This window comes from Polypterus senegalus, chromosome 11 (assembly GCF_016835505.1).
Source record: "Polypterus senegalus isolate Bchr_013 chromosome 11, ASM1683550v1, whole genome shotgun sequence".
NCBI lineage: Eukaryota > Metazoa > Chordata > Cladistia > Polypteriformes > Polypteridae > Polypterus > Polypterus senegalus.
In genome coordinates this window covers 58,379,558-58,513,478 of record NC_053164.1, presented here as the reverse complement: position 1 = coordinate 58,513,478, position 133,921 = coordinate 58,379,558, and the positions used below count along the sequence as shown (strand labels likewise).

At 37.6% G+C, this 133,921-nt stretch overlaps 3 protein-coding genes, 1 long non-coding RNA gene and 3 other non-coding genes across 9 annotated transcripts; 6 read left to right on the top strand and 1 right to left on the bottom strand.

Moving 5' to 3' along the window:
• Window positions 1-39,129: 39,129 nt before the first annotated feature.
• ccdc105 (coiled-coil domain containing 105) lies at window positions 39,130-49,369 on the top strand. The gene is made up of 9 exons (XM_039770149.1): window positions 39,130-39,284; window positions 39,828-40,190; window positions 41,774-42,040; window positions 44,113-44,217; window positions 45,968-46,118; window positions 46,450-46,616; window positions 47,500-47,595; window positions 47,946-48,059; window positions 48,462-49,369. The coding sequence occupies exons 2-9, from the start codon at window positions 39,912-39,914 to the stop codon at window positions 48,672-48,674; spliced, it is 1,392 nt and encodes a 463-aa protein (XP_039626083.1). The 5' UTR covers window positions 39,130-39,284; window positions 39,828-39,911; the 3' UTR covers window positions 48,675-49,369.
• A 13,217-nt stretch (window positions 49,370-62,586) lies between these two features.
• On the top strand, window positions 62,587-72,501 carry rps5 (ribosomal protein S5). The gene is made up of 6 exons (XM_039768723.1): window positions 62,587-62,673; window positions 63,664-63,769; window positions 65,701-65,910; window positions 66,342-66,470; window positions 68,204-68,302; window positions 72,374-72,501. The coding sequence occupies exons 2-6, from the start codon at window positions 63,665-63,667 to the stop codon at window positions 72,440-72,442; spliced, it is 612 nt and encodes a 203-aa protein (XP_039624657.1). The 5' UTR covers window positions 62,587-62,673; window position 63,664; the 3' UTR covers window positions 72,443-72,501.
• On the top strand, window positions 63,460-63,588 carry LOC120539872. Its single transcript, XR_005635727.1, has one exon. It is a non-coding gene; the product is annotated as a small nucleolar RNA SNORA3/SNORA45 family (small nucleolar RNA).
• LOC120539871 lies at window positions 66,076-66,206 on the top strand. Its single transcript, XR_005635726.1, has one exon. It is a non-coding gene; the product is annotated as a small nucleolar RNA SNORA3/SNORA45 family (small nucleolar RNA).
• LOC120539870 lies at window positions 71,347-71,478 on the top strand. The gene has a single exon (XR_005635725.1). It is a non-coding gene; the product is annotated as a small nucleolar RNA SNORA3/SNORA45 family (small nucleolar RNA).
• A 15,375-nt stretch (window positions 72,502-87,876) lies between the features above and the next one.
• Window positions 87,877-112,129, bottom strand: LOC120539030 (RING finger protein 225-like). 3 transcript variants are annotated; one of them, XM_039768721.1, is made up of 2 exons: window positions 111,941-112,093; window positions 87,877-89,847 (listed from the first exon to the last, which is right to left on the bottom strand). In XM_039768721.1, exon 2 carries the CDS (start codon window positions 89,816-89,818, stop codon window positions 88,949-88,951), a length of 870 nt encoding a protein of 289 aa, XP_039624655.1. In that variant the 5' UTR covers window positions 89,819-89,847; window positions 111,941-112,093; the 3' UTR covers window positions 87,877-88,948. The 3 variants fall into 3 exon arrangements, 2 of the variants coding, with proteins under 2 accessions (XP_039624655.1, XP_039624656.1); XM_039768722.1 differs by lacking the exon at window positions 111,941-112,093 and adding an exon at window positions 102,388-105,110; XR_005635545.1 differs by lacking the exon at window positions 87,877-89,847 and adding an exon at window positions 105,797-105,951 and having other exon boundaries at window positions 111,941-112,129.
• Window positions 112,130-112,256: 127 nt separating this feature from the next.
• Window positions 112,257-133,716, top strand: LOC120539032. The gene is made up of 3 exons (XR_005635546.1): window positions 112,257-112,327; window positions 113,230-113,353; window positions 133,353-133,716. It is a non-coding gene; the product is annotated as an uncharacterized LOC120539032 (long non-coding RNA).
• Window positions 133,717-133,921: the final 205 nt, after the last annotated feature.

Below are 133,921 nucleotides of genomic sequence, written 5' to 3'. Positions count from 1 at the left end.
AAAAGGCTATTTTTCCTATTTCTTTTAGTTGAGGGACGTCCCGGCCAGACTGAAATGCCAGCTGTCCATCACAACTGTTACATTTGTGCGCATGGGAGGCAGTTTAAGAACTCTGGTGATGGTAATTACCTGTCAAGCTAGTGGTCCGGATTGTGGACTAATGCCTTCTCTCTTCCTTCATCTTTGGAGTGGAAAGCTTTTAGCCACTCCACCGCTGACATCACTTCTGCTTTCCACCCTTATTTTCCACCCTTTCCTGCCAAGTCACCATATAAACACAGAACTGGCCATCTTGCTCGAGTTCAATTCTAATCTCCCATCTGAAAAGATCTACTTCACAGTTTGTGGCGTGCTTTGTTATTTTCAACTTTTTAAATTATATGGAGTCACCAAGGTGGTGTACCAACTCTTTAACAGAATTGTGTTTCTTGTTTTTTGTAAAGTGAAGAATAGATGGACACATTGACATTTTGAGGAGCTGTATGCCTTTGTGTGGTTGAAATTTCTCAAAACTTCATTTTTGCTTGAATATGTGACAAGTGATAAAATGCTGTAAAACAATTGAATTGATTTATTCTGATTTGTAGCTAGAGTCTTTGCTTTTTTAATTAAAGTTCAAGTGAGAGATGCAGCCAGGTCTCTTATCTGGTCAGTCAGATACCACATACCTTTTGAATAGATAGATAGATAGATAGATAGATAGATAGATAGATAGATAGATAGATAGATAGATAGATAGATAGATAGATAGATAGATAGATAGATAGAGAGATAGAGAGATAGATAGATAGAGAGATAGAGAGATAGATGTGGTGGAATTGAGGAGTCGCATAGTGTTGGGGAGGAACGATCTCCTCAGACTGTCAGTGGAGCAGGACAGTGACAACAGTCTGTCGCTGAAGCTGCTCCTCTGTCTGGAGATGATCCTGTTCAGTGGATGCAGTGGATTCTCCATGATTGACAGAAGCCTGTTCAGGGCCCGTCGCTTTGCCACGGATGTTAAACTGTCCAGCTTCATTCCTACAATAGAGCCTGCCTTTCTCACCAGTTTGTCCAGGTGTGAGGTGTCCTTCTTTTTTATGCTGCTTCCCCAGTACACCACCACGTAGAAGAGGCCACTCGCCACAACTGTCTGGTAGAACTTCTGCAGCATCTTATTGCAGATGTTGAAGGACGCCAGCCTTCTAAGGAAGTATAGTCGGCTCTGACCTTTCTTACACAGAGCATCAGTATTGCCAGTATTATTGCTTGGTGTTTATTATTCATGATGCAACTTGCTTCATGCTTCACCCTATGTATTCATTTAGAGTCAGCTCTGTATGAGCAAAAAGCTACTTCACTTTTATTAAGTCAACTTGGCTGATGCCATCAATGAACACAGCTCACAACAATCTGTAAGAAGTATTCACACCAGAGCAATAAATTCTGGAAGAAGTGGTAGTTTCTCCAAAATCTCACCTTCACAACTTATTAGCTTACAATGAACATTTCATTGTAAATGATTATTTAATCACCATTTAGTTTTCTACTTTCATTTATTTAATGGGACACATGTGGAATGGTTCATTCAGTTTGTTTGTCTTGTACACTAGCCATTTATTATTTGAATATTAGCATTGTCATCATTTAATTTACTATACTTAGGTGAGAGTACATAGTGTGGCTGTTTTTGTTGGTAGTTTTGCATAAAAGGGTATGCAATCTTCCTTCATCCAAACACATTGCAAAGGAAATTAGGAGAAAAGTCAGACAAGTTTTTTTACTCAGAACATAGTTTATCAGAAAGTATTTAGTTAATCCTGAAGCTAAACATCAGCAGTGACTTAGATAAATGTACCACAGTCTCTTCAAAATAGGAAGCCGGTATGGCAGCATACAGAAGGAGGTTCTGACTGCAGTAACTCTTTAACATTACTTGAAACCTCTGCAATATATGACTACTCCTTAGATAGGATGGCTATGGCCAAGTCATGAATGATTGCATAGGCCAATAAATCCAGGCATCAGCAAATTATTCCCAAAAACAGCTCAACATGCAAGAAATAAATTGCATAGCCCTGCCAAACGAGTAAACCAACAAAAAAGTATAAGTAAAATTCACTTCTCAAGAACCATATGTTTTTTATAGACGCCTCCATTTTGTGCTTTTTTTCTTCATGTTCACCGTCAATTTTAAATTTGTATTCTCGGGTTCATTTTGTGGTAGACAGAAGCTATGACACTACAATAAGCTTATGCAAATTATTATTTGAATTTTGTTTTACCGTTATTTATGTGATGTAATTTTAATGCAGCTTTGTTTATTTCCTCATGGACCTCATCAGTTTATGTTTTTTTTCAAGGCTGCCACCATTTGTTTATGCGAGTGCTGACATTTTTTATTTCTGGTTTTTACAATGTTAAGTGGTTGCTGCGATACATTAAGATGTGTCTGTGTCTGAACTTTGTTAAAAATTAAAGGAAAGACTCGGTGAGAAACCTTAAGTTTTTTACAAGTTATTGTTACGACTTTTCCTCTACTTTGACTATAAATTTAGCAAACTCTATCAAACTTGATGACCAATTAGACATGTATAAATGAAAGACCTTTTGTGTGTATATGGAGAAGTCCACTCTGCTCACGCTCAACCACAGCCACTAAATCGCACATGCAGGAAATTTAAAATTTTTTCGGTGATGGTGCAAATGTCACAGATGAAGAAATATAACATTGAAATGAAGCAATGGCCGTGGCTCAGTAATGTGCAAGTGGGTAAGACTTGATGTTTTCACTAAAAACATTGTCTATTTCAAGGTATTTTCTCAAGGCAACGATTAATAGGACTCATATGCCAGTGATATGGCTAAGATATGGTATCGCCTTCTTACGAAAGCCAGTGGGGCAGCAAGCACAGGTGGGTCCACGTCCTAAGCACTGGGTAATTCTTAAGAGTTAGCTGATGCCTCTCCAAGTTCACGAATATAGTAAAACTACAAGGGCATCTTTGGCTTGTTTTTGTCCACACGCAGCTAATCTCTTAAACTATATTGGTTTTTTGTCCCTCCAGCAACTTCCTGGTTAGGTTATTACACTTATTGAAAAAGTATTTGTTAAGTTTTGTTTATCAGTTATTCAAGTTTTGTTTGTTAATAGGTTATTTACAGTTTGGATTTTGAATTTGCAATTTATTTGCTCCTTTCTTTTTCTGATTATTATCCTTACCTTGTTATTTAGATTGTTATAGTTAATTACTCATTAATTAATAAATTAATTTTAAATATAATTTTTGGAATATGTTTATTAAAGTTGCATTATTTTTGTATTCCCACTTTGGGAAATCATAAGTGCTTGTAGTTGTGTTTTAAGCAAGGTCAATACCAGGGCAATAACTTCAATAAAATGGCAAATCTTAGAGGGTCAATAATAAAGTCATTGGCACTAAGCAGTTGTACGTTATTTATTTATTTCCCTAAATAATTAAGAATTCATTATTTTGTGGTTATTCACTTTTTTTTCCCTAGAAAACATTTTAAATATGTAAAGTCTTTCACTGATACATGAAGTGTACTATGATCAGCCTGTAAACACTGAGTCTGCAGGGCTCTGTACTTAAGTGCACTACCACTCCAGTACGTGAGGTGGCACTGTTGGTGATACTTTCTCCTCTTATAGAAAGGAAGATATCTGGCTGGATGTCACTTCCTTCTAAAACCCGGAAGTACTGCCTCTCCCGCAATGTGAAGCATATAAGATCCTGCAACACTGGAAGTTGGCATTCATTCTTTGACCCTCATCTGTGTGAGTGACAATGTCACAACCAGAAGTCCTGAGTGAAGTAGTCACAGCATCACTCATATGCTTTCTCTTTTCCTTTGGCCAATCTTTAGATAAGGACAGTGACCCATCAATGATATCACCATGTTTTTTTGATTTGATATACTTTATTAATCCCTGAGGGGAAATGGGCTTTACGCATGACCTATGGAAATCAAAGTGCAGGGTCATCCATTGTACAGTGCCCCTGGGGCAATTTTCAGGTTAAGGATGCCATTACTTCTTATGTAATCCATATAATTATGCATTGCTCAAAGATGTGACTTTAGATTTCACAAATTTGAATCGTGAGTTTATTCGCAAGCAGTTTATGGCATAAAAAACCAAAACATACAGAAATGAATGAAGAATGCAACATGCAGAAATGAATGCAATGATTATATAGTTAGTAATAAACACACACCAGAAACTACAATACAGATACCGCACACAAGGAATACAAATTTTAAGACTGATGCAGATGTATGTGTTTATAACCTTATTACGTCATTCAGATTTATTCTACATTTTGGTGTGTGAATATATCCTTCATCTTCATTGCTCTGTAAAAATTGAATATTTTTTTTGTAACTATTTATCATTGCCAGTTTTGACACATAACCAAGCAAATGTTACTAAAACACTAAAGCAAACCTTTCTTGATACTGAAAAGCAAGAAAAAACTAATTGCCAATGAAGACAGATTGTTTACCTAAAATATAGTATGTAAGGAAGTAATAAAAATAAAATAATGGTATATGTTATTTAAAGATTAAAAGATTGTCTAAGTTAATGCAAATGCCTTTTTATTTTTCATTCAATGTGTGATTGTTTCTGAGAGATTTATCTTTATTAGTTTCTCCAGACAATATAAGCTTTCGGCTAATCAACAAATCAAACCTTTTTGACTAAACACAAAATTACATTTAATCTTTCAATGCTAATTTCCTACATAAATCATTTGCACACTTCAGTATTTGACTAGCAAATGAATATAAAGACATTTCCCTAACTTTACAGATAACAAAAACAAAAAAGGTACTCAAGGGGAAACATTTCCCTAGGCAAACAACGAGAGATTAATTCCACACAGGAATCCATAGATTCAATGTGTAAAAGTTCTATTTTCATAGTACTTAATAAGTACATTTTAATTGAATATTTACATTTGGATTACACCCTACAAAATATACCCATTTCCAATTACTGCATTTTTTACTGGGTAAAATGAATTATGTAAATTCTGTTTATGTTTTCAGTGAGATACATTTCTTTAGTATATAGCAGTATAAGTTTAATTTAAGACCTAATTGTTAGGTTATTTTTCCATTTCCATTTTCTTGCCAGGCACTTTGAGCTGTCCAATGTGTATGAAAAAGTGTTATAGATAAAATGTTGTTGATGTGATAAAATTAAAAGAAAAAAAAATAATGAAACTGAAAACATACAAAAATGATCCCTCCCTTTCAGGTCTATAGAAGTACATTCTCATAAAAATAGTGCTTCTTGCATGACTCACGTATTTCAGAAATTACTGTATCAGTAAATAAACAAGCTGCCTCCATCTGTGTGAGCTTTTTTATTTTAGAATTGATTCATGGGAGCCAAAATCTATCACTACAGTACTGAGCACAGAAACCAACCAAGGAGGGGCTGGTACTTTATTGCAGGGTCCAATCATAAGTACACCAACACTCAGATTCACATGGGATAAATTTAAGGATAATGCAACATACATGTTGAAGATTATGAGGAAAACTGGAATACCCAGAGAAAAATCCCACATAAGCAGTACTAAGCCCTGAACCACCCTGCTATTGTCTAATTAATATAGTGTAATAGTCTCAAACCTGCCTAATCCAATTTAGAGACACCGGGAACTGGAGCCTGTCACAGCAGGAATTGCCACAGTGCTGGAGACAACCCAGGCCAGGGTGCCAGTCCACCTGAGGCCCACTTCATGCACCAATCGCACCACTCACACCACTGGGGCAATTTAGAGTCATCAGTTAGCCTGAACTTTACACCTTTGAGAATGTGAAAGGAAACCTGATGTACAAGGTGCAAAATCCAGACAGACACAGGGAGAATATGCTGACTATCTGGGCACTGGGTTCAAATCCAGCTGTGTTACCCAATAATATAATAGAATATAATATACGATAAGATAAGATAAGATAAGCAGCCATCCATCCACCTTTTGTTTGTACTTTATCCAACTTGAAGTCACGTAAGCCAAAGCTAGTACCAGGAGCCCTTGGCACAAGACAAGAATTAACATTTAATGGAACGCCAGCTCAAAGCAGAGAATGCTCTTATATACATCCACTGTGATATAATATAATATAATATAATATAATATAATATAATATAATATAATATAATATAATATAATAACTTTATAGTGGGAAAAGTTGTTTCAGAAAAAGAATGAATAAAAAATTAAGGGAGAAACTGATATTGTAGATATCATGTATCAGAATAAGTTAAAAGATGTGTGCATAAACTAAATGTGATCTTGCCTTGTGTCTAATACTACTAGGATGAGCCTCAGCTACTGCAACGCTAATGTTGTTTAAGCAGGTTCCAGTAAATAAATGAATGGATGGACAGCTCAATAGATAATATGCTAAGGTAATATGCTTTTTGTTTTTGTGTTTTGTGAATTATCCAGTTCCATAACCCTTACCAAACCTTCAAAATGTTTGCATGTTAGGTTATTCGGTAACTCTAAATTGACACAATGTGAGTTTCACAGTGGCTTATTTGTTAGAGGTACTGATTCACAATTTCAGTGGACTAGGTTTAAATTCAGTGCATAATTTCTATGCTGATTCTACAAACATGCAAGTTATGTTAACCGATGACTCAATATTAGCCCAGGCAGTGTGCATTTTGTATGGCTGGTGTCCTGTCTAGGATTGGTGTCTGTTTTATTTTTAATGTTGACAGAATAGTCACCCTGATTTACAATAGGCAGGTTGAGAAGATGAATGGATACATGAATAAGAACATATAATGTAAAATTACCCCAAGTAGAAACACCAGCTGGTCTCCTCCTGTAAACCAAACATATCTTGTTAGATAAAATGAATCAGAGCAGTATGAGTGAGTGTTGTTGCGTGAGTTCGAATGACAGTCAGGTGGATGCAATTCTGATATGCGGCTGGGTTCTTGCCTTGGACCAAATGTGCCAGGTGAAGCTTCAGCTTTCAAAAACCCTGAACTGCACATAAAGAAGTTTCACAAAATAGATAGTATAGAATTATATCATATAAAGGTAAGTGACATTCACATGAATTTTTAAAGCTCTCTTTAAATGCAAGACACAGATGTTTTGTGTCAAAATAGGGTCAATAAATAAAGATGAATTTCTAAAAACCTAATTCCAGTCCTTCATGTCCTAGCTCAGTGGTTCTCAACCTGTGGGGCGGGCTCCCCTAGGGGGGAGCGAAGATGTGAAAAAAAGAAAACAAGAATCAAACATATGAAAAAAAATCTGTTGAAACCAAAGCAAATTAACTTAAACTACATTCTGATACCAGAACAATAAATATAGAGTTAGATAAATGCAGATAAAAGTTAAGTAGGTATAATAAACTATGCATCTACATTTCAAAAAAATGTTAGGGGGGGGCTCGATTAAAACTATTATGAAAACTCGGGTCGCAAATACTTAAAGGTTGAGAAACGCTGTCCTAGCTCATGAGTATTATTAAAATTAACAGTGGTGAACAACAGGCATTTTTTGTTTTACCAAATAGAAAACACTTTTTTAAACGAAAGGTAAGAGTATAGACATTTTCATCAAAAAACATGAAAAGCAGAAGTAGAAAATAAGTAACGTGTATTCATAAGAAAAAGCTGAAATATCATAAGTCAAAGCATTTTTTGAGTTGAAAGGAAAGCAATCCAAATATTATAAAATTGAAAAATAGGTAATGATTAGCTCTACATAAAAAAATTGAAACAAAGGCTTAGAGACACCAGATTTTGACTGTATACCCTTTGTCTTGATTTTGTTTCATTTAAACCATTTTACCAAATAAATAGTAGCTTCTTTTATTCTGTTGTTAGAAAAAATGCTTACAATTTAAACAGAAGATTTGATCAAAGTAGTTAATGTTTCATTGTTTTTGTCAATCAAATTCAAATAGTAATCCGTACCTGATCTCTAGAATGGCTGTCATCAGTCCCGGACACATCTGTGTTTTACTGAGTTTAAATAAGAAAATACGAACAAAACATTCAGTAAGCATATGCAAACAATGGGAACTTTAAACAAAACATGTAATTTGATTCCAGTTAAACTAAACTGACAAAATGGCAAAACCATATAAATTAGTGTCAATAAATAATGTTACAATAGCTGAATCCAGATATACTTATGTTTGCATCTATAAAAACATTAATTTAAAAATACAAGCAACTTAATGTAACACAGACCTTTAGTACCTTTAAAATCAAACAAAAATACATATAATCTCACACTCCTGTAGTCCATTCAGGATCACATTTGGCTGAACCCTAATTGAGTGGCACGGGTGCAAGGTGGGAAGCAGAGCTGGACAAGGTATCGGTAATAAATTGTTCAAATAAATAAAAGGAACACTTTAAAAACACATCAGATCTCAACGGGAAAAAAATCATGCTGGAAATCTATCTATATAGGTATGAAAGGCTGTCACATCGTTTGATGGAAATGAAAATTATCAACCTACAGAGGGCTGAATTCAAAGACACCCCGAAAATCAAAGTGAAAAAATGATGCGGCAGGCTACTCCATATTGCTGAAATTTCATTGCATGTGCTTGTATGCATGCCTGACAATGTCAAGGCATGCTCCTAATGAGATGACAGATTGTCTTCTGGGGGATCTCCCCCCAGATCTGGACTGGGTCATCACGGAGCTCCTGGACAGTCTGAGGTGCAACCTGGTGGCGTCAGATGGACCGAAACATAATTTCCCAGAGGTATTCTATTAGATTTAGGTCAGGCGAGCATGGTATCAATTCCTTCTTCCTCCAGGAACTGCCTGCATACTCTCGCCACATGAGGCCGGGCATTGTCATGCACCAGGAGGAACCCAGGATCCACTGCACCAGCACAGGGTCTAACAATGGGTAAAAGGATTTCATCCCGATACCTACAGTAATGGCAGTCAAGGTGCTGTTGTCTAGCCTGTAGAGGTCTGTGTGTCCTTCCATGGATATGAACCCCCCAGACCATCACTGACCCACTGCCAAATCGGTCATGCTGAACGATGTTACAGGCAATATAATGTTCTCCATGGCTTCTCCATACCCTTTCACGTCTATCACATGTGCTCAGGGTGAATCTGCTCTCATCTGTGAAAAGCACAGGGTGCCAGTGGTGGACCTGCCAATTCTGGTATTCTATGGCAAATGCCAATCGAGCTCCACGGTGCCAGGCAGTGAGCATAGGGCCCATTAGAGGATGTCATGCCCTCAGGCCACCCTCATGAAGTCTGTTTCTTATTGTTTGGTCAGAGACATTCACACCAGTGGCCTGCAGGAGGTCATTTTGTAGATCTCGGGAAGTGCTCATCCTCTTCCTCCTTGCCCAAAGGAGCAGATACCAGTCCTGCTGATGAGCTAAGGACCTTCTATGGCCCTGTCCAGCTCTCCTAGAGTAACTGCATGTCTCCTGGAATCTCCTCCATGCCCTTGAAACTCTGCTGGGAGACACAGCAAACTTTCTGGCAATGGTACATATTGATGTGCCATCCTGGAGAAGTTGAGCTACCTGTGCAACCTCTGTAGGGTCCAGGTATCGCCTCATGTTACCAGTAGTGACACTGACCGTAGACAAATGCAAAACTATTGAAGAAACAGAAAAGATGAGGAGGAAAAAATGTCAGTGGCCTCCACCTGTTAAACCATTCCTGTTTTGGGGGTCATCTCATTATTGCCCCCCTAGTGCACCTGTTGTGAACTGAAACTGATTAGCAACCCCCTCTGCTACTTAACTGACCAGATCAATAGCTCAGAAGTTTCATTGACTTGATACTATGCTCTGATTAAAAAGTGTTCCTTTAATTTTTTTGAGAAGTATATTTAAAACCATATTGTTATTAACAAGAATCTGATCACTGTGGGGATTCCTTTAAAATTCAAACTTAGATAGTCAATGTAATTGTTTTTTACAGACTGCCATGAGAAGAAAAGCCCCTAGAATATCAAGCTAGTGAACTTTATATGCTATGAACAATTTAATGATTTATCTTAAGTCAGAAAGCCCTATTGGGCTTTATTTCTATTTCACCTGTCCATAAAGGATTAACTGAATGCATCTCTGCGGTCATCTATGCAGTGGAAGGAGCTGTACTAGAGATGAGCTTCCCTGTTACCCACCCATAGCAATTACAAAAACTAGGTGGTGGTGTTGTTGCTGTTATGACCATTTTTGATCTCCCAGTCTTTTCTTATCTTCCTGAACTGCACAAAGGTTACCACTGCTCTCTACCAAACACAAGGTGGTCTGAAAAAATAAAGTGCACCTTCTTTGCTTGTAGTGATAACGATAGCTGAACAGTTAGTGCTTCATCTCACCTTTATTCTGACCCACTCTAAAGCATTACCAAGGAAAACTAAGGAGTGCTAACTTTGTTCCCTGTCACCAGTCATGCTCAGTAGCACCATGACATTATAAAACGTCATCTCAGGGGAAAGTCTTTCTACACCCAATGAAACATTACTATATCTGACTCATTGACTTCTCATTTGATGTAGACTGCTTTGTCATGCCTTCACCAATTCTGAACTAGATGACAGACATACTTCCATAATTTCCTGCTAACAGTATAAACAGAATTTGACTGCTTTCAGTTCCTGCATGATATTGTATTATCTTAAGTACTCTGCTAGCGACTTACATAGTTGTTAATACCACTCACTATTATCACCTCAAATCAGCCTTGACAGACACCTACAATCCTCTAAAGATGATTTTCTCCCGATTTTATTGAAGTGTTTTGCTTCTTGGTCCAGTTCTCATTTAGCTTTTTGCCTTCTGCTATGGGAGACTAGCCCCCTAGTTCTTTATAAGAAGCTCTGTCAATGGTTGAATTCAAATTACACTTGCTTGTCAGTCAGCTATGCCTGTAACACTCTGCTACAATTAACTTTTCTGCATTGACTGTGCTTATACTAATTTTCATGTAATCTTAACAAATACTGCTGAACTACTAATCACTTCATCCTTATTTCTGTACTTTTCTAAGTTTGCTTTCTTGAGATCTATGAAATGTTGAATGACTTTAAAGTTTGTATTGTTACTATCAATTTGAATCATATCATTTGTAAAGTTATTTGCAATAGTATTACACAAAGACTAATAGCTTCAAAAAGAAAAGAATATAATAAGTGGAATGAAAAGAAGGACAGAATAAACAACAACAACAACATTTATTTATATAGCACATTTTCATACAAACAGTAGCTCAAAGTGCTTTACATATTAAAGAATAGAAAAATGAAAGACATAATTATAAAAAATAAATCAACATTAACATCGAATAAGAGTAAGGTTCAATGGCCAGGGGACAGAAAAACAAAAACTCCAGACGGCTGGAGAAAAATAAAATCTGTAGGGATTCCAGACCAAGATACCGCCCAGTCCCCTCTGGGCATTCTACCTAACATAAATGAAACAGTCATCTTTGGATTTAGGATTCTCACGGAAGGGCTTGATGATGATGATGGTCACGTAGACTTCTTCCTTTTAATCCGTCCATCATTGTTGGAGCATCATGAAGCTTTGAGTAGGTGGTGGTGGCGCAGGCCACCACCACAAAGAAACCGGAAAAAGAAACAGAAAAGAGAGTAGGGGTCAGTACCGATTTTAGAGCCACCATGAATAGTTGTTATGATGAATTGAACATATAGAATATCAGGATTAAGTTAAATTACGATTAAAATGAAGTTATAAAAAGGCCATGTTAAAGTAATGTGTTTTCAGCAGTGTTTTAAAGTGCTCTACTGTATCAGCCTGGCGAATTCCTATTGGCAGGCTATTCCAGATTTTAGGTGCATAACAGCAGAAAGGCGCCTCACCACTTCTTTTAAGTTTTGTTCTTGGAATTCTAAGGAGACACTCATTTGAGGATCTGAGGTTACGATTTGGAATATAAGGTGTCAGACATTCCGATATATAAGATGGAGCGAGATTATTTAAGGCTTTATAAACCATAAGCAGAATTTTAAAGTCAATTCTGAATGACACAGGTAACCAGTGTAGTGACGCTAAGACTGGTGTGATGTGTTTGGATTTTCTTTTCCTAGTTAGGATTCTAGCAGCTGCATTCTGCACTAGTTGCAAACGATTTATATCTTTTTTGGGTAGTCCTGAGAGGAGTGCATTACAGTAATCTAGTCGACTGAAAACAAACGCGTGAACTAATTTCTCAGCATCTTTCAGTGATATAAGAGGTCTAACTTTACTTATGTTTCTTAAGTGAAAAAATGCTGTCCTAATGATCTGATTAATATGTGATTTAAAATTCAGATTACAGTCAACAATCACCCCTAAGCTTTTTACCTCCGTCTTGACTTTTAATCCTAATGTATCCAGTTTATTTCTAATAGCCTCATTGTATCCATTATTGCTGATCACTAAAATTTCAGTTTTCTCTTTATTTAACTTGAGAAAATTACTATTCATCCATTCTGAGATACAAGTCAGACATTGTGTTAGTGAATCAATAGAATCGGGGTCATCAGGTGCTATTGATAAGTACAGCTGTGTGTCATCAGCATAGCTGTGGTAGCTCACGTTGTGCCCTGAGATAATCTGACCTAACGGAAGCATGTAGATTGAGAATAACAGCGGACCCAGGATAGAGCCTTGTGGAACACCATATTGGATATCATGTGTCTTCGAGTTGTAATTCCCACAACTAACAAAATATTTTCTCCCTGTCAGGTAGGATTCAAACCAATTTAAGACACTGCCAGAGAGGACCACCCATTGACTAAGGCGATTTCTAAGAATGTTGTGATCAATGGTGTCAAAAGCAGCACTCAGATCTAAGAGGATGAGAACAGATAAATGGCCTCTGTCTGCATTTACCCGCAAGTCATTTACTATTTTAACGAGTGCAGTTTCTGTGCTGTGATTTGTTCTAAAACCTGACTGAAATTTATCAAGAATAGCATGTTTATTTAGGTGGTCATTTAACTGCATAATGACTGCCTTCTCTAGAACTTTACTTAAGAAGGGCAGGTTAGAGATGGGTCTAAAATTTTCAAGAGCCGAGGGGTCAAGATTATGTTTCTTAAGTAGGGGTTTAACTACAGCAGTCTTAAGACAGTCTGGGAAGACCCCAGTATCTAGTGACGAATTTACTATGTCAAGAACATTATCAATTAGCACGCCTGATACTTCTAAACTAAACTAACTAATACTAAAGTGTTGGGGTCCCCAATGAGACTCCTGTTTAATAGCAGAGGTGCTGATAATTTCAATGGAAACTAAAAACATAATAAAATATCATTATACAGGGTTGTTGCAGCCATTGCTCCTGCAGGTGATCTGAATGATTGAACACCCAACTTCCAGTCATATAGTGTCTTATATAGCAGGACAACCAGAAGAGGCAGGGCTTCTAGGGTGGACTGAAAGCATTGTTACAATTCTTCTGAGGTCTCCTCCTCCATTCCAGATCTAGATAAGGTAAACAGTGTCTCACCCAAAGTTCCCCATTTTACTTCATGAGCTTAGCCCCCACCATGCTCCTGTAGCACACATGCATGAGAGATGCATGAGAGATAAAAATAATACATTTTTGGTAATGTATTGTATGTCTTGTAGTTTGAAATGCTCCTGTGAAAACAGAATACTGTAAACAGGATTTTAGCCTGTCTTGATGAGCACACAGTTACGTTGTGTTTGAAGACTATGCACACAGCTGAACATATAATTTGAATGAGGAGCAAATTCAGTACAGATCAGACCAGCAAGGGTAAAATGATCCGCTTCTGGAAGAAAGAACACTTGTGTCTCATTGAAAACCTTTGAGCTATTGATTTTCTTGTTGCCTTGGGATTTGTAAATAATGCTTTACTATGGTTTGACTGTGTCACATTAGAAGAGTGGACTACACTCTTTAACTTCAATTTTGAGTGTTTAAAACCTCACTATTAAACAGATGCTGAAATTTGTTTTAATGGCAATGATCAAAACAGCCCTGCTAAGTGGCTTGTCAGGGAAAAGGCCACCAGTTTAAAAAGTAGGGATGAAACTAGAAGGCTTTAATGACTATTAGGATGACATGGGTTTTTCTTCTAAATGGATTTTCAAGAGTGGTTGTTATAATCCCTGTAAATAAAAAAATCAGATTAAATGGATTTTGTTCAAATAATATATGTATGTTTTAACTGTGGAAATAGGCAGTATTGCGGCCACATGGTGCTTACACCCGACTTTCATCATTACTGGTGAACCGCCTACAAGACCTTATGTGTTCCCCTTTTTCTCAAGTGCACTCCATGTTCTTCTCTCAGGCTTGCAGCCGAAGTAACTAGCAACTCTGCTCTTCGAGCAGAATACACCGCTTACATGTCTTCTGTAATGAACTGGTGTCTTATCAATGGTTCATGCTTTGCACCAGTTGCTGCTGTGATAGACCTCCCACTCCCAGGGCTAAGTTGTAATGATGGATTTGCAGCTCCTCCTTAAGAAAATAAAAGATTTACAATGGTGCAAAGATTGGTTATGCCTGCAAGCCTTTGAAATGTAAATCTGGAAAAGTGAGATTTTATCAAACCTCTTAATGGAATTATTTGAATTTAGAAATGAAAGAACAATAAGAAAAAAAAGCATTGCACTGTAGTTAATTTTGAAATGCAACAAAAAGAAAATAATCAACCATTTTAGGTGTGTTCACATATAATGTGAAAAGCTCATACTACGATAACCATATTGGTCTGTCTGCATAAAACAACCCTGCTCCTAGTGGACCGGTTTTGTTGAAATTAGGCAAACTTATTCTTCAAGGAAATTTGTTGTGACAGATTCAGTTTTATTAAGATACCTTGTACCAATTGCACTGTGCACATTTTCAAAATTTCAGAATCTCCTACTGAAAAGCATAGGAGAATTTGTGAACTTGTCAGTCTTAAAACTGAGAATTATTCTCTGCAATTTCAACTCCAAATAAGTTTATTGCTTCTATTTTTCAGTGAGAGAAGTAACTTTGTTTTGTGTACAGTATATATATTTTGCTAGTGGAACAGCTGCTCTTGACAGAAAAATAGTGAAACACCTAAGTGATAGTTCATATTCCCTGGTTGCTTCCAGAAGCCTCTTGAACCCAGAACAACACACACAGTCCATTATTCGACTAAACCCAGCTTAACTTCTTCTCTTTCTAACCAGCTCGTCCACAGCTCGCCCTGCTGGCGGAGACTCAAGCAGCTGTGGTCCTCCTTATCAACTGCCATCTTGGATTGCTCCATTAGTGTTTGCCAGACCATTTGGAGTCATCTGGCCTCCTGTCTTCTTCTTGCTTTCTTGGTGTACCTCGGATCCCTAAGGAGAACATCTTCCCCATCAAATATGCTCATCCAAGAAATCCGTAGGGACGATCTACCCCTAAAGCTCACTCACAGTCTTCTATTGTTCTCATTTTGATTTGATCTCCTATGTCTTTGATTTCCCCTCCGTCACCTTCAACTGTGCAAGTGTTATCCTCCTGCCACTGTGAGGTGTGAATGAAGCACCTGACTGACCGACTTGCATTCACATGTGAATGCACGATCAGCCAAGCACCCGTTTAGAGCCTGAATGCTCCAGGAACCCTATTATTTATTTTAAAATCTTACTTCACCTCTTATCACAACCTACAGTCATGTATGCTGAAGCAAGTACAAATGTAGGTGAGATCAGATGTAGGCAGACTGGATGCCTGAAAATTACTACATATGGAAGGTATGACATTAGAAATGTATATATTTATTCAATTTACTAATAATGATATTCTTCATTTTTTCAATATTGCAGTAATGATATAGGTTATTATTCACCTCACAGTTGTGTTTGAAAGTTTGTGAACCCTTTAGAATTTTATATATTTCTGCATAGATATGACCTAAAACATCATCAGATTTTCACTCAAGTCCTAAAAGTAGATAAAGAGAAACCAGTTAAACAAATGAGACAAAAATATTATACTTGGTCATCTATTTATTGAGGAAAATGATCGAATATTACATATTTGTGAGTGGCAAAAGTATGTGAACCTCTAGGATTAGCAGTTAGTTTGAAGGTGAAATTAGAGTCAGGTGTTTTCAATCAATGGGATGACAATCAGGTGTGAGTGGGCACCTTGTGTTATTTAAAGAACAGGGATCTATCAAAGTCTGCTCTTCACAACACATGTTTGTGGAAGTGTATCATGGCACGAACAAAGGAGATTTCTGAGGACCTCAGAAAAAGAGTTGTTGATGCTCATCAGGCTGGAAAAGGTTACAAAACCATCTCTAAAGAGTTTGAACTCCACCAATCCACAGTCAGACAGATTGTGTACAATTGGAGGAAATTCAAGACCATTGTTACCCTCCCCAGGAGTGGTCGACCAACAAAGATCACTCCAAGAGCAAGGTGTGTAATAATCAGTGAGGTCACAAAGCACCCCAGGGTAACTTCTAAGCAATTGAAGGCCTCTCTCACATTGGCTAATGTTCATGTTCATGTTTCCACCATCAGGAGAACACTGAACAACAATAGTGTGCATGGCAGGGTTGCAAGGAGAAAGCCACTGCTCTCCAAAAAAACATTGCTGCTCGTCTGCAGTTTGCTAAAGATCACGTGGACAAACCGGAAGGCTATTGGAAGAATGTTTTGTAGACGAGATGAAATCAAAATAGAACTTTTTGGTTTAAATGAAAAGTGTTATGTTTGAAGAAAGGAAAACACTGCATTCCGGCATAAGAACCTTATTCCATCTGTGAAACATAGTGGTGGTAGTATCATAGTTTGGGACTGTTTTGCTGCATCTGGGCCAGGACGGCTTGCCTTCATTGATGGAACAAGTAGTACTAGGTTGTTGTACCGTGTTAGCCATTACGAATGTAGAGAAAAGCCAAGCAAAATGACACCTTTTATTGGCTAACTAAAAAGATTACAATATGCAAGCTTTCGAGGCAACTCAGGCCCCTTCTTCAGGCAAGATGTAATCAACATTATCAACATTATGATTACATCTTGCCTGAAGAAGGGGCCTGAGTTGCCTCGAAAGCTTGCATATTGTAATCTTTTTAGTTAGCCAATAAAAGGTGTCATTTTGCTTGGCTTTTCTCTTGATGGAACAATAAATTCTGAATTATTTCAGAGAATTATAAAGGAAAATGTCAGGACATCTGTCCATGAACTGAATCTCAAGAGAAGATGGGTCATACAGCAAGACAACGGCCCTAAGCACACAAGTCGTTCTATCAAAGAATGGTTAAAGAAGAATAAAGTTAATGTTTTGGAATGGCCAAGTCAAAGTCCTGACCTTAATCCAATCGAAATGTTGTGGAAGGACCTGAAGCGGGCAGTTAATGTGAAGAAACCCACCAACATCCCAGAGCTGAAGCTGTTCTGTACAGAGGAATGGGCTAAATTTCCTCCAAGCCAGTGTGCAGAAATGATCAAAAGTTACCGGAAACGTTTAGTTGCAGTTATTGATGCAAATAGGGGGGGGCAATGGGTGGGGGGTCACACCAGATACTGAAAGCAGAGGTTCACATACTTTTGCCACACACAAATATGTAATATTCAATCATTTTCCTTAATAAATAAATGACCAAGTATACTATTTTGTCTCATTTGTTTAACCAGTTTCTCTTTATCTAATTTTAAGACCTGAGTGAAAATCTGATGATGTTTTAGGTCATATTTATGCAGAAATATAGAAAATTCTAAAGGGTTCATAAACTTTCAAGCACAACTGTACAAGGTAAGTACCATCTGTTACTGTACCAGAACGCAGGGTTATGACACGTTATATGCTCATACAGTCTGGCTTCTGCCTCTGTCCCATGTCACACTTATCTATATGGGTGCACAGAACATTTTGTGAACCTAGTCACAGCAGTTCAATTCTCCTGTTCCTTGAACTCAAGTGGGTAAGAGACATGATATTCATGTCCATCAAAGTAAAAAGGTAAAGAAACTTAATGTAGTTCAGTGGACCAAGGTAATTCTTCCCACAAAAAGGGCTCTTGTTTTGTTATTCCTGGTGAACATCCAGGACCTCCCAAGAGAACAACTGCAGGAATTTTAGATACTGCAAGGGACTGACAGTTTATAGTAGACTTTGAGAGGCAACCTAAGTTCCTGCAGCACATTGTGACCACCACTTTAAGACCTGACATGGTTTTAATCTTCTGTTCTGGTATTGTGGGAAGACAACCTGAATGAGGCATTTGATAGGAAGTTCATCAAGTATAACAATCCGAGCAAAGAATGTTGGCAAAGTGGCTGGAGAGCAAGATGCTTGCCAATACAGGGTGGGTGCAGAGGGTATGCAGACTGATCCCTGCTCAGAGGACTTAGCTTGCTGGGCTTTGAGGGAGAGAGGAAGAGATAAGCTATCTCAAGCACCACCGACATGGCAGAGAGCACCTCAAGGTGGCTGTGTCTCAAGAGAGGAGACCCATAGGTGCAAAGTAGCTAGTTTGCTATCTAGATATATGTTTGGGTCTCATCAGGTCAAGATGGATCACCTGGAGGAGGATATATGATGTTGAAAGATCCAAAACACTTGATGTTTCCAGGAACATCACTACAAATGTGTCCAAAAGTATTAGTAGATATATCTGTACAAAAAATGTATAAATGTATGAAAAAATCAGTCAGTTAAAATCACAATGTCTAAACATGTATTCACTATTTCCAGTACACAAAAACAAGCTCATGATTCTCTGATACTGTAATTTATTAGTTAATTGCTCTATACCTCTGAATGTGCCTTGAGATGTTGATCACTCTGAAATGATGCTAAAGAAAATGACTCTTGATGGTGTCAGAGTGCACCATGCACAAATCTCTTAACTGAGCATTATACTGTACATAAATAAAAATGTGGAGTATCTTCCATTATATTTACATGTACAGTCTATAGTTGTTTATTTAATTATTTTCTGAGGGTCTTACTGTTTACCTGCTGATTTATTGGTGCATTTTTAAACTTGTGTGATTCAAAGGCAGTTATTTTCTGCTGCTTATCTTTTCTGTGTTTCACTTACAGCTCATTGTTCTAACTCAATAAGAGTTTAAAGTTCTGAAAAAGAAGTAGCTGCCGAAAGGTCACTTCAGTTAAGTTTTCTTGCTCTATGCTACCACAAAACTTAATTCTTACTCATGAGAAGAAGCTTGGTGGTTATTTAAAGAAAGTAATCCTTTACAAGTGTGGTGAACGAATGGGACTCATGCCCACCCAGGATGCCTGGATTGACCAGGAGAGGAACAATACCTCTCCTGGACCACAGGAGGGCCACCGCCAGGGGGCGCCCGGACAGTTTTGGAGCCCTGAAGGCCATCACTTCTGCTGCACCCAGAGGTGCTGGGGGAAGGAATTCCAGGGACACCCGGAGTGCTTCCAGGCACTCATGCGGCACTTCCTCCACACCAGCAAGTACCGCCGGAAGTTCATCAGAGAGCACCTGGAGCACGTTCGGGCGATTATAAAAGAGGCCGCCTCCCTTGAGCGAGAGAGATTTAGGCTCTGACTTTTCAATTGAGAATGATTCACTCTGTCCTCAAATACTTCCCCACATCTACCCGTATTATCTGGCTCTGGTTGTACTGTACATTGAACATCTGTCTTGTCTTATGGCATTTAGCACAGATACAGGCTGATTCCTGAGTGGGAAGGTGAGTTAGGGTAAAGGTTCAACTGGAAACAGGAAGACAAGCCAAAGTTGTGAACAAGAATGAGCAGGGAAGACTTTCTGAAAACTTGGTTAGGGGGCAAACAATTCACACAGACTTAAGGAGCTCAAAGTGTGTGAACCAGATAAGCAGTAAGATTTAGTTTTTCTGTTTATTTTGTTACTTTGCATTCTGCCTATTTTCAGCCATTCCTTATGATATTTTGTCAATACAGAGAAATCCTTCCTTTTTTGTCCAAAAAAGATGCAACATTTCACCACCCTCTAGTGCCACTGTAAACATGAATGTCCTGTATTAAAATACTAAACATAACATCATTTAATCTAAAACAAAAAGCAGCTTACCTGATGTACTCTTATCCTTAAGCATTATATATTAGAGAAATATGCAGTTTTAACAACAATCTTAAAAATAATCATTTAATTGTTACAGAATTGATTAATCACTGCAAAAACATCAACATGAAACTGGAACGTTACAAGTTCCAAACATGCTTCAGCTATGGGGAAACACTGCTGAACTCAACAAAGGGGTATATGCTGTAATCTTATCTATAACCTGTGTCGAACAGAAGAATAAAATAATCCTTCCAACAGGGCAAGTGGTGTTAACATAAATTTATTTATTTTCTTAAATTCTAAGAGATAAATTAGGGTGAAAGGGTAAAAACAAAACACAGCTTATAACTGGGAATGGAAATGGGGACCAAACACAGTAAGGTGGCAACACTGCCTGTATGGTGACGCTATCAAATAGAAAAACAATGAAATTATACTCAAAAATGTACAATCAGTAAACATACTTAATTTTCTTAATTGTTATATTTTAGAATCAAAAACAAGTAAAACATTAATCAACAATAATAATACCTTATCGGCTTATTATTTAGATACCTGATTTACATTGTTAGTCAAAGACATAATAGAAAATAATCTTTAATGTCGCTTGATTCAATTTCCAGCCCATCAGAGGGGTACTTTAGCATTCAGTACATCGAGGCATTTAATTAGAAGATAGTTTCAGCCTTTAATTAACTTCTTAAATAATACCGTAATAAGACAGTACATTCTAATTTTCTGTTTCCTTTGTAAAGATATGTAAAAAGCATGCTATATATGGATACTTCCACTTTTTTAACTGTTAGTTGATTTTAGAGAATTAAGTTAACTTTATATTGTTAGGTTTTTTCACACTGATTCTTTTTTGAACAGTACACATACATGGGTATGCTGGAAGACACTAAGGAGAGTTAAGAGGCCACAGTTGTATTTTACTAAAGGAATGAGATAGGCTTGCTGCTTGAGTTTGCATTTTGAGGACAGTCTGGTCAAGCGTTTGATACTCTAGTAATTTTTTTCTATAATTCATTTCCTAGTTTCTTCAATTACAGGTTTATGAGAAAGAGGGCCAATTTTGGTAGCATCAAACCTAAGGCTGGAATCAATCCTGAATATAATGGAAAATTAACATAAGAAACCTCCATGCAGACACTCGTGTTCACTGCGCAGTCATGTCCAGTGGTTCAGTTGTCTGTTAAAGCAGATTTTTTTTGACATCATACACCTTTAGAAAACCTCACTTTGTGTGTAGAAACTGGATTTTACATTTCAGTTGTTCTGGCAACAAATGTGCATTAATTATAGATATAATACATTCTTTCTGTGCAGGACATAATTTAAAAGCAGATTGAATTTGTGCTTCAGATATATATATGCCAATTTAGACTGCGAGCATTTATTCAGGATAACACTCTACAATTTCTACCTACTTATCGAACAGCATCAAGGTTGCACTTGCAAATAATTTTCAATATATGTCACTTCAGGTAGCATTCTTCCTGAAGTAAAGTAATTAATGACAATTATTAATTGCTCTTAAATGCTCTTTGACCATTTTTTTGCAACTCTGACTACTTGAACATACTTTGCTCCTTTTTAGGGAAAATGGATTCAAATATTATTGTTTTGATATATTTTATTCTGTAATGGTGAGTACCTTTATTGACTTATAATGTCAGCAGTCCACTGATTCTTTAAAACAAAATCTATTGGTATTAAAAACAATTCACCACTTAAGCTAAAATGGACGTATTTTAATGTTGATGTAGTAGACAACCAGAAAACCTTGAGAAAACCCACATGAACATTTAGAAAATGTGCTAACTACACATAGAAAACAATGAAGACTAGAAAAGGAGCTAAGATCTCTGGAGCAGCTAGGCAGCCATACTAACCAGAATTCCACCGTGCCATTAATTTGTGTGTGAGTGATGACTTAGGTTAAGGGCTACCTACCATTCTAACGTGAGCATTCTTACATTTTAAAAGTAATTTATTATTTTCCCAGCTTTGAAAAACTGTTGCTGGACTTCAGCTGGAAGTTACTGTTCTGATGACACTTAAGGTTTTATTGTTTTCTTTACTTTATTGCTTTTGCTATTTCTCTTATTAGTCTACTAGCAAAATACCCACGCTTCGCAGCGGTGAAGTACTGCTTTTAAATTTTTATTAAGAAGAAAAGTAAACCTTTTTAAACTGAGGGAAAATATACCAATAATTATTTGTTAAGGATCTCTTTGTATACCACGTTGTCAGTTCAGCACTCCGGTTGTAATATGACCAAGCTGTACAAGCTCACTCTTGAACATGCAACGTATAGTTGGCCATGTGAAAAGCAATCTTGCCTCAAATCAATGGCAACCTTTTGTAGGGTCTGTCCCTGAGACTTATTAATTGTCATCGTGAAGCAGAGACTTACTGGAAATTGGAGGCATTTGAATTGAAATGGGAGATCAGAGGGTATAACGGGGATGCGAGGAATAAAAACTCTCTCCCCTGAGCAACTGTCAGTAAAATAGTTGCCTCAATTAGGTTTTTTTGCAGACATGTGACCTGAAGTCTCGTGCTGTTACAAAGTTTTGGTGGCTGTAAGTTTTTCAGTAACATTATTGGTGTCCCAACCTTCAAAATTAGATTATGCTCAGGAGTGCCTGTAGAATTCAGAGTGTGAAGAAACTCTAGCGACAGCGTGTCTATTAACTTGTGGATTTTTCTGTGAGTATTTGGCAGCAGCGTCACGAAGTTGTTTCCGCAAGACAACTGCGGAGCTCAGTGGAGGTCAACTCGGAGCGAAATGAAGTGAATGAAATGAGATGAATGGGAGGGGATATGATGACGTGACTCCCCTACCTGCCTTAACTCTCAATCTCTCCACAAATACAGAACACACAGTCTCTCAGATCTCAACTCTCCTTTATATAAATCAGTAAAGGAGAGAGGACTAAACACTAAGGAAAAAGAACGGCAAGACTGTGTCAGCTGCGGAGCTTAGCTCGGAGCGAAATGAAGTGAATGAAATGACGTGAATGGGAGGGGAGATGATGACGTGACTCCCCCACCCGCCATTAACTGTCCATCCCTCCACAAACACAGTCTGTCGGCATGACAAACGCCAGCGGCAGCGTGTCTATGAACTTAATTTAAAGTTAAGCTTTACACCTTGCTTTCCTATTCGTTTGCATAAGCACAATCCTTCATCAGCAATTTTAACTCCGTTACAAAGTGATCAAAAGTCTCGTTTATACCCTGCGTCTTCTCATTAAACTTGTATCTCGCGAATATCGTATTCGTCGTAGGCATGAAAAACGCCAGCAGCAGCGTGTCTATGAACTTAATTTAAACTTAAGCTTTACACCGTGCTTTCCTATTGATATGTCCTCAAAGGCTTGTTCAGCTTCAGAGGGTTGTTCCTCTCTTACTGCATCAGTAAACACCTCATCTTCCTCTTTATCTGAGACATCACACACTGCATGCACGGGTTTACCTTTCCCAGTCCTGCAAACTATAGCGAATTGGTTCAATTTACCACATTTTTTACACTGTCTTCCTTTAGCTGGACATTGACTTTTTCCACAATGTGCTTTGTTTCCACAGTAGCTGCACTTAAGAATATGCTTGTATGCGTCACTCGCTTCATATTCTTTTGCTGCCTTCTCAATTGTGTAATGCGTTTTTTGTTCAGTGCTCTTTGGAGCTCTTGCTTGTTCTCTGTGTACTGCGTTCACAGTCAGTTCACGTGAGCCGCTCGGAGTACATGCATCGAAGGTTCTCAGCTGTGCTTGTGCTATCTCCTGCGATCTTGTGATGTCCATGACTTTATTTAATGTTAACTAAGACTCGGCACTTAAAAGTTTCTCTCGCACTTTCGCTGAGTTTGTGCCAAACACTATTCTATCCCTGACCATCTCATCTTCATTTACATAAGCACAGTCCTTCACCCGCGAATATTTAGCCGCAGCATGTCTATTGGATTGCTGCTGACGGACGGCCTTATATGGGCAGGCACTCAATTACGTGGGAGGCATGATGATGTGGGATGCAACTCTGCCTCACACGGTGACCGAGCTGCAGGCTATGGCCATATATATGTACGTAAGCAGGTTCCAGTTATGATCGTAACGCATAGAATTTCGAAATGAAACCTGCCTAACTTTTGTAAGTAAGCTATAAGGAATGAGCCTGCCAAATTTCAGCCTTCTACCTAGCTTTTGTTTTTAGCCAGCTAAATTACTGTAAGGATTGCCAACTACATAAATAGGGTTCAGCTCAAAATGTGGCACCAAAATAAAAATCTTATTTAACCAGCTTAAGCTTCATTACACTGGTTGTCGATTCCTTCAGAATCAATTTTGAAATACTGTTGATCATATTTAAGGCTGTGAACAATCTAAATCCTGCCTTATTTTGGAGCGTCTCTTCCTCTAGGCTCCAATTCGCTATCTGAGATCCTCTAACACTGGTGTGCTCAATATACCAAAAATCAAAAACCGGCTTTAATGCTTATGCCTCTGAATTGTGGAATGCACTTGCATAGTGATACACCAGGCTGATTCTGTGGAAATCTTACAAAAAACATCTAAAGACCCATTTTTTAATATTTGGACTTTGCTTAGTCTACCATATATGCATACATCAATAGATTAAAACTAGCAGTTCAATATTTTGTTGTAGTTTTTTCTAGTTCTCTGTGGTGATGCATTGTACCATTGCTTCTAGTCCGAGCTCCCTGCTGCTTCTCATGATGCACATTAAGATGGAGGCTGTACACATCTGTAAAACTGGACATGGACATTCTCATTAATATTAACATTCTAATGTCCAGTCTATCACAGGGTAAATAACCAAACACACACACACACACATACCAGGAGACAGGCAGTTACTCTAGTAAAGCTGGACAGGGCTAGACATCCTCTAGTGGGCCCTGTACTCACTGCCTAGCACCATGGAGCTCAATTGACATTTTCCATAGAATACCAGAATTGCCAGGTCCACCACTGACGCCCTGTGCTTTTCACAGATGAGAGCAGGTTCACCCTGAGCACATGTGACAGACGTGAAAGTGTCTGGAGAAGTTGTTGAGAATGTTATGCTGCCTGTAACATCGTTCAGCATGACCGATTTGGTGGTGTGTCAATGATGGTCTGGGGAGGCATGTCCATGGAGAAATGCACAGACCCCTACAGGTGAGACAATGGCATCTTGACTAACATTAGGTATCAGGATGAAGTCCTTGGACCCATTGTCAGACCCTATGGTGGCGCAGTGTTGTCCTGGGTTCCTCCTGGTGCATGACAATGCCTGGCCTCATGTGGCTGAAGCATGCAGACAGCTCCTGGAAGATGAAGGAATTGATACCATTGACTGGCCGCGATGCTCACCTGACCTAAATCCAATAGAACACCTCTGGAACATTATGTTTTGGTCCATCCAACGCCACCAGGTTGCACCTCAAACTGTCCAGAAGCTCAGTGATGCCCTTGTCCAGATCTGAGAGGAGATCCCCTAGGACACCATCCATCAATCATTAGGAGAATATACCCCTCCCCCACCCCTACGTTGTCAGGCATGCATAAAAGCACGTGGGGTCCATACAAAGTAGGATTTGGAGTAGCTGCAATGAAATTTTGGCAAAACACATTACCCAATCCATATCAGTAGAGATATCTGATGTGTTTTCAAAGTGTCCCTTTAATTTTTTGAGCAGTGTTTTATGTATATGTACTGTAAGTCCATACTGATTGATGTTTTTGTTATTTATTCGCTTTTATCCTTACCTAATTTTAATTTGTTTTTATTTTCTTGCCTGTATTTTTTGACATTTTGTAAAACACTTTGAGCCACCTGTGTATTAAATGTGCTATAGAAATATTGTTGTTTTAAATGAGTAATATTTTATATTTTATATCCTACCTATTTTCTCAGTTTTTCTTACCATTGTATTAAAGTACACTTCTTCCTGCCTTTTTATGCAAAGTATAAACATTTATTTATTTTATTTGTTTTCATAGATAAAATCTGCAGCTGGTCTATATGAATTTTAGCTTTCAGAACAATTCCAAATGCTCTGGTCTCAAGTTGCTGAATCTAGGATAAGCTAGATGCAAAGTGTGAGGATACTGTGTCAACAACCCTTACCATTAATGACAAAACAGAAACCACAGACTTAGGTTGTTTTCTGTATTCCCAGTGCCCTACTGGCATCCATTTACCATGCAGCTGTTCACCTGCTTCAGATTCATTTCCTTATATAGTTTGCAGCCTTGTCCCAAATGTCTCTTTTACTTCATCACATAGGTAGTGATAATTTCTTTCTGAACTAGCTGTACTACGGATCTAAGATGGGTTGAAACCAAAGTAATCAATGTAGACCTCAGCATTAACGTTTGTAGTGTATCATCTATTTCAATGTATTTGTAATGCATTTAGTAATAAAATGTATTACTACAAATATTTGTGATACGCCAAAAAAGACATAGCAACTGAAAGGACACAGACACACAGATGCTTATCCTTTTATTAAGGTGGATAGATGGTTAAAATGCAGTGAAAATTCAATTAATTCTATTTTAAGTGAGGGCATCCTATCCAGCTTTGCAGTTTTCCCTTTCCTATTGACATTCATACTAACCTCTACTCACTATTCTGTTCTTTTTCCAGTTTTCTGTGGTGACGATCTGTGCCACCACCACCTAATCAAAGCACCGAGATGTCCTTATATTGATGGATTAAAGGCCAGAAGTCCACATGACCATCATCATCAGGTTCTTCCATGAGAACCTTGAATACAACGAGGACTGCTTGAGGTCATTTATGTTAGGTAGAATGCCTAGAGGTGGTTGGGCAGTCCCTTTGGCCTGGAATCCCTGCAGATTTTATTTTTTCTCCAGCCAAGTTTTGTTTTTGTTTTTTTCTGTCCTCCCTGGCCATCGGACTTTACTTTTATTCTATGTTAATTAGTGTTCCCTAATTTTAATTATTTATTTTGTCTTTTTTCTCTTTCTTCATCATGTAAAGCACTTTGAGCTACATTGTTTGTATGAAAATGTGCTATATAAATAAATGTTGTTCTTGTTCTTGTATTGTATTCTTTTAGTCATTTTCCTGTCAGGAATCAAAAAGTACTATCTATCTATCTATCTATCTATCTATCTATCTATCTATCTATCTATCTATCTATCTATCTATCTATCTATCTGTCTGTCTTTTCAAAAAAACTGTCAATCTTTATTTTTATTAGGCTTTCTCATTTTTCAGTATTCACAGACACTCCATCCTTTTACAATAATCTGCCTCCTATTTACATCAGTTTCCAAATGCCTGGATAAATACACTTGCCTTGTTCTCCTCTCTTATTCTAAAACATTCTTATACAGGCTGCCTAGCAACTTTCTGTTTTCGTGCAATACGGCCTAGACTTGTGTGATTTGTTAATTGGCCCCATATGAGTACATATAGGTGTGTGCGTGAGAATGCTTTACAATTGACTGGCAGGGGATATTCCTGATGTCTGTATAGACCCTGGCTCAGGTAACCCTGAACTGGACTAAGTGGATTCAATAATGGAAGAATGAATTAATACTGCCTATTACTGCATTCAAAAACAGGATTTTAAAATCATCACATTTGGAGTACAATATGTTTACTGCTTTGTACCTTACTTATTGTATCTGTTCTTTGCACGTACCCCCCATGTGTGTTTATACAATAACACTGTCCGTCTTGAGAGACGCTGCTATTTCTCCAAGATTATAAATAACAATGCTAGTAATCCCAGAGTCTTATTTTCAACAATTGATCGCCTACTAAACCCTACTAAACCTAAGTGCTTCCAGTGAAACCTGTGAGGCTGTCGCTGTATTTTTCAATCAAAAAATTAATGATATTAGAAATAACATAGTATATCCCTCCAACACTAAGGATCCTCCTAAACCCCAGCATCCTGTTATAAACAAATTAAACTCTTTCACTAGGATAGATTTACCTGATTTAAGGAAAATAATCTCTCAATTAAAATCCTCCACCTGCGTCCTTGATCCAATACCAACAAGGTTTTTCAAAGAAGTATCAGGCGCTAATTGATAATGTTCTTGACATAGTAAATTTGTCACTAGATACTGGGGTCTTCCCAGACTGTCTTAAGACTGCTGTAGTTAAACCCCTACTTAAGAAACATAATCTGACCCTAGCTCTTGAAAATTTTAGACCCATCTCTAACCTGCCTTTCTTAAGTAAAGTTCTGGAGAAGGCAGTCATTATGCAGCTAAATGACCACCTAAATAAACATGCTATTCTTGATAAATTTCAGTCGGGTTTTAGAACAAATCACAGCACAGAAACTGCACTCGTTAAAGTAGTAAATGACTTTGGGTAAATGCAGACAGAGGCCATTTATCTGTTCTCATCCTCTTAGATCTGAGTGCTGCATTTGACACCATTGATCACAACATTCTTAGAAATCGCCTTAGTCAATGGGTGGGCCTCTCTGGCACAGTCTTAAATTGGTTTGAATCCTACCTGACAGGGAGAAAATTTTTTGTTAGTTGTGGGAATTACAACTCAAGACACATGATATCCAATATGGTGTTCCACAAGGCTCTATCCTGGGTCCGCTGTTATTCTCAATCTACATGCTTCCGTTAGGTCAGATTATCTCAGGGCACAACGTGAGCTACCACAGCTATGCTGATGACACACAGCTGTACTTATCAATAGCACCTGATGACTCTGATCTCTGATTCACTAACACAATGTCTGACTTATATCTCAGAATGGATGAATAGTAATTTTCTCAAGTTAAATAAAGAGAAAACTGAAATTTTAGTGATCAGCAATAATGGATACAATGAGGCTATTAGAAATAAACTGGATACATTAGGATTAAAAGTCAAGACGGAGGTAAAAAGCTTAGGGTGATTGTTGACTGTAATCTGAATTTTAAATCACATATTAATCAGATCATTAGGACAGCATTTTTCACTTAAGAAACATAAGTAAAGTTAGACCTCTTATATCACTGAAAGATGCTGAGAAATTAGTTCACGCGCTTGTTTTCAGTTGACTAGATTACTGTAACACACTCCTCTCAGGACTACCCAAAAACATATAAATCGTTTGCAACTAGTGCAGAATGCAGCTGCTAGAATCCTAACTAGGAAAAGAAAATCCAAACACATTTCTCCAGTTTTAATGTCACTACACTGGTTACCTGTGTCATTCAGGATTGACTTTAAAATTCTGCTTATGGTTTATAAAGCCTTAAATAATCTCGCCCCATCTTATATATCGGAATGTCTGACACCTTATATTCCAAATCGTAACCTCAGATCCTCAAATGAGTGTCTCCTTAGAATTCCAAGAACAAAACTTAAAAGAAGTGGTGAGGCGGCCTTCTGCTGCTATGCACCTAAAATCTGGAATAGCCTGCCAATAGGAATTCGCCAGGCTGATACAGTAGAGCACTTTAAAACACTGCTGAAAACATATTACTTTAACATGGCCTTTTATAACTTCAATCTAACTTAATTTAACTTAATCCTGATACTCTGTATGTTCAATCTCCTCAAAATAACTATTCATGGTGGCTCTAAAATCGGTACTGACCCCTACTCTCTTTCTGTTTCTTTTCCGGTTTCTTTGTGGTGGTGGCGCCACCACCACCTACTCAAAGCTTCATGATGCTCAAACAATGATGGACGGATTAAAAGGCAGAAGTCTACGTGACCATCATCATCATCAAGCCCTTCCGTGAGAATCCTAAATCCAAAGAGGACTGTTTCATTTATGTTAGGTAGAATGCCCAGAGGGGACTGGGCGGTCTCATGGTCTGGAATCCCTACAGATTTTATTTTTTCTCCAGCCGTCTGGAGTTTTTTGTTTTTCTGTCCCCTGGCCATTGAACCTTACTCTTATTCGATGTTAATGTTGATTTATTTTGTTTTATAATTGTGTCTTTCATTTTTCTATTCTTTAATATGTAAAGCACTTTGAGCTACTGTTTGTATGAAAATGTGCTATATAAATAAATATTGTTGTTGTTGTTGTTGTTTATAGGCTGAAATTCTATCCCTGTTCACATGATACATTTTTCAGTTGTCTGTGCTCCTAACCTGCCTCTCTCACTCCATTAATTTTTTCTATTAATTATTCATACATAGGTTTAATATTTAAGTCTCATCAGGGATTGTCTGGTGTCCTGACAAGGTCAAGTACTGATCCCTTGCCAAGAACAGAGGCCAAAAGTATGCAGGATCAGAGGAGTTGGCTTTCCTAGAGCCTATACTTCCCCAGTACACTGAAGGGCAGCATTCTTGTCTTGTTGCTCCTGTTTTTCAAACCACAGGCATAATGGGAAATGTAGTGCCATGCTACAGTCCGGTGGTACACAATGCCTACCACCAGGAGGAACTGCAGGGAGGAACTATTACTGCTTTCTACAGACGTCCGCCTGACCTGGAAGTACTTCTATCAGAATGTATGCAGATACCGGAAGTACTCCTGAGATCCAGTTTAAATAAAACCACTCTGCTTGGTCTCAGTGAGTCAGAGCTGGGAAGAAGGAAGGCAATACTTGCTGAAGGGGGGTGGACAGAAAGAAACAGAGAGAGAGAGAGAGAGAGAGAGAGAGAGAGAGAGAGAGAGAGAGAGAAAGAAAATAAACACTTAAGTGCAAGTATTTATTCTGCGTATTGGCTGGCTTAATTATTCTCCTTTTATTGAACCACTAGTGTGTCTGGGGTTTGGGGCTCAGCAGCACCCCCTAATGTTCACAAATAGTAAAAACAACTTAATTAACTGCATGCAAGCTATCCATTTCCTTATAGGCTACTTTTATGTGAATTCAGTTCAATTCAATTCAGTTCTAACCTTCTTAACTGAGTACAAGATCAGATGGTTTACAACAATTTACAAATAATACAACATCAGTAAATTATACAATAATACAATATTTATGTGCATAAAATGTTATATCTAGCTGAATAGATGATAATACATAAGTCAGGGTCTTTGGTTTAAATTCAGATGATCTAATGTAGGCAGAGGTTACAGATAACAATAGAAATGGCCAGGTGACAAAGGTGGACAGAAGAGCAAAACAATTCATAGAGAAAATAAACCTCTGATGTACAGTAGTTTGAGATTATTTTTGTGTTTGACATTTTTTCTGTTTTGCTTTGATACAATTAATTTTTGTTTTGATATTTTTACATTTACCGTACTCTTTCTTGAACTTTTTTCACACTTGTTCATGGGCTCTCCTGTGGCATGGTTGACAGTGCACAGGCATCAAATGGTCACATATTGGAACCTAATAATTATTATGAAGGGATAAGATAGTGTTGGAATTACGTGTCTGAACTTTTCTAGCAGAAAACCTCCTTTAACTACAAGAGAAAATCTAAAACTTTAAAATGTTGGGTTTATACTTCTCCCTTCATGGTGTGGGAAATCCCTACTTCATGTTCTAGCTGGATGAGATCTGTTCATTGTATCAGCAAACTTCAGAAATTTGTGAAATTTTATACAAATCAACTTCCATGATCTCTGGTGGTGGTTTGGACATAAAATGTTGACTATTTTTCAAAACATAACCCAAACATGCTTACTGCAATAAAGTAAATGTTAGTTTATTTATAACAACATGATAGCAGAAGATAAACATACTGTATGCCATGTATATAGTGACAAAGGAAAACAGCAAACAAAATAAAACAGAAATCTACATCAAGCTGGTGTGATGTTTTTCCTTTCCTATAGAAAAAGGCTCAAAAGTTATATATTCTACCTAAACATTTTTAAAGGAAAGAATTTTTCCTTCAGGGCTGACTTTTAAAAGCTCTTGTACAAGTTCTGGTTTTTCAGCTGGTTAGATGGATCAGTCACTGCACCTTTGATTTCTTCATAGATCAAGTGCAAAATTCTGAAGGGAATTAGTACAGTGGATCAAGACTCTTAATTTAAAATGAATTCATCAAGAACACAGGGACAAAGTTGGAAACTTGTTAAGGGTAAATTTCGCAAAAACTTTAGGAAGTTATTCTTTACAAAGAGAACCATAGACACTTGGAATAAACTACCAAGTAGTGTGTGTGGAAGATGCCCGGAACACAGTCAGAAACGGATTCAGAATGTCTGAAACACACACGTGTATTTTGCTTTCTAGTCCTCAGCACAACACAATGTAATGCACAAACCCCACAGTGCTCACAGTCTTTTACTATTAGTCTTTCTTCTCCCGCCTCCACTCCTCCTTCGCAAGCTCCGTCCTCTGCCTCCCGACTCCGGCTCCCTGAATAGAGTGAGGCGGCCCCTTTTATAACGGACCAGGATCTGCTTCCTGATGACCGTCCTGCTACACTTCCTGGTGTGGCGGAAGTGCTGCATGGGCACCCGGAAGCACTCCGTGTGTACCTGGTTCCTGTTCCTGCAGCACTTCCTGGTGTGGCAGAGATGATACAGTCCATGGCTCCGGAACCATCCAGGCGCCCCCTGGCGGTGGCCATGGCCCCCCTCAGGGTTGAGCTTCCAAGCTCCATGGCCCTCATGGAATCCAAGGGGGCTTCCCTCTTGCATCTTGGGGAAGATACTGCCCCTTTCCCAGTCCTTCCCTTCTCCAGGCATCCCAGTGGGTCAAGGACCCCAGTCATCTATCACACTTGGTAGACAGTAACACTTTAGGAACTTTCAAAACTAGATTTGATGTTTTTTTAGAAGAACTAACGGGATAGGACTGGTGAGCTTTGTTGGGCTTGATGACTTGTTCTCATCTAGATTGCTAGACTGAACAAGTCACTATAAGACAGTAAAATGTAATTGCTAGTGCAAGATGAATGCAGGCATGGGTGCTTACTTAATGGAGTCTTGGTCATTGATATACTGCGTCAAATGGTTTTATGAAAATTACCAATTTAATACCACACTCACAAAAATTGTTTGAGGGTCTTGGAGACCCAACTGGTGTCTGTACAGAAGTCCACAAAAGTCAGTCGGTGGATAACACTGCAATGGGACATCTCATAAACATTAATCTTGCCATGGAGATCAGACATTAAAGCAAAACTGACAATTCACATCATTCAGTGTACTTGAACTGCAGTTTGAGGAAATGTATCTGTAATTTAGGTGTACTAATGATATAACTTTGTCTCTCACATTTTGTGAAATCCATTTTTTCTAGCTCAGTAATATTATAAAATAGCACAGCGAAACACTTATTATAAAATAGGCTTAATGGTACAATGGTAAGTCTGTCTGTTATGATTATGTTGTGCATTTATGAACTTTTCTTTACTGGATATGTTTTACATCCCACTTTAATTGTATGTCTTAATGCCTTTTTTCATCAGACATTCTGGCCCTTACATACCTTTTTTTTTGTGCTTCTTACCGTCTTTTTTTGTTGGACATTCCAGTACTATTGTAGATGCTAGACAATGTGGCCCGGATGTATGCCACACAGTTTGTTATCTTATTCCAGATACTCATCTTTGTTCATCAGGCATTCCCAATCTCTTGTGGACACCAGGTGACATTATGTCCCAATAAGGTTACGGAGAAAGTTAATCATTTGTATCAAGCAGAACTGATTACAGCTTTACTCTCAGACTGTTCTAATCATTCAATTCAATTACTGCTCTGCTGTTAACTTAAAACACATTTTCAATGGCCATAACTAAAAGTAAGAAACACAATCATATAATTACAGATACGACTGGATGTGAAGTAAAATCCTCCATTTGACAGGCTTCCATACTTCTCAGTGATCTACCTTTCAATATTAGGGCAGCTCTAATGGCCTCAGTGTTTAAATCAATCTTTAAATTTTACCATAAAGTACTCTTGCCTTTTCTGCTACTGAGGCTGCTAATATTGCTTTTTTAGTACTTGTAGCAGGCACAAGGATTGACTATTAAGTCTGTTGGGAAAACAATGATTTGGCTATTTAACCTTCATAAGGGTGCAAAAAGCCTTTTTATTCCTTTTGGATATTTAATGATTCAGCCCTTTTCTAACATTTTATTAGGAAGTTTACCAAACTGTTTCTTATCTCTCAGTTGTATGATTTTACTTTGTGTTACAACCATTATGATCAGTTTAGGAAATTTATTAGTATTAACACTTGTGTTTCCAGCACAACCTGCTAAAAGAATTAGAGAAAATCTACCAGGTAATTACAAAAAATGACCTCAGAAAAGGCAAAGTCACAACAGATGGTGGTGAGCAACTGGATAGAGTTTTCAGAACAACTTACTGGAAACACATCCTGAAAGAATGGTAAGAAGAGTCCTCTTTGAGAGTACAAAAAATACAAGGGAGAATCTCTTAAGGGTTTTGTTTCTCATTAGCAGTTAGGGCTATAGAAATTACTGACAGTCTGAATCCACCGAAGGTAGGAACTGCTGGGCTAGGATAACAGAAGCTGCAACTGCTTTAGCAATAATCGTGTTAACATAAGCACTTAACTGTCCTGCAAGGGGGCTTGAGCTGCACTGCTTAGCCTCTCCAGACAAACCTGGCAAAGCGAGAGCCCTTTAAGTTTCAATTTATATATGTGCATACATAATACATGATACTTATATATCCAAAATTTACTGGCTTAGTTGTATACAATTTTGTGCTCAAATTTAACTATACTGTGCCTTGTACCTAGTTCTACTGGGGCAGACTTCATCCCAGGGTAGGTATGAGAAAGTTATGCTATGAATTTATAATATACAGTAGCATGTTGAACTTATAAGTCAAAGTGTGCTTTATAATAACAAATTAAAATTGAAACACTTTTTGGTCTGAGAAAACTTCCGGTGGCACAGCAGTAGCGCTGCTGCCCCGCAGTTAGGAGACCTGGGTTTGCTTCCTGGGCCCTCCCTGCTTGGAGTTTGCATGTTGTCCCCGTGTCTGCGTGGGTTTCCTTTGGGTGCTCCAGTTTCCTCCCACAGTCCATGCAGGTTAGGTGCATTGGTGATTCTAAATTGTCCCTAGTGTGTGCTTAGTGTTGTGGGTGTGTGTGTGTGCCCGGCGGTGGGGCCCTGCCCAGGGTTTGTTTCCTGCCTTGCGCCCTGTAGTGGCTGGTATTGGCTCCAGCAGACCCCCGTGACCCTGTATTTGGATTCAGCGGGTTGGAAAATGGATGGATGTACAGCATGACTTTATAAAAATATTTAGCTCATTTCAAGCAATTTAGCTAAGCCGTTTAAAGAAAGGCAGAACTCTGTCTATCTCACTCTACTTCATGCTGTAAAAACACTCATTCACCACTTTGGCACCATTTCTCCAATGATGGAAGCAAGGTTCACCATCAGTTTTATTTAAGGGAGATTTCCACCAAACCAGAGTTTGGTACTATGCTATTTACCTTCTTCTATGGCTTAAATCTTTATAATACTCAGACGTGTGTGTGTCTCCTCAGTTAATATAAAACCGATAAAAGTGAAAGCAGAACCAAATACAACATTGGAAATAATGAAAAAGGAAAAACCCTCATATTTTGAATACTGCTGCAGTTAACCATAAAGATTTCAGATATTTATGTTGCTCTGGAATGTGTCTACCTCAGATAAATATTAAGTATAACTTAAAGTCATTGAAGCATATATACCTTAATGAAATAGGTCTTTTTAATTTTTTGTAAACACCAGTGCACTCTGTGTTGTATCATGAGAGGCCATTTCACAATCTATATTAATTAACTACAATAAATATTTTTTCTTGAATGAACAGATTGGGGTGGAGGAAATATTACAACATATTGTATCCTCTTATAATCTCTCAGGGAACTGGGAATACTTAAAGATAATAGCATAGCAATCACTTTTTGTAAAATGTATAACCACCTTAACTCACCTTAGAAAAAGTTTTTTGACAAATTATGACAGATATTGTGAATAACAATAAAACTGAATACCCCATAAGTATTTGGAACAGTCTTAGAACTCCAGAAAAATCTTCAACAACATTAAATGGATCTCAGTCCTGATTTGAGGAACTGAGACAATCATGTTTGTATTAATTTAGTTTTCTTTGTATGTATTTAAAAATTAGCTTGAGGAATTTTCTTGCTAGTTTTTAGGTGGGCCCTGTCTGGATGTGAATGAGGTACGGACAGTTGTATTCTTTTTATTCTTGATAATTCTTGTGGCTCTAACTTAAAAGGTGTTATATATCACTGATAAAGAGATCATAACTTGTAAAGAATATTTTTGGGTCTGTATATGAAAGTACAATATAACATGCACAGTAGAAAATATGGATAGTTAAATTATTTTTTACAATTATTATGATATTTATGACATTATTGTATATCTTATAAAATAAAACATAAAAATATGAACACAAATATATATCTATTAAATGAGTACTCATATGGCATAGTAACTCCTTGCACTTTGTTTTATAAGTGAGGATAAAACACACTTTTTGTTAATATTAAAGCTTCAACAATTGAACCCTTTAACCTTAAAGATTAGTAATTAAATCTAAATGTGCCTCTACAGTATGCATGCACCAAAATATTTTAGCAACTACTATTGTACATGTAGAAAAGTATGCCATATGTTATTTTCTTTAATTTAAATTATATACTTGCCAAATAACTTTTACGTTCAGTGATCCTGTTTGGCCCAGAGTCACTAATGAGTCTGTTGCTAAAGCCTTTGAGTGATGCAGTTAACCAACCTGAGGGTTTAGCAGTATTCTCATCCTTCTATGCAGCTGGGTTTCCAGTCTTACACTTTTGAATGCTTCACATTTTTCTACCCACCAATTTTTTAATCAAAAGCTAATTTGGGGCTTTCACAATGGCACTTAACCCTCCTGTTAAGTTTGTTTCTCAGGAACAGCAATTTGACCCGGGGCATGTTTAATCGAAAAGTGTCAGAAACCAAAAAATCCCAATAAACATTGTTTATATCTCATTATTAACTCCATTACTAACCATTTCAATCAATATTTAGTGGAATGGTGTATTTAACCTCTCACAGATCATGGTTCAATGAGGATAATTCATTCGTTTTTCATAAAAAATGCATTTTCAAACTTTTTTTAATGTACATTAGAAAGACCTACATATGCAACTATATACATATATAACTTTATTTAAGCACTATTTTTGAACCAGAAATTAACAAAAACAAAAACATAAGAGATTATTAATATGAACATAGTGTGTGTGTATGTGTGTCTGTGAGTCTCCACAGCACACAAGTGACGTGTCATCATGTTGTGATAGTAATGCACTGTTTAGAACCAGAAATACACAAACATTAGTAGGTAGAAATGAAGAAGGTACATGCATGTGTGTGCATCTACACAGTACATGAGGGAAATGTCATCACAGTGTGCTTTGTGCAAATGAATTTTACAGGTCATAATCATCTTGACATCATCAGATGGCTTGCAGACCTGGCACCTCTCTTCCTTTTCCTTTTTCCCCCAGCAGCAACCTAGAAAGAAGAGGATGATGATTACTATGTTTTACTTACTCACTTACTTACCTCACGCACTGGTGTACTAGGTTAAGTCCTCTCCTGGATCTCCCTCACGGTAGCTACAGCAGCTGGGGTCCTTGGCATGTGCTGCCTCCGTTGTATATGTGGTACCACAAGCGCCTTCCCCAGCTCTTCAAGGAAGATACGCCTCTTATACAGAAACATTACACTCATGAAAGATCTCCATCCAAATGACAAATGCGTTGCAGGATGAAACATCAATAATGTAAAAGATTACCAGCGCATAGTGATTCACTTGGTGCTGGTGGGGCCCCATGACTGTCCAAGTTGTCCACTCCCCCTTGGTGGCATTGTAGTCTAGGATCACAGTTGGTTTTTGGTCCTCTCGTGTGCTGATTTCAGCATTTTTCGGTATTACATTTGGCAATGCCAGCAATAAGATAATTCAAGTAAGTAATGTTCCTACTTTATTTCCCTCAGCTTTCTCTGTATGTTGGGTTTCCAGCTGTTACTTATATGAAGGTATCTGCAGCTCATTTATTTCAATAAAAATATTTGATGTGACCCTCAGGGGAAAGGCACTGTAGTATTTTTATATACTTTATGATTTTAAGTTACGTACAGCTCTATACTATTTATTCAGTTTGGATGAAATCTCTTTTATTATAACTCGATTTTATATAAAGCTTATATCCATCATTGCTTGGTTAAGCTTGACTGGTTCACGTTGGTTGTCCTCTTTTTAAACTACTTGTCCCTGAATTCACCTTTTGCTCTTTGCAAAGTTCCATTCACATGTATATTGTTACATTATACACAAGTTTCTTCCTTTAATATAATTATCTCATTCCGTTCATTTTCCCTATTATATCTTTACATATGAATCCAAAAATAACTAATTTCATGTTATAATGTGGTCTTTAAAAACTTAAATATTATTAATCAATAGACCTTTGTACTAAATTCAATAATTTTGCAAGTTAAACTTAAGCGAGGAGAACCCCGTGGTAGACTGGTTACCTCGAAAGACATCCAATCTTATTTTACACTGAATACTTACTACTTAATTCAAGCAAGAATAAACAGACAGGCGTGATATGATTTCAGAAAACATACATTAAAACCAGGAAAACAACTATAGACAAACGCTAATCAGCATACTATGTCGCCAGGGGCAGTTGTTTGGCCGCAGAAGTTCTGTGATAAGAAAATTTGAAATCTATTCAAACGTAAAGACGTGAATTCGCCGCAGGACACAATCGCCCGATAAGATCCCGTCTTGGAAGAGGAGGAAATTGGTATACGCGCAGAAAAATGCAATGCTCCTAGCGGAATGCGTGAAGTACCTGAAGTGAACGGTGGCAAAAAAGAACCCAGATATTAGGAGCAGTAAAACACGGCTTTAAACTAGTGCAAGACTGTGTAGCCCACCAACTTAACAGAACACATATCTCTACAGGCTTAGCTATCACACTTATACACGACCTTTTTTTAGCTTCTAGAGAGCTGTGGAGAGTGCAACTGAGGTCCGTTTTGGAGGCACTATTAATAATTAAACAGCCTTCTGCACCACGTGATCTACGGCGTACGCTCTTGCACGCGCTCGCCTGTGTAAACGTTAGCTCGTGTTTCACAGTTGCCGTAGTGACGGTTTCCACGGTAACGACGCAGATGAAGTTCTGAGGCAGAGCGGACGTAAACTGGAGCGTTTTATAAAATAATAATTAAATAAATATATAAATAAAAAAAACCCGAACTAAGAAAATACAGACGAGCCTGGATAACCGCACTGACCATGGCTGGCCTTAAAGCGTGAGCAATGAACTAAAGCTGCTAGTGATACTATATTTCAAACTGTACCATTACAGTTATATTACAATTTATTGATGGACTATATAATATTTAAAAGTGCTGCGAATATTTAAAAGTATATTGAATACAACTTTTAAAGGAGACTTTTGCTACTTAATAATTGGATATAATTACGGGTGTTCTTTTAAGTGTTAAAACCTTTTATTTACTTTAAAGTTAGCTAACGTAATATTTTAAAATACAAATGTATTGTTTAACCTGTAATGGCACTAACCTACTGTATGTTCTTCATGGAAAGTAATTTAATCTTTAATCAGGGAGATGTTAGCCAGTCTCCTTTGTTGAAAATTAATTTCTTTTTTGCCATATAAATACACATTCTAAAGCATCACGTTGATTTGTGGAGTTATTTACTTCATTAAGCTAAATTATAACTTATTTGTGTGTTCCAATTAAATGTAATCAAAATGAAAATAGTGCTGTTTTCCATATTGGCTCTTTAAGGTTCTTTAAGATGGTCATTATAATACTTTTTTTTTGCAGGTAGAAATAAAAACATCTCTTGCCTGTGAAAAGTTAATCAGATGGTCGTTTAGGGCCATTCCAGTCTACCTCTTTTATAATAAAATGCCTTTGCAGCCTCTTCCCATTGCCACAGTGACCATCGGCCCCCAGTCTTGGCGTAATGAGTCACTTCGTGCAATCCAGTTAGCTAATACACTGGTCCAAAAATCTGAATCCCCAACTAAGGTGAAGACTAAAACTAATAGAAATTATAGAAGTCAAAGTTGTGACACATTTATCAAACCGCTGGAGAAGGGGACCATTGCAGATGAAGCTCAACATGCATTGGGACAAGAAAATGAATATCAAAGGCCATGTACAGCACCGCAAGAGCATCTACAGGTGTGTATTTATGAGCTATATATTTTCCTTATATTTTAGTTTTAAAGCCAGCATTGTGGGTGTAAAATTTTCTGAGTATACAAAGTCTGCATGGTCTTAAAGTCCCCAAGGGTTTTCTCTGGGTATTGAGTTCTTCCCACTTTCTAGAGAGGCACAGACTAGGATAATTGGTTTCTTTAAACTGCATCATTTTGAGTGACACTGTGTGTGTACGTGATGATGTGTCCTGTGGTGAACTTCCATTCCATTCAGGGCAGATTCCTGTTTTGCTCCCAGGAAAGTCTCCAGTTCACCATGTCATTATAAAAAACTTACAGAAACTTCATAAAATGGAAGGTTAGACAGGTAGTTTTTGTTAAAATGATTTTATAACAGCTATGTAAAGCTTCTTTTTATACAGTATCATATTGTAGGCATGTTCCTGAATTTTGCTTCCTGCTATGTTAAAGCTTCCCACAGTCCCGAACTAGAAAATGTAAAGAAATGAGTAAACAGGCAATTTCTACTGTGGCATCTTCCATTCCAAACAATAACTTCTCTATTTCTTCATCCCAATATGTTTCAAGCAGCCGTTTAGAGGAAAGCTGTTTAAAATACTGATTTGTTTAAACATTACATATGGTGTAGAGTGTCTTTTCAGTAACCATTACAGGTGTTTCACCCATGGTTTTCTCCTTCCTTGTGCTCTGAGCTCCACAAAGCACTGAATTGGAAAAAGTAGGAAACAAATAGGTGGAATAATGCTTTCAAAGGACAACTCCATCATCACTTATTATGGAATAAGATGTCTGACTCTGTTCAAACATTTTATTTCTTTGGTGGAAAACAGTTCGTAAATGGCTAGAACTTCAATGATAAGAGCTGTCTGTCTGTAAAATGTACAGTTGCTGCTGAAGAAGGGAGTGCAGAATGTATATATATAAAAAAAAACTTTTTAAAACCACACTTATATTAAAAAGTGTACTAAAAAGTAAAAAATAAGTCTCTCATACGTCACTCGTAAATTAAAAGCGTGGGCACTTTTGGTGAGATTTTATTGATTGATGAAAAGTGCCCACACTTTTTTTTTTACTGTTTAGTACACATTTTAACTTAATATAAGTGTGGTTTTTAAAAAGTATTTTTATATATATATTATTTTCAACTTTGGGTTTTTTTAGTATAATTTTATAATCAATATTTTAACACTTCCTTTAATATTTTTATCTATTACTAGCGCCATCTATTGGTGAAATCTTTAACTTTTCTTCATATGAAAATTTAATTTCTTAATTAACATGGATTAATCGATCAATTAGTGGAACTGGTTATTGATTCATGTATTGTCATTGGAAGTGAGTAAGTGTTCAAAATTTCAAGTCATTTGGACAATAGGAAGTGGGTTAAATATTGATTACAAGATTTATATCAGACAACAAACAGGTGAAGTTAAAAGAAGCATGGTAATAAAATCACAGACAAAACATCTGACAGATTAACATTGCTGACGATTACTTTGTTGTGGATTGTCATGTCTCTTGAGCTATCTCTTTAAAGATCCTATTTTATATGTCTCACTAATGCTTATGTTTTTTTTTCCCCAGACCTCCCAAAAAATATGCTGGCCCTTACCTTTCTTAAGAGTGTTTTGTGCAGATGAGAGTAACCATATAGCATTAGCCTATATGCGAGATGTACGGCTTGTGGTTTCAGAGCTGCGCCAGTTAACAGCTTGTGTGAATGAAGAAGTAAAGAGGCTGATTCGGGGAAGAGAATCCCTAGAGAAAGCACTGGCCTGTCTCCGCAAGGATATTCTTATGAATCAACAGAGTATCTACATGCGTACTTTTCGTCCAGCTATCAATGAAAAGGTGAGTGGAGTAAAGCTGGAAAAGAAATTAACTGGGACTTCAGGTTCAAGTGTCATTTATTCCATATAACTAGTGATTTTCATTTAAGATGTAGTGAAGTATGATTGTTTGCTCACTTCTTTAGTAACATTATTATTATTATTATTATTATTATTATTATTATTATTATTATTATTATTATTATTATTATTATTTGAAATTCTTTAGTAGTCTTTAAAACAGAATTCTATCAAAATGAAGGCACATTAATGTCTGAAGTTTGGCAGAAAAATAAAATGAGTGCAAGACTCCATACTGCATTTATAGCTTTTATCACAAGTTACAGTTTTGGGAGGTCTAATGTTATTTTGTCATAGGCACATTTCTGTTCCACTTCATGTCAGAACTACACTGTTAAATGGCTGCTTTCAGTAATATTTTCAGTAGTGAAGCAGGCCTTTATTTCTTCCATTTCAAAAGAAAACTAATCAACCAAAATGAAATAAACATAACACAATATATATTTGTTATATTCTAGCAAAATTAATGCTTTTCTTAGTTGTACACTGGTCCCCTATAGTTTTCCACAAGAACAGGCAACTGCTTATGATATTAAAATGTGATTAATTAATTAGGCTGAAGCTCATGTAATTCTATACCATGTGCTAAATTTTTAATAAGAATATTTACTGAATCATGGAAATGGAAATTAAGGTTCAAGTTTCATTTTCCATATATACCTGTTACATTGGAAATGTTAAGTGACCTGCACATAAAATATCTATATTATTTTGCATCAGTAGTAGTTTAACTTTTCATATTTTATTTAAATTTTAATGTATTTATTGCCATACATTATTTTTAATATTTATTATATTATTTTGAAGTAATGTTGCTTACTGGACTTTGTCTTTCTCATGTGTTTCTCCATTTGAATGTTTATTTGGCGCTTTCAGCACGAGAAAAGCATCTTATTAATAAAATGTTTTGTTATGCATATGAAACAGGTACATCTAGAAATAGTAGTTTCATTTTCATGCACATTTGAGCTACTGAACATGGAGCTGGCACTCAGCTAATCAACAATGCAAAAGGAAGCTTCCTTTTTCTCTTTTTTTTTTCCTAGCAACAAGTTACTAGTGCCTATACATGTATGAATTGAACAGTGTAGGTAGTCTTATATCGACACCTACTGACAAGCAGTGAAATTGGAAACAGGCATGGTGTAAAATACATGGTAGCTCTAACTTTGTAAAGTTCTGGGTGGCAGGTGCCTGTATCATCAATCAAATAGTCTGTTTAAATTTTTTTTATAAATATAAATTTAAAAATGAATAGAAACATAAACTGTCTGGTTGAGTCACAAATGTTCACTGTAGGCAACATTACCATTTCATTTGCACTATGTATGCATTGGCTATCTAGCATATCACAAATTGGCACTTGTTGTTTTAACTAGAAGCACTAACTGAATAAGTTAGTCTTGGACTTGTGCTGCAGAAGGCGCAAAGTCCTGGTGATAACATTATGTAGAATACACAGTAAATATCTTGATATTCTCACCTAAGAAAGAGAATAACTGAACGGCATAAAAGGTACATTGGATACCAGTCCATATTGCACTTTGTTGAATGGCATATTTAATCGAGCATAGTTGTTAGTGAAGGTTGCAAGGAGTTGCTCTTTGGCATGGAGAGCTTTTGAACATACCACTTATGCTTGGTTCTATGGCATTGTTTTCCCTCATACTACCAGGCTACTCATTTTACTTAAAACAATAAACATCTGAGCAAGAACAACACCTTATTTGTTGTTAGTTTTGCATTCATTATCATGTACTTTCCTTAATTCTCCTGCGTCAAGCTGTACAAATTTGTTTTCTACTCTTACCAGCTTTCTACCACTATACTCCTACAAACTGCATTAGGCTACATTCTTTGTTTTTCTTTCTGGGGCACTCCACATCAGTTCTTGCACTCTGTAAAACACGTATATATAAATCAATATTTCCAAAACAAATTATTCAAATATTTCATTCTACAAAAAGTGTAGATATTTTAAACTCTATGTAATGTGTTTTGCTTTTTTTCCAGGAGCATGATGGTGCAGACACCTTATTAGACATGGAAAGGAAGCAGTTGTCTTATCTTAAGTTTGAGTTGGAAGCAGTGCTTAAAGAAACAAAAGACCAACAACAGGTAATCGTCTATTTGACAGATTTTCATTATCTGATTGCGTATATTATATTATGTTGAAAAAATATTTAGACTACAGAACATGATAGGTACATAGGCAGGATATTTACACATAATCAAAGTTCCTTCAGCGTAAATGAAAACACACCCATCTGATTTATTTCCTACTGTAAGGCAGCGGTTCTCAAACTTTCGAGCACACCTCCACCCCCCAACTCGCCCAACCCAACCCCCCGACTCGACCACCCCGCCACCCCCCTTTTCTACCTGGAATAATTCTGCGCCCCCTGCATAATATAAGATAGATGAGAATAACCCATAATACAACTAACAAAGATATGATACTCGTGCGGTGTCGCGGTATCCTATCATTTTTACTTCCATAAGATTTGCGTGTTAGGCTAACTTCGATTACATATTTGCAATGTACTGTATTTATTTAAAGTGCTTTACTAACTGTTAAATGCCTTGTGTGGTTTTTGGTAGTAATTCTAATCCCAAAAGCAAATAATAAATTATTTATTCTTATTTAATTATTTTTTATGTAAAGAAACGATTAAGTATGTTTTAACTCTTAAAAATCTCGTAAACAAGGACACCGATGAAGTCAATCTGCACGAGACGAACGTATTTTCGTCTCACAAATATTATACCGCTGTTAGTTGTATCATGAAAATAACCCAATAAGCAGTAAATTATTCAACTCAATTTGGCAATATTGGCTACGCTGCCAATGTGGTGCAGTCACGCAGCATTATCACCTGATCTACTGTTACCCGAATGTTCGTGACAGATACCGATACGCCTCGAACTTTCTGGATTGAAAATACGAGACTATAAAAGCAGCAGCAACCGCGCCGCTCGTCATAGAAACAAACTTCAAATAGAAAAGGAGCTCAGAGTGTCAATGTCGAATATCAAAGCAAACCTGGAGAGGCTGTGTACTTTAAAGCAGGCACATATTAGTCATTAGATCTATGCCTTAGAAATGTTTTAGTTTAATTTTAGTTATAATGCATTCGTTGTGATTATATGCTTGCAAATTTAAATTTGAAATAGTGCTTGGTGTGTGGGTGTTTTTGTGTGTGTCCTGCGGTGGGCTGGCACCCTGCCCAGGATTGGTTCCTGCCTTTTGCCCTGTGTTGGCTGAGATTGGCTCCAGCAGACCCTCGAGACCCTGTGTTCGGATTCAGCGGGTTGGAAAATGGATGGATAAAAATGTAAAAAAAATAATTTTGATTTCTTGTTCATTTATTCGACGCATACCCCCAAACACACACACAGTTTGAGAACCGCTGCTGTAAGTAGTGAAAACTAATCCAAATAAATATTTTAAGCCTCATATTTTACTCTTTCAGCATTTATTTTCTAAATCTCAGTTAGTAAAATACATTCTTAAATGTTTTCCAGCTGAATAGAAGTGAAGTATATACAGCTTGGTGAACTAATGTGGTGCTGAGATGTCACCCATTGCATGGCTGCACTCGGGTCGTAATCTGGGATCCTGAGTTGGTTTTTCATGTGGTGGGTGCGGCAATGCGCTGTATAAGCACGTGCTCCTAACACCTCTCTCTCTCTCTCTCGCACTGTACTGTAATAGGAAAATAAAAAGACACCTTGTTTGGGGAAATGTTAGTTTGTGCCTTCTTCAAAAAAAAAAAAGAGAAAGGCATTCTTCTACGTATCACTTTAAGTGGCACAGGTATATTTTCCTAAAATAATAAGTTGAAGTGATCATTTTTGTCTATTTTAGACTCTATGTGCTTGTCGCAAGAATCTTTTGACCTGTGTGTCAGAACGAAGCAGGGTTCTGGACCTTATTCCAAATGCAGTACTAGATACATCCACTAGCGTTTCACTAAATAAAGATATCAAGCCCAACCCCATTGGGCCCTTTACACCAGGTATGTTTTCATTTAAATATAAATAAAGGAAAGTATATAGGAATAATCAATATCTCTTAATGTGTTTTGACAGTACTATAGTACATAATGTTAATATAGAGACATGTTTAATTTATACATGTTTCTAGCAGAAAGGCTATGATCATTTCTTTCTGAAAATATAGAGGTGTAGAAAAGGCTGAGTACTTGTATATGCATATGTCTTCTAGTTAGCCCATTACATGAATAGGATAATCAGTTTCAAAGAGCAGAGCTGTGATTTTGTAAAAGAAATAAATGTTGTAGCTTTGAATTTATTTATTTTAATAAATTAGAATTTTTTTAATATCAGAGTGCAAGGAAGTGATTGAAGCAGCCCAGTTTGCTTGTGCTCAGTCCAGAGAGCTTCGCCAAAAAATCACACAAAGTGTTGCAAGTGCAAAACGTCACCAGCAAGCCGCTGATAAGTCTGTCAATGATGGTGTCACCCAGAAGGTTGCAGAGACTGTTGGCTTAATGGTATGAGAACTTCAGAAGTAAAGTATAGATTTATTGAACACTTTGACTGTAGAGTGATGGATCATAAAATAGTTCAAGAACATTACTATGTATGGACAATGCTGAGAGTCAGTGAATGATAATAGTAAAATAACAGATGAACAGAACAGGAAAAACAATTCAGTTAGTTAACAAGGGACAGTATATAAGATATTGTCTTTCACACTTTTTGCAGTTTGCACATTTTAAAAGATACAGAAACATTTTTATAGCACTCATTTTATTCCCACCTAAAACCTCCTGAGGTGTACCACACTACTGTGCCTCTTTCATTGATCTCCAGCAGGGCACAGTTTTCAATGCAAGCACCTCCCTTTCCATTTTGTACCCTGGATACTCACATTAAGAAATTTTGAAAACAGAAGACAAGGAAACAAGAAGAAAACAAATCACAACATTTAATATACAGGGAAGGCACAAAATAGAATGGCTGTAAGAACTAAAAATGCTCCAGGGAAATCGAGCCTCAATCAGGCAGTTTACTGTATAGGAAAATACATATCAGTGAAAATATACTGGAGTATTAAATTTAGTTCAGTTATTCTTTCTGTGTGAATTGTATACACATTCAGGCATTAAAAATGTTTTATTCATCAACTAATATATTTTTTTCATACATTAAATGAAAAACATCTCATTCTCCATTTTTATGTACAAACAATCCACTTCATGGTCATGGGAAAAATAATGACATGTTATAATATCCTGTAAAAGAGAAAGAACTCCTCACACTTGGTTGCAAGCATAACATGCAATGCTTAAAATGGTGATCATAGTTCAGTTTGATTGCATTATTATATTAATTTGACAATTTGTATGCATATTTTTTTCTTTATCCTTGTAGCAACGCCTGAATATAGGCTCTGGTCAAACACGAAATGCCATCCACCGAGTAAAGCGCTGGTATGATGAAACAGAGCTGTTCAAGGAACAGGCCCTTGTAAGTAGCAATATGATTTCTTGAACACTGTAAACATTGTTGCAGATTGCTCTGATCTGGTGCAAATGTCAACAGGTCGGCACTGTATTTGAATCCCATGCCCAGTTGTTGTCTTTGTGGAGTTGGTATGTTTTACCCGAGTGAGTTTTCTCTTGGCACTCCTCATACATGGAGTATATACATGTCAATGAAATGGCATGCGAGGTTGATTCCTCTTGTGCACCCAATGATGACAGAATAGGCTTCTGCTCTGTGACACTGAATTGAATTAAGTGGATTTGAAATTGTTATAGTATACATGATAAATACCAGCATTTAATAAACAATATTTTGTGTCTATTTTACTTCAGGGTCCCACACATAGCAGTGACTTCCTCTCCAGAGAGAAGCTGGACCGACCACTGGTTCAAGTGTATCAGCGACATCCAGGAACTCAGCTGCCTGAAGCTGCAGCTGTGATACAGGTTATCTATATGTCATAATATAAAATATTTTATCTACATTTTTAAATAATTAGGAATGTCATGTTGGCACAAATATGGTCGAGTTACTACCTCACAGTTTTGGAGGTTAAATTTCCAGAAAGGGTGCCTCGTGTGTGGAAATCTGAATTTTCGTTCAGTATTCTGGTCTCTGACATCTTTCATCAGTCCACTGGCATGTTATTAGGGTGATTGGTGACTCTAAGTTGGCTGTTGGAAGTGAGTGTGAGTATGCTGATTAAATTATTTCTCATACAGAGATGGTGGAAAAGCTCACACTGCAAGCAACTCTAAACAGGGGAAGGCAGATAAAAATATTACAAAAAAATAACTTCACAAAACCACATTTGAGAACATTAATATTATTTTATGTTTATGTCACAGGGATGTGTTGGTTTCCAGAGGGCCATGGATACCAATAACCGGGACATAGGACATTTGAACTTGGCATATAATCAACTAGAAGATGATTTCCAGAGGAAAAAGGTAGCCAGCAAAATTGATTCTGCAGTGGTCAGAATGCGACGACGCTACTCCAACCACCGCTGGATTCATACTGATGTAAAAGCAGGAGATGTGCCTTGTCCCTGGCGTTAATTAGAAATTTCATAAAATTAAGGATTAAAATGAAGATACATATATTTTTTCACCAAATGCAATCAAAAATAAACTTCATGAACATTTTCATGTAGCCATCCCAGGTGTGTAACATATAGAATAATATCCATTAAGGTTTTGGAGACTTCATGGCATGTGGAAGTTATTTCTACCAACAAACTACCAATATAATTCTTCATTAAATTAATCTTTTTACCCTTGCAGAAAATCTTGTTTTTTTTTGCCCACATTAATATTTGTAGTCATGTTGTATGGTGCACTGTAGAATAAAGTGAAAAATGTGCCAAAGGCAAGTAACAATCATGATACAGTATAGATCCCCAGTCCCCATCACTTTCTGATTATACCCAACATCTCTACTTTGAGAGGGCCTTAATTTCAGACACATGCAATACAAAATGAAATGCCGAGTGACAGGAGACACCAAAGAACTCCATATGGCCATGAATATAGTACAATACATATCCCCTTAATAAAACTGAACATATATCAAAGAATGGGGCCTAATCATTAATTACGATTTTCACCTTTTTAGGAATCTTATAAAAATTGAACTATGGAAACTTGTCTTCTAATGACAGATTGAAAATGATGCAGATCATATTTTTGATATTCTTCTTTGTGTAAAATTTAGGTATTAGTGAGATATAATTATGTTTGGTTGTCCTTGGTTAAAGAAAACAATAAATCCAAATGGACACCTAACCTTAACTATTGTATGTGCCTTGTTCTTTGTTTTTACATATTTCTGTTTTTCTGTGTTAAACAAAAATTGATCATATTGTGGATCCTGAGAAAGAGACTATAGTCAAAAAATCAGAATACTGCATAACTTTACAACAGAAAAAGAAAAACTCAGAAAAAACAATGACCTGGGTGCACTAGTTAACATCTTTGATGTTACAAACTCTTCAATCAATAAGTGGGATTAAACTATATTACTAATCATCTTTATTCTTAAACAAATGATAAATATAATGAAGGGATTGCACTTTAAGTACACAAACACTTCCTTCCAGAAGAAAGACTTTACATTTTCTTTGATTAAGTTTCATTCTGGAGAAACTAAAATGAATGAATGAAATAAAGTAAATTGAGTCTGAGACAGAACAAATGCTTCTCCATATCGAGAGGAGTCAGATGAGGTGGCTCGGGCATCTGATCAGGATGCCTCCTGGACGCCTCCCTGGTGAGGTGTTCCGGGCACATCCAACCGGGAGGAGGCCCCGGGGAAGACGCAGGACACACTGGAGGAACTATGTCTCCCGGCTGGCCTGGGAACACCTTGGGATTCTCCCGGAAGAGCTGGAAGAAGTGGCCGGGGAGAGGGAAGACTGGGCTTCTCTGCTTAAGCTGCTGCCCCCGCGACCCGACCTCGGATAAGCGGAAGAGGATGGATCGATGGATGGAGTTTGAGACAGATACTGCATATTAAATAAGGCACTGTTTACAGACGTACGTTATAATGATGCAGCAACAGTGTAACCAATAAAACTACAGTTTTTGTACTAGATTAAAATAGCACTTGAAATTGCTTGCATTATATTTATTTTTCTTAAAATCTATGGAATCATCCAAAAAACCTCCACCTACTATATCATCTACTATAACAACAGTAAATGATTTTTAAATCATTTTTTCAAAAAGAAAATCATTTTTCCAATGCTCATATCTAGGATCTTTAAAAGGTGACTATGAATGAAAGTACTTTTATCCATCACTATCTAATTCATTGGTTCAACTGTTTAACTGGATTATTTTGGTTCCAGGTCAGGAAATTCTTAGGGTCTCCTCCTCCTCCTTTCCTGCCTGTTTTTTTTCCATCATCAGTGCTGTTCTGTCTACGTTATGCTCCTGCTCACAATTGCTACTTGTGGTAGACCTATTGTCCCAATATACCACAGCAAGGGCCAGTTGTAGGCATTGATTGCCACTTTGAATAAATGTACCCCCATCCCTTCCCCAATTCCCCTTCTCTACTTTTGCAGGATAAGGAGATTGCTGTTAAACTTTAAGTGCCACTGACTTATTATATGTGAGATCCAAAAAAGGAGAAAATATCCACACATTACAAATACAGTAATAGATGGATAAAAATTAATGTAATAGAACAAATACAGTAATAGATGGATAAAAATTAATGTAATAGAAGGTATACACCACCGGTCAAAAGTTTTACAATATCAGTTTTTCCATTTTTTCTTCATATTTAATAATTTCATTTAGAGAAATTGCAAATAAAATAAATGCGTCAGTGAGTATGGTGTCCCACACAACCCAAAGGCAATTGGAAACTGGAAGAAACTCTGATAGGATGAGATCTGGTGGATCCAAAGTCACAACCCAATCACAAGACAAGTTTCTGAGTGTCACCAGCTTGCATGATAGACATATCACAGCACAACAGCTTCAAGAGGGCTTTTACAGTAGTCGAAGAAAGCAAATCCCTGTTTCAACTGTGAAAAGAAGACTTTGTGCTACAGATTTTGACAAGGTGTGCGGCAGTAAGAAAGCCATTCCTTAAAGGACAACATTTGAAATATTCAGTTCGTCACACAGGGTGTTTGTATGCCATTGAGTTGGTGGAAGGTTGGTTCCTCCATGTGTAAAACCAACTGTCAAACATGGAGGAGGAAGTGTGATGGTTTGGGGTTCTTTTCCTGAAAGCAGAACTGGTGACTTGCACAAAGTTACTGCCATTATCCATGAAAAGGGTTACCACAATTTGGCTGTTATATCAGCAAAAGGTGGCTATTTTGATTAATCAAAAATGTGAATAATATTTTGTTCACTTAATCATTCCTTGAATTATTTTATGTGCCACTGTTTATTTGTTCTCTGCCTTGATATCACGAAACATTAAGACATTAAAATTAAAAAAAGTTCTAAAACTTTTGACCAGTAAATTAGTTATACATTTTCAAAGATTTCCAAGAAAACTCAAGTGCAAGTTGCATAAGAAGTATGCCCTGTGTTGCTATATGGGTGTGTAACTTGGGTCATCAGAAGGCAAGAGAAGGAGATGCTTATCAGAACAGAAATATGTATGGTGTGATGGCTTCTGGGAGTATTCACCTCAATCTGGTCTCTGAATTAAGAAAGGTGATGGTCTGAAATGACAAGCATTTGAACATAAACAAAGGCCAAGACAAAGTGAAAAGGGATCTGGGATGCCACTGTGGACCACCAGGGGGCGTACCGCTTCCCAAACCCTGACACAGACAGACTGATACACAAGTTTACAGGTTTTATTCTGGTGCAGAAGCGTTTTTCTTTTGCTCCTCACTTCATAACACAGTACTACCTAATATGGCACACAGTCCTTTTCTCTCTTTCTCTTCTTCTTCTGTCGCTTCCACTCCTCCTCGCAAGCCTAGTCCTCCACCTCCAAACTCTGGCTCGTTTTGTGAGGCCGACCCAGAAGTGCTTCTGCTCTTCCACCCACATGTTCTGCAAGCACTTCTCCCATAGCACCCCCTGGCAGCAGCCATGGTACCCAACAGGGCTGAAATATTGAACTCCAAGTCCCATGGTGCCCTGTAAACCAAGGAGGATGCCATCTAGTGTTTTGGGGGAGGCAGTGCCCTAAAGCAGCCGCCTTCCCCCATGTTTTGGGCACCCCGTTCGGATTGGGTTGACGGCCGTCCCTTATACTATGTAAATACTGCTGGTATGCTTCAGCAGGTGTGATTACTTGAAAAACTTTTTTTGTACCACTTTTTGCTTTCTCTAGTATATATTACTAGCTAACCCGCGGCGTACCATACGCCGCACAATCAGGCCGTTTTTTTAATGATTTTAAGCACAGGGAGAAAATTAACATTTGAAAAATCAGTAATGTAATAAATCAGCAAGAAAAGCAACCTTGCAACAATGCACGGAACGAACCAACACACAATCATCCGTGACTGAAAACTGGCAGACCGCCGATCGCTCATGTGCCCACCTCCAACTCGTCACTTGAGTCGTTGTCGTCTTTGTACAGTCCAGATGCATCTGTGACTCACGTGGACTTTCCGTGTTCCTGCAGGAGCATCTAAGAAGACGCACGTTTGTCGCGGATGTGAATTGCTGTATGTAGCGTGTAAAACAGTTTGCTATGGTGCACGCAGTCGTGCGTCATAACTGAAATCTCGGTTTTTAAAGACTGCTTACTTCATTGTGTTTTAACCTCAGTTGTAAAGGATTGTTTTAAGGATCCCATGAGATACCCCATGCAAACCGTTTTACATGCTGCATATGGCGATTCACCTCCGTGAGAAACATGCCTCTATGAACAGTCAACGTGGCTCGGAGGTGCCAGGAGTTGGTGGGCGTGGCTCCTACCTGCGTGCGCCATAGGTGTCTTACTTGTCCAATTGTATCCGGCTGCTCAGTGAATCCACGCCCCTTCCGGCATGCTTTCCATGGTTGTCTTGCCTTAGTGAATTATATATATAGATTGTTTATTTAAATAGAAACAATAACAATAAACAGTACTACCCACCAATTCAATCGCTTTTTTCACCAGCTGATATTTTTATCACTTTTTCTAGAACCGGGAAATCATTTTACATTTTTAGCTAAATCAAAGACTTAGTTATTACACTTTGTTCTTTTAAATATTTTTGAAACTGTGAGTTATGTTAACAAATAACAGGTATTATAGAATACAATTATATATGTTTAAAGGCATCACATTAATTACATAAAACTAGGAAGAGATTATCATTAAGAAGTCAAAGAAATATTCTATGCAGTTTGCTTGCAGTTTAATTCTTTATTTTAACAACTTTAATCATATTCTCAAATCTGCTAAATGCAATGCAGAGCAGCAGAGGGCTGGCACTGGCAGAAAGCGATCCTTGACATGGCATCAGACCATTGCAGGACCCAATCATGTACACACACACTGAAATGTGGGTCAATTTGGTCAGCTAACCTGTTGACTCTTTGGGAATGTGGAAGGACATATCAAGCAAACATGGAGAAAACATGAAAAATCCACACAGATGTTGTCCTGGCATGGGGTATGGATTCAGGACACTGTAATCATGATGTAGCAACAGACCAAAACTGCACAACCTTCACTTAAGTCACATTTGAATTAATTACAGGAATAAATAGGTGTAACAGCTTAAAAATGTCTGGTGTTATTGATGATGATGATGTTGACAATATGGAGATATAATGGAGAAAAACATTAAATGAGCTATTGAGAAGGATACACATGAACTGCAATAGAGTCCTAACAGGCTGCAAGGAGAAGTGCTGGTGAAAGATCTGGCTCTGGTAACAAATTAAAACAAAACTGAGCTAACTTAGGAAGGAAAATAAATCAAACTTTCAGAACATATAACTGTTGTATATTAAGAGCTCTGCCTGATTTTTTTGATTACTCCCCTTTTTTTTCGAAGTGACTTCTTCCTCTGATGTTTAAATGAGTTATTATTTTTTTAAATCTCTCATTTCTTTAACTTTTATTTTGGCTTGAGGTCTGAGGCAGAAGAGATACAGATGCTAAACCAACTCCTGCTCCTCCTCCTTGCTCTCTTATGAGCCACAGACAAAACAATGAAAACTCTTAAGAGAGTATGCCTTTGAGCTGGGTTTTGTCTTTTATCTCACTTCTTCATGAATCCTACACTCCCATAACTTCTCACTTTTTTCACTTTCGTTCTTCCTCTTCTTGCCGTCACTATTTCCTCACACTTCAATTCTCCTTCAAATTACTTGCAAACCCCTTCCTCAAGATAAAAAACTGCACATTAAATCACCTCTCTTTATTTGAAAATGTACATTATTCTAGGGTTCTAGTTGCATCCAAGAGTCATTTAATTTAATTCTCATAGCCTGCTTGAGAAAGTGATGTATTACATATAATATTAAAATTTTAAATAAAATTCTTTAAACTCAAATTATGTTAATAGGACTAGCAAAGATTTTTCTCTGATATTCATGAAATAAGACAATGGTAGCTCTATTGTCCGCTGTACACTCTGGAACTTGAGAGATATTTCCCAGGTGGTCTTCTGCATTTCTTGTTCAATATTTCCCCACCACCATTACAGAACTGAAGTTCTGATAAAGTGAAATTTTACTGGTCCAATCACTCTTTCCAGCTTCATGATAAATTCTGCCCAGCATGCATCATTATATGCTGTACTTCATAACTCCCAACCTGAAAGTAATTATTGTTTAATTTCCCCGGAATGAAAAATAACATCATGTTTTTGACTTTAGCTGTCGTTCTGATTTTCACCTATAAAAACTACTACTAAAATGTCAATTGGATTATTTTTATACTAATTACAGCAGACAAGAAACATTTTGCTTCCTGAACACATTTGGCCTTTACATTTTCCAGTCATGTATGGTTTAATTGCTTTAGCCTATATTTGTGATTTCCTCTTGTAAGTATACCCATGCAGTACTGCAACTATACTGGAACACCTGACAATCTAAAAGTATGGCACTGCTACAAGGAATGCAGCTTGGATATACTCATACCAAGTACTGTTGCTTCATTTGCGAATGGTACAGTCGTGTTAAAGAGTTTCATTACATTAAAAACTGGCCGCTCTGTAAGCATTTGGCTACAGATCACAAAAATGTGGCACATAAACCACTTGTCAGTGGAGTGACAAAAAATTTCGTGAAAGGGATGGACAAGGAAGATGTAGGATTTTGATATTTGAAACAGATATGTCCACAAATAACTGATGCCAAGATTAGGAAAGGCATTTTTGATAGTTCACAAATCAGACATATCATCAATGACATGGTTTAAAAATCTGTTAGTAGGGTGGAGGGATTTGCATGGAAGGCATTCAAGGATGTTAAGAATTTTCTTGGCAACTACCAAGCACCAACCTACATCCAGCTGGTTGACAAAAGGTTTCAAGCACACACAACTATGAAGTGCAACATGTTACTAAAGGCTTATTTTCTACATTCACACTTGGATTTCTTCTCTGCTGATCTTGGTGCAGTCAGCGAGGTACATGGTGAAAGGTTTATGTAATAGAGATTCCACACACAAGTACACGAATAGAGTCAAGGGTTCAAATAAAGTGTATTTTATTACACAACTAGGGGGCTTTGCCCCTTGCTCTCTTCGCTCGCCAACCCCTCCGGGGGTCTGCCGTACCACATGATCTGCATTTCGTGCAGCGCTTCTAATGTTTAAAAGCTTGTATAGCACCTGTCCTTTTGTCTCACTGCCTTGTCTCTCTTGTCCCCTAGACATCCTCAAACACTATGCGATCTCTTTTTGTTGTTCTGTTATTTCACCGAGCAATATTTGCCATTTGTTTGCGCTAATGTGATTTTTATTCTCATTTTTTTGATACTTTCGAATTTTCCTACTTCTATTATCTCTAACCTGCTCTGCATGTGTATCACAGAACTTGCTTCCAAAGGTTGTAAGTATGGATGTGACTTGTCCGTCTTGCAGGACATGAAAGTGTTTCTTTGTCTCTCTTCAAAAGGTCTCTCTTCCAAAAATCACATCTAATTTTTTTTATCTGTATATATATAAAGGAGAGCTGGTATCCAAGAGACTGTGTTTGTGTGTTTGTGGAGGGATTGAGAGTTAAGGCGGGTGGGGGAGTCACATGATCATGTGCCCTCCCATTCACGTCATTTCGCTCTGAGCTGAGCTCCATAGCTGACGCGGTCTTGCGTTCTTTTTCCTTAGTGTTTAATCCTTTTCTCCTTTACTAATTTACTGTTTAGTACACGCGGTACTTACACGGTCACTCATAAAAGGGGAGAAGACTCCGTGCAAGAAATGGGTATTGAAACTACCTTGGAAGACATTCAATCAACGAGGCCATTAAATGGATCTCAAGAGAGGTCTTCTAGGTTGGAAAAAAAGCGCTTGGCTGCCAAAACCAGGCAATTAAACGAATCTCAACAAGAAACAACTTCTACGTTTGAAAAAAAATGATTTGCTGCCAAAATCAGGTGGTTAAATGAATCTAAAGAAGACAGGATTTCTAGATTGGGAAAAGGACAATTGGCTGCCGAAACCAGGCAGTTAAAAGAATCTGAAAAAGACAGGATGTCTAGATTGGAAAAACCACGATCCGCTGCCGAAACTTGCCAGTTAAACGTGCAGCGAAGCGGGCCAGGTCTGCTAGTATTAGATAAAAATACACACAAGTTATCTCTAGCATAATGTACTTCCTCTACTGTCCTTTAATCAAGCTTTATCCTCTACCTCCCGACTACAACTCCCAGTTTGAAGTGAGGCAGTCCTTTTTATGCCAGACCTGGGAGCACTTTTGGTGCCATAGAACCACATGATGGCAGTGCTTTTGGGGCAGACAGAAGCCCTTAGAAAAAGGCATAGCTCTCCCCTACAGCTCTCTCTGGTGGCACTCATGAAGCACAACCGAGTTGTCCCACAACATTATAATTCCAGAAACACCCTGTGGGTGTACTGGCCCAGATGCATTGCCACCTAGAATATCAGGGTACTGTGGGACCTTGAATGGCTGTTTCCCCTAATCCATCTATTTTATTATTTGTGAAAGAATGAGTCTTAACACACTGGAAAGGTTTGGGTCTGCCACCCGTATATTGTCCCTGGCTGCAAAAGGTTAACAAAAGAACAAGGAGTTGTTGATAGGTTGAGTTCCAGGACTAAACTGATCTGGTTTAGAAATATGGAGATTTTATATGCCGTGAACCGGAAGTGCCATCAGTCTAGGCGCCACGACCGGAAGTGACATCGGTCAGGTTGCCAGAAGTGGAAGTGACGTCAGTCTGGGCACCGGAAAATGAAAGTGACGACAAATCAGGCAGGTTTTCCCTTATTTAGCCTACAGAAATAACAGAAATAAGTTTAGAGCACCCCCCCACCCCCTGGCCTGATGGGTAATTACCTCCATTTGGTCGACTCAGCTCCCTTCTAGTCGCACGTGTATGACACATTCCTTCTGCAAACACAGTCCAATGGCACCTCCTATAACAGGTTTCAACAGGACACCACAAAAATGGAAAGTGGTATCAGGGCCAGTGGTATCTATTAGCAGTGATGGGGGACTCGAGTCACATGACTTGACTCGAGTCAGACTCGAGTCACAATTTTCAGGACTTGAGACTTGCTTGATTGAAGTAAGAAAATGACTTGACTTGACTTTGACTTGAGAGGAAAATGACTTGACTTGACTTTGACTTGAGAGTAAGTGACTTGAGACTTGACTTAAAGTGGAAGACTCGACAATGACTTGAACTTTTAAATATAATTCGTTTAATAAAATAAAATAATTTAATAAAATAATTATGACTCAGCAGCACCATAATTGGCCGCCTTAACGCTGCACAACTCTTAACGTTACCAAGAAGAAGAAGAACGCTGCACAACTCAAACCGCGCCAAACATGGCAGACAATAGTCGAGCTCCTCATATAGTCACGTTTGGCTATAAGGACTTTGAACTAGACCGTACTAACAAAAAAAGATTTGCCAGATGCAGAGAAAGCAAAGCGAGAGTATCAGACACAAAAACCACAACATCAAATTTCATCCGCACTTCAAAAACCACAAGGAAAGTATAAGGAAGTCGAATTCTTTATAGTCAATTTAATAAAACGATTACTAATTAATTAAATTAATCTTTTCTGTTTGTCATAATTTGGCCTTGGTTGCGTGTTTTTTTTATCAGAAATGTGATGATCATCTCATAAATAAAACGCTATAACGTTACCAGTGGCGTAGCCACATTTTGATGTTGAGTGCAACTTGAAATGAAAGGGCTTCTCGATATTACATGTAAACTATAATATCTATATTAAATGTGCGCATTTTCAAGCGTTTGTAAGGACTGACTGCGTGTGGTTAGTTGAATGGCAGCTCGTGTAATGTTATACTGCATGAAAATCTAAGATGAAAGCGTCGGTGCAATCACTTCTCCTTCAATAACTCGTTCAAAACTTTTTGGTCATACAGACAAGAATAATTTCATCGTTCGAATCGGTTACGTTAAGTGTCTATAATTTTTTTGTGTACACTCACAATAACAACAAAATGTTGTGTGCTGTATAACAATGAAACCAGTTCAAATAGAAAACAAATATATCAGATTATATATTATGTATGAAACGTGTATATTAAGCTTCATAACTTCATCACTGGGCTATATTAACATGCATTATATTTATATTCTGCTGAAATTAAAAAGATCCGTTCATTTTAATTAACGAGATTCATCACTAACGTTAGATTAAAAAGAGTGGATAAATCCCCTACTGTGCCTTATAATGGACAGCATAAGTATTAAAGCATCATATATAAAACATTTCCTCGATCATTAAGAAATTGTTTTTTTGAGGAAAACATTTCAGGATTTCTCTCTATATAATGGATATGTATGGCACCCCGAAGTTTGAATTTCCAAAATGCAGTTTAAATGCAGCTTCAGAAGACTCTAAACGATTCCAGCCGAGGAGGAGGAGACTTATCTAGCAAAACAATCGGTTATTTTCTAAACAAATGGACAATTTATATACTTTTTAACCTCAAACGCTGGTCTTGTGTTGTCTCTGCGCAGTCTGTGTGATTTGGGTAAATACAGTCTTAGATTGCAGCAAAAGTGCAGACACAGTGTTTACACAGTTAACATATATAGAAGCTCAAATGCCCTTTACAAAAAAGGTAAAACAGCATTGCAGGATGTTTTGACATTAAAGATATAAAAGAGATTGTTGTTTTTTTGACATCTATTAACTGTATTTACCCGAATCACACAGACTGCACAGAGAGGAGACAAGACCAGCATTTGAGGCTAAAAAGTACATAAATTGTCAATTTGTTTGGAAAATAACCAATCATTTCGGGCATTCTGAAGCTTCATTTAAACTGCATATTCATTATATATAGACAGAAATCCTGAAATGTTTTCCTCAAAACAAAAAAAAACAAACAATTTCTTTATGACTGAGGAAAGAAAGACATGAACATATTGGATGACAAGGGGGTGAGTACATTATCTGTACATTGTTGTTGTCAAAGTAAACTAATCCTTTCAGATTGAATTGCATTATACATTTTAGACTGGATTTCTTAGTTTTAAACATTTTGTGTAAGCAACACAATTTTATTTTCAGATATTAATGTAGCACAGATATGCATATAATTTAAATATAGCAGTGCAAATAAGATACATAATATATGTATATAAGTTCATCTTTTCTGTAAAAATTTTTCTGTGCAAAAATAAACGTATCGAAAATTTAACCTCTGTTTGTTTTAGTACTGCAACTTGACTTGACTTGGCTTGAAACTTATCAGGACTCGACTTGACTTGCTTAGGGTGAACCCTTGACTTGACTTGACTTGCTTGATTTGTCTTAACTGTGACTTGAGACTTGACTCGAGACTTGATGGTTAACACTTGAAACTTGCTTGGACTTGATCATATGTGACTTGTCCCCATCTCTGTCTATTAGTGCCAATCGACTACTGTGGACACTGAAACAAGAAGCATCAAATGATGAAAGAAAAGGAAAATCAGCAGCAAAACATTTTTGCTCAGTTAATCTAACGTTATATATCAACTTCTTTAACTGGTTAAACATTTTATATTCAATAAAAGTTAATTTCATTGTTTCTTGAAATTTCTACTTGATACTGACTATATGAAATGATATTTGTGTTTGTATATTTTAATCACCAACTATATTTCAGGAAGCAATACTGAAAAACATTGTTGTCCAGTTTTTTTTTTTTTTACATTTCCCATTTTCATCTTAGTCAGTGTTCAGTTTTCCAAAAGGACCAGTTTCACTTTGTATATTGTAAATCCCTCAATTTTTTTCCAGAATAAATAACTTCGTGGAAAGAATCTGTGCACTAATTTCTAACCCTTCTACTTTGAAAATTCTTTTGTTTATTCTAATACACAGTGGTAGAGGCTGGGGTTTATCTACGACAGGGGTGGGCAAAGTCATTCCTGGAGGGCCGCAGTGGCTGCGGATTTTTGTTCCAACCCAGTTGCTTAATTAGAAAACAATCCTTGCCAATAATTACATTTCATGGCTTGTTAGTGCTTTAACTCTACTATGTCAAGTCATTCTCATATCCTAGATTTTTTTCCATTCTAAGGATATCATCCAAATACTTTAAAGTGTAAAACGGATGGGTAATTCTCAATCCTTCACTTTTTTCTCTTCTCTTTCCTTCCAAGTATTTAATTAAACCAAATAGTGCACGATAAATAGACACAGGTGTAAAGGGTAACAAGCAAAATGGATAACTGCGGGTTTCTTTTGTCATTTGCATCTTATTGTTAATAAGGAGCAATTAAAAACCGAGAATGCAGCTGTTTAAGACTTAAATAAGCAATAAGAGTTCAAAATCTTAATGAGGGAGATAGCTAAAATGAAGCAGAAGTGTTTCTAGAGCAATAAGTGGTTCTTATTAAGCAATTGGGTTGGAACAAAAACATGCGGCCCTCCAGGAATGACTTTGTCCACCCCTGATCTAGGAGGTACCGGTTAAAAAAAAAACGGGTTTCTTAAAAATTTGTGTTTATATGGGTAAGTATACTTCTGAAGTTCTTCCTTTGGCGTTTCGAAATCATTAAACTGCGCAAAACAGACTTAAATCTTATCAATCGCCGTAATTCCAAAAACTACAATTAAGCCTGTGATTTTCTTTTGCTTTAAATATACTTTTAGACCTTCATGTGCAGGTAAATTACATCCATCCCCTTTTTACATCCTCCATCAACCAGGCCACTGCTAATTCGCGGTAAGAACACTGGCCAGTGTGTCACCCAATCATGCCGTTTTAACATACCAGAGCAAATAGCCGTATTAAAACTAAACTGATATTTTAACAATATGTTTCTGTTACCGGATTGCATGCTGTGCACTCTTTTCGGCTAGACTATGCCATTGAGTCCCGCCAACATACCGGTATGTATATCTTACAAACAGTGACGCTTAAATAATAACGTATATATTTTTACTTCAAAATAATTGATGTTGTGTTAGGTTACACCTTACTTTAAAAAGTAATCGGTCACCGTAAACCACCACTCCTGAGCTTGTGCACCGTACATTCGGCTCATCAACATACATTTCCGACATACTGAGACTGGTTATTTCAACCAGAAGGAGGTATAATGAGATCGCTTGAGTAGTTTTAAACATTTGTCTTGGGGATGCTTGTATCAGTGTGTAAAGCTAAGCAGTCGAAGAAAGTGCTGTGGTCATGCACAGACTATAGGGTGGTCCAGATCTAATTATGCAATTTTCATTACGCTATAACTTAAGTTTATTACATACAAAATCTCCCGAAAAATCCAGGACCGTCGAGAAGCATCGTCCCCGCAAAAATCAAAGTCATCCAGACGCTCTGGATCTGCATAATTAGATCTGGACCACCCTGTACAACATCCTTAACTATTAACCAGTTCAGGGTATACACGGCCAAATAATTGGGTTACTTGCAGAGAAATCATTGTTAATCCGGTTTCTCTGAATAAAGGTTTATATGTCATTTTAGAAACCAGGTTTTAATGAATGGGGGTTATTAAAGCCCGTGTAAACGCACCAAGTATTGCGCCCAAAGTAGGACCTAACCATGAGTGGATCATCACCGATGGGCAAACATAAACGTCAAATAAAAACAATACAAACGACAGAATGCTGGTACCTTGTGAATGACAATTGTCATTTGACCGAAACTGCAACGTAGTCAAATGTTGAAAAAATACCAAACTGTGAGTGCACGGGTTAGATGGGCGTTTGGCACTAAAAGATTAACTCCTGGAAAATTAATTAACTCTTGGAAAAACAACAACAAAAAACTATATCCAAAATACGTCAATACTCCATCTCCTGCAATCCTACAAACTCCTATACGCCCACTTTTTGGACTGCGCATGCCCATTGCCCCGCAAGGAACCGGAAACGCAGCCCCTGCATATGAGGAAAAGAAACCCGCTATAGGCCCTCTTTCCTCGCCGACAGCGCCGAGATAGGCAGTAAGTACACGAGTGGGAAAGAGAAATACCTCAAATATGTGTAAAATGGTATATGTTTCCACTGGGTTTGACTTGTTTCTATTATTTGGCGGTAAATAATGTTTCTCAGGGCGACTGATAGGCGCAAGGAGCTTTAAAGGACATAATGTTTTAGCAATTGTTCATTGATGTCAGCGTGAAGATTTAGTAACGTTTTTCATGTTGTGAAGTTTAAGATACGCTAATATTTTATTATTTTAAATACATTGTTACTGAAGATATACAATAAAACCAAATACCAAAATTCAGTAATGATAATACTCCCTTTTCTCTCAGAAATGCTGTTAGTGGATTAGGTACAAAAGTTTGGTTGTGTAGGCCTCACAACACGTTGTACCACTGCTTTTTCCAGTGTTCAGTTCTGATGTTTTGTATTGATTCTGTCCGTTTAGTAAACTGTACGAATTCGTGTTGATATAATTAGATATCTAATTTAATTGCCCATGTTAGGTTCTACAGCTTTTTTGGGGTAATTTGACAAAGCCATAACTTAACGGAGATGGATCGAGGTTTTGCCAGTTTTTTTTTTTTTATAGAAATATAAGTAAATGCACCGTTTTATACCTTTTTTTTATTTCTTGCATCGGTATATGTTAAACAGCCGATTTTATAACATTTACTAGAGCGACTGTGCTTTTTATTGTACGAAACAAATAGTTCTTAATGCACGTAAGACGTGAAGTACGTGGGTTTTTTTGCCCAGTGTATAAAATGGCATTTAATAAAGCTTTGACTTTTGTAAGTACAGACGAGACTAGAGTCACATCTTGATTTGTGATTGTCTTGGTGTGCTTTGAGTTCTCGTAGATCAAAACCTTGGCTTATTCATTGGCTCGTGCTACGTTAGCGGTGCCAATCGCCAGCTTTGGGACAGTATTGATATATCGATGTTATTGGAAGGATTTGTTCATTTAGTTCTAGTCCATGCAGTAACTCCAATATTTTCTGTAGGATGGCTGATTGGGAGACTGCCCCAGCAGTGGCTGAGACGCCCGAAATCAAGCTCTTTGGGAAATGGAGCACCGACGATGTTCAGATAAATGACATTTCCCTTCAGGTATTTATAATGGACTATGAATCTTGGCGTATAAGACTATGACACGCAGTTTATTTTTTACTTGATACTAAAACTAATGACCCTGATTTTTCCATTCAGCTCATTCAACTTTAATTGGTTTCTTTTTGTCCGTTTAAAGTTGTGCAGTAAGAGCCAATATACTGTAATTGTGTACAGAGGTGCATAAACTTTTTTTTATTAAATATGTACTGCTTTGATGTTGCTACTTGTAAATTCCTAGGCTGAGAAGTTGCGAATACTTAAAGGTAGCTTGCCTTTACACTGAAATGTTCGATTGTAGATTTATTTTAGACCAAATATAAATTACTATGAGTTGTACAATTAAACATGTACAGTAGTAGGCTTCAAATAAGTACATATCTTTGGTCGCATACTAATATATAATACATATTTATACTTGGATATCATTCCATCTGTCCTTCATGTAAGATAATTAGTGTTGTGAAATCATACTCCCCCCTATATGAGGGTAGAAATGGGGGAGTTACACTGACTTCTGTGAATGTCTTACTTGAATAACCTGTACCTTGCCCAGTAGTGGTCTGTCTCAGTACAAGCAAGCATAATAAGGTGTATACACAACATTATTGCAATTAGTTCTTACATATACCGTTACTGTTTGCATGTAAATTAATGATGATTTTTAGAAATAATACATTCTTACTTAGACAATCCTGTCATATGAAATTGGCCATATTTTGGTCACAAAGTGAACAGGTCTTTTCAGTTGTTTGGGTCTGGTGTGGGTCACCAGTAAACCTACTTTATCTGCCAGCACAGACTAACAGAAACTGATATTCAAGTCTCGCTGGATGCATGCCCGGTACATGGTAGGGGAGGATTGTGGGCTTAATGTGTTAAAAGTTAGCCATGTGTTATAGCACCAACACAAAAATAACATGAAAGTGTCCTCAAAGATTCAGAAAACTGAAATCATAACAAATTTTGACTATTTACAAGACATTTCTATGTTGATGGAGGAAAAAAGTGCTAATCAAATCATAGAACGGAAACAACAGAGATGCCAGCTGACTGAAGCATAACTTAAAAAATGCTGTGTGGCATTTCCAATCGGTGCACTATTGATCGTAACTCTGAGCACAATTATTTTTTTCCTTATTGCTAGTTTGTGGCAATTTTTTGGTTGCAGCGTCAAACAGTTGTGTAATATTTCTCCATGCTTTTGCATGACTTTTATATAAATTGTTGGTTCAGAGCATACTGAAAGACTGGTGGCAGACCCTGATTTAGCAACGATGATTTTGTGATTCAGAAGAAGCCCATAAGTAAAGTTTAGGTAAAATATAAGTAACCCTTCCTCAGGGTTTTTTTTTTTTTTTTTAGTGCAACACACTGTAAAAGATTGTCTTGTTCTAAAGTGTGTTCCAAATTTGCAGTCATCGTTTTTTGTTTTCCGTGTGATGTAACAAACGCAAGCATCAGCACGTAAACAAGAGGTGCGTGACCGTATATTTATCCATGTACATTGGCAGAGTGTTACTTTTTACATTCTCCTTAGAATGTTTTGGTTCTTGTTTGTGTCAGACCTTTTACTTGAACCCAAATTTAAAAACATTCAAGTACCAGGCAATATATTGCCAGAGTACAGCAGTGTTAGATGGCTATTAGTACATTTCAATACTTTCTTGAAGTCAAATGAAAAAATTATTTTAATTAACATATTGATACTTGAGTGTTAAGCAGGGAAGCTGTGTTAGACTACAATGTAATTCATTTAGAATGAAAAACAAGTCCTTTATTTTTTAAAAGTACATCTTTCAATCAAACTTTAAGCAGTCAAATTCAATTTTATCACTTTTTTTTATACATTTTTACAAAAACACTTGAATTACTTTGTTTCAGTGATGACTTTTCAAAATGTGTACATTTTTCTGGTTTGACATTTTCAGGACTACATTGCTGTTAAGGAAAAGTATGCAAAGTACCTTCCACATAGTGGAGGCCGCTATGCAGCTAAGCGTTTCCGCAAGGCACAATGTCCTATTGTTGAGAGGCTGACCAATTCCATGATGATGCATGGTCGTAACAATGGCAAAAAGTTAATGACTGTACGCATTGTCAAGCATGCCTTTGAGATCATCCATTTGCTGACTGGAGAGGTAAGTTAAGGAAAACTTTTGTTAGAGCACTGTCTGAGGTAAAAATGTTTGTTATTGCAGTTTCAGGTTTTTTCAGAATATTGTATTTTCTCTGGACCTGAAACCTTCCACTGGCCGTGTCACACTTATGCTGCTTCTTTCTAGTGAAGGAGCAATTCATAGAGAATCGAGTCTAGAGTCACATCTTAACACTTTGAAATTGTTCTGGTGTGCTAGAGATTTCGTAGATTAAACTCTTGGCTTATTCATTGGTTGTAGCAACGCTTGCCCAACCAGTCGCCAGCTTTGAAACAAATTCATTTTTATTGATTAAGTTGCTTGTTGAGGTTACTAAATGAGATTAATTCCTGTGTAGCACTGAGTGAATAAATTTTTTTTTATCAAACTACTGTTCAGAAAAGGAGTTTTAATGTGTTACTATTTTTCTGTAGAATCCACTTCAGGTTCTGGTAAATGCAATCATCAACAGTGGACCCCGGGAAGACTCCACCCGTATTGGAAGGGCAGGGACTGTGAGACGACAGGCCGTTGATGTGTCCCCACTGCGCAGAGTTAATCAGGTGATTGCCCATAAGGGAATTCCTTTAGAATTATTAATAATGTAGTGCAGTCATCTCTTCTGTGGGGATAGGTGGGGAAATCATCCTGATATCCTCAGCTTTTATATATTTTGCTAAATGAATTGCCCCAGAGGTTATTTAAAAATGCAATATTGGAGAAAGAGAGCTTGAGTGAGAATGCAATATTGGTTATAAATTATTCATTTATTATTCAAAGAAAAAAGTCCTCAAATATCTTTTTTGCAGGAGTGCGTTAATTCAGACATGTTGGTAGGTTTGTGAGCGTGTACTGCTAGATTTAGGTCATACCACAGGTTAAGTCTGGACTGAAATTTCCTTTGAATCAAGGTGTAGTGCTCTTTGGTATAGCAGGTCTATGATTTGGAATTAAGTGGCTAATTTTAAATCTTGCCCCAAGAACGTGCAGTTGTACATGAGGATGTTTCCCTCAGTGGTTAATTGAGCGGCTGGCTGCACTGCATACGGCAGAGGGCAGAACAGGCAGCCACTTCAATGATGCTGCAGAGTGAATGGCTCCTCTCCAAATTAAATAGGCAGTATAAATGGGAGCCTGTGCAAGGATAAGGGGAGAAATGATCGCAGAAGAGAATAGACTGGCCAGAGAGAGAGGCGAACAATGAAGAACAGAAGGATAATGAGGTTAAAAGGAGAGACCGAGACGGGGGAGAATGAGTGCTTAGAGGGAAAGGAAAGGTGGTCTGGTGTGAGCCTCGGGTGTACGAGCTGGATTCTATGGAAGGGACGCTCCTACTGAGTTCTTACCTGGGACTAGGAGTTGAGAAAGCAGGTGTTTCCTGCAGAAACACAGGGACTGGTGGGGTGGGATATGTGAGGCTTGGATTGGGAGCCCTATTGCAAGCCATGGACAATAGGGAGCTGGATGGGGGCTAATGGATTTTGTGGACAGTGTCTGGCTTTTAACCTCATTTTTGGATTATTTTTACCTTCACTGTTTTAATGGATGATTTAATGAAGATTTTGCACTGCACAATTTGCACCTTTGTTGCTGGATGGATTTTAATAAAAGCACAGTATCACCTTTTACACCTACCTCTTGCCTTGTATGTGTCTGCATTTGCCCAGCTCATCTCTGCAATGTTATTGATGGTGGGAGGTTTAAGAGGCTCCCGGATAGAGACTGTAACATGGAACCAACCAGCATCATCACATGTTTTTCGGGAAATCTTGTGGCGGCTTCACTTTTGTGATACGGGTCAGTAAATGGTGAGGTTTAGGTAAAACTGATCTGGCTGTGTTAGGACAGCTGATCTGAATTAGTAACCAGTGAGGCAGTGTTCACCTGAGTGGTATAAATGTTCTAATTTGTTTAGTAGCAATTTAGAAATGGTGTTTTGTTTACTCTGGTTTCCTTAATCGAATATTACATTTTTTCTAGTAATGTGAAGGGCATTCAGGCAAATGGAGCATATCAGGAAGGGGGAAAAAATTCTCACTTGTAGGTTGGTTTTGATTATTTCTGGACCCACTGTAATCTGCAACTTTTATTTTCATAACTCATTTGTATGTAACCTACATTATAAAATCGTGGTCTTTTAATGAATTGGTTTTCTGATCACACTATACTTTAGGTTACAATTGTGTATTTTAATTAAACCTTTATGTATGTGTAAAAACATGATTGGTGTGTAAATGTAGTATTTTCTGTGTATTGGGTGCATAACTGATCTCTAACCCCCACCCCCCTGTTGCAGGCAATCTGGCTCTTGTGTACTGGTGCCAGAGAAGCAGCATTCAGAAACATTAAAACCATTGCTGAATGCTTGGCTGATGAACTGATCAATGCTGCTAAGGTGAGCATGGAATATTTTTTATTTAGAGAGTAATAAGATGAATTTTTTGACACTGTTGACATGTAAGAAATTTTGGCGGTGCAAATAAAGACCTTGCTTGTAGTTCTTAAAAAGCAAGATTGTGTACAAGTAAATATGCTTTGTAAAAGTGGTAAAATATGTGAAGAATATTTGTCTTAATCGGGACTATTATGGTTTAAGCTCTCTTTCTTGCACTGCAGTTGACTTTTTTCAAAAAAGTTTTAATATTTTTAGGCCAGAATATGGAATTGTTTTACATTTTCACTACTTTTTTGTTTAAAATACTTTCAGCAGCAAATTCAAGGCATGAATAATTTTATATTGAATTGTGTAACTTTATTTTGAACTCTAATGCCTCTCTTCAGCATGGTGAAATGCCAAGATTTTTCTTGTGAAATTTGTCCCATCCCTATGTAAAATAGATACTAAAAATATACATAGTGTGCTGTTTCAAGATTGTGTTTGTATTTTTTACGATGTAAGGGTTGTATTTTGTTTCAAATAAGTGGTACAGGCTTTTTGTTTTTGTATGTTTTTCCAGCTCATCTAGCATTTGCAATTTGTGATTGTTGGGGCCAGAGACATTGGGTGTAGGATCGAACAGGTGCATTCAGTGTTTAGAATCCATTACTCATACACTAGACCACACTATCTACACAATCTATAAATGTTAAAATTATTGCCCTTTAAGGACTAGGGGGCTCTTCCCCCTGCTCTCCGTTTGCCCCCCGTGTTTGGTTTACCGGTTATACAATACAATTTAATTTTTGTATAGCCCAAAATCACGCAAGTGTCACAATGTGCTTTAACAGGCCCTGCCTCCTGACAGTCCCCCAGCGTTGACCCTCTTAGAAGACCAGTAAAAACTCCCCAATAAAAAACCCTTGTAGGGGAAAAAATCAAACCTTGGGAAAGGCAGTTCAAAGAGAGACCCCTTTCCAGGGAGGTTGGGCGTGCAGAGCGGGTCAATACAATACAGCACAACACACAGAACCGAATAAATCCTCAATACAGTATAAAAATTCTATAAGTACGGAGTAGAATTTCACATTAGATTATATCACATAATATGATTTGGATTTGTTGCAAGTCCTGGAGACCACATTCATCAAGCTGCCTTCCTCATTTTGCCATTCCACATCTGAAATAGCGCTAATCCGATGAAAGGACTACATCAGGGATGGCTTTACCTTAGGCAGGCAATATACAATTTTAAACGGATTATTTTCTTGGTAATTGTTACATATGCATTATTTTCACTTTTACTTTAAAAACCTTTGTAAAAACAATACTTGTCCTTTATTTTCGGCCCTGGGCATGGTTATATCTGTTCCTCGCCAGACATATAACGCTGCTCACGTTGTGAAGGCGAGAGCTGGCTGAACGTACGCTAAGGATATGCCGTCTCATCGTCTACTGTCTTTCTGCTACTGGCGAGCTGCATGTTTTGCTTGTCTCTTGTTGTCTTAAGAGCTGGGAGCACATGATGCTTGTCTGACAGATGCAGTCCAACAACTGCTAGGGTTTGGGTCTGTGGACTTGTTTTAAATGATGGCTCACTGCCTGGTGTCGCGTGACGTTCTAAAAACCATTCTTGTCCTTTATTTACGGCCCCTGGCGTGTTTAAATTCTTTCTTGCAGGATGAATAACGCTGCTCGCGCCCTGTGTTGCTGTCGCACTGCCCTTCGATCTTTTTAGAGCCACTGTCCTTTTTCCCACTTTGTGCCTCTGCTGCTCGCATTCTTATCGTTTCTCCATCATAAGTATACACCTGACTGCATTGTGTTTTATTTGAAATTAAACTTGTCGTTGCTTTAACTGTTGCGGGTCCACAGATTCTCATAGTGTATGTTCCATTATTGTGTAAATCTACGTTTTGTGCATTGAATGATGTGCACGGAGACACCTGTGTGTGCTGCTTCCCTTTACCCTTTTTTTTTTTTTTTTGCCCAGCTTTCATCTCGTGGTTATTTGTCACGAATCGTCTACTAGTAGTTCATTCTACAGGATTTCTTTTTATAATAGAGAGATGTAATAGTAGCCATTTCACCACATTATTGATCCTGACATGATACAATGTTACAGCATGTGTATCCTTTCAGTTCCAGTAGTCTCAAATAACCAGTTTGTGCATCGGAGTCAAAGACGGAGGACAGTTTGCAGCACAGTCAGGCCATGAGACAATAATGCAAGTAAACACAGTAACCAAATGGAAATAAAATGAAAAACGCTAAACATTCTCATCCCACTACTGCATGTGATTTCTGAACCTTGATATTATCACCCCAGCTTGTTGGAAGGGCATATAGGAGTGAAAAGCGGTCTAAATGCAAAAACCCATTCCCATTAGATATAGAACTTGGGCCATTCATTAACACTTAATCACGGGGTAATCAACATTTTCACAGATATTTTATCAGTGTGCACCTTTGACCGAACCATTCTATAGTCTCATGCATTTGAAGTTAGTAAATATTGGGAATTTTCCAGTACAGAGGATTGGTCTGTGTGTCCTATCGATGCTTAAGAGTCAAATATAATCTAACAGACCTGAGTAAACTTGTAATTTCAATGGTTTAACTGAGATTAAGAAAGAAAACCTAGCCATGACTGTCCATCTACCCATTATCCAACCCACTATATCCCAACTACAAGGTCATGGGGAGGTCTGCCGAAGCCAATCCCAGCCAACACAGGGTGCAAGGCAGGAAACAAACCCTGGGCAGTGCGCCAACCCACTGCAGCGCACACACTAGGGACAATTTAGAATGCACCTAACCTGCATGTCTTTGGACTGTGGGAGGAAACTGGAGTACCCTTAGGAAACCCACACAGACACGGGGAGAGCATGCAAACTCCACCCAGGGAGGGCCTGGGAAGCAAACCTGGGTCTCCTAGCTGCGAGGCAGTTTTGGTTTAAATTACATTGTTATACTTTTGTTTATTTTGAGCCCAAATAAAATCTAGCAATTGATGGGCTTACCTCAGAAATGTTGAGGCAGTTTTTAAGGCATAACATTTCTGCGAGACTTAGAGTCACATCTTGATATTTTCTGTTGTCCTGGTGTGCTATAGTTCTCGCAAATTAATGCTCTGTGCTTATTCATTGACTGTGCCAACACTTGCCCAGTCAATCTCCAGCTCAGAGACAGTTTTGTATCTTTGATAGATTTTATGTATTTTGATTACTTAAATGTTTAAACTTCTTAACGATAAAGATTTAACCATTTAAATTATCTAGGTGTTCAAGGTTCTCCCTACAGTATGCAAAGTTCTGTCAATTGCAGTAATCTTTCTTTTTTAAAAAAAAAAGCGATACCATGATTGTTATGAAATTATCTGCTGCACTTTGCCCAAAAAATTCTTTATAGTGTTTCTACATAATAAGTATTAAAATAAATCCAGGTTTCACCTTATGATACACAGTAGTTACAATTTTTGTCTAATTTTCAGTATCATAATGTGAATGTGCATCTGCATTATTGCAGTACAAGCCTGTGTATGACTTAATGATTAAATGTGGAGATAATTGTATTCGGTTCCATTTCTGAACAGTGTTGAAATGTTTCTGTATTTAGGGAAGTTAATGTGTGAATGACAGATTCTAATAAAACTGTTGAATACAGTCGCCCAAGTACATGCTCAGTTGTTTTGTAAGGGTAATTCTACTTCTGCCTATTAAGAACTTTGTATTAGTAATTTTATAAGGAACATTCCATCACAAATTGCCAGTACCACATCAAAGACAATTGTCAATGCTGAAGAGTACTTTAAAGCTTTTACTGTAATGTTTGAAACTGCAGCTGTGTACAGAAGTGACTTTATAGGACCCTGAGATTTCAATCTGATGTGATGTGTATGAAAAGTAATTTGTGTAAGCATTGTATTTAAGAGGAATTTTAAGGTCTTAAATGGGGCATTTATTTTTAATAAGGGTGTCGATTTGTTTTTCCCATACTAGTTTCACAATACGTGTACATATTCAATATGCAATGTATTCTTTTTTTTTTTATAAACGTTTACCAATACCATCTTCCTTGTAATTTTAGGGTTCTTCCAACTCGTACGCAATTAAGAAGAAGGATGAACTGGAGCGTGTGGCCAAGTCCAACCGTTAAAGCAGCATCACAATTACTTGCCTCTTTTCCTGTATTCTCTAATAAAAATTTAAAAGCCATCAATGTGCATTTTTTTGTTTTGAAGATGCATGTTTGAAAGTGTTTTGTTTTAAGTACATCATAGTCTGGATTGTATTTTTTTTTTTTTTTCATTTCAATTCTTGTCCACAGTTCAGTTTTACCACCTTTATCTGTTTTGTGGGTAACCATGTTGAATGATTATGTATTTGCAGTCCTTAGGATGCAGACTTACTGTTAACTGCTTTTAGGTTTTAGAAGTCTCGAGCTACCTATTTGGGGAACAGTAAAGCACATCAAGTACTTGTATTAACAAGCAGACATCAATCGATTGAGTGATAACTAGTCTTATTAGTAATAGTGAATTCACAAGCTGCTTGTATGGAGCTGTAACTTTATTGGTTTTTAATGTGTTTTTTTTTCTTAGTCTTAACAACTTTATCTGGTAGATTAGTACTGTTAGGACTCGTTTATACTTCACGCTCAGAACGCGTAATAGCCCGCATCATGGCTGCCATGCGTTTCCAGCCTTCATTTGATGCGTCCTCTGAACAGGTCCTCGCAAATGAACGCAATGCGTGCGCAAGTTGCAGTACCAGCAAAAGGTTGGGGGGGCGCAGTATGCTAACTCTGGTTACTATATACATGTGACAGAAAGCCGCTTTGCGGATCCTATAAAATCAATGTGCGCACTTCGATGTTTGAATGGTTCGAAGTGGTAAAGCAAAATGCCGACATACAAATGCATTCGTGGTGCTTTTATATTCGAGCGTCGCATCAACATAATGTACAGCGCTGTATTTGAGCCACAGAAAAAAAAAATTAAGGACATCGTGAAAACATCTATTTTGTGATTAAAGTGGAAATTTCGGCTTTAATTTTGAAATATCCACTTTAACCTCGTAGTTTATCATTAAAGCAGACCGTCGTAAACGTTACCCAGTTTTAATCGCTATGGCAAGCAGCAACAGATCACCACACATAAAACATTAAATGTATGATATTCCAACTATCTGCAAATTTAGAATCTTTAGATTATACTTGATATCACTTTCATGATGAAATGCATTAAAGTATGTGTTTCATTTTACAGATAAATCTAATTTTGTATAAATGCTCTTAATTACATGGGGGTGACATGGTGGCAGAGCGTTAGCGCTGCTGTCTCACAGGGTGTCACATAGCTGATATTCCCTGTCTGAAGTGTGCTTGTTTTCCTGCTGGGTGTCCACATTGTGCTTCGGTTTCTTTCCAATGATGGGCAGTTTCGGTTACACTAAAATGACACCAGGGTGTATGTGTGTGCTTGGATGAGCTGATGCCTTGTCTAGGGATTGTTTCTGCCTCGTGCCCAATGCTAGCTGAAATGGACAAATCTCTGGACTAATGGATTTAATCATTAAGCGTCCTTTTCAGAGATATTGTGGTAAGACGTAATCGGAATTTAATGGGTGTTTCAGGCAATTCACAACACAGCGAAGCCGAACCTGTTCTTGCTGTGATAATATCTCGCACTGCCACCTGGTGGATTCCTCCAGATTTACGTAAAGTACGCGAGCAAGTATAAACAGTATAACACTTACATAGCAGGAGCGTCCGCTGCACCCTGCGTCGTGTGGTGTGAAGTATAACCCCGGCCTTAGTCACCATCCAACAAAACAACTCATCACTACATAGGCTTGTCATCAACTATTTCTTGACTCTGTTTGAAAGTCACCTTTTTGTAGTTGACCCCAGTGGCGCTGACCCTGTCATATATGCACCATTGGTGCACTGTTTCCTACTTTTTTTTTTTTTTCCTTCTTTCTTCCCTGGTGGTCCTATTTACAGGTGCTGGTCATAAAATTAGAATATCATGACAAAGTTGATTTTTATTTTTTTTTTTAAATTAGCCTTTAAATGGTCTCTCAGTCGAGTTCTGTAGGCTACACAATCATGGGGAAGACTGCTGACTTGACAGTTGTCCAAAAGATGAGAGTCCCAAATTCAGTATCTCGGAAAATTAGAATATCAATTAAGACCAATGCAAAAAAATGATTTTTAGAAATGTTGGCCAACTGAAAGTTATGAACATGAAAAGTATGAGCATGTACAGCACTCAATATTTAGTTGGGGCTCCTTTGCCTGGATTTCTGCAGCAATGCGGCGTGGCATGGAGTCGATCAGTCTGTGGCACTGCTCAGGTGTTATGAGAGCCCATGTTGCTCTGATCGTGGCCTTCAGCTCTTCTGAATTGTTGGGTCTGCCGTATTGCATCATCCTCTTCACAATACCCCATAGATTTAAGGGTTAAGGTCAGGCGAGTTTCCTGGCCAATCATGAACAGGGATACCATGGTCCTTAAACCAGGTACTGGTGGTTTTGGCACTTTGTGCAGGTGCCAGGTCCTGTTGGAAAATGAAATCTGCATCTCCATAAAGTTCATCAGCAACAGGAAGTGTGAAGTGCTCTAAAACTTCCTGGTAGATGGCTGCGTTGACCTTGGACCTCAGAAAACACAATGGACCAACACCAGCAGATGATATGGCACCCCAAACCATCACTGACTGTGGAGACTTTACACTGGACCTCAAGCAACGTGGATTTTGTGCCTCTCCTCTCTTCCTCCAGACTCTGGGACCTTGATTTCCAAAGGAAATGCAAAATTTGCTTTCATCAGAGAACATAACTTTGGACCATTCAGCAGCAGTCCAGTCCTTTATGTCTTTAGCCCAGGCGAGACGCTTCTGACGCAGTCTCTTATTCAAGAGTGGCTTGACACAAGGAATGCGACAGCTGAAACCTATGTCTTGCATACGTCAGTGCGTGGTGGTTCTTGAAGCACTGACTCCAGCTGCAGTCCATTCTTTGTGAATCTCCCTCACAGTTTTGAGTGGGTTTTGTTTCACAATCCTCTCCAGGGTGCGGTTATCCCTATTGCTTGTACACGTTTTTCTACGACATCTTGTCCTTCCTTTCGCCTCTTTATTAATGTGCTTGGACACAGAGCTCTGTGAACAGCCAGCCTCTTTAGCAATGACCTTTTGTGTCTTGCCCTCCTTGTGCAAGGTGTCAATGGTCGTCTTTTGGACAAATGTCAAGTCAGCAGTCTTCCCCATGATTGTGTAGCCTACTGAACTAGACCGAGAGACCATTTAAAGGCTTTTGCAGGTGTTTTGAGTTAATTAGCTGATTAGAGTGTGGCACCAGGTGTCTTCAATATTGAACCTTTTCACAATATTCTAATTTTCTGAGATACTGAATTTGGGTCTTTCATTAGTTGTCAGTTATAATCATCAGGATTAAAAGAAATAAACATTTGAAATACATCAGTCTGTGTGTAATGAATGAATCTAATATACAAGTTTCACTTTTTGAATGGAATTACTAAAATAAATCAACTTTGTCAAGATATTCTAATTTTATGACCAGCACCTGTAGTTTTGCTTACACATGGCTTTGTTATGCTCTATAGCCTACGTATTACATATCAGATTTTCTTTGTTTATCTTTTTCTCATCAATTATTTCCTTCTCTGAATCTGTTATTCTTTGTGGGGATTTCACTATTCATCATCTGAATTTCTTACTCTTTCTATTTTGTTCACTTCACTGCTATTCCATTTTGATGTGCTAGTCATTCCTCCCTCACCTGTCATCCTTTTGCAGATTTTGAACAATAATCTGTCTTGTGTGCTCTGCTGTCTTGACCACATCTGTCACTGGTCTTATCAAGCTTGTTCCTTTTACTCTGTTTATACAGGTTAAAATGTGTGGAAAAAGACAAATTGCAGATTTTTTCAACCTCTCCCAATTGCAGCAGAGCTGTATTGCTCCTTCTGGCTCTAACACCGAACCGTCTTTGGTCTGGCTGAACACACAGAAGTTGCATCTAGAAACACAACATACATCTAATCTTATTGACCTTCTGCACAAATGCTTGAGTTGGAAGTGTCAAATGCCATCTAAATCTAATAGTTCCTTCATTAGAGACCATGTCACATGACCAGATAGCCTGACAAAATTCACATTTTCTTCGGGTCACTGATTTACAGTGTAGTTTGTCCTTTTGACAGTGATGCATGATGGTTTTTCTGCATAAAGTTTCAGTAACTAGGAGCAGAACTGTACATCAGATAAGCTGATTTGCATTTTCTATTATGTAGATAATCTTGTTTATCATAATGCCTTAAAGTTGACATTGTGGATGTACTAGATGTGCAAGTAAGAATTTCACTGTACAGTGTATGACAAAACTATTAAAGTGAAGTTCTCGACTTGCACTTGTTTTATGCTAAAATTTGAAATATCAGAATCAAGCAGCTGCTAGAATCCTTTTTTTATTATGAAAAGCAAAATTAAACTTGCCATGACTCATGTGCTTTCTGTTTTAATGGCTTTACCATTTTTGGAGTTTTTCTTTTTTCACAAACACTTTAATATTAACCCAAGTATAGTGTTGGATGTAACTGCTGGTTTCTGATGTCTGTTTTAGGCACCCTGTGCCTGTATAGTGTATAGTGAGCTTAAAAACAATGATATTTTGATTTTCACCAAAAGAAAAAATACCAAGTACTTTTAGGGACTTGTTTCAATCCCACACTTTATTCTTTGGCCAACTGTACTGCCAGTGGACCTTAAAAGTTGCTTCCTGTACAGCCAGTAACAAACTTTAATCTCACGGAAATGCAGGTTCCTGCTGCCAATTTGTAAAACTCTTTGCTTAACCTTCCATGGCTGTGCTTCTGAGTATCTCCAGTCGCAGGGGATCTCCTTACACTCCCATAAGTTGTTGCCTTCTGATATTCTCTTCTCTCGCCAGATCTGCTATAAAAATGGATGATGGCTCTTCATGGACTTTGCACCCATTTAACCCAGAGACATCCTTCTCCGATGCTATGACAGGAGCTGCAGCATCCCTTGAACAGCTGGAGCCTCTCCACATGATCACACCTACTTCACCCTGATAGGCCATGCTTAACAGCCAACAGGCCAAGATAATGAGTACAGTAGACGTAACTTACCAAGCTCCTGGATATAGCTGTGTGACACTGTCCACACAAAAAATAACGAAAAACATTTTTTTTGCCTTTTGAACTTCATTAGACCATCCAACACATTGCCTCAATCCTATATCTTTTATGCTAGATGACTGTCCAAAATGGTACACCAATTGTTTCAGGAGAATTTCCCTGCCCATTTGGGCATTATATTAAATGTGTCTCATTTCCAGACAGTTTGGATAGGCAGGGATAAATAAGGATTTACAAAACCCAAATGTAGCCTAGTCTCAGGGCACCAATATTTCTAATGTATTTCACTCTACAGCTTCAGAGTTCCCTTAACTTGAGAAGTATTCCCTGCACCTAATAATATTCTGCTGCTACTCTGTTTTACCTAAATCCATGCAACTGACAAAAAATATGGCATTGTTTAAATGACACTATTAAATGTGCATTGTGTACAGTAGACCCCCGCAAAGATGCGGTTCAGGGTTCGTGGGCTCAGTCGTTCGTGGATTTTTTCTGAGAACCTAACTATTAATTGTTAGTGGAAAGTGCAAATATTCTTCACAATTTTTTATGGCTTTTTTTGTGGCAATACTGTACTGTAGAGAGAACAGGAAGCAACCGCTGAGGGAAACGCGGTTTGGGATGGTGAAAATAGCCAATCCGAGAGCGTTATTCATTTTTCCTTGCTGCTGATTGACTGCTGCTTTGACGCGTCTCCAGCCGAGTGTCCCTTGTCTCTTCCATTTTGTTATTGTTTTGTTATTCTTAAAAGCACACATCATCTTCGAATCGCCCTGCACCTTCTAAGGCTCCTGGAACTGAGCCTAAGCGCTCAGCAATTGAACTACTGGATTTGCTCCAGGAACTAATATGTTATGCTGCAGTAGCACACCACTATGGCATTAATGAAAGCACCATATGCTACATAAAGAAGAAAGAAGGAGCAATCTGGGGTACTGTATTTGTAAGTTTCTGTGATAGTGCCAAAAATGTAACGACCATAAAGAATAAAAATATCATCAGGATGGAATCTGCCTTGGCACTGTGGATCACCAACTGCAGGAAGAACATCCCCTTGGGTGGTAACCTCATCCGTGAGAAAGCATGGAAATTGTACCAGCAGTTCGCTACAGGAGACAATGTAGCAACTTCCTATCACAATGTTCTAGAAACCTATAAAGAAAAGCCAGCATGAAACCCTACCAGAAGAAGACCCTTACAAAGATACAACTCATCCTGAAGCGCCTGAAGAAGAGGCGCCACTCGAGGAGTTTTAAATCCTGTGCAGTCCCTACTTCTTCTTCATCATCAGTATCATTCTTCATTGGTGAGTACCAATACATTTTACTGTATTTTAATTAAATTAAATTATTATGTATTTACTCTACTTATAACAAAGAAAACGACAGCACATACCAAAGAAAATGCGTTTGCATTAAATTCAGTACGTATAGCGGTAACATTGGTATTTTACATTCTAGCACCGTGGGAGACATAACAGTACAGTACTGTACAGTATACGGGTTTACCTTTACATTCTGTTTTTAGGTAATGTATTAATGTATTAAGCTGAGTTTGCAACGGGGCATACTGTATTTAGGGTTGAAACTATAAAAATAGGCATTTAAAAGGCATTTTTTAACCACATCCAAAAGTCACGGTTTTTCACAATTCACGGGTGCTCTAGGAACGTAACCCCCATGAATTTTGGGGGTGTACTGTATATTGTGTGTTAGTGCTGGGTCTTGCATTATACCGGTTTGAATTTCATTTGTAATTTTATATTTTCACCTATTCAAGTATATTTTTGAATTATATTTTTGGAATATGTTCAATATTTTCTAGAATGGTCAGAAAATTGATTCTGGTTTGTTTAAATTTCATTCTTTTTGTTTATAAGTATGAAATTAATTGATATACAGTATAATAGTTCATATATTTTACTCGTATATCTCCTAATGAGGTACATTAAAAAATCTTACAAATGATGGAAAAAGAAACACGAATTAAACGAAAATTATGGATTATGGAAGGTTTTCACAGTGAATAAAATAATCACTACCATATCGCCTTATTTCAAAAAGTTAAAGAGTCCGATCGAGTCAAGTCGTCAATCAACTATGGGGGAATGGGACAGAGGAGGAGGTGTTTTAAACTGCAGTGGGGTAAATGCAATATATAACATTAGAAAAAATAAAAACTGTCCCCTTTCCACTTCAGAATAAATAAATGTAAATTATGATGTAATAAAGGTGAAAATATTTTGTCATGTTAAATTGTGTAATTAAATAGCACATTAAGAACTATAGTTATATGTGGTCATTGGATTTTTTGAGACACTGCAAAGTGTTCTGTCAGTTGAAGTGAGTGGTATCGACCTGCAGAGCCACAACACCATACGTCACCGCAGGTCTAAATCAAACTGATTGACATGCTAACCACACCAAACCCTAAAGTAACCCTAACATGAACTAAACCCAAACCTTAACCATTTATCCTATACCCTAACCATACTAACCCCTAACCATAATTTCCATCCCATAACTATTGGTCTAGAACTGCTGGCATAGACTTGCAGTGGCGTATGGTGCACTGGCTTTGCAGTCGGATAATACATTATTGATCAAAGTGGCCACAGCCAGGAAGGACAAGGAACTGTGGGAAATCGAGGAGCAAAGCCCCACGCATCTACCCGTGCTATTTGCTTGTTGAGAACTTGAAAATGAAATTGCAAAGCGGAAAATGAAGATACAGTGGGCAGCAGGTAGCCTTGCAAAAGATAAATTGCATTTTCATTTTATAGTTTTAATTTTCATTATTTTTTTTTTTTCCAGATACCTCCTATAGTGTTTAGATGACTTTCCTCCTTAATGAGGCGTTGGACTGGTGGCAAGAAATGTGATACGCAATGTGCTAAGTGCGCAGTTTTAAGCAAAATTCACTCATGGTCGTCTCCTGCCTTGCGAGACTAGTGGGAAGCGTAACTTGCTCTTAACTGTAACTCATTTTCCAATTACGTAGATAATACAGAAGAGCTGATACTTGTCATTCATTCCGCCCCCAGTTTTTCTTAACAACCGAATTACTCCAACTAGTCGCCAAAGCGTTTATCTAGTTAGAGGCGGTTCATTATTTATAAAGAATATCTCATCGCACGGTAAACTTCTCGGTAGAGAACAAGCTCTATAATATACGTACTATAAGATATCTTCTGTCAGATCTGGAGGACACCAGGAAGACCTCTTCATGACACTTTGATGGAATACGGCGTAGGACAAACTGACAGCATCCTTCCTGTACACTTTTCGAACCGGCAGTCGAGTTCGTCAGACCTGCTCACGAGGTGGACTAAATTAGGACGAAACTTCAGCACATCTGCGAGAAACACATTGCAACTGCACTTATAGTTACTCCTAGTCCACTGCTTATCCACAGCTATGGAGCACACTGCTACAGCGATAAACCCGAAAGCTATAGTCTTGATATCGCAAATACATACCAAAAGTAGTTCGGCACCGGGTGATCTCCAACTCAGAGCACGCTGCAACTGACACGAAGGAACTCAATTATAGTAAGTAAATAGAAATCGGTTTGTAGCATACGCATACAGTATAAATACTAGCGTTCCTTTTATTGGTGTACAATGTACTTCTGGTAAATATGTACAGTAAGAGGAGAGGCTGAGACGCGGCGCCGCGGGGAGCTCTGCGCAGGCGCAAACACACATGCGGAGAGACCGAGAAATTGCATACATGATAAAAAAAAAGAAACGACATCGCCGCAGGATTACAGGAGCACATTCTACTTCACGCGACGCGACCCATGCTGCAGTGGACGCTCCTGCTCTGCAAGTGCGCGCGTACTTTACTTAAATCTGGAGGAATCCAGCAGGTGGCAGTGCGGGATATTATCACGGTGAGAACAGGTTCGGCTTCTCTGTGTTATGAATTGCCTGGAACACCCATTAAATCCCGATGACACCTTACCGCAATATCTTTGAAAAGGATGTTTAATGATTAAATCCATCGATCCAGGGATGTGTCCATTCCGGCAAGCATTGGGCACGAGATAGAAACAGTCCCTGGACGGGGCCTCAGCTCATCGCAAGGTGAATACAAGCACACACATACACTGGAGTCATTTTAGCCGCACCAAATCCCCAAATCTGCATATTTTTGGAAAGAAACTGGAGCACAGTGTGGAATCCAAGCAGTGAATACCAGCGACGTGACTACCCGGCGAGACAGCAGTGCTATCGCTCCACCACCGTGACACCCCCATGTGTGTAATTATATTAACAGTATTCATTATTTAAACGAAATTAACGATTTATATGTAAAATGTAACATACACACTTTAATGCATTTCATCATGAAAGTGGTATCAAGTATAATCTAAAGATTCTAAATTTTCAGATAGTTGGAATATTATGCATTTAATGTTTTATGTGTGGTGATCTGTTGCTGCTTGCCGTAGCGATTAAAACTGGGTAACGTTTACGACGGTCTGCTTTAATGATAAAGTAAACTACGAGTTTAAAGTGGATATTTCGAGATTAAAGCCGAAATTTCCGCTTTAATCACAAAATAGACGTTTTCAAGATGTCCTTAATTTTTTTTTTCTGTGGCTCAAATACAGCGCTGTACATTATGTTGATCTTGTGAAGTTGCAAAAAAAAAAAAAGACGGCACCAAAGATGGTATGTGAAACTTTAAAATGTATCGTGTCATTACGATCGGGAATATGCGACGCTTGAATATAAAAGCACCACGAATGCATCTGTATGTCGGCATTTTGCTTCACCACTTCGAACCATTCATCAAACATCGAAGTGCGCACATCGATCCCGTAGGATCCGCATAGAGGCTTTCTGTCACATATATATATAGCTAGTGATCTGCTATGGAAATAAATTGAAATAAAAAGCAGACAAACAGAGGGCATAAGAAAGACTGTGATGATGGAAGGGCTCTTCAAAGTTTAATATCCGACTTAAATTACAGGGACGTTTATTAAACTAGTAGTATTGAGTTTATGAATGAGAAAGAAGAAAACCATTTGAGAGGAAAGTTTTTTTTTCTGATGTTGGGAGTTTTTTTTTTTGACGGGAGAAAAAAAAAGGATAGAAAAATGAAACATGAAAAGTGACTTTTATTTTAAAATTTTTATTCTGCACTTCATTTTTGACAATCACTGGGTTGGTATTAAGAGGAAAAAAAAGTTATTTGTTAGACTCGTTTGGCTTTGGGAACTCCTGCGTACATCTATGGTCCGTGTATGTTTTGGTATTTGAAACTTCATTTTAGAAGCAAAAACGAAATAACGAAATTGAAACGAATTTTCAGATTTTGATTTTTGATTGAAGAATACAATGAGGGAAAATGTATTTTTTTAATTCTATGGTAACAAATAGCAGTCATAAACTTAAAATGACACATACTTTTCTGGATTTATTTGTGATGAAATAATGAAAGTGTAAAAGCTTAAAAACAAAACGGACGTATTTTCGTTGTCTGAAACCAGAGGTACTTCTTCTTCTGCGTGATGTTTGAGGACATGTGCGAACAGCCCTCCATCCTCACAATACATCGACCGTCGGCCTTTAAGTTGAACTGCATGGCATCAGCAGAGGAAGGACCATTACGTTGTTTTTCAGAACAGTAAAAGAGTGACACTCCGGGACGAGGACATGACTGCAGAAAAACTGCATCTTTCAGGTAAAAATACAAGCTTTGCAAACTTTGCTTCATTGATTTAGCAGTTCTTTTATGAACGTTACTGTTGTTACTTACCGCTAACATTTGGTGATTTCATTTACTAACACTAAGTCTGGAAATTTTTATAGTGCTAGCATTTTGAATGGTTGCTCATTGACGTTTACCGGCTACTAGTAAACGTTTCGAGTATTAACAGTGAGCACAAGTGTGACACGTTAGGAGAGCAACGTGATTTACAGAACGTTTTCTTAACATGTGTTACACTTGTCAATGAGCAACCATTCACACATTTATACACATTCAAAATGCTAGCACTATAAAAATTGCCACACTTAGTGTTAGTAAATGAAATCACCAAATGTTAGCTGTAAGTAACAACAATAACGTTCATAAAAGGGCTGCTACATCAGTGAAGCAAAGTTTGCAAAGCTTGTATTTTTACCTGAAAGCTGCGTCTCATTTTTTCTGCAGTCATGTCCTCGTCTCAGAGTGTCACTCATTTACTGTTCCGAAAAAAACAATGTAATGGTCCTTCTTCTGCTGATGCCAAGCAGTGTAACTTCAAGGCCACTTTCATTATTTGAATCACAAATAAATCCAGAAAAGTATGTCATTTTAAGTTTATGACTACTATTTGTTACCATAGAATTAAAAAATATATTTGACCTCATTGTATTCTTTAATCAAAAATCAAAATCTGAAAATTCGTTTCATTTTCGTTTTTTCATTTTTGCTTCTAAAATGAAATTTTCAAATACCAAAAAGTACACGGACCATCTATTGAGTTATTTGTGCAGACAGGTGTTTTATAATACATAAGTTGTTTTTTTCTATTAAAATGTGTGGATAATTACAAGCCAGTAGTGTTTGTGCTATTTTAGTCAAATTAAATATATTAGAGGTTCTCAGAGAGGAATAATATTAAAAATGGTCACTAAGAAGCATACTCTTAACATTTAAAGGGAGGTGGTAGAAAAAGACTTTCTTTTTACAACCTAAAAATGAAACATTCTCACTATTAATACATTTTATGAACTTGTTTAATCTGTTATGGGGTCACAGGATCAATAGCACAATTAACCCCTGGTGGGGCACCCTGATCAGATTTGTGCTCAACACTTCAAGAACAGGCCTCACTACCAGCGCCCTAATATTTGTATTAAGAATAATCAATAGACAGATGAATGTGTTTTATATGAGGGTAAAAAGAAGAAGATCCCAAATAAAACCAGGGACACAGAAGACGTTTTGAACCTAGAAGCTGTAGCTCTATCAATAGTGACGTCCATGCGTACAGTACCCTAGTGGACACGGTGTATGCTATTGTTTCAGATTATAAAGGCTATGTGAGAGAAGCAACACATATTCATTTTCAACCCATTTTCTGAGTCCGGTTTTCAGTTACATGGCTGAGCAGATTAAGGCCTATCCTGGCTGTATTAGGCTTCATGAAGCAGAGAATATCTTTGGAATTAAACATTTAGACCATATGTGATGAAGTTTTTTATGTTAACAACTGTTATTTGAGATTTAAAATACATTAGGACAAAGTAAGTATACCGTTCGTCCATTACTCTCTAGGCCCATTTACCTACTGAGGTGGAGCCTGGCCTGACAGCCTTGATTTCCCATACATTCTTTAGAAAGCAAACTCTATTTATATTCATGCACAAATAAACAAAAATGATGTAATGACATAAAGTAGGTAATGTCAGCCATCTTAATGAAGACTGAGCAGAATGTGTAAAAAACTAAATACAGTATGTCGCAATCTGTCTTGAACAAATCAGACGGATTGAAATTTCAGTTTTACCATGAATCACAGAGGCATTGGAATCTGAGCATTTTTGTGTATACAAGTCAGTTACCTCTTACTAATTTGGCTTAATTAGAGGGAAAATGTTTAGAATAATTCCCAAACTGTGCAATTCAGGACTTTAGAGAAATTAGTAATGAGTTGGGTTTTTTTTAACTGCCTCATTTATTTACATTATGGTTTTATTTCCAGATGCTTTCTTAAAACAAGTGTAGTACTAGAGTGCTGTACCATGTTAGCCATTATGAATGTGTTGAGACGTTAAGGAAAATGACACCTTTTATTGGTTAACTAGAACAAAAATTACAATATGCAAGCTTTTGAGGCAACTCAGTCCCCTTCTTCAGGCAAGATGTAATTACAGGCATTACATCTCAGGCACAACATCTTATTACAGGCATTACGTCTCAGGCATTACATCTTATTATGGGCATTACGTCTCATTTACAACATCTTATTACGGGCATTACGTCTCAGGCATTACATCTTATTACAGGCATTACGTTTCATTTACAACATCTTATTACAGGCATTACTTCTCAGGCATTACATCTTATTACAGGCAATACGTCTCAGGCATTACATCTTATTACAGGCAATACGTCTCAGGCATTACATCTTATTACAGGCATTACATCTTGCCTGAAGAAGGGGCCTGAATTGCCTTGAAAGCTTGCATATTGTAATCTTTTTAGTTAGCCAACACAAGGTGTCATTTTGCTTAACTTCTCACTAAAACCAAATGTGGATTTTCTCATTGTTCTGCTCAGTGCTCCTGTTTCAGTATCAGTACTTGTTCAGTTGGATTGTGAGTTGAGAAGGAGATGATGATATCCTCATTTTCAAACAATTGCTGTATAATTAATGCCTCCTTTGGATTTCTTGCTTGTATTGGAAAACCACCCTGATCCCTATCGTCAGTTTTGTTCTGTTTACTGGTGCACACATCGCTGGGATCCTGAAGTTTATACATTTACAAAGAGAACATTTTATTTAGTATGGTCACTTAGGTCATTTCATTACTCTGTTTTCGTTTTGACTGATATGTTAAATTTTGCTGTAGTAGATTTACAATATACATTTTACAAGTTATTAAATGTCCTCATAACAGAAAATGCTGGTTGAGCCTGAAGTGAAGAATGCTATAATACCTGTTTGAGCTGCTCGTTGATTGGTGTCAACATTGTGAAAAAAAAACACAAAATAAAAACAGCCACACCCGGCGCACAAAAACAAAAGAAAAAGTCATTACAGACTGTTAAAGACTTTGCAAAGAGTGCAGGGCTTACACTGGAATAAAGTACAGTAAAAAGCCACATCATTTGTATTAAGTGGTTTATTCACAGCATTGTTAAAGCACATAATGATCACATAACTGAAAAACTCATCATTGAGCAAAGAAAGATTCAATTGGCAATGTAGCCTCCATTTCCACCCCAGCCCTCCAAAGACCATTTTCTTATAAGAGTCCAAACATTCAAATGAGCCGCAGTGAACACAGGCCGACTATCAAAAATATAAAAATTGGCACCCAATTCATTGACACTCTCAGAAGTTAGTAGTTTTGGCAAGTGCAGTTGTTAGTTTTTCATATATTTACAATATAACATGCATTACACCCACAAGTACCACAATATAGAGAATACTTTTGCAAGTATTTGTGTACTGTGTATGTACTTGTATTGTGATATGTTTATATACGAGGTTGTCCCAAAACTATATGCACACTATGGATTTTTATAGCACATCTACAAATTCAGTTGGTTATAATTTTTCTGTCAAAACTGTCAGTGCCAATGCATTGTTGGACACATCATGCACCAACTTAGTAGTGCCCATCTCATACCTTTCTTTGTGCAGTCATAGCAGAATCACTTTCAGGTTCTTGAATCTGTTGCATTCACAGCTACGATTGTAAAAACGTTTCTTCAAGAGCCGTATCGTACTAACACATTTTTGCAAAATACTGTTCCTCCATTTCAACATCCACCCGTCTATCCATGTATTTCTTGAACTGACTTACTTATACCAGGGCCTGCATAGCTATTTCAGCCAAAATATAGGAAGCAACCTGTATCTTTTATTAAGAGAACCTTTATACCAAAATAATGTAGAGTTGTTAATTTATGTAACACACTCTCCCTTAGAATGTTGCAGAACCACAGATCACCCAGAAATAATAAAAAAAAAAAAAACTTTACATTTGCTAGCAATAAAAACTGGGTTACTGGAATTTTTTAGGCAAATGCTATTCCTATAAAATTTACATGATTTCAGGGACACCTTATACATATGGACATTTAAATCTGAAATAACATGAAGACTTCAGACATACCTGAACTGTCTGTTACTACATTAGTCATCTAACGCAGCCTTAACAATTCAAATTTAAAATGGTGAAGTGGACTCGGGTTTTACCAGCTAGCTAAGCACAGTATATGTAGATCATTTTTTGCAGAGCAGATTTATAAATATATAAAACATACATATGTGGGAATGTATTTACATTTATATAAGAGGGATGTTCAAAAAGTTTCCACACTTTCTTTTTTTAACTCTATTTATTAAGAATTTCAAAAACAAATTGTACTGCGGTGGGCTGGTGCCCTGCCTGGGGTTTGTTTCCTGCCTTGCGCCCTGTGTTGGCTAAGATTGGCTCCAGCAGACCCCCGTGACCCTGTAGTTAGGATATAGTGGGTTGGATAATGGATGGATGGAAATTGCAATCCCTTTTCTACATAGTCACCTCAGTTTGCAATGCAATATTCCCAGCATCGTACCAACGTTTTAATGCCCAATTACTACTCCTCCCGCCTTCACCATTTCCAACAAAAATATAAAAGTGCAGAAACTTTTTTAACGTCCCTCGTATATACTGTATATATATATATATATACTGTATACATATATATATATATATGTATATATATATACACACACACACATTTTCTCTTTAAATATAAATGAACTTTTCAGACTGACTTTCCACATTATCCACCAAGTAACCAGTGATAACTGTTTGCTTCTTGTTGTTATCAAAAGAGGAAACTGGTGAGGCTTATCCCATGTTTGTTTCTTTTGCTTTTCTTCTCTTTGCCATGTCTCCTTAAGGCTGAAGTTGATTTACTGTAAGCAGTTCCTCATAAACATACCAACCTGGCCCACTGAGTGTCAGTCTAGTATTGTCAGGCTGAACTCTTGAATGTCTTCATGTAGAGGAGAGTTGTCTTTGTTCCCCTGTGGCTGTGTGTACACAAGCAGTTAATGTTGCAATGTCCTTTTTTTTTTCTCACACTTTGCTTTTCATTGATACCCTTAGTTTACAATGAGGTTTGTTTTTTATTTTAGTAGAAGACTTCCTGCTGCATGATGTTGCCACACACCTTTCAGTAGCTCCTTCTCATATAGGTAAAATCTTGTTTTTTGGTAGCCTGGGTTATGAAACACAGCAAATGTGCAAAGTGGCAGGACTGCAATGCTGGAGGGTCATTGCTCCTTTGCGAATGAGAGGCGCTGACGTCAATGCTGAAAGAAAACATCACCGGCATATATATTTTTTTAATTCAGTGCTTCCTCTAAACACATACCAACAGTTTAGACAAAACAGAATATAAATTGTCTAATCAGAGGACGAACCAGAAGATGTTTCACTTCTAATTTAGATGCCAAGTCAGGATTCTGGATATGCCAAGAAACTATACAAGGCATAATTTTTCTTGGAGTAGATTTTCGTAGCAACAACAATAGCTGCTTGATCAAAGGTCTTTTTATTTGCATACTAAAGCAACCCAGTGATTGTGGGACAACAGGGGTCACTAGTCCTTATGTTTATGTGTTAAGTTCATAAATCCTTGGATTACAAGTCCCTGGTTTATCTTCTGAGTTTTTTCTGAGCCCTTTTTTTGGGATAATCTCTTGATCTACATCAGGTCCAGAATCTCCACCAGGGTTACTAGATTGGTACACTAATTACAGTCAATGTTGTTACAGGATCTACTGTTATTTTTATGTGGTGGCCATTCTGTGGAGTTGTTGTTGTTTACGTTGCTGCTAGAAATGTAACCTGGCATGATTACAAAGATGTAGATACCAGCAAACACCAGCATCACTGCAACAAGGGAGAAAATAAAAATGGCTAAACAATAACACCAGTTTGATCTCAGCACCCTGATTGTCCTGCTTCTGACCTGAGAAGGTGGCCGGCCAACATCAAGTGAGAGGCTGACACTGTTGACCTTAACAGGTTTAATAAATGAAGCTGGGTCCACCTTCCTCTTTACCCATAGCCGTCCTTTTTTTCGGTTGAAGCGAACTGACATAGCATCCTGCATATCTGAAGGCAGCTGCCTGAAGATTTCCTGGTTGTTCTGTAGAGTCGGTAGGCCATTTGCTCCTGGTAGCTGGGTTTCTAAGCGACATACAGGACAAACCAAAGTAGTGCCTTTTTCATGAGATACGTTGATTCGAGCTAGGCATTCCAGGCAGAAAGTGTGATTGCAGGTTAAAACCTTCGGAGCTTTGAAGACATTATCATAGGAACAGAAGCAGATGACGCATTCCGTGTCAGAGGTATCCCAAGAGCTTTCAGTGTTCCCATCGACGGGTTTATTGGCACACTTTTCATCATCCGTATAGCTTAATTCTTTGGAGGAGAGCTCTTCAACCCGTGCATCCGTACAGCTTAATTCTTTGGAGGAGAGCTCTTCAACCGGTGTACCACAGTTTTCTTCCTCATTTCCTCTCCCATATTCCACCTTCTCCTCCTCCTCCTTCTCCTCCTGCTGCTTCTCTGGTGTTGTCATAATGCAACCTGGAAGCTCTTCTGCTGACTGCATGGGGATCTATATTAACAGGACCCCGTGATCTAGTGAAAGGAAAGACAGAGAAAACTGATGAACCATAATATCATGGCTGGTAAAATGATCTTAATTTCATTCAGTTGTTGGCAAGTTAAACTTTTAGATCCCTGACCCAAACTCCCTCAAAAAGTAAAGGAAGAAAAACAAGATATGGGTGAAAGAAACTTATAGGAAAACACATTGCTAATATTATTTTCAAATTTGTGACATTATGTGGCTTTAACTCACTGACTAAAAATAGAGCAGCTTTCTGTCATTCATACCAGTATTGTTTTACAAATCAGCTATTTCTTCCATAAAATATAGCAGGAACAAGATCATTCAAAGTAATGTTATTATATGTAGTAATGTGTGTGAATATAGAAAATCTCTGTCTTCTTCTGACAACTTAACTAGCAGGTTATAATCAAAAGGACAAAATTAATAATCAGTAGTCTTGCTTGCTTTGCATTTATCTATATGTATAAATTACGTTTACCTTTGGTGTATTTATGGGTCTACATCCAGCTACCCCAGATACACCAGCCCACCCCACACCACCTTTTGTCGTGGTCATCAATTGGGAATATTCTGTAAATATAAGGAATTTATCAAAGTGCATTTCCAATACAAAGTTTTTTTTTCTATTGATACTGGCAAAACAAATGTGAGGGAGGATGGTTTGGTTGGTTTGGGGAGCACTTCAGTCCTACTCACACTAGTTATGTCTGTTTTCTTTTATAGTTGTTAAGAGATGTGTATGACTGAGTACCAGTCAAGGCCAAAGTACCATTTCTGGCAGCACAGAACAGGAGCCAACCATGAATGAACATGCAAGACCATTACAGAGTACACACACTCCTTCAATCATACAGGGCCAGTTTATGATCGTCAGTCAACCAAAAATGAATGGATGTCTTAAGGAGGTGGGAGGAAACGGCTCACATTAACACGAGAATAATTTGTAAGCTCCCCCCAAACAGTGACTGGGCTGGGATTTAACCCCTAATACTTAGATTTGAAAAGCCGCAGACCTGACTGCTGTACCACATTGCCCGTTTGTAAGTTTATACTGAATTCAGTTTCATTTATCAGAATTTGCAGGTCGTGGGGTTGATGGCTTTGTTGAGTATGTGCCACATGACAAGCTGGTACTCCATCCAAGGCTTGCTCCTGTCTTCTGAGGTAAGCTCTGACTCAAAGCATCCATGCTAGCTGCTGTGACTCATGCTGTATGTAGATGGCTACTCTGCTATATCTTGCTTCATTCTAAATAATATTTTTCATATCATATACTTAACAACAGACAAATAATAAGTACTTGTTTTTGTATGCCCAAAGAAAAGAAGAGCCCTAAGCACTAGTTTATGACAGTCTTTTGTCTACCGTATTACATCATTGTGTAAAATGTGCATTTTCCAACTAAAAAGTAATGTGTTCTTAGTATACAGAGAAAATAATTCATATATTAATTTTAAGTAGAATTGACAACTGCAATATGTTATTCACAGACTGCCTATATCACTGTAGCTTTCAATTAACTCAAAATTCTGCTGAAAGATTCATTGCTAGAATCAGCACTACAGTCACGTAACTGCTGTTCTTAAGTCTTTACAGTGGCTTCCAGGTAAGTGTAAGGATGATCAAAAAATCCTTCTTCTTTCATTTAAGGCTTTAAGTGCCTTGAGCATATTTACCCAACACAGCTTATTAAGGCATCCATTCTAGAGCATACACTATGATCTCAAGATTCTGGTCTTCTGAATAGAACTAGGATAGACTAGAATCTAGATCTTTAGCTGCAGGACGCCAAAGCTGTACCACAATTTACCTACTTGTGTATGAGATGCCTCATTAGTCTCAACATTTAAATCTAGGCTGAAAACTCAATGCATCCCATCATTAGGGTTACTGATTGTTTTCTCAATAATTACTAACTCAATATCTTAGCAATCAATATGAAGTGTTACTAACCAACATCGATTCTGTTTCACCTTTTAGTATTCACTTATTGCACTTAGTGCCACTACCTCATTGCCAAGGTAAGTGACAAAAGAGATACTGGAAGACTTGGAAAAGTAAAGATTAAAATATTTTATAATGCCTTGTATTACCTTGCCCATTACATACTGTACTTGAGATATGTTGGAATTCACAGAAGGGGGTGGATGGCCAGTTGGCCGGGGTCATCAGAACTTTGACTTAGTCTGTTATAACTGATCATGGACTTTCCCAAATGTTTATTTTTTCCATGAGTGCTGTTTTTTGTTGCCCCGGTATCAACTGGCTATTTTTAATTCAACTTAATTCATTTTTATATAGCTCACTTTACCGATCAGAGGCTAAAGGCACTGTAGCAAGTTAGAGAGAAATATAAATGATATAATATATAACTGTAGCAAACCATTTAAATACATATTTTATAAGACATTTTAATTCCTGCGGTGGGCTGGCGCCCTGCCCGGGATTTGTTTCCTGCTTTGCGCCCTGTGTTAGCTGGGATTGGCTCCAGCAGACCCTTGTGACCCTGTAGTTATGATATATAGCGGGTTGGATAATGGATGGATGGATGGATTTTAATCCCATACTGACCCAGCAGCATCACACACACAAAATCTATCACATTTTACCAGGTCAAAAAGAATGGTGGGATTTTTATTATACAGTATATGGATATTTAAACGTAAAACACTGATTTTTCCGTATCTGAATATGTGAAATCTCCTTTTTCTGTAAAATGCCACATTATGCCTTTGTTTTTACAACTACCTTCCCATGAGCAAAGTTTGTGTTGCTGTGATTACTGATGAGGTTTATTTGTTTTACATGTTCATCCCCAGTGAGTGAAATAAAAAAGGATTCTTGCATATAATAATGTGTAAACTCTATAAAGTCATACATAACAATCATCACAAAGTGTCACATGTTTTTCATGTCAAAATGTTAAGTTATGGTAACTACTGTTGTTTGCTGGATTTGCAAATTGCTTTTCAGAACAGCTAAAATGCTGGTTTTGTTTCCTACTGCATGTTAAATTTCAATCACTGATAGACAGCTTCTAAGATATACAGGTATATGTCATTATTACTTTGTTTTATATTATTAAGCATCATTATTTAATCAGATTCCTAGATAATGCTTGTGTAAGATAAGTCTTGGCTGCTGTGGGCCAAGGCAATTTTTGAATTATATTCAGGATAGGAACAAATCCCAAATGGGAAGCCAATTAATTAAAATTTTACACTGTTCAAAGTTGTGGATTGAGACCAAGGAGAAGGTGTCAACTTGATCTGAAGGATGGATTCTGATTGCTGATTTAGCATCTGTTTTAGGTGGAGTAGAAGAATCAAGTGGCCATATGTCATATATGTTAACAGCAAGACCCGAATAGAGAGACTAGAGACTGAACACCAGGAAAGGCATAAAGCACAATCAAGATGGCAACTTTAGATGATAGGATCTGCTTTCCCCAAGCATAACAAGGAAAGCTGCTGAAAAAATCATTATGAGGCATAATTACCTGCATGAACTCACAATTTAATGAATTTAAAACTTGTCTCTTTCTATAGTACAGAAGCCTACTGGAGTGGATATTAAAGAGAATATTTTGGAATGAAGACAGGAGACAAAAATATTTACCTTGAATGTTCACAAAATGGTAGTTACACTTTTTATACCTGCATTGAAGATTCTTTTCTACAGAGTGCTTGCCTGAATATTTGCTCAGTGTTGTATACAGTATGGCTTGCATTTGTATACAAAAGACACATCCTTGCCCAAAATAAGGAGTTTTTTTATTCACCATGCCCTCACCTCATTGTACAATTCAGCCACTCTAACCAGGTACCACCCCACACTGGTGCCACATAGCATAGTGTTTCGTCTTGGTAAAGTCCTATATAACTCTGCTTTCTCCTTTTGTACTCTTGATTGTGAAGACTTGATCAGAATGCCTCATATCCCATAAACTTACCACTCTTTATAAGGTATTGTACTTTATAACTTCTCCCCACCTTCCCTTCTACATCGGTAACTTCAGGCTATCACTCAGAGTAAAACGACAAGCATTAGTTAGCTTACAACTTTAAATAGTATATTATTGATATTCATAAAATAATAATGAAGCAAAGTACATGTTAATATTGGCAATCATACAACCTGATAAATGCTAGATGTGTAGTTTCAGGTGGCACACAGACTTGTAGTTAATTAAATGTCTCTGGTCAAGACATTATTTCTAGTCATCTTTCTGCAGGACAGGCCGCATGCCTGTCTCAAAATGGCTGCCAAGTGGTGCTCTTCCTTGTGGTATTCTCTTCATGGCCATGGTGTGTGAGAATGAGAGGGAGTGGTAAAGCAACCAGATTTAGACATTCTCTGTCCAAATTCTCATGCCAATAGGGTATTGTGGTACAGAATGGCTTCCGATTCAAAACCAATCCCAAACAGTCATACTTCAGACCAATGGGTGCATGGACTGCAATTTCACACCTGCTCTCAAGTAGTGGATACCATTTGTTTAACTGAAGCTTGCCAGCTACTCTATGTAGTTTTATGGCCTTCTGGGGTAGGAGGGGGGATGTCTCGTAGGCTCTAAGTCCAAACACCGCAAACTTGCTAAGCTGGTCTGATGCACGTCCCCAACCCTGACATAAATTTCTCATCCTAAGTCAGTCCTAAAGTCTTGGGTGTTAGTTAGACATGAAAGCATTGCTGTTCTCATTAATGAAATAAAAGTCAGAAGTTAGTACTGCTACCTTATGGACCCAGTGTTCTGGGTTTCAACCCTGATCCTACTCTCTGTTTGTGTTGTACATCCACATCCCAGTCATATGTGCTTTGGGTTAATTGGCTGTTCTGAACTGGCCTCACGTGAGTGTCTACACAAGTCGACTGTGTGGAGAAATGGCACTCAATCCAATGTTGGTTCCTACCCACAACTGTGAAGTGAATTACCGTATATACTTGTGGATAAGTTCTCCCGTGGATAAGTCAGGACTTGATTTTACCGTATCATTTCTGGTATTTTCTAATGTCAGTCGTATAAGTCGAATGCAGAAAACTCACGCTATTGGTCCAAGAAATTATGATATGCTAATACCTACCCGAGAGAGTAACTGCCTTTTTTTTCTATGTATTGTGCCTACGTGACCACATGGTAATACCCGAACTATTCCAAAGCAACGTTTGCATTGATTTGTGTTTTTTGTATCTCACACCCTCATACACCTTTATCGTAAGAGCAACCCTTATCTACGACGGAGTGTTCGAACAGAAGAAAATATGAAGCTGGTTTTAAATTAAATGTCATTGAAGCAGAGAAAGAAATTGATAACTGCACTGCTGCAGTAAAATTCGATGCATCTGAGAAACTTGTGCGAGATTGGAGGAGGCAAGAAGAGGCAAGAGTGTCTCATTTTTGAACGGGTGTATAAGTCAGGGTCTGATTTTATGATTGATTTTTCGAGCTCCAAGACCCAACTTATACGTGACTATATATGGTAGGTTTGAGGATTTTGTCTTTCTAGTTGGCAAATAATGTTATCTAATGTATGCTTATATTTGAAAAATTATCAATTTGTAATTTAGCTTTAAATCATTATTCACATTAAAAAGGATCAAAATTTTATCCTTATATTTATTTTGTCAATTTAATTTTATTATATGTATTTCCTTTCATGAATAACTCTTTTGAAATCTCCTAAATATGCCAATTAAAAAGCAGTCAAAGAATTGATCTAATATATGATTTAAAACAACTTATACATACAGTATGTGAATGAACTGATTATAAAAGCCAGCTCTGTTGGTCTATTTGAAATCTTTTGTTATTTTTACTCCTGATTCAATCAAATATGGGATGTAGACCCATAAATACACCAAAGATAAATGTAATGTATAAATCTAGATAAATGCAAAACAAACAAGACTACTAATTATTAATTTTGTCCTTTTGATTATAAACCTGCTAGTTAAGTTGTCAGAAGAAGACAGAGATTTTTCTGTATTCACACATTCACACACATTACTACATATAATTACATTACTTTGAATTATCTTATTCCTGTTATATTTTATGGAAGAAATAGCTGATTTGTAAAACAAATACAAAACAGAAGAAATTGACTCTAATCTAAAGTTAAACTAACAATTGCTAAATAAATAGGAGTGACATTAAACTTTCGTAGTCACAATGAGTCTGCTTTTTTCTTTTTTGTATCGGTAAGGATATGGTTACTGTAAGGTAACTCCTTACAAATATCAATCCATGAATTTTGTTGCATAAAATTTCCTGATAGAGATAAGAATGTCTGGTAACTGGAGAGCAGACAGACAACATACAGGTAGATAGATACGCAGATAGTGTGGACATGCTACTGATAGGCATATAGATAAATATGAGATTAATACAAGGTTCAAAAAGTTTCCCCACTTTTATATTTTCATTGGTGAAGGTGGGAGGAGTAGTAATTGGGCATTAAAAAGTTGGTATGACGCTGAGAAAATTGCATTGCAAACGAAGCTGACTATTTAGAAAAGTCATGTAATTTGTTTTTGAAATTCCTAATAATAGAGTTAAAAAAAAAAAGTGTGTAAACTTTTTGAACGTCCCTCGTGTGAAAACAGCTTACAGTTGCCAATCAACTTAACCTGTAAACCCTTACATTCGATATTCGAATACAAATGATATGCTTTCATTTTGATGATAATCATGTATCATTATGTGTTTTGTGTTTAAGATTCAGTTTGCATATTTATTAAATGCCATTTTGTATGTGAGTTATACTGTGTGAAAGCGTACAGTGCACTAGGCTTAGAATTAATTGAAAGTGAATTTTATAAAAATCCCCCAAAAAAGTTTATTTAATTTTGAAAGGTTACCCAGATAAATCCCATTCAGACACACAGAAATCATGCAAGCTCTACACAGGCACTGCCTGGGCCAGGATTTAAATCCCAAACTCTGAAGCTCTGAGGCAGCAATGACAATCATTATGCTATATTTGCATTCATTTATCATTTAATTCTTATTATATAAAGTACCAATCACACATATGCCCCATTATAAATCACATTACAGTTCAAGTACGATTACAATGCAGTATTAAACTGAAACCCCAATGAATATATAAAACATAAGCTGTAGTACAAGTTAAAGTATGGCAGACACTAGGATGCTCTTGAAGATATGATTATGAAACTGTGGTCCCAGTTATGTGAACAGGAGGGATATACTGTAAATACTTCAGTAAATTTTGTAATGACGTTGAACCCATTAATTGCTGAACTAATCTCAACAATGACAGGGCACAGTAATGTATTGCTTTCCAGGTATACTGCTTTCCATCCTAAACACATTTTCCTCACCCTTCTTATTGTTCTTTGAAATACTTTAGTAATACAATCTGTTAAAGATTCTTGTAATTCATACACAACTGTCCATTTTGTTCTCCAAGGTTTTAAAATCATGTTGTCCTCACATTGCAGTTTCATGAATGCTTCCTTTCTAAGACAGGTTTGTAAATATTCCATCTACCTCATCTATTTCCAAATCCGTTAATCCAATTTAAGATTGTAGGCATTGGCTCCAATTCCAGTAAAACTGGGCACAAGGAATGAACCGGCCCTCAAGAGGTGTAATTAATCACCAAGGACACCACTGCTCATAGCCACTCTTAGCCATGCAGGGCCAGTTTAGAATCACCAGTTAACCTAACATGCACATCTTCGGCCTGTGAGTATTTAGAGAAAAACCAACAAGGTAAGGTTAAAATGCAGGTCTTTGGAGCTGTGAAACACCAGTGCTAGCCATTATGCCACCATGGCACCTGTTTTTTTTTATTAAAAATTTTAGAATAGTTGTGTTGAGATTGTATATGTACACATAAGGAGTTTGTCTCTTCACAACAAATCCAATAGACCCACAGAAATAGATAAAGCATTCATTTTTTGATTCTAGACAGCATGTCAGATATGACTAATGTCTTGGTGAAGAGGAATACATGGACATGTATAGCATTGAATATTTCATAGTAATTTCTAGTTTATTTAATATGTAAGTATTAGACTTTTTTTTTTATTTCTGCAATTGAATGGGTGTAGTACAGAAGAAATTGCTAATGTCTTGACTCTATGAGACTGGCCCAGTCACTGTCTGTGTAGAGATTGTATGTCCTCCCTGTGCCTGTTTGGCCTTTACTCCAGCTACTCCAGCTTTCCTCTGACATCTTAAAGATATATTTTCCACAAAATCAACTGCTTTAGGCTGAAACTGTGCAAAAGTGCCAGAGTGTGCCTTACAATGAATCAATGCCCCATCCAGCGTTAGTTCCTGCCAGTGTAGTCTAGCAGCTAAATCACAGACAATATAATATACACTCCTCTGACACACTGAGAGTCCTTGAGAAAGTTTTATAAAAAGTAGCCTAAGGAAAATATCAAAACAATTGTAATCTATGTTTTTGTTTTTCATCTTGCTTTGGACATACAGTAAGTGTGAAGTAGTCATATCAAAGAATACAACATACTTAAAGAAAAATAAATGAACACATGTCTAGGCTAACACAATGGCACTAAAAAGGTACATTGGTACGTAATAAAGTTAGTGGTACTTAAACCTTTTCCTTTTGATTTTTTATGAATGATTGGGTTAAAAATGCAACTAATACAATTGTTTACAGTTTTAGATGATTTACCAAAATTGGATTGCTTTTTAGTCTGTAAAATTTGGACAGAAAGACCTGCAACAAACAAATTGCTGAAAATATCACAATTCCATTTTCTTCCAGATACTAATAAACAAATATCACCAAACAAATTCATCCATTGCCCAAGGTCACTCTTTTAAATAATGTATCTTTCTCATCATGTAAGCAATCCAGTTAAAGGGTTTGATGAGTTTAGAAAACAGTCAAGGCTGTTTTTCACCTATTTATAGTCACAGTGAACCTTTCAGTTTCTAAATCTTAGAGGCACACCACAGCTGAATTAAAAAATAATTATAAAGGGTACTGAGGAAAAGATCATTCACACCTATTGGGAAAGTGTTACAAAGCCAATATCTGTTGGGAAAAGGTTACAAAGCCAAAAACCTATTGGGAAATGGTTATAAAGCCATTTTTGAAGCACCATATTGCTAACCAAATTACAGTCAGGGACATCCTGAAATAAGAAAAATGAGGAATAACAGTGAATCTTCATAAAAGTGTCTGTTTTCCAGAATTGCAATCATCAGGGGGATCACAAAGAATGTATAGACAAAATCTATGATTCGCCAGGGGTCTATAGAGGTTAGAGCACGCACTGATAGAGCGTATTGCCACACCACATGACAAACCAACTCAGGATCCCAGATTGGGACCCAAGTGCAGCCATGCAATGGGTGACACCTCAGCACCACACTAGTTCAGATGATTTTGTTATGGTGGCTGGAGTGCCAATTCTGCCACCAACCCCCAAGTTTTTCCTTGCAGGTTGGAGGGCCTACATGCAGGCCTGGATGCAAATTAACGTCATACCCAGGACGGAGCAATTGCAGGTTAAAGGCATTGCAATGGCCTAGATTTACCTTTGGTATTTGCAGGTTTCAAATCGGCAACCTTCCAATTGCCAGTGCAAATCCCTAACCTCAGAGCCACCACTCCGCCTGCATAGGCATCTATAGCATCAGAAAAAAACACTCTACAAGGTGAACTCTTAGAAGAGCAGCAAGGTGGGTAATGTCACTCACTCAGCAGACCATTGATTCTGGTCTCAGGTTTGCTGAAACACCCCAGGACAATTCTCTAGATGTGTGGAGGAACACTCAATTGAAAAAATAGTCAAAAAATTGGGGCCTACTTTAAGTTCAGTCCTTTGTAACTTCTCACAAAATTCCACAACAGAATATTTATACCATGTGACAAGATATGGCAGTAGAATTGCCATTTTGCAGGATGTTTTGGCATTTCATGACCAGAACAGTCTGTTACTATCATTAGCAGACACATACAATTTAAACTGTAACAGAGAATTCTGCAGTTAATGGTCATTTGCTTATGATCTGACGATGACTTCAAATATGCAAGAACGTCTACACAGAAGCAACACTAATATACCCTTTTTTGGTTGCATTAACACTACGAAAGTTAAAATAATTCTGCCACTCTGCTGTGTATAAAAATGGTGGAAGAAAAAAGTTTTGGAATGCTGATGTCAAACTTTGGAAATTAAGTGATGATACCTGAAATAATCTGTTCATGCTAGAAAATTCTAATTTGTCAATTCCTCAATTGCTAGAAATACCTAAAATGTTTAATCTTTCAAATCCACTGACTATAAAAGGATTGGCAAATATTATTCTATAATGATATGAGAAAATGATTTACAATTACAGGAACTGCCTGCATACTCTCACCACGTGAGGCTGGGCATTGTCATGTACAAGGAGGAACCCGGGACCCACTGCACCAGCATAGGGTCTGACAAGGGGTCCAAGGATTTCATACCTAATGGCAGTCAAGGTGCCGTTGTCTAGCCTGTAGAGGTCTGTGTGTCCCTCCATGGATATGCCTCCCCAGACCATCACTGACCCACCACCAAACCGGTCATGCTGAACAGTGTTACAGGCAACATAACGTTCTCCACGGCTTCTCCAGACCCTTTCACGTCTGTCACATGTGCTCAGGGTGAAGCTACTCTCATCTGTGAAAAGCACAGGGCGCCAGTGGTGGACCTGTCAATTTCTGGTATTCTGTGGCAAATGCCAATCGAGCTCCACGGTGCGGGGCAGTGAGCACAGGGCCCACTAGAGGACATTGGGCCCTCAGGCCACCCTAATGAAGTCTGTTTCTGATTGTTTGGTCAGAGACATTCACACCAGTGGCCTGCTGGAGGTCATTTTGTAGGGCTCTAGCAGTGCTCATTCCGTTCCTCCTTGCCCAAAAGAGCAGATAGCGGTCCTGCTGATGAGTTAAGGACCTTCTATGGCCCTCTCCAGCTCTCCTAGAGTAACTGCCTGTCTCCTGGAATCTCCTTCATCCCCTTGAGACTGTGCTGGGAGACACAGCAAACCTTCTGGCAATGACAAGTATTGATGTGCCATCCTGGAGAATTTGTTCTACCTGTGCATCCTCTGTAGGGTCCAGGTATCGCCTCATGATGACACTGACCGTAGTTAAATGCAAAACTAGTGAAAAAACAGAAAAGATGAGATGGGAAAAATTTCAGCGGCATCCACCTGTTAAACTATTCATTCCTGTTTTGGGGGTCGTCTCATTGTTGCCCCCCTAGTGCACATGTTATTAATTTCATTAACACCAAAGCAGCTGAAACTGATTAACAACCCCCTCTGCTACTTAACTGACGAGCTCAACAGCCCAGAAGTTTCACTGACTTGATGCTATACTCTAATTCAAAAGTCTTCCTTTAATTTTTTTGAGCAGTATATTTTGTTGTGAAGTCTCACTGTTACAGCAGACCATTTAAAAAATAGGAAAGTAAAGTATATTAGTAAGGAAAAACTAAATAGACTCAATTCTTATGTTTCTAAAAAATGGTTCCAATGCTTGTGGGGTTAATATGTCAGCAGGAAGTACTCAGTTTAAATTAAACAGACAATATTGTGTTTTTGATATGTTGTGCAGTAACAATTATAAAGGCAGCAGGAATGCAGAAAAATATAAAGTGCTAAATGGAGTATAAGTCATGAGATTCAAGACAGGGCTAGCTAGCTCAGAGAGGTTTGGGGTTTTATAGCCTTATACTTTCCAAGTGACCAACTAGCCACCTTATTGGAGAAAAAGCATAACAAGGCAGAAAACTGAAATGTTGGCACTTCAGATGGTCTCAATTAACATACAAGAAAAAACAGAACTGCAAACTAAAAAGAGCATTTCACGTGAACTATAGCAATCCCAATAAATGTTGTTTTCACCTCATGATTAAAACAAACCTAATAGGATTAAAATGACAAAAGCCTTTTCTGGAAGGACTAGGCGCAAGAAAAGAAAAAGCCGTGGAGATTTTCCACTCACGTACACACCTACAGTCACAGAGGACCAGTCTGGAATCAGCCACTCACGTTACATGTACAGTACATGTGGTCCGACTGCCTGGAAGTGAACCTGCACAGACAAGGGGAGGAAGTGCACACTCCATGCAGGCACAGGATTTGAACTGAGGATAAGGAAAGCCACTTCACCAACCACTGCATTACTCCTCCATTTACAAATGTAACTTGCAAAGATTACTAAAAAAAGTATGTATATATTTAATCCCATTAATGATGTTAATAGCCTGAAAGATGTCTGTATGATTAGCATAATCCAGTTCTCAAAGATTAATTTTAAATAAACAAATGAAGTGTGCTAACGGGGCAGTGGTTAGTTCTGCTTCCTCACAGCATTCAGTTTCCAGCCTGGCGCTGACTGTGTGCAGTCTGCACATTTTTCTTCTTTTCTCTAATTACTCCAGTTTTATCCCATGTCCCATAGACTGGTACCTCTGAACTGGTCTTTATGAGTGAGTGTGCATGTACTGTAAGTGTGCGCTGTAATAGACTGATGTCCCACTCAGAGCTGCATTACCTTCAATGCTGTTGGGATATGCTTCCGTTTTCAGCAGTCTGCAGGGACTATATCTTGAAAGTCATTGATGTGAGAGGAGAATCCACCAGACCCATTTAGAAACTGGTTTAAAGAAGAGAGGAGCAATTAGGTGGTCTCAGGAAGCTTAGAGTTTTGGGCCATTGGGGCGGAGACAAACACTGCTGACTAGACAGGCAAATGCCAGCTTGCTGTTATGTTGTTTTTCAGCTTTGTGAACAGTGAGAATGAATCATCTGGCATTTTTCTGCTGTGTTTGAAATTTCCTAGATCTTCATTTTTTGATGTGTACAACTGCACGTTATCCTTCTGTGAATTGCTGTTACCTGCATCTTTAATTTGTATAAAATTTTGCTGCATGCTAGTGAGTCAGGGGCTGTTCTCATCAAACTCCAACACTTACTACAAGAAATGAAGCTTGGTATTTCACAGTAGAAGGGGACATGAGGCAAGTCATTTATTTCTAATTTGAGTGCAGCATGTTAAAACCAAAAAGAAAAATGTCACAGTAGAGTTTGATTACAAACATTACAGAATGCTAACATTTTTAACGTATTCTGAGGAACTTGTCAGTTTATCAACTTCCATTTTTTTTTAACTATCCTATTTTATGCTTCCCCAAACTGGCTGTTTATTTAATATGATACAGTAAATCTTTCTCATGGGCATCCACAACCTTCTTTCTGAAGGTCTTTCAGGGCTCTTTTGATTTTAGCTTGATGGCACCGCACAGGTCAATAACAAATAGAAGACAAGAGCCTAGATATCAACAGTTTAAAAAAGACAGCTGCATTCTCCCTAAGGAGGTTCTGATCACTGGCACTTGATCTGAAATACCTAATTCTAATTTTATGGATCTGAAGTGGTGATAAATGTAGGGTACTTTTTTCCACATGACAAGTCAGCATTTTTTAGATTATGAGACGGAATACACCATGTCAGTTTTATATGTCATCTATTCAAGTATATCGTTAGGCACTGTTTACATGAAGATCTAATGTTTGCCTGTTTAAATATGTTGAAAAAATCCACCGTTTCCATGGGGAGTACTTACTTTTTCACATGACTGTATATATCGTTGTACTGCCATTTAATATGAAATGCTTCGCTACTGGATTCAGATTATACTTATTATGAATGGCAGTATATATGGTACTGTTATTTTAAAACTAGCTATCTGGGCAGTAGGTGTTTATTTGTTCAGACAAACACTATATAATATTACAAATAAACATTGATGAAATGTATTGTAGTATTTTGTGGGTCCTCCTTTAGATTGCAAAGCTGACCTGATGCACTTTTGCTTACTGCTGTTTCATTATTTCAAGTAGGCCTGCAGTAAATCCTTCCAAGGTTTCTTGCTGGATTTGTTATAGCTCTTCTTCTGACTTTGTCTGCGTCAGTTTAGTTAATGTTGGGCACTGAGGCTGCTAATCTAATATGATTAGTGTTTCATCTGCAGACTTCCTCTCTTAAGTGTGTCTTAATTTACTTTGCTGTGTGTTTGGGGATTCATATTTGCCAATGGGTCATTTTCCCAAAGGTGGAGCATTATTAGACTTTTTGTCACTGGTTTCTCCTTGCTTTTGGTCTTTTACATGCTTAAATCTTTTTTTCTGCAACAATGTTTCTAATTTACAACCTGACCTATAAGACCATTTCTTGTAAAACTTACTTGCATGGTTCAAGCATGACTCTGCCAGATGTTCAACATAATATTTGGGCCCACAAAACTCCAAACTAGGCCTCACAAATAAAATTAAGCCAAAGATTATAAAAGTAGACCTGGCCCTGAAACACAAATAAAATTGTGCTGCCCTATACCTGTAAAAAATCCAGCCCAAAAATTCCAAAATGTAAGAGGGGAAACCATAAAACCCCTCGGCCAAGGAACATAACTATTTCTTAATAATATTACAATATATTTAAATAACGGTGTTCAACAAACAAAAAAGATGAAGAAAAAACTCGACTAAGAGTTTACAAAAGGTTACCGCCTAAGAGGTATCTCAATATTAAAAAAAATCTGAAACTCAAAAACATCAACAGTAATAAGAAAACTGAAAGAAATGATAACAGAAACAAAAAGAATCAATGAAAGGTGAGTCAAACAGCATTAAGAGGAGCTAACGCCTCAACACTCAGGCTTTTACGTAATGTATGCCCTTATGACAGACAGCAGCATGGGGTCAAAATACAAAGAGCAGGAAACGTCACAGAATGAAAAAAACAAACACAGATGACTTATGATAAATATGAAAAAAATGCATTAAAAATAAAATGCAAACACATTCAGTAGCATAAATGGCAAAAAGAACTCATAAAAATTCCACCTAAATTAAGAAAGAGAAAGAAAAAAAACTAAAACCAAGGAAGAAGCCCAAAAACACTTCATTGGACTTCCTTCTGTCTTCTAAGAAAGCGGCCTTTCAGTACTTTTCAGCTTGTTCACAGTTTTCCTGTTTCTTTACAAAAACTTGAACCACAACTTGAAAGCCCGGTTTGCTGTCCTATTCCTCACAGACCATTGCCTTGTTGATACTAAACTGTGATTTATGTCTGTCAAACGTTTCTAAATCTCTCTTTGTGGTAACCAGTCTCACAAGATATCAATGCATTTGTGAACAACACAACAGATACTTGTTACTTTTGGTATTGTATTAATGTTTATTTGTCTGCGGTGGGCTGGCGCCCTGCCCAGGGTCTGTTTCCTGCCTTGCACCCTGTGCTGGCTGGGATTGGCTCCAGGAGACCCCCGTGACCCTGTAGTTAGGATATAGCGGGTTGGATAATGGATGGATGGATGTTTATTTGTATTTATTCTAATGTTATATAGTGTTTTTCCATGGATATAAACATTTACTTTACAGATAGCCAGTTTTGAGAACAACTCTCTTGGGAGAGGATCTTGATGACTGAGGATGTAAAATTACACATCTAGAAATTACAGAATATGACATATTATGCAACTCCTTCACATATTTCAGTAACACTTTAGATTAGGTACTGCAAAAATCTATTATTCATTTACCATTATGTAACAAGACCTTAACAGAGGCTTTTTCTGGTCTTCATAACACTTATAAAACATCAATAGATAGGCTAATCATCTCTGTGCAGTGTGGCATAATGGCAACATTGTTAATATAAAGGATTCACTGGTCTTATACTAAATATGTAATAGCAAAAGAAATGTGTCTCAGTTAAGCCACCTCAGACCACTCCAAAGTGAAGTTCTGTTAGTAGGTCACACTGCAGAGTTGAATAAACACTTTACTGATACTTTGTGTTATGAAGACCCAAAGAAGTGTTTGTTAAGGTAATGTTACATAATAGTAAACACGTCAAAGATGCATTTTTGCAGTAGTTAAACTAAAGTGTTACCCCTATTTCCAGCACAATTTTATTTATTACAAGTATTGTGAGTATTGACATTTACAAAAGATCATCCTGTGTTTGGAATTGCAATGTGTTATGTGTTTATTTAACATTCCTTTTTGTACTGTAGTGGTTCAATTACTTCAGGCAGGTTAAACATTGCCCTCTCTGAAAAAGAAAAAGAAAGAAAGAAAGAGAATATTTTGTTTATTATTATTATTATTGTTCTCTCTGAAAGAAAGAAAGAAAGAAAGAATATTTTGTTTATTATTATTATTATTGTTCTCTCTGAAAGAAGGAAAGAAAGAAAGGGTTTAGTTTATTATTATTGTTATTATTGCTCTGTCTGAAAGAAAGAAAGAAAGAAAGAAAAAGAAAGAAAGAAAATGTTTACTTTATTATTATGATTATGATTATTGCTCTCTATGAAAGAAAGAAAGAAAAGTTTTAGTTTATTATTATTATTGCTCTCTCTGAAAAAGAAAGAAAGAAAGAAAGAAAGAAAGAAAGAAAATGTTTAGTTTATAGTTATTTTGCAATGATCACATCTGAAAATATTTTTACCTAAACATCACACCAATCTACTGAACAGTTGTAAGTAAAATAAATAAAAAAGTAAAGAAAGTTTCTGCCGATCCTAAAGAAAATTGAATGAGGTGGCTCAGTCGCTTATGTTCACAGGCAGAACAGTTCTAAATGAATACTTTGCCTCAGGTAACTTTGGGGTAAGTCAATTTTTATGTAGATCAGGGTGTTGCACTTTAATCTTATTTTTTAAAAGACTGCACTCTGTTGTACTGGCAACACATCAGACTTTACTTTTAGCCGCATGCATGCCTTTTCATCTGCCTGAGGCAAATCACTTCTACCGGTAGAATAAAAGGAACATTCTGTTATCTTGCCATCAGCCCAGTAACCACCTTAGCTTTCAAAGTTTTTTGTAATCACAGTTCTTGGATGAAAACACATTACATACATTCAAGTGATTAATTTGATTCTCCCAAATCTGAGTTGTCACATTATATTTTAGATTTTAATTTATTTTTTGAGCCTTCCGTAGATGTTTGACTAATCTAAATGTATATGTACAGTAGTCTAAAACGAATGTTCCTAAAGCTATTAACCATTTGCAGTGCCTTATAGAAAGATAGGACAAAATTTAAGGTGATATCCATTTTTTTACATTTTGCCTTACTTTGCTCTTTCCAATCATCAGTGCTACCATTTACTATATATGCAGAAAGCAGTAATGAGCACAGGACGGACATTTTTAAAGAATATATTTCAGTTGTCTAATATTATTATTTTTTTATGATTTTAATATTTCTGTACAGGTGTCTGTAAAGTCAGTCCTGGAGGGTTGCAGTAGCTGTAGGTTTCTGTCCCAACTCAATTTTTCAATGTGAAGTCAATTTTAGCGGCTGAAGCACTTATTGCTCAAGCAACTGTTGTATGCTTCATGTTATGAGTGGACTTACTTTTACTTGCTTATTTTAGTCTTAAACAGCCACCTTCACTGCTTAAATGTTGCTTTTTATTAGCAATAAGATTCAAATGACAAAGGACCCAGCAGCTCTCCATCTAACTTGTTTCCACTTACACCTGTGTGAATTCACTGTGCACTGTTTGTTTTAATATAATACTTTGCAGGAAACTGAAGAGAAAAACACGAAGGACTGAAAGTTACCTGTCCATGTCAGATTACAAATCATTTGGATGATATCCTTGGAAAGGAAAAAAATTACCTGACAAGGCAGAATGCAGACACTGACAAGCCATAAAATTAAATACGATCTGTTATTGGCAGGGATTGGTTTCTAAATAATCAATCGGGTTGGAACAAAAAAGCTGAAACCACTATGGCCCTTCATGATGGACTCTTCAGACCTCTGGTTTAGAGAAATATAACATTATAATGTTAGACTGATGAAGATTCTGCAGATGACCTTCTCTCAATCTACCTAAGCCCACACAGTTTTGCTGCAGGAGAGAGAGCCATAATTAATAATACTTGGGGCAGGTTATGCACTGTGGACACGGGCATTTGCACGTTCTCCCTTTGTTCCCAGTGATTCCAGTTCCCTCTCACCTTTCAAAGATACGCTATCAGGTCAATTGGTGACTCAGAATTGGAGCTGGGTGTGTGTGAGTGTGCCTTTTGATAGACGATATTCAAAAGCATAGTCTGTGTGTTCATTGCAAGCCTCAGATTTGCCTGTGCATGAGGTGGTAAATAAAACTGATATAGTTAAATATAATGAATAACCTGATATTATTTGTGTTTTTTAATAAATCAATATATATAGAGAGACTGTCTAAATAACGTATCTAGATGTTAATAAAATCAATGCATTGATTAGATTTGCACTTTATGCAAGATAAGATATGATAAAGCTTTTTTTAAAATCTAACTTCCAGAAAAGTTAATAATTACATAAGCATATATACAAACTTGCATTGTTATTTTACATTATTACTTATTAACTGTTTTTATGGGACATTGTCCAATATTTCTGTAAGAAAAGTGAGAGTGACCGACTGGTACTGAGGTCTCAGAAGGTTGCAGACTACTCGGTGCATGTTCCAGATTTAAACTACTGGTACTTGTTGATGACTAGCAGGGGTACAAGACGACCACAAGCACTGACCATTAGTAAGAGAAGTGATATGCCGGGGCTCAGTGTGGCCCTATAGCTAAGCACTGCATGTTAAACCATAAAGAAGGTTGATTTAATCCTTGTCCCTGACTTCTTATGGAAGTCACTACCTGCTTGTTGCCCAGAGGGGACTGGGCGGTCTCTTGGTCTGGAATCCCTACAGATTTTATTTTTTCAACAGCCGTCTGGAGTTTTTTTTTGTTTTTTCTGTCCCCCTGGCCATTGGACCTTACTTATTCTATGTTAATTAATGTTGACTTATTGTGTCTTTTATTTTTCTATTATTTATTATGTAAAGCACTTTGAGATACTGTTTGTTTGAAAATGTGCTATGTAAATAAATGTTGTTGTTGTTGTGCCACATTTAAAAAAGATTTTAACAGTCGTGCTATAGAAGAGGAGTGCAGTGGATGACTCTGCCATCACAAGGAACTTGAAGCTCATCCCTGGACATTGTTCTTCTTGGAGTATATGCCTTCTCCCCATACCTGCATGGATTTTCCAATGGGTATTGTAGATTTCCTCCAATATCCCTAAACCTGTGTATGTTATTTAATAGACGATTCTAAATTGGCCCCGCGTTTGTGAGGGAGCCCCGTTAAGGACTTTTTTCCTGCCTTGCACCAAGTGTTGCCAGGATAAGCCCCACACCCGGTGACACTAAACTAGATCATGAAGGTTTTACAATGATATCTTTTACAGTAGACCTGTGCTTTTAAGACCCCCTGATTTCACTATAGAAATGTGCTGTAGAAAAAGCAGATCATTGCATTTGTTAGAGAACAGACTATATTTGTGAGAAATTCGTCAGTTACAGTTGTCTAAAATGTTTCTTGACTCACTACTAAACACTGTACACCCACTGCTCTAAACGCGAGCCCCACACTGAGAATTCAAATCACAAAACCTCTTCCTTAAGCTCAAATCCAAACTGAGTCAACACTCACCAGGCAGCCCTGATCCACTTCTTGCATACATTTCAGCCATGTGACCCGACTGGTTGGAATTGTTTTACTGGATCTTCTCCTAAATCTTCCTACATTTTACATGTGTCCAAGCAAAAATGAGACTGACTCTTCACATACTGTGAACTATCTGCAGATCACTTTTATAAATAATTAAAAATGATAATGAACAATGTTCTTTGCAATTTAATTCATAAGTACATAAGTTCATCATCATAATTAATTCTAGTCATCAAATGCATTCACACTTATGGTCAGTCCCATCACTCTGTTTGCTTGTTATTACAATGAGCACTAAATGTACGTTATGTCCATCCAGCCCGTCTCTGAAAATTCTTTTTCCATTACAAGCTCACAAGGAACTGGGGCATATCCCTGGGACATTGGACAGAACGCCAATACATTGATGGACAAAGTCTTGGTGACGTAAAATGAACTGGAATGCCCTGAACAAACTCACAGGAACACAAGCAGATCAAATTATCTCCCCCAAGACAGGGCTTGACCTGAAACTCAAATCCACTTGCTTGAAGCTGTAAGGCAGTAGCAGCTACCACTGCATAACTGTGAATCGCACTAACTGAACTGATCTTAGTCATTGATATCAAAGGCTAATTAGTGTCTGAAATTATTCAGATGTAGACCATAATGCCTTTACTAGTGAGAATTAAATCAGAGTATTGATCATTACCTTTCTATGCTATTGAATGAAAATATTAGGTCAATTATTAAGGAATACAAATGATATTCAAATAATTATCTTATACGTGATGATTATTATGGAAACTTTTGAAACTGGAATACAATGCTTATTGAGATAAAAGTTTGTTGACTTACAGTCTATCGGTTCAATAATGTTAGATTCAAGTATAAGAGCAACAACAACAACAACAACATTCAAGTATAAAGAATAATCAATCCATCCTCATTTTATTGAGTTCTTTGGATAGCTCATTATGTTTTTCTGTTATTATTTTCATAAGCTGTGAGTGAAATCAAGATAACGATCAGTAACTCGGCTGTTTTATACAATATCTTAGATAGTGCTAGCTGCCAGCACATTTTCACAATTATTTTTTTCTGCTGTGCATCATAATGGCTGAGGGAATGGAATTTAAAGCACAATGTGTTTCCATTGGCGCAAAGACTCTAAAATATTATGTGACTCAGAGGTGGTCACTTCACAGGCCTGTGATCCGATTGTAAAAAATACAATTAGAAAATTGGACCGTGATCTGGTAAATTCCCTTTGGTGAAGGCCTCAGGCATATAAACAAAAATAGTAATAATAATTTTAACACATGGGCCAATAAGGTCTTGCTTTATGAAGTCAGTCAGTCATTACCCAACCAGCTATATCCTAACACAGGGAACGCAGGAACAAAGCCCCGGGCAGGGTGCCAGCCCACCACAGGGCGTGCACACACCCACACACCAAGCACAATTTAGGATCACCAATGCATCTAAGAAGGAGAAAACCAGAGCACCAGGAGGAAACCCACACAGACATGGGGAGAACATGCAAACTCCATGCAGGGAGGACCCAGGAAGCAAACCCAGGTCTCCTTACTGGGAGGCAGCAGTGCTACCACTGCACCACCGTGCCGTCCACTTTTTGAAGTGCCTTTCAATATTGTTTCTTTTATCAGCGTATTTTCCGAACCAAACAGAGAGCAAAATGACAAAATAAATACGCATGTATAAACACTTTATTTTGCTGGAGATCACCCCGGATTAGATCAGTAATCACACCATTAGGACAGCATAGTTGCACAGTGGTCAGCTCGGCTGCCTAACAGACTGACTGTCTTTAGTTTTGAATCTCACACCCAGTTTTTACATGTGTGCAGTTGTGTTGTCAATGTCTATGAGGTTTTTCCAGTTTTTCTCACATATCTCAAAGAGATGCAGGTCTGGATAATCGGTGATTCCAAACTGGCAATTCCTGCCATGTGAGATAGTGGACTTTAAGATGTGCTGTCACCTTCTCTTGTTCCCTCCTTGCCCCCGACACTACCAGGACAGGCTCTGAACCAGATTAAGCGAGTTTATGTATGTTTTTTAATACACCATTGACAATTATCATAAAAAAAACATGATCTGAATTATTGAAACAGAATTATAAACAGATATTTCCATTAAAACAGGGAGGGACTGCAATCTGTCACAAGAGCAAAATGTAATCATTATAGTGGTGAATAGTAAAAAGAAGAAATTAGGAAGGGGTAAGGTAAAACTTATAAAAAAGAAGGCAGTGAGTGAGTGGTAAAACATAAAATAGTTGACTTCAAAGACATGCGCACATCTCTAGGAGTCAATAAGCTAATGAGGTGGAAAATTGTCTATTTGATCTCATCGGGCTGCATCCCATTAGAACAAGGCATCAACCTACTGTTTTTTTTTTTCTTTTTGCATAGCTACAGTTACCATAGGTATCCACATTCCTGATTCACAACACAAACACCTTTACTTTGAGAATCAGAAAATAAAATAAAATAATAAGGCAATAAGTAAAGAAGAATCAAAGTGAAGCACCTGTTAGCCTGGCCACACTGCGCTGTCAAGCCATCGGACCTGGAAACAGCTCCACGGGGCTCTGCTTTATCTGCCCAGCCGCATACTTCACTTGTGTGCCTCCCACTGATCTGGAGTCCTTCAGCTGGAATGAGAACAGGTGTTTTCAGAGTGCTGACTTCCTCAATCCCATGTTGCACTGCAACTGGCCCTGCCTGTTGCACCTGCTAGGTAGACATCAGTCAATCATCGGAGCCGGTCAGAGCAAGCTCTGTGCTCCTTGGTGTGGCTGCAAAAATGTGAAAAGCAGATAGAGCAGTTGAACAGCTTTTTACTGGGTGAGGGTCACAATAGCGATGCCATTTAGACAGGGTCAGATTGGACGCTTTAGCTTTTGCAGACAAACAGGTACTTTTTTTTTCACAGTGATCATCATTTTGAATGCTTTTAACATATAGTCCAACTTTGTTGTTTTATTTGACCTTAGGCAAGTTGTGTCGCTTGCTCTGGGTGACACTACAAGAAAGTTAGAGAACTGAAAAATGCAGTGTTACCCACTGGCCCATGCTGCCTAGCAACTCCCTTTAAAAAGATAAGTTAGATATGAGTCGCACATAACTGCACTTTAGATTTTACTGTTTAGCATTTGAAAATGTGAAAAATAAATTGTAAAATAAGTTAGCCAAGCTGGCCGCTAGACTATGGATCTAACATTCTGGGTTTGAATTCAACGCCCAATCATTTTTATGTGATGTTTTGCATGTTCTGTCTGTGTCTTCATGGGTTTTCTCTCTGGGTATTCCATTTTTGATACCCAAAGATATGTGTGTTAAGCTGGGTTAGCTGGTGCTTCTAAACTAAACTAAAAAAGACCGTAGACAGGGTGAATTTCTGCCTTGCACCCTGAAATGCTGGGATAGGCTCTGGCTCCTCACTATCTTGAATCAACCTAAGGAGCTGAAGATTGTGATTTTATGCAGTTTAGCCACCAGTGGATTTTTAAATTCGTTTGTGTCTCATTTTTCCTGAGAGTTTTTCTTTTCCCTTTGGGAGTCATAGTCACACCAGGGCAGATCTTGTGAGTGAAGTACCTGATTAGTTAAAGATGGCTGTCTAACTCCTGCGTATCTATCTAATGTTTAGCTTTATATTCCCATCCAAAGAGAAAATATAATTGCCTAAACTTTTTAGGGCATTTAACCCCTCAAATGCAGTTATTTCTGTTTCAGTTAATAAAAGGACCTTTATTTAGAGGTGTTTCACCTTCATTTCACTTATGCAGCTTCTTCCTCATTTTGTTTCCTCCTCAGTTTTCAAATGATGCCTGTGATATGCCTGATTGGAAACAAAGAGATAAAATTAAGCAAGCAAGAGTGGGACGTCACCTATAGGCAGAGTGACCTCTGACTTGGACTGATGACCACCGTAATGCAGGTTTGATTCACACCATTGCCTAACAGTATGAACTTCAGCCAAGGTATGAAATTTAAAAGCATAACACACAAAACATTTAAAGAAAAAAAAATGACTTTATGTTTAAACACTTTTGGGGTGGGGATTTCTTTGTATAATATAAAGATTGATTGTTGGCTGATGAGCACCCAGCCCTACATTTAACTTAATAAGAACACCCAAGGAACAGTGTATCAAGTGCTTGGAGTAAGTCAAGAATTAGAGCAAGTGGCTGAAGTAGGATTAGATTTTTTGTTCACCACTCCCCAGTCTGCTTTTTTGAAGGGAGTGGCCCGAATGAAGCCCTCTCTTGCTGTTTTTGTTCGTGAACTAGGCTTTGATGAATGGCTGTACTGTATAGCACATACCTGTTTTAAAAGGTGCCTTTGAAAGGAGATCTGCTAATTGCACGGGGCAGCCACCAGAGAATTACAGGGTTGAACTATTTTAGGCATGTGCGTCATTTTCTTTGTCCATATCTGAAAAATTCATAAACAGAGAAGTGACTGTCACACCCTTATAAAATGTGTTTGTGTGTGTGTGGAAGCATGCAACAATAATGTGTCTGTTGTGTAATGTGTGATAAATAAATAGACTATAATAGATGAGCAATCCTAGGGAAGAGACAAGAGAGGGAAAAGTGCCAAATAGAGCAGCATTTAGATAGGGAAGGCATCATTCCAAACAGCCTGAAGATTACTACAAAATGTAAAAGCCAAATGAGCTGAGAGAGTAGGTTTGTGGTCTCACCAAGGAGGTTAGCTGCAGGTCACAGTTGCCTTTTATAGGGAAGGAAGCACCATTTACATTGTTCATGTCTTTGCAAAGCATGAAAGGCCATCTGTCTTACTGGAGAGGATATCAAGAGTACACTGGAGGAAGGATTTGATAGCACAGCAGGTTGCATATCTTCCTTTATACCTATAGCCTGAAGATGCACCAGAGGATGAGCCTTGACCTCCTCTTCAACTTGCTCTGCTGTGAAAATGACAAAAATGACTGTACAAATTACAGTAGTTGTCATTCTTGGGACCAGCAGACTAGAGAATAGATCTCCCAAAAACTTAATTTTGACTTTTAACTAACCTGAGTAAAATAAGCATGGTACACAACGCTTTCATTCATTATCAATACATTTTTTATATCTTTAAACTATATCCATCCATCCATCAATTATCCAACCCGTTATATCCTAACTACAGGGTCACGGGGGTCTGCTGGAGCCAATCCCAGCCAACACAAGGCAGGAAACAAACCCTGGGCAGGGCGCCAGCCCACCGCAGTTTACACTATATCTACATGTTATGTTAAGTATTTTGACACATAATGGCTATAAATTATTCATGATTTGCTTTTGTGTATTTTTAGCTGTGTAGTTAAAATATGGTAAAAAATATTTACTTAAGCATTTACTTGTTAGTTTATTAATGTATTTAAATAGGAATTTAAATATGTTAAAGTACCTTTTTATTATTCTTTTAACGGATCTTTGCTTACTTATTTGTTTCAGTTATTCATTCTTTCATTTATATATATATATATATACAGTATATATATTTTATATATAAAATATCCATCCATCCATCCATTATCCAAACCGCTATATCCAAACACAGGGTCACAGGGGTCTGGATTGGAGACCTTGCCCCACCGGAACACTTGGAGAAGGGAAAGACCAGGAGAGGAGCAATATATTCCTTGGGATGCAAGAGGGCAGATATCCTGGATTGCATCAGGCCCACGGACTTGGAGCTTAGAAGCTCAACCCTGTTGGGGATCGTGGCCACCACCTGGGGGTGCCTGGATGATCCCGGAGCCCTGGACCGTAGCAATTCTGCCACACCAGGTGCAACATACAAGGGGCCGCCTCACTCCATTCGGAGAGCTGGAGTCAGGAGGCAGAAGACGGAACTTGTAAGGTGAAAAGTAGAGGTGGCAGAAGAATAGAGAAGAAGTGTATATATGACCAAACAACCAGAAAGACTTCATGAGGGTGACCCAAGGGCCCCATGTCCTCTAATGGGCCCTGAGCTCACTGCCCAGCAGGATGCAGCTCGATTGGCATTCGCCATAGAATACCAGAATTGGCAGATGCACCACTGGTGCCCTGTGCTTTTTTACAGATGAGAGCAGGTTCACCCTGAGCACGTGAAAGAAGTGAAAGGGTCTGGAGAAGCCATGGAGAACATTATGCTGCCTGTAACATCATTCAGCATGAGCAGTTTGGTGGTGGGTTAATGATTGTCTGGGGAGGCATATCCATGGAGGGTCACACAGACTGCTACAGGCTTGACAAAGGCACCTTGGCTGCCATTAGGTATCAGGATGAAATCCTTGGACCCATTGTCAGACCCTATGCTGGTACAGTGGCTCCTGGTGCACGACAATTCCTGGCCTCATGTGGTGAGAGTATGCAGGCAGTTCCTGGAGGATGAAGGAATTGATACCATTGACTGGCCACAACACTTTCCTGACCTAAATCCAATAGAACACCTCTGGGACATTGTTTTGGTCCATCCAATGCCACCAGGTTGAACCTCAGACTGTCCAGGAGCTCAGTGATGCCCTGGTCCAGATCTGGGAGGAGATGGCCCCCACAACACCATCTGTCATCTCATTAGAAGCATGCACCGATGTTGTCAGGCATGTATACAAGAACACAGGGGCCATACAAAGTGCTGCGTACAATTTTGAGTTGCTGCAATTAAATTTTGGCAAAATGGACTAGCCTGCCACATAATTTTTCACTCTGAATTTTGGGGCGTCTTTGAATTCAGGGCTCTGTAGGTTGATCATTTTCATTTCCATCAAACGATGTGGCATCCTTTCGCTCCTAACACATTACCCAGTCTATATCAGTATAGATATCCAGGAGGATTTCTTTTTCCCATTGAGATCTGATGTGTTTTCAAAGTGTTCCTTTAATTTTTGAGCAGTTTATATATATATATATATATATATATATATATATATATATATATATATATATATACAGTATATATACACTGTATGTAGTCTCACATGTGTGCATTGGGGCAGCATAAAAGCTCAGATAATGGTAATTATCTCTTCCTATCTCTGCAGACCTGAACAATGACAGCTTTAACGCCCTTGATGTCACCTCCAGTGTCCGCTTGCCTAGGCCCGCCTCTTCCTGTTGGAAGTCCTTTTCACAGGAAGCAGTGCCATCTTGAGACTGTTTGTGGTGTTAAGACTGCTAAAGTGAATAAGATCTGACTGGAGATGTAGAAAGTACTTGACATTGTTGGGATAATGTAGTTAACATGTCAGTGTTGCATGGAAGGTGGATAAAGTATCCCTGGACTGGTAGACAGATGTGGTGGTCCTCATATTTAAGAATGGGGACAAGTGGGTGTGTTTCTACTACATAGGGATGACATTTCTCAGCCTCCCAGGTAAGGCCAATGCCAGTTTGCTGGAGTGGACCCTCAGTCCAATGGCTAAGCCTAAGATATAGGAGGAACAATATGTATGCCAGCCTGGCCATTAAACAGTGGACCAGCTCTTATCCCTTGAATGGTTGCTGGAGGAGTGCACAGGAGTGTTATAATCAATTGTACATGTGTTATGTGCACTTAGAAAAAGCTTATCATTAGAACATTACAACACTCTAGACGAGAACAAGCCATTCAGCCCAACAAAGCTCGCCAGTCCTATCCACTTGTTTCCTCCAAGAAAACATCAAGTCGAGTTTTGAAAGTCCCTAACATCTAACTGTCTACCACACTACTTGGTAGCTTATTCCAAGTTTTTATTGTTCTTTGTGTAAAGTAAAACTTCCTAATGTTTGTGCGAAATTTACCCTTAATAAGTTTCCAACTGTGTCCCTCTGTTCTTGATGAACTCATTATAAAATACAAGTCTCGATCCATTGTACTAATTCCCTTCATAATTTTAAACACTTCAATCATGTCACCTCTTAATCTTCTTTTGCTTAAACTGTAAAGGCTCAGCTCTTTTAATCTTTCCTCATAATTCAACCGCTGTAGACCTGGAATCAGCCTAGTCGCTCTTCTCTGGACCTTTTCTAGTGCTGCTATGTCCTTTTTGTAGCCTGGAGACCAAAACTGCACACAGTACTCAAGATGAAGACTCAACAGTGCATTATAAAGGTTGAGCATAACCTCCTTGGACTTGTACTCCACAGATCGTGCTATATAACCTAACATTCTGTTAGCCTTCTTAATGGCTTCTGAACACTGTTGGGAAGTTGATAGCTTGGAGTCCACTATGACTCCTAAATCCTTCTCATAAGGTGTACTCTCAATTTTCCAACCGCCCATTGTGTATTCAAACCTAACATTTTTACTTCCTATGTGTAATACTGACATTAAATTTCATCTGCCACAAATCTGCAAAAGCCTGTATGCTATCCAAGTCCTTCTGTAATGATATAACGGATTCCAAATTATCTGCTAATCCACCTATTTTGGTATCATCTGCAAACTTAACCAGCTTGTTACTTATATTCCTATCTAAATCATTTATATATATTAAAAATAGCAGCGGCCCTAGCACTGACCCCTGTGGAACACCACTCTTAACATCGGCCAGTTCTGATGAGGTTCTTCGCACCATCACCCTCTGCTTCCTGTGTCTGAGCCAATTCTGCACCCATCTAAAAACATCACCCTGAACTCCCACTTCTTTTAACTTGATGCCCAACCTCTCATGTGGCACCTTATCAAATGCTTTCTGAAAGTCCAGATAAATAATATCATAAGCTCCACTTTGATCGTATCCTTTTGTTGCCTCCTCATAGAATTCCAACATGTTAGTAAAACACGACCTCCCTCTTCTGAACCCATGCTGACTGTTCAGAATAACTCCTGTCCTTGTCATGTGTTGCTCAATCTTATCATTAATAATTACTTCCATTAATTTTCCTGTGATGCTTGTTAAGCTTACTGGCCTATAGTTGTTTGGATCTGCCCTGTCACCCTTTTTATATAATGGGATGATATTTGCCATTTTCCAGTCCTTCGGAATCTCTCCAGTGCTCAGTGACTTCCTCAAAATATGTGTCAAGGGTTTATACTGTATATGTACTCACTAGCCTCCTTAAGAACACGAGGATAAATATTAACTGGGCCTGGTGATGACCATGTCCTCTCGGCATGTGCTATGGGAGGTGCTGCAGGAATATGGGATAGTGGGAACACTAATGTTATCTATCTATCTATCTATCTATCTATCTATCTATCTATCTATCTATCTATCTATCTATCGACATATTCCCTGTTATAGTTTATAGTGAGAACATTGTGGAAAGCAAAACCTGTGAAGCTAGCTTGGTTCTACAGTAGGCAATAAAGTATAAATGACAATTGGTGAAAGAAGTAGTGTACTGTATTAGTTACCCCAAAATACCAAAAATATTCTTTGTTAAGACTACAGTAGAGATTGCTCTTTAGAACCTGAAGTCCTACATGGATGAGGTTGGGGAAAAAACATCTACACCTTTTTTACACTAAACAACAATAATCAGAATGACAGTGCAGACTTAAAAATATACATCTTGCTTTTAAGCACAATCAGATGACATTTGTCTTTACAGCCAAACCTGGGCAGCTGTCAGTAGAAATCAATCCATGACAGTGGATGTTCAGCTCAGTCATCCTATATAAAACAAAGTTTGTGTATACTTCAAAGGACTATTAGTCATTCTTTATTGTTTTAAGCATTCCATGTTTTCTTCTCATGGTTATGGGTAAACGAAGCAGGCAGCAGTGGACAGAAGAAGTAGTTTGATTATCTTGTTAAAACTACCAACTCTGTAAAGTTGGGTACTGACAGTAAAATGAATCACAGCAGTTTACACATAAGCACTAATCAAATACATTAGAGACACATGTTTAACCTACTGGTACTGAAATTATAACATTACGTCTCCAAAACTGTATCAAGTGAGACTCAGATAAAAATCTGACAAAACTAGTATCTTAACAAATGGTTTCATATGCTATTTATAATTAGGTATGATTGTATGGCATAATTGCACAAGACAAAATCACACCCACAAAACTGAGCAGTGACAAATGTGTGAAAAAATCTTCATCTGTTTACTTTGTGGTGATGAGAAAACTACATTCTGCGCAGTAAAATTATTGTCATGATGAACATACATGAATCAAAGACATATCACAGTGTCCACAAATGGTAACAGTTCCTTTTCAGAGCTGCTAATAACTAAGTAATAAAAAAACAAAATGTGCTTTGCTGTACTTTAGTGTGTGTTAGAAGTAGATAAAAAGTATTATGTATGTATAATTATCAGATCTTCTGTATTTTGCAGATGTGCTGATAAAGTATTAAATCAAGCTGCACAAAGCCTAGCAGCTATAAAATCATAAAGTCTTTGCTCACAAGTTCAACGCAGTTCATTATTTTCTCTTGTTTGACACCTAAAGGGAGCACATCTTGCTTCTGTCTCTGCAGTACAATCTGGTTCAGCCCAGGAGCATTAAACACACTCAGACAGATCAGCTCCTTTCCTTCTGAATCTCAAACGAGTGAATGGCTGCTCAAATGTCTGACTTCTCTGCTTTTTTTATTTTGCTGGACTGATTGATTTTGATTGTCCTTTGGACATTTTCCTGTTCCATTTTCTTAATATGCTTTGAAAATTTGCACTTGGAAATAACTTAGTAAATATAACAGAATCATGAACAGCTTCCTAAAAGAATCAACACAAGTTTTTATTGGAGTTTTATTGTACTTTATAGGCCCTTTGTCATCCCACTTTTCTCAATGCTGACCACCATTTACTTGCACAATTGCGTAGAGAGCCCACACTCACAACTTTTAGGTTGAGTCCCATGAAATTACAGTCCTGACGCACACCTTTAATATATACAGTAGCTTCATTCACTAGCACCCTCATTTGCCATGTACCATATAACAGTGCTGCTGCAGATGGTGAAAGCAAGAATAACACCAATGACAGAGAAGCATCTGGAAGACAGTAAACTGAGATTCAGAAAAGGGAAAGGAACACAGGATGGGATTTATATATGGTGGGGATGATAGTGGAAAGAATTATGATAAAAAGGGCTGCACAGTGGCGCAGTGGTAGCTCTGCTGCCTCGCAGTTAGGAGACCCGGGTTCGCTTCCCGGGTCGTACCTGCATGGAGTTTGCATGTACTCCCCGTGTCTGTGTGGCTTTCCTCCAGGTGCTCCGGTTTCCTCCCAAAGACATGCAGGTTAGGTGCATTGGCGATCTTAAATTGTCCCTAGTGTGTGCTTGATGCGTGGGTGTGTGCCCTGCGGTGGGCTGGCGCCCTGCTCGGGGTTTGTTCCTGCCTTACGCCCTGTGTTGGCTGGGATTGGCTCCAGCAGACCCCTGTGACTGTGTGTTAGGATATAGTGGGTTGGAGAATGACTGACTGATAATAAAAAAAAAAAAAATCTCTACATGTGCTTAATTGATTATGAGAAACTGTTGGAGTTTCTGGAGATACTATGTATAGTTATAGGTCATGAGAAAAGAATTATAGCCATTTGTACTAGAAAAAGAAGGTAAAAATGAAGACAAATTCAAGAAAAACAGAGAAAGTGGATATTAGCTGAAGAGCTAGACAAGGATTCTTATTATCACCAACACCATTTAACATGAATTCCTGATAAAAGAGGCATTAGAATAGAAGCAGGGGATAAAGGGAAATCAAGAACGAATTACAAACACACACTATGCAGATAATACTGTAATACTGACATTAAGAGTGGAGGATATGCAAAAGATGGTAGAAGGCATCTAGAAAGCTTGCAAGGAGTATAGGATGGAAATAAATGCAAGGAAGACTGAAATAATGGTGATTAGCAAGAAGGGAACATCAGAGTGAATATGAAAGTGGAAGGTTAAAATTTAAAGCAGGTGAAGGAATATAAATACATCTGAAGCTAGAGAAAAGATCAATAAGATTGCTTGATGAAGATAAAGTGAAGAGTAAATAAAGCTTCTGGTACTTCAAATAATTCCTGAGAAGAAATCTGAGCATTGACCTTAAAAAGAAATTACTAAGAACATGCACCTTCCAAATGTTAGGTTATAGTCGCAATATTGAATATTGACATATAGGAAAGCAACTATTAAGAGGCTTAAAAGCTTTGAGATGTGGTGTTACAGAATGATAATGAAAATTAGCTGGACTGGGAAAGTGACAAATAACAAAGTGATGAAAAAGAAGGGTTGAGAAAAGAATATGGTGGAAGTGGTGATGAGAAGAAAAACGAGATTTGCGGGGCATATGTTGAGGGGGTAACATGGGAAAATGCTATAGTTGATTATAGAAGGAAGAATAGATAGAAGCAGAGACAAAAGAAGACAAAGAAAAACATGCAGTGATGACATAAACAATGGTCAGCATCAAAAGAATGGAGGAAAGCAAAAAGAGTGCAGAAGAAAAGAAGAAGGCTTTCTTTTACAGATGAAAATATTTACTTTAATTATATTATTTTTCATAAAAATAGTATAAATTCAGTACAGAAAATGTGAAAAAACAAGGCAAATAACAGGATGAGAAATACTATGCACACATAAAGAAAAAACACAAAATCATGTACAAAGTAAATAAAAAGAGTAACTGTAAAGTTCCACCTTATGGACAATCCAGTGAAGAAACTCTCCATGTGGCACCCATCAATATGTCAGTATTGCCTTTTGCTGGCAGCAATAAAGCTGAACACATTTTAATGCAGATTTCTCTGGAATTATAAATTATTTAAACTATTTACAAGCTCTAAAAAAGCATGAAACTTAAAGCGAATAGCAATTTAATGTGAAGGACAACCTTTTGGGCATTTTTGTAAGCATCCACTAAATTAAATTACACTCCCTTTGCTTATTTGTCACCATGTGGATGTTTCCTGCAAGCATGCGTCACAGCGCCTGGCTGTGTTGGTTTACCTTTTCATAGGCAGTCTGTGTCTTCTTGTTACAGCACTGCTAGGTTATATCCCTATGTTGTCCCTTCCATTCCTTCTTCACAAAAGCAAGACCATATAAATAAATACACTGCATATATTTAGAGTTAATTTGAGATGATGGAGATTGAGATGATTACTTTTAGCAGAAAAAGTGGTCACAAGACATCAAAAAAGTCATGATATGGAGGCGCCAGACCAAGTCAATCTTCAAAATGAAGTTGTAACCAAACTAAGATCTAATTTTTCGTTGTGAAGCACTTTAGTACAAGTACAATCACAAGGTCATTCCTTTGTTTATATTTAGTTTGGATGTCGGCATGAGTGCACAACATCTTTTATTGTTCGCTGGTGGCCAACATAACTAGCAAAGAGCATTGTTTCTGCAAACAATATAGTGGCACCCACATACACAGAGCATAAAATAAAAAATAGTGCAAACATGACATCATAAGAAAAACAATAAAAATAAGCTAAAATACAAGTATAATAATAACACTTCAAAAATGATATAAAACTAGAGGGTTTTGCCCCCTGCTCGCTTCGCTCTCCAACCCCCTGTCCTGTGCTACGTGCCAGCAACTTCGTGTCTCTGCCACTCACGTATGTGGATTTTACTTTCACCAAACAACAAATCTTTTAATTCTTGTGGATACGCCTCTTCATTGGGAAGAAGCACTACTTTTCTCTGATGGTCACACGAATTAGACAATCTACAAGTCTCCGACTTAAATTTTAAAGCCGAACAATAACTGTATGCTTCTGTCATATCACCTATGTCCATGTATTCTATCTCTTTTCATTGTTCCGTTATTTCACTGAGTAATAATTTCTATTTGTTAGTGCTAATGCGATCTTTGCTATCAGTTTTTTTAGGCTTTTGAATTTTAGTACTTTCATAATCTCTAACCTGCTCTGCATGTGTAACACGGCAACGTTTTTGAACCTCTTTACGATGTTCTACTTTGTCTTCTACTCTTAGTCTTTTATTTCCGACCCCGCTTGGAGCTGAGAGCGCAGGAACTGGGTCTGACATTCACACGAATGAGAAGTGATTGGACTGTGGGCATGGTTGTAAATGTTTGAGAGGAGGACGGGACTTGTCAAAATCTCTTGGCAATAAGTCTCGTCTCTTGGAACCTGAAATTATCTCTCACGGGAGTTGAAATTATCGCAGAGAAAGTCCCATCCCAGGATTTCCTTTTATAATGGATAGACAAGGTAATGCAATATTAACAATTACCCGACAGGCTGAATCTCCAGAGAATAATGCAAAGGGAACACAAGACGTGAGAAAGCCTAACAAATCATGTATCTGCCTTTTTCCTCCAAAATTCAGTAATTTCTGACCAAGAGAATGAACAACACCCACAACTAACTCTGCCCACATTGTTGGGGAAAACTGTTTCTATAGCCCTTTAGCAACTTTGACTCTAAGGTTCACAAAGTTTCTCACACTTTGTTAAATAAGCAAATATTGTTCCAAGCGATGCACCTGTGTTGAACTTATCCATGAAAGGATACAATGAGATTACCTCATAAGAAAGGTGCTTTATACTGACTTATGTTAATCTGGTTTATAGTATACTTCTCTAGGAAGGTTTAGATGATCCTACTTTACCTTTTAAGAACATGTTCTTGCTTAACTGCAAGCTATCAACTATGCTAAAGATGCTTTTGTATATTCATATATATAAAAGCTTTGTCTAAACAAAGCAATATTAGTATATCCAAGATTACAGTGAAGAATTAACATTTTGCATGATTTGCTCCTTAGGTTTCTTTGTTAAATATGTTTCTCATATACTTGCTGGAGTCCAGAGAGCCTTTGCATACTAGTATCAAAGTCAACTGGGAAAGATGAAGAAGAATATTTGATTAAGATTTTTCTTATTAATCATTTAGTACCTGCATGGATGCAGGATTATAAATTACTTACAATGTCTGATGTGCTAAAGTACTATAGTCCAACATCATCAAACCATTTCATTAACAAGTGGCTCGCATGCCATGTGGAAACACAAGCCTTCATCTTACCTCTGTCTTTTGTAGCAGAGTTCATGTCTTTAAATTAGAAAATATTCTAGTGGGAGAGGTGAGGGGAGCAGAAATTTGGCAATGCCTTTGGTGATGAATAGAAACATCTAGTGCTGCATGTAACCAGTCAAAAAATAGCATTTTTGCCATTCTTCATAGAAGAATGTATAGATTCTGACATCAGTTTATCTCATATACAGATTCTGGTATAGACAGGGAAAATATAGGCAGTCCCTTGCATATTAGGGAAATAAGAAATAATTATCATGTTTTATACTGAATAAGCCATTGTCGATTGTTGAGACACACCCAGTCAAAATAGGTGACATACTAAAGCAGTTCACGCATACTTGACATTCTGCAGATGTACCTTGGGAGGAAGTCTTACAGTTCGCCATTAAGGGGCTTTTCTAGATCCATGGTAATTTTTTCTGCTTGTCATTGAGTTGTATGCAGATTACATCACATCCAACTAGAATATTGGTTGTGTTTTGACATATGTCTATAAGAGCTCCTCAACTTCCTAGTACCAAGTGATAAAATGTCACATTGTTTAAGTTTAACAAAATTGTACTATAAAACATTTGCATAATTTATATTTATATGTGTTTATGCTAATATGTATTCATTCTTTTGATGTTGTCTTTAAAGTAATCTTAATCCAGTGCTCTCAAAAACGTTTGTGGCACGATGGGGCAGAGCGCCTAGTACACATATGAAGTTGTATTTATGTATGTTTTCACACCAATAGCCTGCAACAGAGAACAAACACACAATGACCTATAGACAGACTAAAATAACAGCTCTCTACAAACATAGTTAAAATTCATTACTCCCTCTGGAAAACAGCAAGGTGATTTCACAAGAGGACAATGACAGGTATTAACACTTTCTATGTTAGAAATCTTTCAAAAATGCTAACACATTTTATCCACTAATTCTTTTGAAAATGTTCTCTTCTTCCTCTTTCTGACAATGAAAAGGCAGTGGATAACTAAACAATTACTTTGGGGTTGCCAACATGGATTGTATTTTTGTAAACAATAGCTATTAACACCATGCCACTGGTCTCTTTTTTCCTACTTTATGTGATTAAACTCTCTCTCTGTTGCTGCACTACTGATAAACCTTCATGATACAATTTCTAGGTAATCATATAACATTCAATTAAGTCAAGATTAGTATAGTGAATGAAATTTTCAATTGATTCAGTATACTGTATACTGATAAGGACCTTATAAAGTGGATAAAAATTCAAAAAATATTTGCTTTAAAGCCACCATTTACAGTCAACTCACACTTCCAAATTACATTGTTATCATGAATATATTCTTTCAGATAGCAACAAAAAACATAAAGGAGTAACACCTAATATTAATGTGTTAGTCTGTGCAGCTAAAAGCGACACATTATTAACATTAGTAGCAATGTGGTATTAGTTATTGAAAACATAATAAGCTGATAACACAACCCAATTATTTTTTAAATGTGAATGAGCATGGGCTACAAGTCAAGAATGGAAAGGTTGCACAGTGCCAAATTCATCTTGAGCTGTACGTTGACAATGTGAAATGTGAAACATAAGAGCAGTCTTGCTAAGAATGTGTCATTCCACCCACTTTGTTTTTCATTCACTGAATGTTTCCAACATTCCGCTGAAAGACACACATCTTTAAGGTTCTACATGCAATTACGCCACTTGGTAATTTGTTAGCTGCATTTATACAGTAGTTTTATACATAAAGACATATCTTGTAGCATTTGTGTAAAAGTTACCATTAACTATTATTTTCTTCTTTTGTTTTCTGGTTATGATCACAATAGGAAAGCTTTACGCTGGGCTGACCAGGCTACTCTACCCCTAAACATTCTTCTCCAGTCCTACTTGAGCAATACCAGATACTCCCAGGATATGTAGGAAATTTAATTCCTCCAGGAAGTTCTGAGTTTGCTCCTTAGTCATCTTTCATTGGTCTCTGGCTTGTATACCTGCCTTGGGAAATGTCCAGGAAGGTGTGGTATGGGTGGTTGATAGAAGGGGCAACCTAGCTACATGCCAAAACCTCCTTGGCTCCTTTCAGTCCAGACAAGAAGCAGTCGTACTTAAGAGTTCCTGCTAAACACTTCACCCTGTAGCAAAAAATGAGCCAAGCAATCCTGTAGCTGCTTGTATTCACCATCTTATTTTTTTGGGTGATTATGGATTTGTAGACTAATTAGTAAGTTTACATCTTTGTTCATAGACATAACTTCATACTTGTTCTCCTCATGATTTGCAACACTCTCATGTAACCTCTTAATCTCTGTTTGCTTAAACTGGTAAGATTCCACTCATTTAGTTTCTTTCACCGACAGAACCCATAGCCTACACTTTCTCTGGTGCCATTATGTCTGTCTTGTAATGTGGAAATCAAAGCTACACTCAATATTGCATATGTCAGTCAGTCCTGAAGAGGGTCGCGGGGGTCTGCTGGAGACTATCCCAGCTAGCACAGGGCGCAAGGGAGGACAGGGGGGCCAGTTCATCACAGGGCTATTGCATATATGGGACTGCAAATTAATTAAACAGCTTAAGCATAATTTGACTAACATTCTAAACAGAGTAGGTGCTATCAGACTCAAAATTCTAATTTTACCTTTACTTGCGTGTGTGTAAATTATATACATTAGCAGAATCATTAGACTACTAGGGTTTACAAGTCTTTCTGCCTGTGTCATTTATATGTAAGAAAACTTATCACACACTTGTATATTTAAAAATATATCACATTCAGTTAAGATTCCTGTTAAATCCACTGATTATATTTCTATTGATGCTGTAACAGTTCTTGTACCATAATGTGCTGTTTTCTATCTGTAGACCATTTCTGTTAACTTATTGCCTTATATATTTAATTTCTAGCCTCTAATGTACTGACCTTTCAAAAGCTTTTTGAATGCACAGTGTGACAGGCGCTTGGCGTCCTTACCCAGCCGGGACGCCCCTGCACACTATATTCAGGGGGAACAGCCATGGCGCTATATAGCGCTTATCTTACAGCAGGTATATAATAGGGCATACTTTATATTATAATCAGTTGCTTTTATTATTTTTCCTATAAACGACCAATATATCATCGAAATACAATTACTCTATCTAAAGCCATGCTATTTGGTAGCACATCAATACTGACCACTGAGTTCTCCATCATGTCTTTTATTCTGAAATTGTTTCTATTAGTTTAATTGTGATGCACATCAAAGTAATTGTCTATACCAATTGCTTTTTTAAGAAATTATACAACACTAGCTGTGTAAGCCCGTTCTGTAAAAAGCCCAGGGTCCTAGAAACTATTGAATTCATCAGAAAAAACTGAAATGTGGAGATGTCAGGTAATTGAAAGGAACTACTCTGGGCATCTCTCGCCTAGGAGGTTTCATTTTGCCGATGTGCTCGCCTCGCTTGTATATTAGCGGTGGGAGGAAAAGTAAAAGGGATACCGTTTTGCCCATGTTAGCAGCTAAGTGACTTTGTCTTTCTTCTGAAGTTTCGTTTTGCTGATGTGCTGGCCTCGCTTGCGTTATTAGCGGCTAAGTGAGTTTTCTGTTTCCTCTGAGGTGGAGCCCTTACCCAGACTCCACCTCTCACTTCCGGGCCGGGCAGACAGACATAAACACTTCCACACATAGACGTTTATATATAAGATTAGCTAAATTCAATAGGTTAGGAAGTTCCCCAGTACTTAGTGATTTTTGCATTTTATGGGGTTTATATACTGTATATAATCACTTGCTTATTTGCACACTCAAATGTTGTGTAGTTACATTTATGTATTTACATTTATCCTTTTTTAACCTACTAACCTCAAAACTGGTAATTATTTCTTTAATCTTGCCTGGTGTACTGGCAGAAGACTGACCTCAATGACATGTGATAAACCATGAAGCCTGTATTTGGAATATGCACTTTTTCTTTTCAATGGATTTTATTCCCTGATCATCTTAGTATACTCAGCCTGATCCTGGACTGTTCCCATTTTGCTATAATGGTCTGTATACAAAAACCTACAGTTAAACCAGCTTAAGGAACTGGGAACTAACTCTTTGATAAAGTGCAATATAGCCACAGTGGTGATGCCAGTAGGCACGTTTGTGCTTCCCTTCCCACAAGTAGGATAGTCATGGACCCAACTGCAGTGATGGCTGCCAACTACTACTCAGCAACTACAGAGCACCAAACTTTGTCCAGCTGGTTTACAACATGCTTCAAGCATATAAAACAATGAAGTGCAAAATGTCAGTAATGATTCACTTTGTGTATTCACACTTCTTTCTTAGTAACCTGCAGTCATTGAGCAATATTGTGAAAGGTTTCACCAGAACATTGCAACAATGGAAAAGTGGGAAAAGGGCAAGTGAAGGCCATCAATGTTGACTGAGTATTGTTGGATACTGAAATGAAAAGCATCCGATACTTAGTACAAATGAAAATCAGCAGAAAAACTTGTTATAGCTCAATTGAATTAATGGAATGTGTCAGTATCATTAAGTGAGTAAACACACTAAATTCAATAAAAGTTTATTTTATGTTTCTCTACATTACAACAACATTTATTTATATAGCACATTTTCATACAAATAATGCAGCTCAAAGTGCTTTACATGATGAAGAAAGAGAAAAAAGACAAAATAAATAAGAATTAAAATAAGAAAACACTAATTAACATAAAATAAAAGTAAGGTCTGAAGGCCTGGGAGAACAGAAATAACAAAAAAAAACTTCAGATGGCTGGAGAAAAAAATAAAATCTGCAGGGGTTCCAGACCATCCAGCCCCCTCTAGGCATTCTAACTAACATCAATGACCTCAATCAGTCCTCATGGTATTCAGAGTTCACATGGAAGAGCTTGATGATGAAGGTTATGTGAACTTCTGGCCTTTAATCCATCAATGTAAGGACATCACAGTGCTTTGATCAGGTGGTGGTGGTGCAGATCGCCACCACAGAAAATAAACAGAAGAGAAAGTACGGGTTAGTATGGATTTTGAATATGAATACCATGAATAATAATTATCATTAATTGAATATACAGAGCATCAGGATTAAGATGAAGCTATGAGAAAGCCATGTTAAAGTAATGTGTTTTCAGCAGTTTTTTAAAGTGCTCTACCGTAGTAGCTTGCCGAATTCCTATTGGTAAGTTATTCCAGATTTTACGTGCATAACAGCAGAAAGCCACCTCACCATTTCTTTTAAGTTTAGCTCTTGGAATTCTAAGTAGACACTCATTGGAAGATTTAAGTGTAAGAGCCAATCTTAGAAAGTTAAAGTTTTGAGTTAAACTCATATTAATGTTTGCTTAATTTGAATAGAATATAAATTTCTTTCATAGTCATAGCTTATGGTATAGGTAGTCCTTTCCCCCTATAAGTTAGTAAGAGATAGAACCTTCTTACTATAACTGAGAAACAGTGTGATAATAGATTCAGTTGTGTTTAAAGACCTATTTTCTACTCAGAGATGGGATAAGCATACAGTTTTCTGACCATTTTGAAATGGTTCAGAAATGTTAAGTAAATAGTAACGATTTGAGATGTAACAAGATTTAAGCTTTGAACTGAACTTATCTTATCTTATCTGAACTTACAGTGGTGTGAAAAACTATTTGCCCCCTTCCTGATTTCTTATTCTTTTGCATGTTTGTCACACAAAATGTTTCTGATCATCAAACACATTTAACCATTAGTCAAATATAACACAAGTAAACACAAAATGCAGTTTTTAAATGATTATTTTTATTATTTAGGGAGAAAAAAATCCAAACCTACATGTCCCTGTGTGAAAACGTAATTGCCCCCTGAACCTAATAACTGTTGGGCCACCCTTAGCAGCAATAACTGCAATCAAGCGTTTGCAATAACTTGCAATGAGTCTTTTACAGCACTCTGGAGGAATTTTGGCCCACTCATCTTTGCAGAATTGTTGTAATTCAGCTTTATTTGAGGGTTTTCTAGCATGAACCGCCTTTTTAAGGTCATGCCATAGCATCTCAGTTGGATTCAGGTCAGGACTTTGACTAGGCCAATCCAAAGTCTTCATTTTGTTTTTCTTCAGCAATTTAGAGGTGGATTTGCTGGTGTGTTTTGGGTCATTGTCCTGTTGCAGCACCCAAGATCGCTTCAGCTTGAGTTGACGAACAGATGGCCGGACATTCTCCTTCAGGATTTTTTGGTAGACAGTAGAATTCATGGTTCCATCTATCACAGCAAGCCTTCCAGGTCCTGAAGCAGCAAAACAACCCCAGACCATCACACTACCACCACCATATTTTACTGTTGGTATGATGTTCTTTTTCTGAAATGCTGTGTTCCTTTTACGCCAGATGTAACGGGACATTTGCCTTCCAAAAAGTTCAACTTTTGCCTCATCAGTCCACAAGGTATTTTCCCAAAAGTCTTGGCAATCATTGAGATGTTTCTTAGCAAAATTGAGACAAGCCCTAATGTTCTTTTGCTTAACAGTGGTTTGCGCCTTGGAAATCTGCCATGCAGGCCGTTTTGCCCAGTCTCTTTCTTATGGTGGAGTCGTGAACACTGACCTTAATTGAGGCAAGTGAGGCCTGCAGTTCTTTAGACGTTGTCTTGGGGTCTTTGTGACCTCTCGGATGAGTCGTCTCTGCGCTCTTGGGGTAATTTTGGTCGGCCGGCCACTCCTGGGAAGGTTCACCACTGTTCCATATTTTTGCCATTTGTGGATAATGGCTCTCCCTGTGGTTCGCTGGAGTCCCAAAGCTTTAGAAATGGCTTTATAACCTTTACCAGACTGATAGATCTCAATTACTTCTGTTCTCATTTGTTCCTGAATTTCTTTGGATCTTGGCATGATGTCTAGCTTTTGAGGTGCTTTTGGTGTACTTCTCTGTGTCAGGCAGCTCCTCATTTAAGTGATTTCTTGATTGAAACAGGTGTGGCAGTAATCAGGCCTGGGGGTGGCTACAGAAATTGAACTCGGGTGTGATACACCACAGTTAGGTTATTTTTGAACAAGGGGGCAATTACTTTTTCACACAGGGCCATGTAGGTTTGGATTTTTTTTCTCCCTAAATAATAAAAACCATCATTTACAAACTGCATTTTGTGTTTACTTGTGTTATATTTGACTAATGGTTAAATGTGTTTGATGATCAGAAACATTTTGTGTGACAAACATGCAAAAGAATAAGAAATCAGGAAGGGGGCAAATAGTTTTTCACACCACTGTATCTTTTTTTTTGCTATTTTAATTTTCTTTTTTGTGTGAACTGTTTTACTATGAAACTTAACTAAACTTTTAAAAATGAAGATATTTTGTCTGTGGAATCATTTCTGCGTATCAGGCCTTTATTGGATCCCATTTTTTGAGTTAGAGCTGCTGAACTTTGGCAACTTTGGAAAAAACGCAGCTACACTAAGGTTACGATTTGGAGTGTAAGGTGTAAGATATTCCAAAATATTAGATTGAGCGAGATTATTTAAAGGCTTTGTAAACCATAAGCAGGATTTTAAAGTCAATTCTAAATGAAACAGGTAACCAATATAGTGACATCAAAACTGGAGAGATGTGCTCGGATTTTCTTTTCCTAGTTAAGATTCTAGCAGCTGTATTCTGCACTAGTTGCAATTGATTTATATCTTTCTTGGGTAGTCCTGCGAGGAGTGCGTTGCAGTAATCTAGCCGACTGAAAACAAAAGCGTGAACTAATTTCTCAGCATCTTGCAATATTATAAGAGGTCTAACTTTTGCTGTATTTTTTAACTGAAAAAATGCTGTCCTTGTAATCTGGTTAATATGTGATAGTAATAGTTACCCCTAAATTCTTTACCTCTGTCTTGACTTTTAATCGTAATGCATCAAGTTTATTTCTAATAACCTCATTATATCCATTATTGCCAATCACTAAAATTTCTGTTTTCTCTTTATTTAGTTTGAGAAAATTACTACTCATCCATTCAGAAACACAAGTAAGACATTGTGTCAGTGAATTAAAAGAGTCGGGGTCGTCAGGCGCTATTGATAAATACAGTTGTGTGTCATCAGCATAGCTGTGGTAGCTCACGTTATGCCTCGAGATAATCTGACCTAATGGAAGTATGTAACTCAGAAAGAGCGGTGGACCCAGGATAGAGCCTTGTGGTATAATTACCACAACTAACAAAGAATTTTCTTCCTGCCAGGTAGGATTCGAACCAATTTAAGACATTCCCAGAGAGGCCCATCCATTGACTAAGGTGATTTCTAAGAATATTGTGATCAATGGTATCAAATGCAGCACTCAGATCTAAGAGGATGAGGACAGATGTCTGCATTTACCCGCAAGTCATTTACTACTTTAACAAGTGCAGTTTCTGTACTGTGATTTGTTCTGAAACTGAACTGAAACTTATCAAGAATAGCATGTTTATTGAGGTGATCATTAAGCTGCATAATGACTGCCTTCTCTAGAATTTTACTTAAGAAAGGCAGGTTAGAAATAGGTCTAAAATTTTCAAAAGCAGAGGAGTCAAGAATATTTTTCTTGAGCAGGGCCTTAACTACAGCATTCTTAAGACAGTCTGGGAAGACCCCTGTATCTAATGACGAGTTTACTATATCAAGAAAACTATCAATTAGCATGCCCGATACTTCTTTGAAAAATTGGGTCAAGGACGCAGGTGGAGGGTCTCAGTTGAGAAATTATTTTATATAAATCAGGTAAGTATATCCTCTAATGCATGATACAGGCAATCTGAGGTTATATTTGTGTTCAGCTTAAAAGTGTCCATCATAATCACCAAACATTTTTCAGTAAGAAAATTTCTGAAAAAAATTTTTGTCCAGTGATATTAACCCTTACAGTTTCTCTTTTGCTGAACATCTTACTGTGCTGCACTGAGATCTGCCTGTTTTTTCACAGTCTTCACGTTTCCTTATGCTTCACTCTTGATGAAATAATAAATACATTGTATGACACTTATAAAGTGCATCCCATCTCCATTTCCCAGGTTACCTTTTTCTGAGTAGGCTGGAATGAGTTATAAATGGAGCAAGACACTGAGGTGGTAAACACAATGGACCATGATGACTTCACTAATCTACCTTCTGTCAATCCAAGGGACGCTTTTGGAAACAATTTTGTCAAGTAGATGATATGCTACCAGATGTGAATTTGTTTAACTCCAGAAGAAAATTCTTATCTGATATGCCAACTGAAGACGGACATTTTCTGATATACAGTACAGGTTTCAGGTGTTTTCACATTAAACATGAAAAGCACATATTGTTATTGTCTTTCCATCAATCCCAGTGGACCGATTTCATTGTAATTTGGTACACTTACTCTTCAAAGAAATTTGTGTTGAAAGTTCTGTTTTCATTACTCTTAAACAGAGAAACTGTGACTTCAATTTTTAATAATCTACTGGTTTAGGGTTCAATTTTTATATTTTCCTTAATAGAACAAAGAAGGTCTCATTCATTTGTGAAGGCAAGAAGATGATGTGAGATATTCAGCACATGAAATGGATATCCAATAATCAGTACAGTGGGAAAACTTAAGCCAGCCTTATAAAGT

Coding starts and splice junctions, on each gene's coding strand:
- ccdc105 (XM_039770149.1), top strand. CDS start 39,912: ATGCCTTTGCAGCCTCTTCCCATTGCCACAGTGACCATCGGCCCCCAG. Junction 42,041..44,112: donor GTCCAGCTATCAATGAAAAG/GTGAGTGGAGTA, acceptor CTTTTTTTCCAG/GAGCATGATGGTGCAGACAC. Junction 44,218..45,967: donor AAACAAAAGACCAACAACAG/GTAATCGTCTAT, acceptor TGTCTATTTTAG/ACTCTATGTGCTTGTCGCAA.
- rps5 (XM_039768723.1), top strand. CDS start 63,665: ATGGCTGATTGGGAGACTGCCCCAGCAGTGGCTGAGACGCCCGAAATC. Junction 66,471..68,203: donor CACTGCGCAGAGTTAATCAG/GTGATTGCCCAT, acceptor CCCCTGTTGCAG/GCAATCTGGCTCTTGTGTAC. Junction 68,303..72,373: donor AACTGATCAATGCTGCTAAG/GTGAGCATGGAA, acceptor TTGTAATTTTAG/GGTTCTTCCAACTCGTACGC.
- LOC120539030 (XM_039768721.1), bottom strand. CDS start 89,818: ATGCAGTCAGCAGAAGAGCTTCCAGGTTGCATTATGACAACACCAGAG.